This window comes from Hylaeus volcanicus, chromosome 8 (assembly GCF_026283585.1).
Source record: "Hylaeus volcanicus isolate JK05 chromosome 8, UHH_iyHylVolc1.0_haploid, whole genome shotgun sequence".
Classification (NCBI taxonomy): domain Eukaryota; kingdom Metazoa; phylum Arthropoda; class Insecta; order Hymenoptera; family Colletidae; genus Hylaeus; species Hylaeus volcanicus.
In genome coordinates this window covers 4966823-5085796 of record NC_071983.1, presented here as the reverse complement: position 1 = coordinate 5085796, position 118974 = coordinate 4966823, and the positions used below count along the sequence as shown (strand labels likewise).

Sequence of the window (118974 nt, the reverse complement as noted above, 5' to 3'; positions counted from 1 at the left end):
AACGCTCAATAATTTTACGTTGAGAAGCTCTTTCTCTTAGCTTAGGTGCGATTAATTAAAACGTTTACGTCGCATTCCACGGACAAAATTAACTGATAAACTAGTGCATTGCTTTTTCAAATATCACCATATTCTATTGAGTTTCTACTTTCCTAACTAATTGTGATCGGTTGCACAGGTCACGTGACCATTTATAACAGCGATACGCCGCTCGACCAACCCGATTTACACCCTAAATTTTATCGATCGTATACACGGAATTATTTTTATAACGCCTCAGCGATGATTCGCTACGAATATTTCAAAATTAACGAATGACGATCGTTTTGGTTTCATTATGGAACAATTATCTTGTAAGTAAAAATTGAAAAGGACGCCCCGTTGTACGTTCGCGTACTCTGTATGTACAACCTGTTTTATCGAAGCATACAAACGACAGAGTATTGCATGTCGAGTGTATATCGAGAAGTATATATGAAATAAAAGATCACCCGACCAATAGAAACTATTCCCTTCTCGTTCACCATCGCTGCTGTTGTCTAAAATTGATGCTATCGTTTCAAAGAGATTACTCACGGAGGTAAACGATTCTTCACGCTTTCTGTTTATGGCGAAACGTCTGCTGTCCTTTGTCACTGACGCACTCAATGCGCACGAGTCGCGATTATTCTTCAGATAGCAAACACTCGACATACGAGCGCAATTGTTCTACGAATGTCAGCAAATTCTTTCAAAGACGCGATTAAATTTGCGCGGGATCAACTTTGCAACCTACACCGACTAGTCAAAGGGATCACGTGACCATTAACGACCTAGTCCTAGTCCGATTCCAATTCCAAGCTTTCCGATTTTATACACCGAATTCTTTTTTACCGCCAATATGATACATTGCTTGCGAATGCTTCAAGATTACGGAATGCCGATCTTGTAGGTTATTCGAACAAAAACAAACGATCTCGTAAATAGTCTTTACGTAGGTAGAATGTGTGCTATCGACGCGTACAAATGGCAAACAATTTCCGTGTCAAGTGTGTATTGAAAAGTATGTACAAATAAAGGAAGACTCGACCAATGGAAATTATCCCTTTCTGATTTTTCACCACTGCTTGGCTTTCGGTTACTTATTCTAAGAAGTCGATGCATGCATGGCATTTATTACAGAACAAAACAAATGAAATATTATGGTTTCGTGGGGTTAAATTTTCAAGCATCTGCACCATCACCCTCAGAGAATACGAACGGTGAGCTATCGTCATCGAACTTACCGAAGTAAATGATTCCTCACGTTTCCCGTTTACGGTAGAATGCCCATTATCTGTTATCATTGGCACAAAATTGTTCGCTCTCGACACACACGGATCACGATAAGACACACTTGATAAACGAATATCTTGCGGCACTGTTTGACACGCGCCTTTTGCGAGGTGGTTCCTGAACGCGTGGAACGCTACGGAAACGGACCGCTCGGTTTCAGTTTCAAATGTCGACGTACAAACAAAACGCTGCGTCCCTAACCTTCTCCTGGAAAGCGCGTTTAGTTGGCAGCCAGAATACCGAGATATCTTGCGAGGAAAAGCGACGGCAGTAAACGTCCGCGATGGACGAGGTGGTGGAGTTGCAGGACATGGAAAACGTGTGCAGGCTCTGCCTCTCCACCGACGAGCCGAAGTCGTCGGTTTTCGGGATGCAAGACTCTCCGGTACCGTTGGTCACTAAGATACAAGCCTGCTTGTCGATTCAGGTGCGTGTAAAGTATCATTCTTCGGTAGTCTTTTTAGCTTTCAATATATCTTCCTTGTTGCTATTTCGTTGTACGCAATTACGCTTGGTATAGATCCATAATGCGTGCGCTTTGAGGTTAAGTCTGTATTGGACTATCCATAGATGTATTAGAACCGACTAAGATAATTACTAGCACTATCTCTGTTTACCTTTGTTGACCATTCTTTGTTAGATAGATACTAGTTCAAAGTATGCTGTTGTTTAACCTTATTTTAATGGGAGCTTTGCGTCTTAAGTTAAGGCTTCGGAAGGGCACACTTATATGCAGTATGTATGCCTTTTAGATTTCAGCCACGGATAAATTGTCAAAAGACATATGTGCGGAGTGTGTTAGAAATGTGAATCAGTGGCATAATTATAAGGAAGCTTGCCTTCGTTCTCAAGATAAATTACACCAATGGCTAGAGAAGCATTTGCAGTCAATTCCCATGGTAAGTATCCATTTTTAGTACTTTGTACATTGAAATATTATAAGAAATTCCAGTGAACATGTTACTATTACTCGTACAGGTCATAACTATCAAGGATGAACCCGTGGATTTAGATTTTTACGAAGACAACGTCGAGGTTATTTCAGAGTCTACTATTGAATCAGACTTGGTGAGTATAAGGATGAATGAGTGTGAGTATGAATTTTTGAGTATCTTACCGATATATTCTGTTTCTAGGACTCAATAAATATCGAAGATAGTATAAATAATGTACCGAATAGTGTTCACGTTCAAATATTAACCGACGACGAAGAAGATGTACCCAAAGTTCCAGCACCAACGAAAGACGTGGACGTACCTACAAAACCTGAGCCACAACTGGACTACGATACGGACTGTACCATAGAAATAGAATCTGTTACCGGTAGCGAGCTCGTACCTAACCCTCTCTCGAGTAATGAAGACAGAGTCATGGAAGCTGATTCCACGCAAAAGTCCAGCGCCTCGACATCGGCAAGTAAGAAGAAGATTAGACGAGGTCCGCACACTCACTTCAGGGGAGCGCGTGTTTTCAAGCAAAAGTGTGTGCATTGTCAAATCAATTTACATTCTAAGTATTCTTACGCGAAACATATGGAAAGATTTCATACCGACAAGCAAAATGGCGACGCGGATCCTGAGAAGCTAGACGACGAAGAAGAATTGATCGAAGACTTGGAGGACGAATTAATCAGCATGGAGAAGGATGCTCCGCTAACGCAGGTACAGCAAAGTATCATCAGTCAATTGAAAACGTTCTCGTGTTATTCCTGTCAACAAAGCTTCACCGATCGAAGGAATACGCTTTCTCACATTCGTCAGCACATGCCCGATTTAAGGCCTTACACGTGCATCGCGTGTTTGACAGAGTTCCCAGATCGATCAATGTACAAATTGCACTGCGGTGCTTCGTTTGAGTGCGCGATGAAAATTGCACTGGTTATACCCAACCATGGCGAGGAGAAGTATTTCACGTGCAACATGTGTTTACGTTCTATGCCAAACCGGAAAGATTTACTTAGCCATCTTTCGAAACACTCCGACAGACAATACGAAGAATTAATCTCACCATCGCGATCTCCTCCTAAATTAAAACCAATGGCACCTCTGCCGAATCTAAAACAGGAAGTGATAAGAAAGTCGCACGGAGAAGGTCCGACTATTCCTCTTCCTTATAAAAACGGCGATCCGGCGCACAATCACGTTTGCGATTTGTGCGGAATGATCTACCGATACAGGCCTAACATGCTTAAGCATCTAGATTTGTGTCAACGTCTATCGCCAGACGTCAGAACGTCCTACAAATGCGTGCACTGCGGTATGACGTATCTCGTGTTCAAAAAGTTCCATAACCACATCACTTTGGACCATAAAAAGAAAGATTTCATATGCTCCGAGTGCTGTAGCAAATTCAGATCTCCCAGCGATTTCTTGGCTCATCATGAGACGCATCGCAGGCCACGCAACGTGAAGCAACCCGCGTCGAACCACGAAAAGGAGACCAAGAAGCCAGTGCAAAATATCACGACCCCGATCAAAGACTGGGACACGTTCGAGGCGGAAATAAACGCAGCCAAGATATCCGACAGCAATCAGTACAGTTGTGCCCTGTGCAACTTGGAATTCACCACCAGAGCCGAGCTAACCGAGCACAGGAATCTTCATCTGAAGGTGAAGATCTATTCTTGCGTGATCTGTCGCAGCATGTTCAGCAGCGCGGGTGCCTTAGAGAGCCACATGAAGGATCACGGTATAGAGGATCCGAGCGAGCAGAACGCGAACAGCTCATGCGTGGAGTACGGGACGGTAGAGGATGATTCGCGGGACTCCAAGACGATTAACGTTAGCGCTACCTCGGATCCCGGTACGAACAAGAACGAGTGTCATTCGTGCGGCAAGATGTTCTCCAACTACGCAAACCTCCGAAGACATATACGAAACATACACAAATCGGGAAAGTCTCACTTTAGTTGTCCCGACTGTTCGCGAACGTTCAAGACCAAGGAGATACGCGATCGGCACATAACGACCGAGCACAAAGCTTTGAAGAACATGTGTCCCAAATGCCCAAAGAGTTTCGTGTTCAAAGGGAATTTGAATCTTCATTTCCAAAACGCTCACGGTGAGAAGTCGCGATCTCAAACTGGTCACAAATGCGACCTCTGCGGCAAGGTGTTTTTAGAGGAAGCCTCCCTCAAGATACACAGATCATGGCATAGCCGAGCAAACTCGCGCTTAAGCATACGATTCATGACGAACGAGGATAAGAAACCGGCGAAACCGTTGATCACGCCCAAACAGGAACAGGATTTCAATACCAGTTCCGACAGACCGGCCAGGGCACGGAAATCCTTCCCGAATCCGCCCCCCACGAAACCTCAAGGCAACTTCCAGTGCCAGGTATGCAACGACAAGTTTAGCGACGTAACCGAGCTGAGGAAACACTTGTGGGACGTACACTGCGCCCGCAACAAGTCCGAGAAGACTTTCTCGAGTGACGAGCTCCAGTGCGAGCTCTGCACGAACGTTTACCCCGACAGGGAGACGCTGAACATGCACATGCAATGGCACAAGGCCTATCCCATTCTCAGCGATCACAGCAAACCGACTTTCCCTTGCGAGATTTGCGGGAAAATGTACAGCTCCAAGAAGGTGCTATGGAGACACAAGAAGCTTCACAAAGCCACCACCGCGGCCTCCGCCAAGTTCCAGTCGATGATGAAAAAGCCCACCGCGAACGATAACTTGTGCAACATCTGTCAAAAGGTCTTCAGCAGCAGCCAGTCGCTGCAACGCCATCAGCTAAACTTGCACAGCGAAATATTCAATCAACGACCGCCGTCGCTGTACAACAACTCGCGTATGTCTTCGCAAGACGAGCCCAAATCGAAGAAGGTGAAAGTGGAGTCGGAGGAGAGCCTGCAAAAACCATTGTCCGCTATAGATGCCGTGCATACAGGCAAGAAGTCGGTGATGTGCCACATCTGCAGGAAGTTCTTCCCGAACATGAGCGTGCTATACAAGCACAAGCAGCTGATGCACAACAAGTCGCGCGTGGTGAAGAATATCGTCAAAGCAGCTACGACGACGTCCTCGGAGTGCATCCCGTTGGCTGGAAACAACGGAAAGGTTTGCTGCAACATTTGCTTCAAGGAGTTCCCGGGTGTGTCGAATCTGCGCCAGCATTTCACCGTCAAACATAAGAACTCACCGCCTCAGCACGCGTGCCCGATCGACGGCTGCAAGCTGATGTTCCCCACGCTTCAGAACCTCAAGGCTCACGAGCAGTCGCACACCAGCATGATTTACAGCTGTACTCTGTGCGGCAAACACGTGTTCACCAGAACAGCAATGACGAACCACATGCTGACGGTCCACAACACCGTCTACGACGCGGATACCAACAAGAACTTTCACAAGGAGACAGACCTGACCAATTACGTCGTGAAGGACGCCGTGGACGCGACCTGTCCCCACTGCAAGATCAAGTATCCCAACAACAGGGCCATGAAGATCCACTACTTCAAGTTCCATGACGCCATGGGTCAAGCATAGACCCGATCGTCTTTCCCTGCTGTCAAGGAAATTTCCAAGGACCATTCTGAGGCTTAACGAAGCGTGCTAGGTATTCGGGACGAATCGAATACAAAATTATCGGGGTCAGCAAGACACTCCGAATCGGACGAATGCTGATCCACACATTTTTCTACCGAGCCACGAAATCGCTTTCACGTTCGTTCGACGATGGACGACGACTAACACGTGTCCTAAGCGCACCGTGTTTCTTAACGTTGTTTGATTTGAGTGGTACGTTTTAATACTTCTGCCAGTCCTACTTCTCTACCTGCCGTGGCTGTCGAGCTATGTCCCAATAGACACCAGACGACAGTCGTCCCGATCAGTAATGAATTCTGTAAATAACTCATAATTATCGGAGAGAAACCGAGGGGGATGATCAAGGAGGAGAGAGTCTATATATTTCTTCGTTCAATGTTTTTACGAGAGTTATTACGGTTTTCAAGAACACTTAACTTGATTCGTGGCGCACCCCGTGACGATATCAGTGCTTTTTCCGGTGGACATCGACGACTCGAAAGACATTGTTCGATAACGATCGCATTTGTCAACGCGAAACAAACGGGCTACCTAGATTTCTGCTTCTCCATCCCGAACACCTGGAGGAACTACGACGAAAGTACCATTAAAATGATTGGTCAATTTATCGCTTGTGTTACACACAAAATCTTGGTCGCCCGTTTAAAACGCGTTGCTCCATTTGCCGCATTATACCGAATGAAGTTGTGCATGATTTTGTCTGCGAATGATCGCTAGATGGATATTCTTCTATTTTTTTTTTCTTCTCGTTGATCAGCGACGAGTCGTAATGGTTCCATTACGATCTAATCGAGCGCGTTTACTTGGGATCACTGGAAATGTGCATTCCCAAAAGCTGCGCGCGAAGTTGTATAGAGCAAACGGGGAATTAGTAATCACAGTGACGACGTGGAGGATGAACGACTTCTTCCACGTCAAGTTTGCACTTCAATTTAAACGAGCATTGTTACTGGACACTGGGATTAGAACTATTACGTCGTGGATTTTATTATTAAGCGCATACTTGTATATGCAATGTATAAGCTGTAGCGTTTTGCATATAGTGAACAAATAAAGGGAGGATTAATAAATGTAGATACTCGGCTTTTTTTAGCATCATTTGACGTTATTTTGTGTTCAGGCCAGAGTGCCGCGAGTTTTTGGGTTTTTAATTATGACTACGTGTTCTTCTTACGCTGCTCGAAACAATTAGGGGATCAGGCACGACCGGTTTACGAGAGTTAATCTGTGGGGGGACATACCGCATCCGCTACCAGAGTTGTAGTTTAAGTTCGTTGCCGCAAGTTCCTGCTTCAATCTATAGATAAATAATTCCATTCGGAGATAGAAGCATTAAAGCGGTTCTGAGAAAACGGTAGATGTTAGCTTTTATGGAGGAGACAACATTCGGGTCTTGATCTTGGAGTCTTGACTCTTTAACTTAAAGAATAAAGGAGACAGAACTAGAGACTGTTCGGGGTAGCTCAATTGATCGAAGCAACTGTCCTGTAAACAAATCACATGGGTTTGAATCGCTCTTCGGCAATCCAAATAGCTGCTTCTTCTCTCAATAGCAATGCAGACAAAGTGACGCCAATTTGGACGTCCTCCAAATCGATTTTTTCTTCGGTCCACCTCTAGATAGCCTTATCGACGAGTCTGCTAATCTGTCCAACCTGCAAAACACAGTGGGGTGATGTAGTAATTGTAACTCATTCGTCATATCAGGGGTTTTCAAGCCTTTGGACACCTCGTTTTCGAATACGCTATCCTCTAACTATTTTCAGCAGTGTAATTGACACGATCTTCGAATCCGCGAATCATTGAACAATTACATTTCGACGCCTAATTTCGTAGAAACGACGTGTAATTCGCGATGCTCCTTCGAGGAATCACTCAAGAAGCACCGGGACTTGCACGTTGAGACATTCCAGCTACCGTTAACATTCTTAAGGCAGATGTTCGAGACGATAATTACGCTGTTCGCAGTTAACGTTTCGTGCTACGACTACGATTAGTCGGAAGATTTTCAGACGTACGCATACAGGAATATAGAAGCTATATTTCTGTACGATAAATTGATTTTTGTATTATAATATTTTTACGCAGCGATGGAAAAGACCTAGACGATGGCGAGACGAGCGTCGTGATGCATAAAACGTTCGTAGGTGGCCAGGAATTCAAAAATAAGACGCTTCGCAGATATTTGTTAATTTTTACGTTTGTTTGTTACGAATGCGGATAAAACTTTGACGTAATCATAGCAAGTTCATACAATGATATGAAAAATGATAGAATATTATACACGTGTATACAGGGCACAAATGTCTTATTTTTTATTTTTCTCCAAAGGCTATCAATATATGTATGTATATTGTATCAATATATTCACTTCTGACAATTCATCGCCGCGTTGTTATTTTTTTTTTTTTTTTTTTTTTTTATTTAACGGGACGGAACATTGGTCGCAAAGGGACAACTGTGGAATATTTGTTTTAAGTTTGGATAAAGTTTACACAAAATTTAGGACAGATCGATGATTTCGTCACATCGATGATTTTATGTTGGACATGTGTCGTGTCACGTTATTTTGTAGCCTCGTCGTATAGATGTACTGTAATCAATTAGTGAAGTGTACATTTCCGAGAGCCTACTTAGGACGTTACAATTTACACGTACACGTTAATCGAGTCTTCTCAAAAGAAGATCCTCTTCTACCGTCGGTTCGCGGATGTTCCTTGTACGACGCACACATTCATACACAATAAAAATAGCTATAAAAATACAGGTCGTTTCGTAAACTACAAGCGTCTATCGAAATTCTCTGTTTTCTATGTTTTCCTCGAAGGTGAGCACGTTTCGTTAGCCCGAGCTTTCAACTTCGACTTGCATCTCGGACACCCAGTGCAATCTGTCGCACATTCCACGTCTTGCAATTGAAATTGCGTCTTCCTTAATCCGATCCACGGGTTCAAAGACATCTCGGCGAGCGACAGTGCCGAACAATCGCGCGCCTAGCGACTCGCGGCTGGCAGCGACGATAATAACGGTAGAAACGCGCTTCGTTTTTGATCTTTTGCATCTCGGCTACGTCCACGGTGTTGCAGACAGCTGCTGAATTACACGCCACGTGCAACGGGTGTGTTCCTTAAGCGGCTTTGAACGGCATCGTTCTCGTCCAAGTAATACATTCACGTGCAAACACTAGTATTCGGTGCACGCATCGCAAACAGTGGCCTCGAGTTGTCGACTCGAGTCGATACTCCAGGGACCATTCGTTTCCAAAAGTTGGAGGTTTAAGTCGGTAAGCGTTAATTGGACTGCTGATGTCTTTTGAACTGTCGAAAGTAGCTACGCAGTTGCGGATTCTTTAAACTTCGAGCGTTGATTAATTTCACACGGTTGCTCGGCGGAGGTTTTACTCGCGGTAAGTTGAAACTTGGTCGTACTGTTCGTTGAAACACGAAACATCCCCTAGAAACGTACCGATGGAGAGATAGAATGACCCCTCTGCTGGAGTTTGGGGTTTTAGGCTAATAGGACAGGGTAAGGTTTAGGATATAGTGTTTCGGATGCGTGAATCAGGATTGGATGACGCAGGGGCTAGGGTGACTTAGGATTCGTATGACGCATGGAAGAATCGACCCAAAGTGCGAGTACTTGCCAACGAGAGTTGGTACTCTGCGCTTTGTTAATCGATTAATCAAATATCCAGATGTCGATTTTTATTCGTTTTCGCTGCGGCACGATTGTTTTATCCGGTGTCGCGTAGGTTTCTCAGTGTCTGAATGCAATTATGATGAATTAGGCCAGGCACTAAAATGAGCGACATCGAAAGAGGCTAGAAGGCCGCGTGGACCGATCCATTTCAGTCTTGCAACATAATCGCGCTAACGTTTCTCGTCTCAACGTACACACTGTCTAATAGTTTCACGATGGCGTAAGTTAGATATACAGTTCGAAACAAGTCTGGTACCATTCAAAACTTTGAATGGTTGAAATTGTATACTTTGCCCCGGTGGTATTTACATTTATTTTTAGAAAGTTTCAGAACACGAAAGAACGTAGAAACGATGATTTCGCGATAGGAGCGTTACGTGTATAAGTTGTAACTGTGGCCCTTGATGTACTCAATGATACTATAACACTTTTAATCGATATCAAAATGTGTCGTCAGCTGTCGTTGCTCGAGCCACATTGTTACAAGTGACACTACAGCCGACTTACTTAGATTCCCTTAATTAAAAACGCTGGTATCTGTAACGTCGTTAATTATTCAGTGCATGGAAGATAGGTCAGAGGCTGCTTATCGATTGGATTTTTAACTAACTCGCCCCCTCTACACGTGTGAAGTTGTGAATCGTTAATTGGTGGTCTAGAGCGGTCTGCACAGATCTGAGAAACTCCCATCGCAAGGAATAATATTTTTTTTAAACGAGGAGTTTGACAAAGCCTTGGAAAAAGGACGCAGAGCTACCTTGCTCTCGGCAAGGAAAGCTGGCACATCGTTTAAGCGTTCCATTAAGAAATCGTTTATTGCAGGAAATCGGAGCTCGTAGCAAACTAGTCGAGTGCATCGAAGGATATTGATTCGAATTGGATCACGTTTGGTACGTGACTGCGTTTAGGATGACTTTGGTTCTGTTGGCAACCTAGTCACGATATGGTAGCGAATCGGAAAATGGTCCAGACCTGCCGTTGACACTTTTACGACAGAACTATTAGTATAAGAGACAAACGATGTCGTCTCGATGAACACGAATCGGTTCGTTTCTTCGTTTAAGAGACAGGCAGTCTACACCTGAAAGTCTGCTGGTCGCGATTCTACGGGTAGCAGTAGAGATAACCGCGATCATTTCATTTCGTCCCTCGTCTATAACTCCAAAAAGAGTCCGACGCAGTGACGCGACTTCCGACCATAAAAGAACAAACTTCGAAATCGAGATTGAACGCATTCGATGGAAATCACCTGTAGGCCGTGGTTCAAAGAGGCGATTTAGACAACATTGACCGCTCGTGAAACACGATTACGTCACCGTCGATCGTGCCGAGGCGAGACCGAATGGAAACAGGACACGCTGGTCGATCGATCGATCAACGCGCCGCGAGTCCTGGATCGCCGTCGAACGGCCAACCGTGACGCTCGTTCTAAGCATACCGAAGAGCCGGCTGGACCGAATCGTTGACCATGATACAACAGTACATTAAGCGTTAAGATCGTGTACACACCGGTGGCTGTGCTGTTCGAGACTTAATCGATTAATTAGGCACCCTCGAATGACACGCCGCCGACTCGCCGCCTAATTAATTGATTAGGGATGTCGCGGGGATCCAAGGCCCTCGGTGGATCGCAACAGCGGTCCTCGAAAGGACGCGGAATGATGACGAATGCGGGGCAAAGCGGTGGATTCTGTGGCTAACATAATTGGGCAAATGGTAGGTTAGTCTTTCGACGAAAAATGTCTACTCTGTTGGTCACGCGCAGGACGCTTCGTAATTATTTTAATGGATACACGAGGGATCTCGAGGATATATATCCGTTCCTCGGGGGTGGAAACTCGGCGTTAAAGCCGAGTAAGTAAAATCGATTCTCATCGATTAATCCAACGGTGGAAAGGTTGCACTGTGACAGAACAAAAAGTACATGTCGCGGCGTTACGAGAGGGAGTACTCGAACTTCCCAGTGTCGACACAGATGGAACGCAAAAAATTCAATCTCGGTTCCATTTTCAGACTTTCTGAGTCCTTCTGACATCTTTTCCTCGCTCTGTCATTCGATACGGTGACAAGGTGAGTGTTGATCATGCGTAGCGTGAAACCCCGCTTGCGACACACGCGCTTACGTGTTCTCTGTGGAAGCCTGGATCCTTGTCGAAGGACGGACAGGCGACACGCGGTTCGCGATCGAGATTCCTCGCGTTTCTCAACAGATCGGTCCAAGATCGGTTCTGAATTGGAGGCCTAATGACGGTAATTCGCCCTGGATCACGCTTATTTATTCTTCTTCATGTCGCGTATTGTCCACGTTTCTTTTTTTTCTGTAATATTAACATAACATCGACCCGAGTTATCTCTCTATAATGAATAAAGCTATAGTTCGTTTCATCGCACCTTAAAATCATGGTTCTTCCAATGCTCGACTACTACCTCCGAACATTTAAAGAAAATTACTTCGAAATTGCTTTTCTCGACGGCAGTCGTCATGATTCAGACTAGTCATTGCTTGCAAATCGTATTAGCGTGTCTGCGACACGCGAATCGTAACCCGCAGATTTTCAGCGTGAGCTACCTTCTGACACTCGATAATGCGATCGGCAATTATACCGTGCACCGTAAACTTGGTCATGGTCGCTGACTTCTAATCGAATTATCTTCGTTCCTTGCTGGAAATCCAATGTACTATTCTCGTATCCCGCGTGGCCTTTTCTTTTTCTGTCAGCCACGGTGACATTGAGACGCGAGTTTTGTTCCAACGATGTGTTCTCGATTTCCTTCGAAGCGTGTACAGTTTTGTTCCTTATTCGGAAGAAGCGGTTTTCTCTTCGAAATTACTTCTGACTAGTAGATCTGCGACTTCCATGGAAACGGTCACTCCGGAGGGAATAATTATCATAAACTCCGAATTGATTTATTCCCAGCAGGAATTTCCCTTTTCTCGACCACTTGGAGCAATCAGATAAATATCCTTATGATTTTGGGATGGTTAAAAGTTTCTTTATATCTTCGGGTGTATCTAAAGTACTATCAATAATTGTTTTTAACGATGCTCGACACAATTGTTTGGCACAGCGTTGGAACTCCGGGCAAACAAATAAACAATTTAGTATTGAAACGGCCGACATTACGCCAGTTTCATATCTGTCGATCGACACTTGGACGACCTCGCTCTCAATGCATCACCGGGCGATGCACACGCACTTCAGCCTCCTCGCAATTGCATGATCATTTCCCATTGCTTGTCGTGCTCGATTCATGGTGAACTATTATTCCACGTGATCGTTTCAATTTCCAGCGACGAGCTTTCTTCTTCGTTTCACGCGCGTTATCCCGAAAAGCTTCTCAATACGAACGAAACCGCTGATTGAAATCTCGTCGAGTTCGTGGAAGTATCGAGTGCAGATTTTTCTCCGCAAAGGCTCGTATTCGATTTTCGAAATCGTTAATCCATCGGTCGAAAACGATCGAACCCGAGAGTAAGCCGAGACGCGAGATCGTTTTACGATACCTCTCTAAGCGAACCGGCTGCTTCGTATCTTGCTTTTGCAATCACGCTTTTAAGCTGATTCGTAGATCTGTAGGTAGTACTCGAAGCTTGCTAGACACTGTAAACGATGGATCGTTCGATGAAAAGTTAAATCGTTTCTGCTTGATCTTCCGTGTCGCGAGGTGGACGAGTCCTCGACAGAGATAAGCTTAGATGAAAAATGCGAAATCTCGTCGCTGAAACGCCGAACTTCGAGGGCATCGGCGAACCGGTCGCAGCAATCCAATTGCGACGGAATCGGCTTTACGTAACGCGGTAAACACGCGAAACCATAGAGACGACGATCGACAGCGAGGAGTTATGGCCGCGAGAACCGCTCGCGCATCTGGCGAGTTCTCCAATTTCAAGGTCGAGCGATTCGCGTTACATAAATTGCTCCACGGAGTCCTGAGCTAAAGGTGGATCGATCTCTTGTCTGGATAAAACCTTCCGATAACGAAAATAAAACACACGACAGCTCGAATTGTCGTTTAGCGAAAAATCATTAGAAACGAGACTCCAATCTTTATGTTTACCTTTGTTAGACTGTGAAGTTTCCCGTTTTGACACATTTCTTCCAATCCTACTCTCTCTGCATCGCACTGATTAAGCCTGGACCAAATTTATTAATAAACACGCTGCAATGGAATTCGAACGGCCTCTCATCGCGATACGGCAGCCACCTTTTGAAATAAATATTTATCGCAAATACATTACGTGGCCGTCGTTTGATAGTCCACGTTTCGCTGACGGGTGAAACGGCGTCGCGAATATAAACAGCGGCCAGAAAATATTTCAACGAACCCGCCGCGACCCAAACGATTAGATCTCGCTCTAACGAACTATCATCCCCATACGTATCGCGCGTCGATCTCCGACTGAATTAATGCGACGCGCGCGCGATACCGTCGCAAGCGTTTCATCCGCACGGAAATAAATTTCTCTATGTGTTTTCTGCTCGCTGATCGGAACGTTGCGGTTCGATTCAGCCCCGAAACGAGCCGCCATTGCTCCCAGCGAGTTTTCGATCTTATCCCGAGGCAGAAATAACGAACAACGTTGGGCATATTTTTATTCAGCAGCTTTTTTATTGTTTTAATTATAAAGAAGTAACAAAGAATAATAATTTCATGATATTACCATACTTTCTCTCTCTGTCGTTCGCGCGGGCATACTCTCCCTTACACGCTCTCTCTGTATCTATGTATTTATATCAATATTATTTAATAGATATACTCATTCACGTATTGAATATCGTGGCAAATATATAGATAAAGGTTTCATCTAACGTTCACACGTCGTGGATAGCGACCGTGCAACAGAGACGCGCCTCTTGTTCACCCTCTCTCTCTCTCTCTCTCTCTCTCTCTCTCTCTCTCTCTCTCTCTCACATACACACACACTCTTTATCCCTTCCAGATCGCCACCCCACGATCCTCCGAGTTCCGCCCTTAGAACGTCCAAGGGCCCTCGAAACACCCTGGACGTTTTCGTTCTCGATTTCCTCTTATTTACATCTTTTTTTTTGCATTTTTACGATTTCTACAACGCGAAGTGACCAGAGATGGGCAAAAGCAGTTTAGTGTCGGGTCTATCGTGACACGTTTCATTTTTAATTCTTTAACGAACAAACGATCGTTTATCCTTAGAATTTTTCTCTGGATGAGAATTTTGCCCATCCTTGGGGATTACCATCGTCGAGGGATAGAGAGGCTCGAGAGGGATGAAGGGGTAGTTCTTAGGCTCGCGGGGTGGCGATCGGCGGTCGCGTGTCGAACGAGGCGCTACACAGAGATGTCTGCTTTTGGTTGAGAGTTCATCTCGACGCAATCGCGATACTCCGAACGGACCTAATGACTCGATATCGTCGCGACTATTTAACCACACATCGATTCGCGGAGTCGAGTCGCTGGGTCTCGAAGGAAACCGGAAGTCGGGTCAGGGAACGATTCGATTCGACTCCTTCACGCCATTTTTCGTTGAAATAAAATGTTCTAGAGATCGTTGCGAAAATGTTGCCAGTGTTTCTTTCTTCATTTATTTGTATCTATCGATTCTATTCTGCGTTAAGGAACTCGAAAGCGGTTCGTCAGGAAAAATTTGGAAAATGTTTCGGTCATTCTTGGCACTCGTGAGAATATAATTCTAAATGAAACTCGAGTTACCGGATGGTAAGCTTGTAAATTCGACTCGAGAATATACATTGAAGGTGAAACCAAATGAAATACACTACTTACACGACGAAGATAAGGAAAAAATGTTATTTATTCACAATTAAAAAATATATATATAAATTGGGAGTTGGGCGGAGCCCAACGCACAGACTGTGACAAATATGAGCGTGCCTACTTAAAGATTAAAAGCTCTAGATCGGGAACAGATTTCTGCTCCGTTTCGATCTTCGAGCATCTCACACCAAGCACGACGATTCGATATACTGCTTACTATTTTATTTATCATATATTACTCGAAAAGTACCAAAAATTACAGGAACACAATTCCCTTTAGATCCAGCTAGGTGGGGATCGCATCGTTCAATGAAATCGATTCGATACCTCGTTCCTCGTGCACCTACGCTGTTCGTTTCCGGTTTCCGACGAAGATCGCGCGCATTCGCTCGCTCAACTAATAAAAACTCGACAACATTGAACTATATCGAGAATTATCGCCTAGACTACAGAATTCCAACAACTAATTGGGCGCCTCCTATCGAAGAAACTAATGTGTACTAATACCAGGCGCCCTCCCCTTGACCTCACCGACGGCCTCCTGGATCTCCTCCCCTTTCGATCGTCGCTGTCGATCCTCCCGATCTTGGATCTCTCGAAGCTCGTGGCCGTCGCGACCCTCTCCAACCTTATATTTATAAATTGCCTATCGATCACCGGGGCAGAGCCTGAACCCGTTCTTCTCGACTCGATTTTCTCTTCTCCTCGTAGAAAATTCGTACTTGTCCTAGGTTAATTTTCCTCTTATTTCTCGACGTCTAATAACGTAATTTGATCGGTTACCAACTATCCTTCTTCTCAATCCATTCTGTTGCCAAGTATTTTAATGGAAAAAATACTTTAGCTGAGAATATTAGTACAATGGAAAACAATTTTCCTAGAAATTGCTCGAAAACTAATTAAAAAGTACAAACAGTACAGCATCGTGTATCTTAAGTATCGAAATTGGATTTTGAGAAATTGTTGCAGGTCGACTACGCTATCTCCGAAAGACTGTCAACTTTGGAACAGTCCCTCGCGAGTTTCACTCGAAATCGATCTTCGTTCGATTATCTAATTCCCTTTTAGAGACGCTTCGGTCTTTCCCCGAGACAAATTCGAGAGTTGGACTCTGTCCAAAGTCGCGAGAGAGTCGCTGGCCCACGATATCGATCGAAACAGACGCGGGATTCGATCCAGGAAGCGTGTTTGATCGGCGCCACCCTCGTCCCACCGTACTTGCATGAGAAAACCATAAGCAAAAATGTCCTCACCAGAAACAGAAAAGCTCCCTCCGATTGGCGCACGCACACTTCACGCAAGCAAGCAGGAAACGTCATGCTCTCCCTTACTCTCTTCACGCTTATCATTTTCCACATTCGTTCTCTCTGTCATTCGTTTCTTTTACGCGCGAAACGAAATTTTCTTGAAACTTCTCGACGGATCTCCGCAGCCAGCTAAGAAAGCCATGTGCCTGACTTAAGGATGGAGGCGAAACACTATACGGAACGGCGCGTGGGTTCGATTACTTTCGACCAGAGATGGGCAAAATTTTATTTCAATGATAGACGACGAATAAAAACAGAGGCTACCGCTTTATTTTATCCGGATAAGAATTTTGCCCATCCGTGTTTACGACCAGGAACCTCTCAGAGATCGATAGAGGCCTGAGTCACTTATATTTTAGAGGCCCCACACCTGTCCGGGGACCATCGATATATTAGTAAACACAAGTTGCTTCGGGAAACGAATATGTTCGGTAGAAAGTTCAGACTATATCTAGCTACCAAATCTGGAAGGAAACGCAGCGATTCTCTTTGTACGAACTCGTGAACCGATTACGAAGGCGTAACGATTTCTGAACTACCTTCTTATTTGAGGCCCCCGTAAGTGTGAGGACTGAATAGCTCATCCTGCGATGAGGCCCGTCATCGACGCGACGCGTGTGCACGTCCGATCGGTCGACCCTGTCGTCGAGGAGGTGACGATCCCCGATTATGGTTCTTCGAATTTCTGGTCGAACTCCAGCGAATGCTTTCAACAAAGAACCTGCGGTGTATTGTTCATAAAAAAAATGCTTGTTGTTACTCTGTATCGAGTTCCGAAGCCTCGAGCCCCAGAATCGGCTGTCTTTTCGTTTTCTATAAAATTATAAAAGATTTTCGAGTACTCCGAAATCTGTCCACCCCCTCGAAGAGAGACCAAACGTCGTACGTTGTTTCGACTTTCTTTTTAAAGAATAATAACACGGTTCCGGTTAGTAAATACGACTAAAACTGGTTGTTTCTGCGAGGTTGCCACTGTCGTAGTCGGCTCGGGTACACCGAGTCCTCTTTGGAGGCAATCGAGTGTCTATTACGTGCTAACATCACTACTATGCGAATGCGTTACGATAGGAGACGGGCAAAATTTTACTCGAATAGATTGATACTTACTTTGTATTCGCTATTCGACATTTTTAATCCGCCATAAGAATTTTGCCCGTCCCTGGTTACAGTCTAACGAGACGAAAAGAAAGAAGATATATATGTATATATATAGAGTGGTACGAAAAACAAGGTCGGCAGAGTACAATAGTGAAAAATTTCATAGCAATGATAATAATATTAATAATAATAGTAGTACTAATAGTAAATAGTAATAATAAACAAAGCACTGACAAGCTGCAGAATACAATACAAAGGTACAAATAATAGGGAACAAAAATCCATTTCATTTCGGGACTGCTGCGTCGAATTAACACAATGTGTTTGGATACGTACATACGACGCGTGTATGTGTCTGTGTATATGTGTATGTGTACACGTTTGCTTCTTTTACGAACGGACCGCATACAAGCGCAATTCGCGCACGCGATTATGTCTTTTCATTCTAATTGTCGAAACAGCATCTTCCTGGCGCCGCTCTCGATCAACGAAAGGACGATTTTTTTGTTTGTTTGTTTTAATTAACGATCGGTTTAAGTATCGTCAGTGTTGTCAATGCGTCACGAAGTTATCGTGTTCTCTCTCCCTCTCTCACACACGTATACTCTTCTCTTCCCTCGAATCTTTCACTACGATCTTTCACCCTCGTTTTCCACGCCTGATTTATCTAAGTATCAACTTTCCAACATTTTTTTTTTCACGCACTCTATTTCCGGCCTCTTCACCCTCTCTCTATCTTCCTATTCGTGCGTGCAAACACTGTTCCGCGTTGTCTTGTATGCTTCGATATTCAGATATATATATACATGTGTGTGTGTATATATATATATATAAAAATACAAAAAATAATTTACAAAATGATATCATAAGTATATTACACGCGAGTTTCATCATTTTTTTTGTCACACTTTGTTTTTTTTCTTTTGTTTAACAGTTCGCTTCGTTTCCCGTGGTATATATATATATATATACCATCGTTTTGTTTTCAATTCTTCTCCCGCTTTTTGTGTGTATGTTTTACTTCCGGTCGAGGGGACGTCCCAGACGTTCGAAAAATTTCAAGAAACGCTTCTTATAATTTTTGTCATTCTCTCTCTCTCGCTACTTCTTCACTCTCCACTCTTCATTCCCGTTTTCATCGACGAGTAACAACACCCGAAAATGCGACATTTTTCTTCTCGCAAATTTCTTACTCTGTCTCGATTTAGTGTTTTTTTTTCCTTTTTCTTTTTTTTTTGGTTTATCTCCTCTTTAAACAAAATATAATGTAGCAGTGTGTATGTATATGTATATATATATATATATATGTATATATAGAATCGATATTCATATAAGTATGTATAATGTCTATACATAAATTCATATCTTGTATATGTACGTGTTCTATTCTTCATTTTTTTAATATATATGTATATATATATATATATATACATATATGTATATTTTAATTACGCATTCGCGGACCATAAGAGATAGAAACAAATCTATTACAACAGAATAATCATTGTAGTTTATCAAACCACTGTATTATTAACAAAAATATATATATATATATATATATGTATATGTATATGTATATATAATATAGCGGTATATATTATATTATCTGGAGGCGCGTTGCACGCTGGTATATAATCATATATCATACAAAAAAACAACAATAACAAACTATCAAAAAGAAAAAAAATATAATAATAATAATAATAGAGGGAACAAAGAAAAAAATATTTAAAATCGGTCACCTTAAGGCTAACGGGACGTGGGCGATGGTCGTTGATCGTCCGAGCGTCTCGACGCAGACCATCAGCGACGATCGCGCCATCGATGGATCGCCAGGATCCAGACCACGGATCCAGGGATCCTCGGTAAGAAAAAAAGTTATTCTTAGCGTATACGCACACGGTTCTAGGTAAAACGGTTCTCGTACAAAAATAAAGGAACAAAATCTAAAGCCAACAGAAAATACATCTCGATTACAATACTCTTAACAGTTAATAGTAGTAATAATGAAAAAGGAGAAGTAGTATAAAGGAAACAACGGTAGCGGGTGAAAAAGGACCTATATACAGATATACATATATAGGCGTACAGTGTCTCGCTGTTTTTTGTCTCGCTTGCACGCATCCGATGCATGTACTATTTTGTCTCTCGCTCGGTCTCTCTCATACTTCATTTTTTCGTTTACACGTTCATCCACTCTTTCGCACGATCTCGCTTAGAGTTGGGCAGTGATTACTTTTGCGACCATTTCTCTAATAATCACTCGTAGTTGTCGGATGAATCGGTAATCGTAATCGTGGATCACGCTCTGCCCAACGCTGCACTCTCACCGACACAAGCGTACACGTAACGATGTAAAACGACACACGGTATGCGAAACGTAGGCGCGCAGAAAATCGTTTCAGCGAACGGAACTGAAAGAAAGCCGCGAAAAAAAGTAGCGGGGGCCGCCGCTTGGAACGGTCGCGACCCCCGCTTGCGAACCAACCAATCGTTCCTCCGCGACGCGAATCCACACTTTCTCGCTTTCTTTCGTAAAATCACACCGAACACACTCGTTCGTCGCTTCTCTGCCGCTTTCGTTTATTAATTCTCATCCCTCTTATCTACGTACGAAACGATGAAGACTGGGGCCTGGGGTGGGGCTTCGGAGAAGGGGCATTTTTCGTAACAGTTACATTTAGGATGCACTTACACGAGTAACATAGTTGCTTGTTTTTGTTTTTACCATTTCGACACCGAGAGTGTGACTTGGGTGGGGTACAAAAAGGTTCATTTCTCTCGCGTAGATCTTTCCCTCCCTCTCCCGGGGGACGTGGCTATTCACTTCGCCCCCCTTCAGCGCGATCGAGACTTGACTCGTCGACTGACGATCTGTCACCCGGAGGCGTGCCAAAATTCTTGTCCGAATGAACAATTTCGAGCGAAGAATAAACAATCGCCATACAGAGCTTTCACTTTCAATTCGTGGGCTGAAACGTGTCGTACGGTAGGTACCTGTCGTTAATTTTCACCTTTACAGTTCAACGGACTAAAGACCACGAGATCTAGAGAACTTGGAGGATCGACGAAGAAGCGACGTGCTTCCAGTAAAAGTCGTAGATGGAGAAATGACCGAAACCTCTTGCCACCTTTAACAAAGTGGCTAGCGAAATCAGCTAGTTTTCGCGATATCTGGGCTCGTTGGTTCGATCAAGATGACCTATCAACCATGAGATACGATACCCTGGAGGCAGTCAATGAACTGTGCGGATATGTGAGCGTCGGTACAACTTGTGGGGCGGTTGTGCCCGTAACCGTGGAACTATACGGTACACGGAGACCAGGAATGTCAGCGGAATTTGATATCAACACCAACTACGGCTACTTTTACGCAGCCTTTCTCCGGTTGTTGGACTAGGGGCGACCGTGCCGTGGACACCAAAAACGATCAGATCAAATCGAACGATACAGCCTCTAAAGAGGTAGTGGACAACGCCGCAGTGGTCACGGATCACTCGGATGCAGAAGAAGACGCGTGTGGGTTCAATTTCGCAACCGCTACGTCGTTTCCTTACTGACATGGTAAGGACTAGTCCACGAAGTGAAAACCAAGACGGTTAAAGACATGGGTTTTGCCACTCCCGAAGAGGGGATCTAACAAGAGGAATTTCTTGTCCTATACTTAACAGATAACTTAATTACGTTTTACGAAAATGGAGTCAACATTTATTTCGCTATATTAGTCGCTATACTTTCGGATAGACGCTGTCCAAAAACGAAGATCCGCGCGGTGGTCGTTACCCGCAAATTGAATCGTCTCTCTGTATGGCCCGATGGATAATCAACCCTTAACGGGTTCTCGGTGATAAGAAAAGGCCGACAAGTTCATCGAAATTAATTTTGATACTATTTTTGGTATTCGATTTAATCTGCTTCCTCGCGATTTCGTCCCTCTCCCTCTCGAGGAGCGAAAGTCGACGAGCCACGGTACTCGGCGCGCTGGAACCGAGGTACAGCTCTAAGCGGTACGTGTGTGTATATATAATATATATATAATATATATAATATATAATTGTATGTATATAGTTTACATTCAGCAAGTAGTTAAAGTATTGAAAAATATATATGTAATTAGTTACAAATCTAATTATCATCCTCTTGTTAATTCATTACTTGGTAGAGTAATCGATAGGTTTTTTTATTATTTTTTTTTTTTGGGTCTTTCTTTCTGTTGCTTCGTGTTGTGTGCGTGTACAGTTGTGTGTGTATGTGTGTGTGTGTACATGTTTGCGTGTGGCTTCGAGTGTGTCCGATACACAGAACGCGTATATATATTGTTCTCTTCCTTTCGGTTTTTCGTTTTGCTTTTTCCTTTGCTATTTTTTTTTTCTTTTATCGTGAAACGGCTTTTTTTTTCGTTTAAAAGTGTACCTGGAGACCATGCTCGGCTCTATTTCGTTCGCGCGTTTCGTTCGTTCGCTTCCGTTCTTCGACACGTGCATGCGCACAGCCCTTTCCCGCGTTTTTCGTTTTCAGACGTTTATTCATTCGCTCCTTCGATCGTCCCCCCTCCCTCCCCTCCCAACGGGAATTTTCCCCTCGCGACGGTCCCCTTTTTCCGTCAGTTATGTCTATTTTTCATTTTTCTCGGCATGGAACCGTGCGCATCTCCCAATTCATTTTTATTTCCCATAGCTCTTTCTTCTCTCTCTTCCACCTCTCTAAATGTATGAATATATATTATATCTAATATTGCAGTGTTCGGTTATCGCTATGACATTATTACGTTACCACGGTTACTTGTTTCTCCATTTACGGTTAAAGAGACAATATCGATTGCTATAGTTTATAGACACATGATACTTTAAAGAGACAGATTACCGTTGTTTACTTCGTCATGTTACTTCGTTTACTTATTCATCGTCGTCAACAACATCGTCATCGTCATATATTTTTTTTGTTTTTGTTCTTTTTCATTTACTTCTTGTTGTGTCGTGTACCCGTGTATACTTCGAACTTCCGTATACGTGTCTGTCGGTGACGTGTGTCTCTGTGTACGTACGTATGCGTGTGCGTGTAAATATGTGTGTTTGCGTGTGTGTCTGTATAGTGTGACTTATCTTTGTTTCTCGTTTAACCTTAACCTCCTCTCTTCGGTTTTTTTTTTTTTTTTTTTTTTTGAACGAATACATCCATTACAGATTATGGAAAACTATGCGTAATTCTTTTTTTTTTTTGTTTCTTCGCTTACAAAGTGTTCATTACAATCGTATTGTAATCATATAATACTATATGTTTTTCATTTGTGTATCTCAATGTATGCTCTTATCAGTATATATCTCCATCGGATCGCGTCCCTTTCCGACCGTGCCTTCTCCGCCCTCTCACGACTCGTCCCATGTTTCATTTTTTTTTTTTTTGGTTTTCTTAAAAGAGTATACATCGTGTGTTTGATTCATCGCTGAGCTGAGCTTCTCGTCTCAAGCCGAGATCCGTTTGATTCGCAACTTATTGCAACGCTTGCTCTCCTCCCCTGTCCATCCCCTTCTGGCCATTGTCGCGACGAAGAGACCACCGCCTGGAGAGATCACCTCTGGGGATCTTTCGATCGTGTCGAGAATCCTTCCCGGCTGGCTCGAGCCGTGTTCCGTTCGATTACAAAGATTAAAAAAATAATCGGTGCTTGGAGGTTCTCTCTCGATGGGGTGGGTCTCCGCGTCTCGAAACAGATCGTGACCCTTCGAGTGTCCATTATTTCCTCTTTCAGGGGAAAACGATCTAATCGCGACGGATGGTCCGTCGAACTACGATCTTTGCAAAACTCCGGCGCAGGGTGTTTCCGTGCAAAGGCTATTGAAGCAAAGCTGGTGACGATGTTACTGTAGATAGCGATTCAATTTAAAAACAAAGTCTGAAACCACGTCTGTGGAACCACAGAGGCCATGACATCTTCCTCGAAACTGGTCACAGCAATTGGTCTACTTTGCCGACACCTTTGCACGAGGAAACACTGCGCAACACTCCACCGATGGACATCGAAGCCACCCCTCTAAAGTCGCGATTATCGTCCCTTCGCCCCTTCATCGACTTCCCTTCCTCCCGCCACTCTCTCTTTAACAATAGCAGGTACTAGCATAGCTACCACAGTCGTACGTATCGTTAATAGTTACAATTAAGTTTAGATATTACTAAAGGGTACTGTCCTCTCGTCTCGTCCCCTCACGCCTACTAATCCCGTGTCTCTCACCCCCGTCTACCCTTATTAGTTCCGCAGTTAAAAACTTGTGTTAGCACCCCCCGCGCGACTGGAGACCCGTCCTGCCGACTCGCTCGTCTCGTCGGTCTTCTCTATGCTCGTCAACTTTCGGCCTAATAATTTGTCTAACAGCGTCCGATCGCTGGATCCCAGAGACAGGGAAGTCTTCGCAACGACAGACGAACGAAAACACTCAAAGTCTATCAATTTGTTCGTCAGCTCTCGTCTAGACGTTTGCCCCGTCTCTGGTGGATCCTGTGGAGAGAGCCGCGGCGTCGCTGGATCGGAAATCGTCGGGTTGGACGATCCTTTCGAAAAAAATGCAAGTTTCTCCAGGGGCTCCGAATCGAGGCTCCAGCAACGCCAGGCTCGCCAGAATCGTAATTGAACACACAACCCTTCCAGATCGCAAGTCGATCCCCGTGTCTCGATCCGGCGCGCAACGACCGCGACCGGCGTCGTCCGTGGATCGCGGTCCAGCTGTACGGAAGCTGCCATGTGTGCGGCGTCGATCATATACAAAACGGGCTATATAAAAATTCGTACGAAAGAACGATTAACGGTCACGCCTAAAATTATGCTACAACACTTACACGATACGAAGTAGTCACGCTAAGGTTAGAAACTAGTCCTAAGGAGAGAGGACACTTGCGCGCTTTGGATCGAGCTGGGATCGAGCGATACGCGAAGGAACCCTGATTTATATCTCTGCGGACGAGCTCGTCGACAGTCTCCAGGCCGCGCGTACTCCGTACGTTTGTCCCACGACGACAAGATAAACACTTTTTTTTTTTGTTAATACTTAGCACCTAGTGCCTGGCCCGCGGCTCACGGCACCTCCGTCCGTCGTCGCTGTCTTCCTCTCGACGGACAGACTCCGACCTTCGACCGAATAGGGCATCACCGTTCGAGATGGAACGATGTACCGACGGTCACCGAGACCGAGGAGAATTTTTCGGGACGATCGTTGCTGGCTGTCGAGCTGGACGTTTCCGAGGAGACCCGAACGAACCGAGGACTCTTCGGTCCGAGTTAGGAAGCCTTTGCGTAGGCGTTTTTCTCTTCAGGAGGGTCTGAAATTTGTCAGGAACGTAATTTCTAATAAATCGTTGACTGGCACCTTCTGAAAAATGGCTTCGTTTAGGGGTCTTGTACTTGAACTATTCGCGATAAAGTATTAAAAGTATCCTGTATCGAACGACCTGACCGAGACCAGAAGATCGATTCCAAATGGGAACTTCCACGGTACTTATTCGGGGAACAGCCGGCTCGACAGTCGTTCACCTGGAAACCTCGTCTCGTCGTTCTCCGTGGAGACTTCTCGAACGGAGCATCTTCTCCAGTCTTTGGGTCACTGGCGCGGTCGTGTTCTGTCCGTCGAGGACAGTGACGGCGGTCTTTAATAACGTAATCACCTAATTATACTGGCGAACGCGGACTGGCTGGTTGCGGGCTACTCGTGGCTAATCGTGACGTCCCCGTTTCTCTTCGCGCTGCTAGAAGCTTCGATGAATGCCCCTGAGCGACGCTCGCGAGAGTCACCTCTCTCGTAAATTGCCTTCTTTCGACAGCAGTTTTACTAGTCGTCTTCCTTTGATTGGATAGTAATCCGAAAATTCTGCTCAACGATTTTGGAGAATACAGGGACATTCTCCTCGGTTCTGCGGTGTGGATGGTACCTACGATCTCGAGGCGTCGCGCACGTACGCGTGGACGAAGCGGCGCCTAACTTCGGACAGGCAGCCTCGACCAAGCCCAAGGATCGATGGGCTAGCGAGAAACCGAAGAGCTTGTTCGATAGCACGGGAATTAGGAAAGTTCGGAAACTCTCACCCACCGGCTTGGTGTCGCGAACTTGGACGAGCAGATGGTGCGTTGTCCGATAGCTGGAGTACTCGAGAGAGTCGTCGCGACGCCCCATGAACCCGCGTCGAAAGAAAACGTTCAGCCAGGGGATTAGCTCTGGATCAAAAGATATCCCAAAAATGCGCGAAATACTCATTCGGATGCGAAATTTCGACGCTAACCCGGTCACCGACGTTCTCGATTTGTTTCGTTAATAGTCCGACGAAAGCTTTAGGTTTTCTAGTTTTTAGTAAGCTGCGTACTCCGAGTGTATCGTTATTGGCAACATCGTAATCGCTATCTTACGCACGATAACGCGATAAAAGATTCAAAAGTGAGATCGACGCGTAGCGATTGAGTCTTCGAAAAGGTATGGACAATTGTGTTTCAATTTCACGAGTAGATAAAAAACGTCTCTTACGTTAAGTCTTAGAATTAAATATAAAACTAAGAATTTAAATATAAAGTAAACTATTATAATATTACAAAATGTAAAGGATTACAGTTTCGTACACCGTAAAATACACTATATTCTCGTATAACTTAAGCAACGAATAATACGCAAAATTGTCTACCATCGTTCAAAGCGACTCTCGGAAAGACGCGTCGGATGATCGGGCCGTTTATCAAAATTCTGTTAATCCTTGATTCGGAGGACCCGCAACGCAGCCAGCTCTCGTTCCTCTACGAACACACCGCCATTCTCTTTTCCTTTCTACTCCCTCCTCCCCCGTGTTTTCTCCCCTACTCTCTACTGCATTTATTATAAAAATAAAATGTAAAATCGTACCGAGGACGAGTTTTCCAAACGGTATGGAACTGCGTGTATCGTCTGCGATTCGATCGACAAAGAAATCACCCGGGGGGTCGGAGCAGAGCTTGGACAGCAGTGCTTTCGTCCTCTCTCACCCCCGCGATCGTTCAAGAAAGACGTTGTTCGTTCGTCTCCGCTGGTCCTGGTCTGTTCGCTGATGGGTTCCAAGGGAACGAGTCGCTTCTCACTCTCTCACTTTCTCTATCTCCCTCTCTCTGTTTCGCGAACGCTCTAGAGTACGGAGTGGTCGTCGCGTTCATTCCTCGAACGCGATTCATCGACGCTTCTGTAGCTCGGGTTCACAAGTAGTTCCTACCGTTTCGCGAGAACCCGTGAAGTGAGTGCATTATTCTTGAATATAATACATAGGCTCTACAGATATATTCATTATCAATTCTCCGACTATACCAGTGAAAAAATAAATTATTACACGTTGGTAATATCTGTGTACGTGTTGGTGAAGTCGTGCGCGAAAGTGTTCTTTTCACCCCTCCCGTCCCCTCTGGTGTCCCGATGATAGTCGGCCCACGAGGGGGTTGGTGTGTACGTATTAATTATATGTGTTCGTCGCCAGGTGAACGGTGAGTGTGTTCTCGTCTCTGCGTGTGATTTCCGTGTCGTATGTCTGTGTACGCGCGTGTGTATGTATGTATGCGTGTGTAGGGGGATGTCCGAATGTGTGTATGCGTTTGTATCTCTTGGCCTTTTCGCTGTCCCAGGTGTGGGTGCGCGTCGTTCGATTTCTGAACCGAAACGACTGGTCTCGAGTGGCCGATCTAAGGTAGCCAACTGGAGCAGCCATTCGAACCTGGCGACCGTGGGCGCCATCGCGATCGGGTCCGTCGATCATTCGGTTGATGGAACGTTAGCGTACACGCGAAGCTCTACGGTTGAGTCGGTGGTTCGCGTTTCGCGAGTCCCCGTCGTGTCAAAAATTTCTCCTCCCTTGTTCTCCGCTCCTACTCGTCCGCAAACGTTTTACACGCATTCCTCGGCACACGCTCTCTTTCACTCCCGCTCTTTCTTTCCCTCTCCCGCGAATCCTCGTCCGCAGTCGCGTGGCCGCAGGTTGCCGATCTCCTATCTCCCCATCCGATTTTTGGACGTGTTACGATGCGAGCCTGTCCATAGATCGGCAGCCTGCCACGATCGCGGGTACGCGTGGCCGGCTCTCGCAACGACGAGACGGATGGAACGCGAAACGGGGAGTCGTCGAAACCGATGAAGTCGATGACCAAACGTTCGGGTGATCGGAGCTACCGTGGCGACTGTTGGATACACTCTCTGGAGAGAGAGACAGCTGGAACTAGGATGAGCAGGAGTCGACGGCCTCCTCTAGGCGAGAAGCCCCCCGGATGGTGCAAGCGGATCGGGTGTGTCAGGGTTCGGAACCTAGACTTTGGACGACGTCTCGACGTAGGAGAGACTGGAAGGGCGTTTCCGTCTCTCTGATCCTCCTGTCCCGCCTCTCTGGCAAAGCAGCACCGAGGATGGGGCACGACTCGAGCCGCGCTGCTCGCTCGGCTTCGACCCGTGCGGGGAACTAATTGGCCACGAGGAGGTGCTGATACTGGCTGGCCGAATACGACGCCACGGAGCCCAAGCCGAAGTTGTTCAGACCCTCGACCAACGCTGTCTTGTCTTGCTGCTGAGCGGCGCCGTTCACGTTGCTGTTCGTCGCCGCGGAGCCGACGGGGCCGAGGTTTCCGGCGCTGTGAGAGTTCCCGTTGCTGCCTGCCGCGCTGCTGGTGCCGTTCACGCTGCCACCGTAGAACTGGTGGCCGGCGATCGTCGCTGGATCGAGATAGGACGACGGGAAGTTGGCGCCCGTGTAGAGATCGGCAGACAGGTAACCACCGTGGCTCGACGAGTCGAAGATGTTGCGATGAGGGAACTGAGGGTGATAGGCGGCTGGCCCGTGCTGGAAGAAGTACGCGCTCGGATCCGTGTGCTGCTGCCCAGCACCCGCGACTATGCTTCCCGGGGACAGGCTGCGGCTGCGCGGGGAACTCCGCGAGACCGGCAAACCACCGGGAGCAGCCTGCTGCTGCTGCTGTTGTTGCTGCTGCTGCTGCTGTTGCTGTTGCTGTTGCTGCTGATGCTGCTGATGGTGATGGTGATGGTGGATCTGTTGCTGCATGGCGCGCTGCTTGATGTAGTTCGAGAACTCGGTGGGGGACATTCTGAAAGCAGGAAGGTTACGGTGTGGTTCATTTGCCTGCTCGATTGTTTGCTACCGCGTGTTGCGGTCAGGGGATAAAGAGCAGGGAAGTCCGGTGAATCGCGTGGTGCGTGGAACGGTTGCGGTGGGTTGGTCGAATTTATTCGTGCGTGGGATTGCGACCGGTCTCCGTCGGACGAATTTATATTAGGTTGGTCGATATTAATCGACATTAATGTTTTACCAATCTAATATCTCGATGCTCGTGGAAGCTAACGGATACCGAGAGACGAGAAGAGACTGAAAAGAAACGAACTTTGTTACCAACCTGTTGGCGCGTTTGCTGCTGGTCTTCAGCTTGGTGCTGCCGAACTTTGTCTGAGCGAAGGTGGCGGTGGTGAAGGTGAGCGGCGCGGTGGTGCGTGGGATGAAGACTGTGACAGGACTAGGCGAGCGCTTGAACGAGTTGTTGATGGGCGTCGGCGACGGCGCCGACGAGGAACCGGATCCGTGGCCGCTCTGCTGGTTGTTCGAGGAGCCGTTGCTCGCGTTGCTGCCAAGCGAGCTGGGGAACGGCGACGTGGACTTGGGACTGAGACTGAGCCCGCCCAAGGACGTGCCAACGGCCTCGATGGGCCTGAAGCACTGGGCCTCGGGGTTGAAGGTCTTGGTCACCTCGCGATCGGCCGAACTCTCGTCGTGGGGGTCGCCTGTCTCGGAGTACAAGATTTTCACCGCGTTCATCTCGCCGATGCGGTAGCTCACCTCGCCTGGGTCGACCCAGACGGCCAGCTCTGCTGGAAGGTTCTCTAGGATGTCCTGGATCGGGACGCCGCTCTCTTTCGCGGCGCGTTCCAACACGGGGTCCACCGGGTCTCCGGTCTTCAAGCATCTGAACGCCGATCCCTTGAACGGTTTCTCAGGGTACCAGTGACCCTTGAACTTGTCCTTCAGGGCTTTCTCGAGCTCCTCGCCGAAGATGTTCACCCGTCTGCGAGGCAGCTTGTTATAGAGGTACGATATCACGAAGTTGAGCGCCACCTGCACCTCGATGTGCATTTTGGCCTTTGCTGGGAGAATCTTCGGGCTGTTGCTGGTCGTGGCAGCCGCGGAATATTACCGAGGACGTTCGCACGATCGGCCGTCTTGCCACGAACGCCGCCTGGTCCTCGAGGATAAAGCCGCTAGGCAACGGCTCGAAGCTCTGGCTGCGGTGATATTTGCCAGGGACTCACGCTCGAACTCGATGGAATCCGTGGATCTGCAACACGACGAGAACGTTGTTCGTTAGGTACGCGTTTTTCATCGTAATCGGTCTGTCGACATATTGAAAGGTTCGAATAACCCTTGGAGAACCATTTTAATAAAAGAGTCCCCGTATAAAAATCCCCTACTCGCGGCACAAAGAAGCCCTATCGCTATTGGACGAGGCTTTCTGCAAGTGCAAAATCACATTAAAAGACTCCCAGCCAGTATCTTCGAAAGGCATTTGCTTTTACTCGGAGCCCGTGTTATCGGCTCTTTTCACGATCGCGCATTGAAACGGAACGCCGGTTCCGGTTACTTCGGGTTGGCGCCTTCGGGTTTCAGCCCCCGCCCCAAAGAAGACGAACGAGAGCCAATCGCTTTCGACGTATTCGCGCGGCATAATGCCCTCTCGGGCTTCCTGCGCTCTCCGACAAAGAGCTCTCGTCCGAACCCTCGTCTGTTCGGTGGTTTATTTCGTCGCTAATTTGCAACTCGATTATGCGCGACGGAATCGTAAATTCTCAGCCTCTCGTTAAAGGGTTCCTCGACGGTAGTTTACGTCAAGGTTTTTTTTTTTTCAACTTCGACTCTTCGCGACCCGAAGACATCCTAAACAGATCTTCTCTGGAAACGGATATTCCCATTCCCTCGCATTACCATATTTATTTACATGCTACTGTCTATACGGAACAGTTCACATTCTCTCTGTCCAAGCATATATCAAAAGTCAAACTCCCGTCGAAAATTTCGGCGACACGCGTGTCTCGATCGAAAGGAACTACTCGATCGAGACGGAACCACTCCAACTCCATCGACTGTGACTTTCTCAAGATCTTTATTTCCGGCCGAGCGAGTGGATAAAAGTCTCTCGAAAGCCTCGTCGAAGGATAAAACGCTCTCCAGCCCCCAGGCTAATTCAAAACGCGTTTTCCGGAATCCTTGGTCGCGTATCGGTGCAACGGAATATTCAGCTACTTACGCGATTACCGTGAAACGAACGGCAATAAAAGGGATTGGCCCTTAGCGCTGCCGAGTGGCCATCTTATACAGAGGCATCTCGTCGCAATTGCGGAAGTTGCTCTCTGAACCCGAATGACATCGAGAGGGAAAGGCTTTTCTTTGCTTTTCTCCCTTCGCCCCCTCCGGCTTCGCTCTTTCTCGAACCACCCCTGATTCTCCCTTTTTTCCCCGCTGTATCTCTCGCCATTTTCTTTTCCTTGCTCTTACACTCCGCCTTCCACCTTTGGCCCCCTTTCATCCGTCATCCTCCATCATCTACCATCAGGGGTGCGCAACCCTTTTCGTCACTGGGCCAAACGATGTACCATGACCCTCTGCCACCATAAATAATATACGATAAACTAAAATTACGATCTCTGCAGTGGCGTACTTACTATTTTTAGTTTATCCCGTTTCATTCACGACGACTCAAGGAGTGCTCTCGGCACATTTGGTAGAAATGTCGTCGGTGTCAATAAATTTACTCCACTTATCGTTCTCAAAGCCATTTTACTACCCGTGAATTACTGTATTCACGTTTTGATTTTACTGTTGAATATATTGCGCACCACTGATCCACGTTCTTCCTTCTTTTCCAGCTTCGTGGATTCCTAGACGACCATCGAGACTCTCGGGGTATGTCCGTCTCGGAACTCAATTCCGTCGTGGTCCTGCTTCTCCTTTTTTTCCAAGCGCGATCTTCCAAGAAACGGCCAGACGAAGGTCGGTAAAGGGAGCGTAAGCTCCCAAGGAGTCCACTAGATCAGCAGCCATTTTGTAACTGGGTACGACAGGACACTCTCTTCAGTGGTGAGTAAAGTCTAATCTACGATCTTGATAACTGACTCATTTTTTTATATCGCGAAAGAATTCAATTTTGAACGAATATAATTCCACGAGAATTTCGCCGTTTTTCGCCACAAAGTAATCGTTTTCCAGCTTTGCTTTCCTCCAGTTCCCTCTCTTTAGTCTCTTTTGCCAAATATCGTAGCGAACAACGCGAACCACGGGTATTTTTCAATTACGCAACTGCAGGCCACCTTTGCGGCCGTTTCGTGGCTCGTTCGTGCCCCTCTGCTGAGGTTCCGACGCGAAAAACTATTTTCGGGTGCTTGTTGCTTTATTGAGAAATAAATAGAGGGTGATATTTGAATTCCGAGAACGAAGGGAGAAACCATGGTAATCACCCCTAAAAACGTTGCGGATGAACGGGCTCAAGTGCGAACACGAAGCGCCGATTTCATTAACGTTCTACATTTTTCGTATAAAAAACATATACTCGTCGAATACACTGTACCTTTGAAATTCAAGTAAATTAACCTACTTATATCAACGAAGAAGGGTTCCGAAATAATCGGAACTAATGCTACATTTTGACTCCGAATCGAAGTAACACATCCCTCGAGCAATCATCCAAGGTATTTCGACACTATGAAAAGCGCAAACGTAACTTCGGACCGCTGAAAAATTTTCCCTTCATTTTTCCTGATAACAATTCTCGACCATCCCTCCGCGAAAGTCTCCCCAGCCGAAAAGAAAAATGTTTTTCTTCGCGCGGCGAGGTTCAGAGCTGGATATGTAGGTTAACCCCGCTGCACCCTTTCTGGTTCCCAGCAGTAGTACACGACGACGGGGTTGCCCGAGGTATTGATCCCGGCCAGGGTTGCCGGAAGGTTCTCAAGTTAAAAATACACGGCCTTGCGAGTCGAGTAACTGCGAAAAACGGCTGTCGTCGTCGCCCTCTTCTTCTCCCACCCGGTCGGAAATCTTCCTCGACCAGAAACAGATTCAGGAGGGTAGCGACGGTGGGTATGGGAGAGGAACGATTAACGGTGGCTCGATAATTATCGCGGAAGCGTCGTCTTGAAAGACGAAGTTCAGGCCGGGCCTGTTCTTTCGAGTGGTTCGCGACGCGGCCTGAACGACTATTAAACGACAGCGGCCCCGTGTAACTATTAATTAAGAAGCGCTGAGAGTCGAGGTAACTTCCTCTCGGGCATAATTAAAAACGAATTGAATCTGGGAGGCTGAGTACGCCGGGGAAAACTGGCTGAGAATCTTCCAACGTTTGACGTAAGATTTTCCGTGCGAGAAACCCAGCCGGCAAAATTTTTTACGAAATAATAGCGTCGCGCGGGCGAACACGCGAGTAACGTAATTTCGGAGAATACATGTACGGCAAAGATGGTACGAACGGTCCACGAACAGGGACAGAGACTCGAATAGATCTCTAAATACGTACGCCATAAACTCGACAAGACACCGTGTAACCCTGCATTGTGCCTAGAGACCTGATGCAGAATAGATCCAAAGTGGATCAGCTCGCGAACATCCAGAAATGGCAAACGCAGCGAGGATGATACAAGTATCCCATGAATAGACACGGACCAAAATAGTTCCCCAAGCACGCTCGATATAAACCCATCTAGATACCAAGTAACCCCACATCGGAATAACCTTATACAACCTGGAAGCATGGTACGTTCGAAGTAGGTCTGCTGTAGACGCAGAAAGTTGAAACTAGGATCGAGGGTTTGAAGTTTGCTGAAAGCAGGCCCAAAAGCAGGTCGAGCCGAAAGTAGGTACGAAGCAGATGGAAAGGCTTAGCGGCGTATCCGCGAACAACGGACTGAAACTAGGTTTTCGAGCGTCCCTTTTTTCTCAAGATATCTAATCGATAAACGCAGCGGCACGCCATCGTTGCAGCCCGAAGAAAAAGGTACCGAAACAGTATTTTCCCTTTGAATCCGTCGGAACTTGTTCAACTTTATATTCGAGAGGCGACCAACTTTGGACCCTTTGGAGAACAGTGGGGCACCTAGAGAGGAATACGAGTACAAGTCCAGATTGTTTAGTTCATACTTATAAAATTGTTTAAAAGTACCCCAAACGGATGTCGAAGAGAATGAAATTCCACGCAAAAATAATTCCGACGTCTCCGTTAAGTTTCTGTAGCGTTCCCTTAAATGTCTGCGCAACGAGCAAACCGGATGCCAGAGCACGAGGTGAAGGGTGGCGCGATTCAAAGGACGGTCTTTCTCCCGTCTAGCTCCGTAAAACCTCCGGAGGTGAGAACGCTGGGGTTGGTTGCAGATGCGCGTAAAGACCTACGAGTGCGCCCTATCCTCGACTGCTGAATGGAGGGCCACGTGGCTAGAGGGGGACTGAATGTGGGCCAGACAAGTGTCCTTCAGCGAACCAAGTCAATGGAGCACGGGACTGCGAAACTCCGTCCTTTTTAGGGTGCTTCCAAACGCTGACGCGTCGAGGTGTTTTCAACGTCGGCGCGTTAGGTCCGTTTTCCGACCGACGCGACGCTCGTCGCCGTGACGCGACGAATCGATGAGGCGAACAGGTCTGACGATAATTATGCTCTCCGTTGCTATTCCATGTATCAAGTGGCTCCCTTCGATCGACGGGGATGGCGTCGTTTCGATTCACGACGCATAATTGCGCATCAGTGCGGACCCGTTCACGTGGAGCTCGCCGACGAATCGATTCTCGAAAACGGGCCTGTCGTCTATCGGAAGAGACATCCGAGTGCAAACGGTTAAATCTTTGCACTGTTTTTTATTTTCGTTACGGACGGAAATTTGCATTTGCTCGCGAATTCGGAGTGCGAAGTATTCGTTATCCGGAGTCGGAGGAATTACCCACGGCGTGGATAATGTAGGACGAATTTAATACACCCGATGAACACGTGTGTCGTTGATAACTCGTTTGCAAACGTTTTCGAGTGCAACGACTAGGAGAATCGGGGTGGATTTTCCAAGTGAGAAATATTCGTGAAACGAAGGTATAAGTATGCAGCCAGAAAGCGTTGGAAAGTGGATATAATTACGACTCGACCTAAATAAGGTCAAGACACGGGTGCTCGACCCGACCTACTCGCCCCTGCACTCCATTACTTCGGCGGAAAGGTGTTTAAATCGGAGTGCTTTGCTGGCTCCGCTTCCTCGTCGACTATAAAAATCGTTGTTCCTCTATTAGTCGTGTTAATCAACTCTGTGAAAGCATTAATATCTACGTCTATAAAGTGGTTTAACGCGATCGATTTCAGTCTACAAAGTGGTTCGATACGATCGATTTCACACCTTCGCGATCTTGGACGGAGTCACAAGTTCCTTCTCTTGGTGTAAATATAACCGCATGTGGTTTCATTTTTAAAATCTGATCCTCTTTCATCAACATGGAAAAAACTTTACCGCACGAAGGTCTTGGGATTTTACACTTCAAACGAAGTAACGAACACTTTACTTCCTCCTTCACAGAGAACAGATCTCGAGACGTACCCTCGTTGATATTCCCTTCTTCAAACTCCTCGCCAGCTCGCGTTAGTTTCTAAAGTTCCTCGAGACAATCGTCGTTCCCTTCGACGAAAATCAAGCCGCCTCCTCCTCCGTTCCAAACGAGTTCGGGAAGCATCATCGAACTTATCGGCGAATTAGCGAACGGCGTTCTCTCGCCTGCAGCTGGCAACTCTCTGATTACTCTATACCGACAATGAATAGATGGCGGACGGGAGGAGACCGTGCGGAATCGCGTTACGTAACTACCGGTTACACAACAAATCGGCGTGTTCACGTGTCACGGCGACGTTTTAAAGGTCGTCGCATAAACAAATTCATGCTTAGGCGAAAACGTATCGATTCCGCGGGTTTCTCTGGCCAACTCGACGGCCTTCGAGGAGACCTCCCTTTTGACGCATCGAGCCACGTTGCGGCACCAGCGATTTCGAGACGGATCGATCGATCGCGGGCTTCCCGGCGAGGCTGTTTCCTTCGACCTGAAAAATTAATCTCGCGACTCCGCCCGCTGGAACAATAGACGAACGCTCGCAGAGGAAATATCGCGTTTCGTCGAACGATTGCGGTTTTTAGTCCGGATTCTTTTCCTCTTGTTATTGGTTTCTCCTTCCAGGTTCGAGAGAATCGTTCGTCGCGTCGCGAAGTGGAAATACCAGAAAACTCTTCGATCTTGCTAGTCGCGACCGTTTCCTCCAGTTTTGAAAAATTCAGAACGATTCGAGACTCTTCTTTGTTGCGGTCGTTTTTCTCGATGGCAACAAACGACGCGAGCGCGCGCGACAAACGCGACCCTGACATTAGCTTCGACCACGTGGCGAGCGAGTCGCGTGACATCGCGGCGATCTCGTTTCCTCAAAGTCAACAGAATTGCAGAGCTCGATGACTCGTTCGATCGAGCCCGAGTGTGCCACGTAATTAATAATTTTTGCACGCGTGCCTCTTCCACCGCCGTACTCGCGATAGATCAGTTTACACAGATGGAGGTTTCTATTCCACGCGTTTCGTTTTCGCTTTACCGTGCACCGGAGACTCGAAAGACAATGTCCCCGAGCGGAATTCAAATTTAACGTTCACAGCTTTTAAATACGAGACTCCTTGTCACGTAAAAGATCGACCCAAAGATCGTAGAGCTCGGATACTTTCTGGACCTGTTTGTCCAATTTATGCGAAGAGCATATATTTGTATACATTCTCCAGAAAGACTTTCAACGCGTCGCTAGCACGTGCGCCATGCGACACTTGAATTTCGCAACAGCAGACCGCCAGTGATCACGAACACGCACAATCGAATTCACGACACGATCCGAGGGACTTTTAACAAATTCGTCGAAACGTTTGCGACACTACCGTTTCCATTCGTCTTGCGCAACGATTACAACAGCAGGCGCCCTTGAATCGCAGGATCCAGACAAGGCCAGTGAACTGTTCCGAATCGAATCGATCAACCGGACAAAATTATCCCATGACGCGTTTGCAATTCCGATCTTGGGACAAATTTAGCTTGGTCTCGTGGTGATGCGGCCCGTTAGGATGCGTCGGGTCTCATAAACGACGTCGCTTATCCTGCGTTAAATCAGCGGGATTGTTTTGTTTGTGCGCAACGTAGATATCCGTTATTAAAAAAATAAAAATCTAGCCATTCCACGACTCTTCGATCGGCGTAAAAAATCAAGGAGTTTCTTTGCCCTCAGGGGCTGTAGCATGCGAATATGCAGTTACAGTACGGGTTTAGCAACCCCGAGGTACCCCAGCTAGAAGGGAGTCAGTGGGCAGTGGGTAATGTACAGAGTTACGATAACGCGAACTAAGCCAAAGTTAAGAAGTTATCTAAGGCAAGGTAATGTCAAGAAGAATAGAAATAATTGTCAATACAATGACTGAAGTAACAGCTACGCACTTTAAAAAAACCAAGCAAGCAAGAGGTTTCTTGGATCGCGCCGGGGCGCGAGGATGGCGATTAATCGCGATGATTCGGGGCGCTCGATGACACGTGACCGAACTTTTAGTTCAAAGCGTGTCCACGGAAGGGTGGCGACGCGGGGCGTCTTCGATCGGATTCGCCCATAGGCGTCGCGCGATTCCTGGTCGAACATCGTGGTGTGGGTCGCGATAAATTACCGGCTCCCTACTTTTCCCTCTCTTTCTTCGGCGTGTGCTGGCAAGCGAGCCGACAGATCAATACGACACAGCCTCCGCTAGACACGGGCGCCGCTGCTCCAGATAACAACGCCACCGAAGAGACGGAGAGAAACGATAGAGAGGAGAACGGTAGCGGAGAGAGAACGCGGACATGCCCCATAAGCCTCTATTTAAATATGTAGCGCCCCAAATCCGAACGAGAGGGACGCTCCCTCCCTCGAGGACGATGGAGGAAAAAAGCCGTCGAAACGAAGACCCGACGGATTCGCGACCTGGGTCAATCCGTTCGGCTTTAAGCCTCTCTGGAAATTACACCAGCAGCCGGATTTCGGAAATGTGATCCACGAGAATCGACTGCGAGCAATTCTCTTCCTTTTCACGAGCATCTTTTCACCTCGAGATGCACTCGAGACGGGAATCGATAGAAAATGAAAATTATAGCGAACGGGAATCCTCGCGGGTGTCTGGGATCTTTGAGAGCCTGGATCGGTGGCAGGGGAACTCCTCGACTATCATTTAGATAACATCGATATCAATTTAGAATGAAATCCGCGTTTCTAACTAAGTGTTTGAACTGCGTTACTCGTCTTACATTTCAGCCGTGCAATGCATCGAGGTTTTAAAGACAGCAATATGTTTTTCTTCGCGAGAGCTAAGACGATTCTCGGGAATGACGACGGAAGAATGGATCGTTGGAAACGCGCGTAGGTGTCTCGCGGAAAGTTTTAACGGTGTTTTCGCGCGATGCTCGATACGTCAGACGTGACGCAAGCAGTGGAATAGTAAATCTACCCAGACGCCCCGTGAGCAAATAAGGCATTCGAATGGAAAGTTTCATATTCTTTCGAGGATTCCCATCGAATTTTGCCACTTTCGAAACACCTTGTTTGCTTCCTTTGTATAAAAATAAAGGTTCAATTGTAAGGTAACAAACAACCGCGAACGAGCGTTGTAAATCTTCGAATAAATAAGTCGAATCGTTCCAGAGCTCCCCGAGAGGTTAATCTTAAGCTGTAAATTTCAGTCTCGATTCGCCTGCGCGTCTCTTTGTATCCTGTGGACGTTTTGATTGATTTATTTCGGTCTTTCTGCACCGTATCAAAAATTTCTGATAATTCTAAGCCGGTAGATTTGCTGTTGCGTCAGCCACCGACTCAGGCGCGTGGAATTCTTTTTCAACCAACGACAGATCTTCCCGAACGCTTTTGTTTTCACGTTTCTGGCAATACGGGATCCCGATAAAGCGCGTAGGAATTCTTTCGCGGATCGCGTAAACTGCTGCGATTCATTGAAGACGACGGCACGAGACAACGACGAGGATCCGATCTTATCGGGGGCAAGATTTGCTCTGGAAAGGAGCTGGTCGCGGTGGAGGATCTCGGAAGCAATGGAACTGTATCTGAATGATCATCAAACGACACTGACACTCGCGGAAACGAGGTCCACGATCGGTCGATAATTTTGTCGTCTGCAGAGAACGTTTCAATCGGAGGCTGCGAACTTGATAGCTAAAAAGAGAGTATCGGTCGCCGACTGGGGACAAAGGAGGAAAGAAGAAAGCCAAGACCATTATCCGAGAAAATACGGCCGGTTGTCATCCTCAGAGCTCGACTCCAGACGGTCCAAGATCCGCCAGGTTGTTCCGTGGCCAACGCTGCCGAGGTGCTCCGGTGATTTCGCGACTGGTCGACCTATCGACTTTGCGCCGAAGATAGGCTGCATTCTTCTTCGCATACAAATTTCAAATGCGAACGGAAGATGAAGACAACACCGATGAGCAGAAAATTATATCCTATTCGTGGAATGAACCATTTCGCAAGGAGCGCATCTAAATTCTATTGCTATTATTTGGATAAGATTCGACCCATCTGTGCTTCGCACCCAGCTCGTTGCCGCGACTCTGGTATTAATCTTTCGGTGGCCAGTGCTTTGGGCTTTTCGCGATCAACTGTTTTCCCTGGGAGTGATAAATTGCGAGCAACGTACATTATTCACCTCTGCGAGAACAAACATTTGTACCGTGGCATCGAAGCGAACGATATCGTTGTAACAACTGGAGTGTTACCGTGTCCATCGCGGGAGGCAGTGTTTTTCTCGAAGCATCGCGAACGTTATAAAATATTATCAATCGAGCCTAGCAAGCATTATCGTCCTTTGAAAGTGCCACGCGAAACGAGGAACAGAGCGATCGGTAGAATAGCGGAGACAGGACACTTGGGAAATCCCGTCGAGAATTACTTCACCTTATCGTTCCTAGTTATTGCAGGAAGTAGTTGAGAAACGACACCGTTCGCTCGATAATTGCCAGATAACGTTCCAAGTCGGCGCGAAACAATTGATTTTCATAGTAAAAGGAAAAACCGTCGCGAGTTGCTCATCGACGGATCTTGGACGTCGACGATAAATAATTGAAGCCAGCTCTCCATCTCTTTCGATACGATACCGTTGCTTGCGTCAACAGAATATTTATTAATCTCCGCTGATCGTTCCCGGTGTAAGCGTTTTATCCCTATTAATTCTCAATTAGTCACGAACCGGTCCGGAGAACCATCGATTCTCGGAAACTTGGCCAACGTCTACTTTAATCCGTGGCGACATTTCATCCTATCGTCCCGATGAAGCTTTGCTCTTTATCATCCGATCGGAGAAAGCGTCGGAGACAAAGAGTTCCGTGTTCGTTCCAGACAGTCGCGAATTCGACGATAGACGCGAAAATCGTTCGTTCCTTTTCTACCCCAATTTTACGAATCGATGGGACTAGGCGAGGAACGCTGCGAACAGTGGTATACTTATCGCTCAGCCACGCGAAGGTTCGAAATAATCATCGAAACTATGGGTACCAGAGGCCGTACCCGAAACCGCGACACGCAAGAGCAAACATAGATAGGATTTCCGCGAGCGCGGTTTCCGCACGGATGAACGAAGAATTTCTTTGTTCCACGGACAGGGAACCGCTTCCCTTTCGCGGCTCGCGAAAATTTACGTTCCACTGCAATACCGAGGACTCGGTTCAACGCTCCAGTCGATAAGTTTAAGACACGTTCGAAACGACCAACATTTTCTCGTTGCAGTGCTACGAAACGGTTTTGTAATAAATCGTTATCTCTCAACTTTTAAACTATCACGCTTCCCGAATAATTTCAAGCAGCGCTGTCCATGTGTAGAGCCTGTTTGTCTTCCTGTGCACGCGTCGACGGGACATCGTTCTAGTACAGTAATCGAGACGGAGCGAGAGAAGCTCCTTAAGCCCCGAGAGTTTACATCGGACAGCACCGATTTAAACTGTTCAAACATCGCGACAGATAAGTTTCCCGACCTTCTACGCAAGTTTACGATGGGATTCTGTGTTTTCCAAGTCGAAAGAACGACGCGTCATCGTTGTCGTCTTCCGAGACGATCAAAATGTGACGTAAAGATGTAGAACATCGAATAAAATAAACGTACAGGTGAATTTTTCTCTCCGACGTTAAATACGGCGACGAGCAGCTACGCGTTTCGATGCAAATCGACGTGAATTTAATTTAATTTACCGATAACTAGACCGTAGATGTTTATGCACGGCAGATATGCAAGAAACGTATGACGTTAACGCACGTTAAATATGCACACATGTGCGAGAAATATGCGCATATGAATGCACGAAAAATATGCAAATGTCCAAGTGATATATTATGTAGGATAAATATTTACGTATGTAAGAGAAAAGGAAAAAAGAAAAATTAAACGGATATCGATTGCGCTAATGTGAAAAAGTTTCCAATCGAAGGATATCTTTGGAAGCTTTTCGAGACTCGCTAACCGCCTTCAACGATACAGAGAAGATAGCGCTAACGCGATTCCGATTCGATTCGAAAAGTCCGCGATATAGTCAAACTTGCCGCAATTTATTCTCCGCGAGAAAACTCTTCCCTCTTCGAAACGCAAACGTTGAAGCGAACAATGGGAAAACGACCAAACGGAAAGAAAGAGAGAATAAAAAAAAGAACCATCGAGCGTAATTTCAATTACCGCGTTAAAGGAAGCCGCAGAGCGGCAGCTACTCTCGAGTAGCTGACACGGACTGCATAAAAGAAACCCACCCTTAACGAGGGGCTGGCCTGAAAGGCGGACCCGCATCGGCAAAGGGTCGGGGGACGAGGACCTGGCCAGTTTTCGACGCGTTCCGCGAAAACCTGCTCCTTTGAGGGTGTATCCGATAAAAAGAGGTTCTGGAGGGCCCGGCAAAGCCGGGCTGACCGCGATTTCCATTGCGAAAAGCGGAAGGAAAAGGACGTGGGCGGGGTGATCGATCGGAAGCCGCGCCCGCGGCGAAGAACGCCTGGGCTGGCGATTGTGCTTCGTGGAATCCTGTCTCGAGAATTCTCGCAGTTTCTTAACAAATTTCCACACCCGCCCCCAGTTTATCGAGAAACGAATCTACGAAATGTAAATTAAATCTGGCGAAAGTAAAAAATCCGAAGACGCGACCGCTAGTTCGGGTTGCTTTCAACCCGGAGGAAAAGGGTGTCCCTCGAGGATATAGCAGCGAGTTTCGCGGGATTTCCTGGGAACGAACTTCGGATCGAGCGAGAATAGAGGCGAAAAGTAATTTGCGAACGGAAAAGCGTCGGTTTTCTGCGGGTTGGAGAGCGCTCCGGGGCAGACGGGAGTTTTAAATCGTCTTCGGGGGATGATTCTTTGGTCGTCGAAACAGCTTTATTATGATTCGGAAATCGATACTTCACCCGCCTCCACTTCGCGATCGGCGAGCTCGAAATTGCGATTGCAATTTTTGAGACGGCGGGGAGGAGCCTTTGGCTGGAGGAGACGTTCCTCGACGATGAGTCTTTAAGAACGTTTTATTTTCGTCGATTTTCTTTAGAAGCGAACGTTTCGAATCGGGGGTCGAAATAAAAATCTAAGGTGTAAAATAAAACGGAATAGTTGATAGAAGCTTGGCTAAGATCGTAAACCAAGGAACCCGACCCAAGGATTTTCCTTCGAGTGCACCCTTTCGTGTGTTCTTATTCGATGGAAATGACGATTTTCTCACAATTTTTCGATCTTCAACTTTTACCAGCGAGTTACGCCCGCCTTCTCTCGGGAGGGCCGAGAATTATCGACAACGGTAGATAGTCGTTGAGGCCGAAACGAAAAGTAACGAGAAAAGGCGAAAGATTTCGACGTGGCCGATATCCCACCCATATCCAGATCCTGAGCTCGTAAATCGAGATTTGTGGCGGGCACCGTGCAATAACTTCGACACCAGACTGGAGCGCTAGCCCCGATTACTTTTTTAGATATATTTGACACGCGAGTTAATCTCTGGAATTTGAGAAAAAACCGTCGACGTTAGACATGAAAACGCGCTACCGACGAAACAATTTCCGAGACAATCGGATTCCCGTATTTCCATAAATTCCCTCCGCGTAAAAGTTGCAACGGTATCGCGTGCTTCGGCGAGAAGTTTATTCGGAATTATTACAGAAAACTGTACCCCGGAGAAATAAGTCCTGGTGGCTTTCAAGTTTTAATTCGGAGTAAAAAATAATCACGGAATTAATCCCAGGCTGAGTCTCACCACCGCGAATACGAGTCGACCAGGGGGTAGACAAAAAATATAAAACGTTTCCAAGACACGGACCGATCGATACCTTCTTCTCATGCAACGGACGCACCCCCGTATCGCCAAGGCGCAGCAACGAGCTCTATGAACGCCAACTTTCGACCTCTTCCGTATTCCTAGCGATACCGATGTTCCCCTATCGAAATTTCCCATCGACGCTCGTCGTTCCTTAAAAGCTTCCGGGCCTGGGAAATATCCACGTCGATGCTGTGTACATCAGTGCTTCCGCTTCTCGTAAAAAATGTTTGATCGTTCAACAAATCACGAATCCATTAGCGTCGGATGCGGTCGTCTTCCCTTTTGCGCGCTTCAACATTTTTATTCCGCTTTTGGTGCTTTTGGTGCTTCCGCTTTTCGCGAGGAGTCTAATCGTTAAGTGTCGGATATGGTTGTTTTTGGTATCGAGTGTCCCTCGTTTCAACCGATATTTTATTACGCTATCGAAGTTTTCCGCAGGCTACGTCTCGAATATCGTATCGATGTCTGCCTTCGACGAACAAATTTAGAATCGGGTAAGAATCTCGAATAAACTTCTCCTTCGTCTTCATTCACTTTTTCATCACGGCAGGCCCCTCTCGAGCAACGTCTACGATCGTTCTGTCTCTGAGTAATCCGTTCTGGACGTCGTCACGCGAGGCTCACCTACAACGTCGCGTTCTCGAGACCTGTTTACGTAAGTGTGAATAAGACGTGCCGCATTCTAACGGTGATCTATTTACGTCCCCTGCTCTCCGAAATCCCAGCATGCGGCCCGAACAGACCTAATTTTATATTCGGAGCAAAAACTCCGGCACCATTGCCAAGTAGAGCTCAAACAATCGACTCCTTCGGCTACCTCTGCCACCGTTTCATGCGTTAACGCTGCGCTTCGTCTAACCCGAATACCTGCTATGCCAGGTCAGAAGGAAAGTTCTGCATTCATCGATAGAAACCTCTGCAACAGCGTGTGCAACCGAAAAAGTTGTGGTAAAAATGACAACGATACAAAAGGTATACGACGCGCGCGAGGAATGTATCGATCGACATTTTATCTGCGTTAATTGGTATTCCCGAATTTGCACAGAACGTATCTCGGATCGCACGGAGAACTGGTATTCCACAGTTTGGGAAACTCTGCTATAGAGTTCGTGCTCTGCTGGCTTTTCCGATTTTTCGCGGCTGCTCTCACTGCACTTGAGTCGCATTCAAAGACATTCGAGTGCTAATCAGCCGCTGAAAGAGTCTTTCGAATTTTTATCTCCATTTTTGGAGCTCCCTACCCGTTCAAGCATTCGTTTTCTTTCAGGCGAAGTTTATTACCTTGTACCGTTTCGGTTGCAGCGAATTTCTATTATATAAGTTGTTACGTATCGACATCGAATTCGCAACAACGGAATTGAATTTCCCCCCTACGGGTGCGTTTTCCAAACAAGCGTTATCCAAGTTCATCGTGCATTCATCGCTCGCGTAACAGTCGCCACTCGCAGTTTCGAATTATCCGCCATTCGAGGCACGATCGAGCACGGGGAACTTTTCCCGTCAGCTAGTTGGAGGAAATTTCGACCGGAAGTTCGGAAAATCGCGGCCCCGTCGGTCGGGGAAACGAGCGTAACAGCCGAATCGTCGTTTACTATGGTTTCCTATCGCGTTTCCGGCTTTAAGCTTCCCTTTGTAATTGGATCGGAGAAACAAAGAATGGGGGTAAAGTTTGGCGGTCGAGACAGGATTAATGCTCGCCACGAGGACAGCTTTGAGAGCTTTGGCGGCAACGGAAACGCGACAACCAGCTCTCGAGGATTTCCGCCACGGAAAAGCAAAGGTAATCGCGGGTACCCGAGCTTACATTACGGAAAATCTGTATTCGTCGTTGGGCGCCTTGGAACGTTCGATATCCCACTTTTATCCGATCTGTTTTTGAAATTTTCTCGCTTGTTTGTCTTGGCCGTACGCGTAGGATCTTTTACTCGCCTCGCTTCGGTATTTCATCCCATGTTTATATTAATTCGTACCTCGATGATGACTAAAGAGCCCAACTGGCTCGTTCGTCATTATTAATTGCTACATCGAATTCGTGTTTCTGGCTCGAATTTGTCACCCACCGGATTATATATAGCTCGCCGGCGAGCATTCTATTTTCACGGGTCGATAAATAATTGCATTCGGATGCGTAACAACCGCGCTGCATCTTGCCAAGAGTCGAAGCCGAGGCCTGTCAATTAGAACCACCGATGACGATAACGGTATCGATAAGTTGAAATTAATTTAACCGATAACGAAGACGCCAATACGCGCTCGAGGCGCACCAGAGTGCAGATTATCAGCGAAAGACAAATGCATTCGAAAGGGACAAACTGGCCTGGAAATATTCATGAGCGAGTTCGATGCGTGTTACGCGATGCGTCCCTTGTTACTGGTATGCGTGAGGAAAAACTGTGCACGTACACGCGCTCCTTAAACGGGTTTGACGGACGATACGTGTTTACGGTAAACGCGCACAATCGAAAGTAATTAACGGTAAATTTAATTCCATCGAGTAATTCACCCAAGTCTTTGCGTTAATTAAAAGAACAGTAAAAGTGGCTCTCGCGTCGTATTCTCGTCTGTCGACGAGGAAGTTGGACATCGAACGCGCAACAGCGAGAGACACGTGCCGCGAACGACGCCGTAAAACGACGCGTGCATCGCGTCGAACGATTCGAGCGGCGAACGCTGCATAATGCTTCGCGGACGTCGATTAGCCGCGGCGCTGAAGCATTTTCACGACGTCGCGCGTTGTAAAATTTATCAGCAAAGATCTCAACCACGATAACATCCCTCTGGCACTTTAATCAACCGCGGCAATAAATCGTATCTTCCGTGATCGAGCATTCTTTGGAAGACAGAAGTCTGACCCGGAATCTTTCGCGCAAAGGACACTTGGTCGAGAATTATTGCTCAAATCTACTCTCGAAACAAAATTTATAATCACAAGACCGTGGTAAATGGATTTCGAAATTTTAGACTGACCCATGCAGTCTGTACCGCACTAGGATAGACTACTGCGGTCGGTTAGCTTGTTTCTTTATTATCGAGACAGCGATTGTCGTTGAATTTACTTACTCAGAGAACGAATACCATGGGTTTGGAGTTCTGGCACCAGGGATATTTTCCAAGGAACGAGATAAAATGTAGATTGCTAGTAATCCTTACCTGCAACACATAAAACAAGAAACAATTAATAAAGTTTCCAGACGCACCGATGAAGGTAGAGCAATGTTCATTTTGTTTCAGTACAAAAATCTTGAAGTAACGTTGCGATGAACCACGATAGGATTTACAGCTAGGTGTTAATGTTAACAGACAGAGATCTATTCTCGTCGAGGTCGACTATGTTTAGAGAATTCGAGATCGTTTACCTAATATAGATCTAAGGCGATGGCAGCGCTATCGAGTGCGCGAAATTTGGCTGCGCCTTCCGTGAGCTCAGTTTTCATTATTCCCCTATAATTGTGGCGCGATTTACTTGGCAATGACCACCCTTGGCCGGTGCTCAGCTTCTCAACTGGTATTTAGCGAATCGTTTTCGAGCATCGCCATTTTACTCGACGATATCGACTTCTCAGTGTACACATTTTACTAGAGATTGTGTCAAAACTAACATATAAGCTTGCACGTAAATATATATCCAAGTCGATATTCTTAACACTTAAATTTCTGTTACTTTCACATCTACTATACATTAATTGCTCAACAGTAAAGGTTTCGCAATTATTTATCTACGACGTACCCCCTAGCTGCTAAATTCGGCTTGAACGAAAACTTAGAATTACTCGAAGCCTCTATGCATACCCGATACCCATCGAACGTCATTGTAATCGATCGAATCGATCCTTCAACGTCCGCCAGGCTGACCCTCGACCAACGTCTCTCGAACGGAACAGACGTCGATGGAGTAATTATTTCTCGCCAGGCACGTTAATTTACGACCGGTCGTAATTTCTGCCAGGCTTTTTGCGGGCGTCGACGCAAAAGGTCGGACTCGACGAATCGCCGTAGAGTGTTTAAATCTCTTTAACGACAGCCACGCGGCGGCCGATCGTTAATTAACGGAGGGAACCTGGCCGCGAGAAGCATCGTGATCTCGGCGCCTTCGCGCGAGACGCGGTGACTTTACCAGCGACACGTTTCGTTATCTGCCAAGACGCGAGATAAAAATTCGTCGTCCGCGATAACGACGAGGGAAAGGCGTTTTCCAGTGAAACCGTCGTTACTTGGAAGCGTTACCCAACGTCGATAATTTTTTTTTTCTCCGCGCCGAGTCGTTGCGTCACGAGAGAGGAATGATCGTTATCTGCTTGGTTTCTTTGCTCTTCTCCGCGACTGTTGTTCCTCCTCGTTTTCCCGTGGATTTTGAAAAAAGAGTGCGTCGATAGGTCGATCGAAGCGAGGATGCGAAGCGATATCGCGGGAAACTGGTGGATGGTCTGACCAACAAGGGCTGATACTACTTGCCGAATTTTCTCCCAGGTACAGCGGGACACGCCGATCGTTCGATTGTTCTATAAACCTAATTCGATCGTTTCGAGTACTGGAATACTTTCAGCATCGATCGAGGGACTCGAGTTACTCTAACGCCTCGAATGTTATTCGATGGACTTTTCGAGACAACAAGTACACGTGCATATTCGTATGTAAATGTCTAACGTAATAATTACGTACGTACTTCCATTTGTTGGCAATTACAACGTACGAAATTATCAATTGCGCAACGCGTCTCTGTTGACGACAAGTTGACGCACATCCTCTGTTGTTTGGAGTTCGCGAAGAACAATTTATAGTGGAATTAAAATCGAGACGCCTGATCGCTGCGTTTGCTCTGGAGTAAACAGCTGAAAATAAAATGTCGAAGACTAATAATAATAGTACCGGTGTCCTATGATAACGCGTTAACGAACAGCGAAGAGACAAGGTGCGACAGATGTCAGTTTCCACGATGACGCGGAGTTCTCTCGATAACGACGCCGACACGGGCAACAATTATTCCGTTTCGCCGTTTTCACCAGCCGTTCCAATTAATCCGCGGTCGCGTATCAATTAAAAGTAACGTTTTTATGCTCGGACATGGAATTACACGTAATTTCCATATGCCATTCTACAATCTCCGTTCGTGTTAATTAATAATCTGCATCTATAGAGCGCGTTTGCATGCAACTTGGCGCAGGGAACGATAAACGTAAAAATATTTCAAGCACGAAGGAGAAGATGATACATCCTGGTGATCGATGAAGGAAACGAGCTCGCGCGGAAGGGTGAAAAGAAGACAAAAGAAGTAGAGGGAGAACGAAAGCGGAGAGGAACAACGCCGATATTCGGCGACGAGAGATAACCGCTGCACGTTAAAGGGTTGCGGGTTCAGGATCGATGCTATCACGAAATTGGGATCGTGGGCACGCGATACCGTCTCTGATAACGTTTCATCGGCCCCCACTTCCTCGTCGTGATATCAGTATCCGGTTGTCCTTCTCTCGCTGCGTAATATCGCTCGACGACGCTAATCGCGATAGAGCCGCTATATCGGTGCGTGCACGCGTGTAAAACGCCCCGATAAACTTCGACTCGAGCGGATAATTTCCACGCCATCGATTGCCATCTCTCTCGCGTGGATTTTCGAGAATATTTTAATAAGTTTGTATATCAAGAAGCAACGTTGAAACGGTGTTACAATTCCAGTTTTCACCTACTGTTGGAGAACTCGCTTCGTTTTGATCCGATATGGACCAAAAATAGAGAGATCGAAGCGTCCACGTAAACTATTTAAAAAAATATTCTGGAAGTTTTAAGCAGCTATTTATTCACCCACGAAACGAGCGAGTTTATTTATAAACCGTTTACGACCAGATATCGGCCATCTCACGATAACCAAAATAATGTTTGCGGATCTACGAAACACAATACGTAAAAGTAGGTATTAATTCCTTTACTATCGGCTGTAACAATAGCCTGGATTATATAACAGACAGCGAGTAGACGTTCACTTAAGATCGATCGTAATAAAAGGCATAAGATAATCGGTACGTCGATTGCATAGATACGAGGGAAGACATTTTGCACAAATTAACGACTTTATCTATTCAAATGGGTATTTAAGTAAATTCTGACGCATTTAAATTTCATTTTAAATCCCTGTTTTTTATTTGTCTTAGACTTCCGCAAATTGAAAACGCATAACATAAAATGTATTTCCATTTTCCAAGTGAATCTTAAACGTACTTATTATTCCAACGAAACGGAAAGGATCACGGATACTGGGAGACGGTTCGAAGATGCTGCGTTTGGGGAAAGATTTCGATTAATCGTGTTATATTGCGTTCTTCGTCGTCTCTTAAGACCTCTCGTTATCACTTCAGGGTTAATTATCATCACGCGAGATCGTCGTAATCTTCTTGATAATTCTTCGCGATTACTCCGAATTGAACCTTCCACGAGATAAGAGCAACGAACGACTGCTTACGAATTTTACGATACAGACATGGAATTTTACCTTCCGACCGATACTCGACGATTACGAACAAAGCGTAAGTGCGAGTAACAAATCGAATACAATTCGAGTAGAAAATTACGAAATTACCTTACGAAAGACGTCTGCGAAAGACTCGAATTTGCATGACATATGACATGTGTCCCGAGGATAATGCTTTTCATTCCGATTATAATACCTGGACGCCAAGCGTGAAACACAAATCACCATAAAACAAAATTTACATGCCAAACCTGTTCGGACCGCGAGACGAGCTGAATATTAGTCGAATAACAGGTGACTCGAAACTCTGCGCAATTCATTCGCAACGACTAATATTTTGCCCGGGTCTGCTTCCCATCGAAGCCACGCGACTTCTGCTTCGCTTCGGAGACCCGAATTTATTTCACACGGCGCTTCGTCGTGATAACGAATTTCGCGAAATTCCCCAATAAATTTATCAGCGGCGCAATTCGCCGCGTTTCCTGAGAGTCGATAACGTTCAACGTTTAATGCCCGCGCGTTTCGCTCTTTACGGCCTGTTTTTAATCTCGTCCGCGAGCCATAATTCGCCACCCCGCTCGCTGTCTCTTTTCCAGGCGAACCGCGAAACCATCCCGAGCACGGAACAAACGATGGTCATCAAGGGAACAAATAAACCAACCGAGGGAAAAGCGACGCGAGCGATCATTGATCGCGACGCGTCGCGCGACAACGAATATTTCTCGCGATCGTTGATTCACAGTTGAAAAAACGACGATGATAAGCGCTTGGCTCGCATACTATCGACTTCCTGTCGCGCGACAATTTGGTACATGTACCAGAGAGCATTGGGACCAAGCGCATTCGAACGATTACGTCGTTGAAACGCAATTTTCAAATATTCGAAAGAATCGACCGAAGCCTGGAAAACATAGCGCCGCGGCCGGTGCGACGCTTGCAACGTCGAGAAAAGGCGTCGTTCTATTTTTGCGTGAAAATTGATCCATTCGGGTTGCCGCAATTTCCAAGCGTATCGCGAGTGTTTCCAAGACAGTCCTCGATGATCGCGACGTTGACGCAAACCGCGTTGCATCCAACCGCAACCGTATATAGTCCATAATTATTGAAACTCTTTTAAAGACCTTCTCTGCGAGTCGTCTGAGGCTGCCACGAGGCCAGGACAGAGAAAGGCTTCGTTTTAAACTCGACGCGAAGCACCTGGCCGGCTATAGCCGATAATGCTTATGCACGACTTGCCCCGACCACTTTGAACTTGGAGGGTCGTGTAAATCGCATGGAAAACGGGGTAGTAGGTCACTCGACGATGCTATGCTACATTCCGCGATACACGTTAACGTATTCTTCCGAGAATTTCCCTCGATTATACTCGATCCACTTTTACTTTTACGCGGCGTCGTGTAAACTGTAGGATACTTTGACGCTGACACCCTTTGTCCGCGCTTGACGCTCTGTGTCCGTGCAAAATGGTTGCGTGGAAACGTTCTTTTAACCATCAATTGCCTGTTTCACGTAAACATTGCATGCTCCGCCTCGTAAACGTTTCGCTATCGAACGATTCGCGACTGACGCGAGAATCGAAGTCGATTGGAAATTCCTAATAGTCGAATCTACCGTGAAATATTTGTTTAGAGATGTCGATGATTCTATACATTTCTCTCGCAACGTGAACAGACTTCCTATTTGAAAATAGTTATTTGGATCGAGCAGGCGACGAAGCCCGGCGTTGAAACAACGCAAAATTGTCAAAGTAAACACAGCGAGTGTACGCACATGTGTGTCCAACATGCACGTGTACATATATGGTGGCGAGGGTTAAAATTACGTTCGACTACAGGGCAACTCGAGATTCGTTTGGCAACCCTGTCATTTTCTCGAGAGCTCTTAACGAGGCCCGGTCCCTTCCTCTTCATCGTGCCACCCTCGAAAAATGCAACCCCTCTTAACTGCCTCGACCCAAGGTGAAATAAAAGCTGTTACACTTGGTAACGAGCTTGAAACAAGCAATAACGTCGCATAGAAATTTATTACGGTAAACACGGACACGGTCGTCCTTGGAACCTTCTTTTCCACTGCACTCGCGATCGCGTTGTACGGTACGTCCGAAATAATTGCTCCGTGATTTTATTTTTATCTTCCCCGCTGCCGATAGGAGACCTTTGACGGAGCACGCGAGCTACCCTGAAATCATTTACTCCGAGTACCCTTCGGATTCCCCTGCAGTTTTCGGTGGAGCTTCTTAATCACCTACTGGTTACGATAAGGTACATTTAACGGGGATGAAAAACGTGGTCGGTTCGAGGTTCGGTGCTAATGCTTTCAAAATTGTAGCTGATCGAGTAAATCTCTGGTAGAATTAACAAGGTGACGAAAACAGGGTGGACTTTGGCTTCACAACGAATTTGTGCTTCGCGAAGGCAGTTTCTTCGGTTCGCCGACGAGTTCCGTTTCGTCGGAAAATAATTCTGTCCGCGAATCTCTGAGAATAGGTCGACGAAACCGGAGACCTCGCGAAATACGGGTCTCGCGAGATCGATCGTCGCAGAAGCGAGCTCAGACGACGATTTTTGCCAACAATACGTACGGCCTATAAAACTACAAGCAGATACCCCTCCGGTGCTTGGCTTCGTTATATTGGATTCTGCGAATCAATAAACCTCGCTTGCGTCACGACCATACCGATCCTAATGCAACGCTGTTGCAACGCGAGTTTAAACGCTCCTGCACAAAACAGGAGAATCTTCGACTGGGAACAGGCCTGTATTTTGCAAAACGCGTATAAAAGACATTTTTACTTGTTTGTCCAAAGATCGAATATTCTTCGACTTCTCCAGGAACGAATTGTTTTTATTCGAGGTTCAAATCGACGTCGATTCAAGACTACAAACTCGCGGCGATGATCTACGATAATAGTTAAATAGCTGCTTCGATAAAATAAAATTGTCGAGTTGATGTAACGTCAGGAACGAAAGTAAATATGACATGAAATAAAGGTCGCGACGGGCCACGAGCTACGTTGATCGTGATTAGGCGAGTCGGAGGAAAGCGATACGTTGAGCGATCGCAAGGTCACGGATGATTAATATTAAAATGCGATTCTGACGTACCAAATGTCACTGCTTTCACTATTGAAATTCGACGATGAAATGAATGTATGATGTAGTACCAGCATGTTTGACAGATCTTTCCTTCCGATACTTTGCCTCTATTATAATTGTAAAGTGGACATTTCCATTTGGCAAAGTTGGTTGCCGTCCAAAGAATAGTTATGACTTTGACAAAAAGAAATATGTATATATAAAATGTGTTTCACGGTATATTATTTTAAATAGCATTTTAATTATTCATCCGTGGTTGCTCGTAACGAACAAATATCACCGGTTGCTCGACGCGAGACTGTTGCCTACCGACAAGTATTCCGTTCCCAAATATTTGACTCGTGAATTAATAAACACGAGGTTAGGTATTAACGGGGTGCCATAAGCTACGACTCAACGTTAAAGCTTTCGTTTCAAAGGCGTCGTCCGCGCGTTCCTCTGTTTTCTTGCACTCTCTACGGTTTGTTGTTCTTTGTTTGGTTTCAACAAACACATGGGGATGGGGTGGATTAGCTCGAGTGAGCAGTTTCGGTCCGCACGGTTTTAATTAACGTCGCGTATTGTCGTGTTGGAATTCTGATACGATATTTACTCTTCCGGGGATGCCCGACCTTAACCTCGTGCTGCATGCATATTTTTTTACGTGTTGCCTTTTTAAGCTTTATACATATTAATTTTTACTTTGATTAACGTTTTCTCGACAAATATAATTTCATACTTGATGTATATCTCCAATGTACAAAATAATCGAGTTACACGAGGGTACTATTTTATACTTCGCCTTACAGGTGAGAATTTATGAATCGAAGATCAGTTCCTCGATCGCATTGGTTTTTCACGGCGTATTTATTTTACTAATCCATTCTAGTTTGCAAAGTGAGTACAAACAAGTCGCCGATTACACCCCGTCCTCTCGTCTGTGATCCCCGTATCGTAAATCGGTTTCTTTCTCGTTAAGCGCGATAGTTTTTATACGATGGTAAAACGCATAAGAATTTACACTACAAATGAACCGATTGATAATTACAGATCACCGATGCAGAAGCGAACACCGATACTTTCGTTTCACGGTTTCCTATTTAGTTTCGCGCGCATCCATGACCACGGTATTGCGAACAACTCGTGCAAACTAATCTCGTAAACAAACAGAGGTTGGATCGTTTCGTAACCGAACCGATCGTACGGCGTCCGATAGCATTTTGAAACGCAACGCGCCGGTTGAAAAATTATACTTCGAACAAGGCAACCTTCGCCGCGATGCAATGCACGATAATAGCTTTCGCAACGATAATGGAAAGGTATCGCGCGTTACGAGCAAATCGTCGCGCCATAATTAGCAGAGGACACTAATTACGGCTGGGAGCGGAGTTCGTCTCCGCGTGCCGAGCGCGATTGATTTTATACTCAACTAAACCCCTTTCTCCCTGCAACCCCTTCCACGGCGCCATTTTTCCACGGGGTCTACGTTTAATCTCGCTTTCGTCGCGGAGAAACGCCAGGGGGTGGAATTTATCCCTGGGACGAATTCTCCGGGTCTTCAATAGGGGCGCATTAATTTTCGGCAGGCGCGAACGCGCGTGGAAAACGCTGCCCTCGTTAATTACCAAGAATTTGTCGCCTTCCCCGACGAGCCGCTCCCATATTTTACGTACAAATAATCTGCGAGGGTAGGCATTTCTGTAACTATGCTATTCCAGATAAGAAAAGTGAGAATTAAAAATATAACCTCGCGTTCGAACGCGTTTCGTCTGTTCCCGTCCGTCTATACATGACTCGAAACGAATTATGAAAAATTCCGTTCGCTTTAATTATTCGATGGACCGAAAATGATCGGTATCGTGCGGGTAGTCTCTGTTCGATATATGGACACGACGAGAACGAGACGAGGATTGTCAGCAGGTCGCGTGTTTGCGCGAGCCTCGAAAGCTTTATTTGCCAAGGGAGATTTTCCAATTAAATCGTGATTAATCCGTGCGACGAATGCTTAGGGACGAATGTTTACAGCATGAGGGAAATAAGTTGCTGGTACACAACGTCGAAAATCGATACATCGGCGAGGGGGTGGATTCGGGGTGGAGAGGAATCGACGATAATCCGATTTCGATGGCCTGCACTAGTTGGATAATTCGTTTGCCTCGTGCCACTCAATTCCGAGGAAGTGGGACGGACGAACACGGTCTCTCTCCGTCTCTTGCGATCGCTGTACATCCATCTCTGTCTCAATCACTCTTTTCCCTCCGTTGATGGTACTATTGAATTCCGTTTTCCTTGACTCGCGTGACTCGAATCGCGAAAAAATTCAAACTGTGGAGAAAAAGAGATTTACGAGCGACGATATTATCGTCGAGAACAATTTCATGTTTGAGACGGTACGGGGACGTTCGCTGATAAAACTATTTACTTCCGATTGTTTACGAATCGCGCGACTGCGAGCTATTGGATGAAAAACGATTGGTTGACTTTAGACAAAACAGTATTTTATTACCCTTAAATCGTCTCATTAGCGTCTCCAAGGGTACGTGTTTCCCAGGTTGAGAATCGCTGGTTTAGACGGTCACGAGTCGGTACGACTCAAGGGACAGAAATACTATGCGTTTAATGGAGACTGCTCAAAATTGGAGGATTACCTAATCAAATAACGTCGTTCGCCGGAAATATCGAACGTTGCGAAATTGCTTTGTTCGATAAAGTAATCAACGGTGATGTTTAATGGCTCTGCTAGAACTGATAAAGTTTAATGCTTCTTTCATCGCAATAAAACAAAACCTCTACGACGCGAATTCTCTGCCACATTTGTATTCCACCATCCCTACCTCTAACACTGTTTAATTTAAAGGAGCCAGGGGTAATTGATGATAGCTCGCTTAAATATCTTTGTAATCACGCTATGGCATCGAATGTCGTGCATTCAAGCTTCAAACCGTTACGCGAAGACTAAACCGAGCTAAAATGGTACACAATGCTTCCTTCACCACCGACATTTTGTCTATTTCACAAAATCGTGGTTGGAAACGCGATCCAGTAAATATTTTCATCGATGAACTTTCTTCGTACCTATGCGTCGATACGATTTCGTCTAATTCGTTCGTTAAACGCAAGTTTCGCCGCAGCGTCTCGAAATTGCGAATGGAAATCGTCGTTTCCGCGGTTAGGAAAAGCTCGTTCCAGACCGTGTTGCGACCTTAACGTAATTTGTCGTAATAGGCATGTTTATTTGATGTAACACCGAGTCGACTGAGTCACCGAGCTCGCTCTAGATCTCTCGACGAGACGACCTTGCGGGGTAAAACGAAACGCGTCGAGAGCGAGCGCAGTTTCCAGATCGAGATTAAATCGTCGACATTCGTTCGTCGATTTAAACAAGGCTGCATTCCGTCCGTGTAAACCCGTATCGATGAATCGACACCATCGCGACACACTCGAGTATCTCGCTACTCCGATTTGAATACCGGAGATCGATAATTCCACGTGCAAATACATATCGAGGCTCCATTTTCCATTAAGGTGTCAGCGACTCGGTTATTCCATGTATTCCAAGCCTTTACGCTACGTTATAACATCGTAAGTATGCGTACAACGAGTTCCTGTTTATAGCATTTTATTAAATCGTGTTTAGATTATATAAACGGTTTCAACATAATCATCATAGTCGTGTGCAAATGGCCCGTCTACAAGACACAAAGACACGATCGTAGATGTTAGATACGGCTCCGTTTGTACGGCTGACTTTCATTTTCATTGTTGACACTGCATCGCCCGAAGATATCGAAGATATTGTTCCAGATGTTCAGGTATCCTTCTCGTTTACCTTCTGTGCCGTTTTGTTATTCGTTACTCGCTCTTTCGGTAAATAAGGAAAGTGGTAAGCAACTGTTGAATTTATACTTAACGTTATCGTATTCCTCTAATTCGCAATGCTTTTTCCTCCTAGGCAGAACAAAAGCCTTTGTATACAACAACTACGTCTATAGTCGAAAACATTTACGTACGCTATCGGTTTTGGTTTGATTTTTCACGATATTTCAGCGGGAAATTTAAAGGAAACGCGTACTTTTCGAAAAATTGGGTAAGTTTATCCTATCCAATCGCTAATAGACTCGACGACCCACGAGAGGGGATATCCGAGTGGCACGCTAGAGCCGCAATGTCCCCTCAGAGGGGACGTTCGACTGCAAAGGGTTAACTCTCGATGAATCGTGTGACTGTGTGCGGTAAACGCCTGTTAGCGTTCAACGTGTATGTATTTTCAACGCGTGGAAGAGTTTTTCGCGCATGGGATACCGTCTTGCTCCGAAACGTTGAGGCGACGAGTCGCGCGCCGTTATTGCGCCGCGGCAGTAGAATCAGTACGTACGTAGACAGACGCGCTCGGTCGCGTGACGCGTTAACAGAATTCGTATCGCGACCCGTGCATAAATTACCTACGAGGCGCGCGTGTACACGTTGAACCAGGCTAGAGAAACATTTAGAGCGGCCTCGAGTCGACGGGGGAGGCTCGATACTCACGTTTGTCTCTGTCGGGCCAAGCGCAACACTATTCTCGTCCCTCCGGTTCGTGGTACGAAAGCACGAGGTGACGTCAATGGAAGATCACTAGTTCCGTAACAAACCCGGGATATCCTTGTCGACGGGTTATCCACAATCCTCTTCCCACCAGGTACTGGCCACTACTAAAATGCTCCTCTTGACTCACGAAAGAAAAAAAGAAGAAACGAAGCTGTCACACGCGCAACACGATTCTCACTGCGATCGCGTTACGTCGGAATATGGGTTACGTCGGTTTACTCCGTATCTCTTATCGCGTTTGTGTACGTGTGTATGTGTACGGTGTATAAAAGTAAAAAAAGAACAAAAACGCGGACGTTGGACGTGAAAGATAAAAACGGAGTAATCCCTCGACTTCTTCGCCTCGCTTCCGTTCGTCGCGCACTTTCCGATTTTCCTGTGGCTCGCGACTGTTGTGTGTTGCTCGGTGCAACGTCGGCCGCGTTGTGTCGTGTCGGGTCTTTCGAAGCGCGGCACTGTGCGGAAAGAACTCGTCGTTTGCGCGCGCGCGCCAGTTACAGCACACGCGTATACATATATCAAGGTATATACCACTGCGTATACATATATATTTCTCTCTTTCTCTCTCTCTCTCTCTATATATATATATACACGTGTTTATATACACACACACGCGCGTGCCCCTGCAACGTCCTTCGTTCGGTGAGCGAGAAAACGTTTTATTCCACGTAACCAGTTACGCGAAAATCCACACGAACAGTCACTCGCGAGTGCCGTTGCGAGACTGGAACGCGGGGAAACATGTGCGGTCTCTTACATACCAGTCTAGGCGAAGGGGAATTCGAGAGTAGGGATAGCCACCGTAGAATCGAGTGGTGGGGGTACGATCCCCACTCCGGAGCCAATGTAGGGGTAATTGGCAAGGACGCGCGACCGCGACGTGTCACGAGCACTCGACGCACTACTTTTTTTTTTTTAGCCTCGCACTTGCTTTTGATGACGACACGTTGATAAGGGAAGCTATCGCCAGCCGCCTTTCGCGGACATTTGGAATGACTGGTCCGGTTGGAAAAAAGTTATTTCGTTTCGAACGATACTCCCCTCACGCGACACGAGTCGCGGGAAACAAGCAGTGGCGCACCCACTTTGGCAGCTGGGGTGCAACTAAAAGTTGACAGGCACGAGCGCGTCACTTTCCACCCTCTACGCTGCTTTATTAAGGGAGAAATATTATTTAGTTTTTGCGCGGGAAATTACATGAATCTGGACGTAACGAAAATTTATCGTCGTTATTGTTATTTCTCTTTTCTTTTCATAACGACTTCGTTCGCTTACGTCTTCGCTGCTACTTTATAAGCTATTGTCGACTGTCGCTCAGTGTTTTCTATAGAATCTATTGTTTCAAGAAACGTTTTGTTATGCGATAGGTACCGCGTACAATAGATCACAGCATTTGCCTAATTAAGTTTTCCGTATTATTCCTTGGGTGTTTTATTATTACTGTTGTTACTCTAATTCGTTTCGAAAAGAAAAACACACTTTCGCGATATAAAAAGTAACAAAATAAACTGAACCTTGATTTACTTACGCGCGAACGAGTACCCTAACGTACCGGAAGCTCGCTATCTAAAGACGATCGCGACAAATCGCAAGGTACATAGATTCGTATCGCAACTTCCTCAATGATGTAAGCACGGGACGCAACCACTATTGTAAACCGTCCGTATTGTTTTAGACATAAATTACTTTTCGTTTTCTGTCCAACGAAAGGGCAGAGATTTAGTCAGTCGTCGCTAGTTTTCGACGCGCTTGAAAAGAGATAGCACGCTGGAATTATTTCACGAGATTCGCGTGTAAACAATTCTTGGCATGGCATGGTTCGTTAAAAATCGTTTTCAGCGTATTCGGCTATTTCATTTATTTGAAAAAATACGCTATACAGGAAACGTAATGGACACTAGCAGAAACACGTACATACAGTTGGCACTCAAAAACAATATCATAGGAATGATTTGTCGAATGGCGATGTTTGTTCATGGTTATTTTTTATTTGGATCACTTTTCAAGTATGAATATGTTATCACTCAGAAGTGGAGTACACGGATACTCGTTAATTTTTGATCGCGAGAATAAATAGAAAGAAACCTGTTACAATTAGATATCATGGCCATAGTAATCCTATTATCGCGCACTTGTCTAACTTCGTGACGAATTAAGTAGTCGCGTCATGGAACATTGTTCAAAATCGAAGGAACATTTATACAGGATATTGCATAACCGATTGCCGTACACATCGATTCGAGAAAGTTACATAAACCTCCGATAAAAATAATGACATTACGTAAAATAATAATGAAAAAGACACGCGGATGTTTGAATGAAAATAACTTGCATTAGCTGGTCGTAACATTTTGCTTTCATGCTTGATCTAAATAAAAATACATAGTCGACAATTTTAGCGGAGACGCGTATGCAACCGCTAAACTATCGTTGGAGCGACATTCTAGGTGTGGACAAATTATGACGAAAACATGTTCTATATCGTGTACAGGCTGTCTCCGAAATAGGTAGTCTATCTTTAGAATACTATTCTATTTACCTTGAGGGTGAAAACGGATCCCATGGCCATAGACGTAGGAACGTTTCTTAGATGCCTAATATTATACATAACCGAGCTATTTGTTTGGATCCCATTTTCAGCGGGAAGGTCTCGTCGATCGATCGATTATAGTGTCGCAAAGCTGACGATAAGCCTCGTAGCTCAGGGTCCAAAAAATCTTAATCCAGCGCTGCGCGTGTCATTTTAAGATCCCTCGTGTTTACCTCACGTGGTAACCGATAAAATGTGTCACGCGTGCACAGGATCGTCCTCGATAGGAGAGGACTCACGCACGAGCGCTCGTTGGAGGCACAGAGGTTCGAGCATGCGGAAGGTTCAGCAGGAAGGAAACATCAGCGCGCTCGCCCACCCTTCTCTCCACCTCCGTCACTCTTCCTTTCGCGCGTACCTTTTAAAGGTTCCATGGAAAGCAGCACGTGCACGGTAAATAAAGGCCAGAGCGCATCCCTACTGGCCGTCGACTCCCTTCTGTACCGCGTTTAACGACTCGCGTCGGCCATGGCGCGCCCGTTATCTGCGGTTTCTGGTGTCTTGCGTCGCTTCTTACCCTTCAGCTTGTCACCCCCTCGTCGAAGACCTTGCTCTTTCTTCGTCCTCCCCTTTTGTTCGTGCTTCATTGAATACGGATTAGTTTCTTCGCGGTGTTATCGATCCCTCGACCCGTTTGTTCTTCCCTCTTATCGCGCTGGCCCTTCTTATCAATTTTTCTTGTCCTACCACTGGCTTCTCTAGCCTTATCTCTGATCTAGTTTACACGCGTATCGAGTTCGATGGTCCCATTGCGGGTCGAATAAATCTGCGTTAACGATACTTTAATCGTTTTCACGACGACACCCGATCCTCCACGTCGGACCAGAAAAGAATAATCGAGGGATGCAACGTCACGGCTAGCAATTCTCCCACCGTCGTAGCAGCATTTTACGCAGCAACCGTCGGAATTGCTCTCAGCTTCCTCGCCTGTGTCTTCAAGCGGTTAAATATAACATTTCCTCGCGCTCCGCGTCGGGCCTCTCCCTTCCGGTTTCCTCGCGGCTCCTCCACCCGCGTCCAGGACGCTCGAGCGTGGTGCGGACTCGCTCGGTTTTCCTTTCCTTTGTTGCATCAGTAAACAGGTTAGCCAATTTTTCTGGCGCAGGAAGCAGGAACGTGAGAGAAGCACTGGAATAAGAATGTTCGCGACGTGGCGTCGGGGGGGCGAGGGATGGCTATCTTTAGGTGTGCAACTGTTACGCGCACACGAACGTCGGACCGTGCAACAACCAGCGGACGGAGCCGCACACAAACGCGTACGTGCCGTGCATATTGTTCGAGCAGGTTTTTCGACCGAGATTAAGAGCGAGCACGTACACCTCGGGACTCTGTATACGAGTCCAGCTAAGTATGCCAAGGATTACCGGTATGAACTTTTACGTATACCCTACGAATGCAATAATCCGATAATGCGCGCCTGCGAGCAGGAAACGACGTTTCAGCGACACTCGCCGCGACAGATTAACGAGAATAGTTAGGAAAATCGTTGTTATCGGTTGTGCGACGAGCACGAAGTTCACCAGCGACTGGAGTGTACGATGGAAGCAATCGAAGGATCGCGCATCCGGACGATTTGATTTTAATTGTCCTTTCGTCTATTTGGAGGTTTAGTTGCTATCTCTCCGAGGGAATAAAGCACACGTTTTTGTTTTCCAGGCTTGTATACATAAACAATCAGAGCCTGAAGAAAGCAGTGTTTGGGGGAAAAAGATTCACGAAACAGCATCTCGTTGCGACGCGCGAGTAAGAAACGAACCGAGAATCGAAGTAGAAGTTGAAGGTAAACCAACCGCGAGTCGTGGCTGTATCAACGAGCAGACGAGACGTTTCTGACGCCAACAACAAGAAACAGGAAGGAACCGTACTTCCGTGTAATTACAATTACAGCAAAGAAGTTATCGATCACAGGGGCGTGCGTGCCAGTCTACATGAAATTTATGCACGGTCCGGAGCTCCCGATAAATCGTGGCTTGATTAACAGCCGCTGATAACCAGCTCTGATAATCGTGTTTGTCCTTTGCCGAAGGCGCCGCGGCACCCGCGTTTCTATTTTCCCGTGCACGGTGCTTCGTGGTCACGGCCAACCGACTGAAAACACTTGTATTAGTACTAGCTCGCTCGGCCGTCGTTATTTTGCGTAACGAGCTAACGCAGTGTTTCTCAAACTTCGCCACGTACCTCTCCAGCGATGGAGAACTTTTGATAAACAATTGATTCAACTGAATTACCGTCTCGTTAAAGTAGCGTGTTTATGTTTCGATCATGATCGATGATTTCGCGTACGTTGTTTTAACTTCGATTGCTTTGTGTACTGCTTGCAAAGTGCACGTCAATAAATAAAACGAATGCACCGAATGTATGCTTGCATTCTTAACTTCGTTTCGAGACTTTCAGTTTGAGAAACTCTGAGCTAATGTTCCGACGCCTCCGGTTTACGAGCAACCTCGCGGGACGTGCGCAGGCAAAATTCAACGCGAGATATCGCGCAATTTTCAAAAGAACCTATAATCCGTCGTATCATGCAAATGGTATATTTCACTCGGAATTGCGTTCCAACAGTTATGGTTCTTGCTCGAGCCACGTGGGTTTTGCATGTTTGACGCGTTAGAAAATATAGCGCTGTGCATTGAACATGTTTTTTTAAAATGAACAGGAGCTGTTACGTCACCTATTCGGTCCACACATTTCTTCGAGAAGTAAGGTAACGGATGAGAAATGAATGCGTACCTGGAACAGAATGAAAACGCTTTCGTTACTCGCGTCACAAAAAAGTACACAGCTGCTACGAGAATATTAATGTAACAGAAACGAAAGGGGAACGAAACAAACGCGTCAAAGTCAGACGAGAGTAAACTGACGAAAGAAGTAAGATTAATTCGTCGTATGTATAACCGATTTCTTCTGTGACCACCCAGATCCCTGGCGGAGCTGGTTCGAGTTAGAGCGAATACAATTGCGCGATTTCGCGTGTATTCTCAAATACACGAGAGCAAAATATACTACGAAAATAGAACGTGATCCAAACAACCTGGTATTCGTAAGATTTTTAAGAATACTTTGCTCGAGAAATACCTACTTTCTTATCTCGATTCGTTTCTCGACCGTATACATAGCATTTTTTCAACGATTCTCCAAGCTACAGTAAATAACTTCTTGTACAGTAAATATTTTCTATTTTCCTTCTAATCTTGTACAGTAGAATGATCAGGTGTTCTCCGCAGCTGATAGATTCGATAAGTTTATCGTCTCCACTTGTTAAAAAGCTTATCAATTTTCTAGAATCGCGCGATAAACGATGGGATTTCTGTCTGGAATGGAAATGGCGATAGAAATGTCGATGTATATCGCTCAATACTGTGGAAGAATTAATCAAATACTCGACGCGGCTGTTTCGTAGAAAATGCTTTGCGTGTGTGTAGTTTCGCTTACCCAATCGCGAAACATTTCACAGATAGTATAAAAAGTGACCAATTCATTCCGATTAGAACAATCATCTCCACATGGCCACATTCCAACGAAGAATCATTTTCGTTAAGAATATAAAAGCACGCCGACATAGTCTACGCGTGAAACTACGGGCACAGTATCTAAACCGAATAGCGACAAAAGTGTAAACCACAGAGACCTTTTTGTGTTTCCTTTGCGCTACATATTTATTCACGTCATCCCAGTGATAAACACGTTCTGAAAGCTCTGAGCCCGCAGCCGTGCATTCGAAGAATACGTTCCCAAAGTTCAAGTGTCTGGCTACAGTTACGAGCCCGTGTAGCTCGGTCAGATGACAGGTTTTCAGAATGCCTGCTGAGAATATTAATGTTCGAGAACAATGACACGATTTTACGGTTTTTTAGTTGCTTACGGAGGCCCGTCGAGATATCGTCAGCAGCGTACTCTCGCTATTTCGGAGTCGAGTGCAGCTTCGTAATTCGCTCTATGTGCGAATTTAGCCTTTACCTCCAACATAGAGAATCAAAATTTCGCGTGCTGTTTGTTTACAGAGGCTATATATGGCGCACGAGCAGGGAATGGCTAGTCTATGGCGTAATTTAGAGCATGGAACGCCGAGCGCTGCCATTCACGAAGAAGTGGATCTGGTTTAAGGCGGATCCGCAGCGAACCAGAGCGACGGCGTACGTACGCGTAGCCGTCGAGTGAACCGGTTCACTCGATTTCATTCATTTGACGGATAATCGTCGTGTTCCTGTTTGCTGCTCAGGGACGTACCAACGCGAGCACGCGGCGCTCAAGGTCTCGAGCTCCACGCGCTTTTCTCGCCACGAGACCAGAGCTTTCCTCCCCTCCCTGCACGCTACCAGATCGTCTTCGCTGCTCCTCCGATTCTACTTGTCGTACGAAGCGGGCAGATTCCACTCGCGGCGAAGGAAAGTAGAATATGACGTGTCGAAGTCAGACGCGTTGCGTCGATGTTTTAACGCGGCATTCCAACGTGTCGACGCTAGCCCAGGTACGGTGGTGGTGCATCGAAAGCTAATTCAGGCAAGAACATGACACTTTTTGCAGCAATTCTTAAGCCGAAAGAAGATAATAGACGACTCGATTCGGTTGCGCTGCGAGAAACAAATTTATCCAGTGCTCAAACCACCTCAAACCGAATCAAACGAGCTCCAACGAATGAGTCAGGAATTCCGCTGTTACTATTCTAGCAGCGGCGTCCAACGTGCACTGAATATCTCTTCTGTTAACTCGATCTTTTTAAAATCTCACTACGTACGCGAGAACAATGTTCTCGTCCTACAGTTGAAGAATCGCCTCGCTGTTGCCGGTAAGTGTTATTTCGCCGCCATTCCGCCTCTCCCTCGTGCTAATGGCACGATCATCCGTCATACCGTTGACACCTCAAACGAGATCCTGGCTGTGCAACAGTGCAACAATGTTCTCTGGCTAGAGTGTCTTAATGTGTTAACGACAAACCAACTGGCAACGGGTGGAAGATTCATGCGATAACCGGAGGACATAAATTCTGGTCCTTCTGCTGTGTCGTTGTTTCGATTTCCAGATTCTGCTGTTGGATCCTTGCGACATCCACGCGTGGGCGTTTAGCGAACAGAACGCGTCCACTTTTGAAAGTCTCCGTGGAAGCAAATCGTTCAATTTTCAGTTGGAAAATATTCGCCTTCTCTTCATCGTCGATCAAATAAATTGCAAATTATTTGCCCCAACGGAAAAATCTGACACGAAGTCATCCGTCGGCATAATCGATATTTTTACCGTTACGCAAACCTTTCTGCGACACTTTTCCACGCAATCGAGCTGTCACATTATATAAATCGATCAAGAAAGGCGACTGCTCGCGGACTTCCTATTCTCCGCTTTCTACGCCTGACAAGCTGAAAAACGCGCGAAAGAATGCCTCTCTGGAACGTTCGGCGTCGCGACGCCGTCACAGAAGTGACAGACGCAAAAAAAAGCGACGCAACGCGGCACGAGGAATTCGATAGAAATTCACCGCTTGCGATCGATGTTTTTCTTCGTTGCGAAAGCGGGTTTCTTCGACGCTGATGATTCTCGACGCTTTGCATAAGTCGATCGAAAAATGACGACGTCACGGTCCGAATGCTTCCATTTCCCCAGGAAGTATGTTTCGTAACGAGTGGCAGCGTTGGTCGACGCGTATAGCATGACCAATGGTCGCCGAGTTATCGGTACACCGAATAACCACGATTTACCTTGCATTCCAATATGTTCCTATCGTACAAGTTATTCATTCGCGAAAAAAGGGTCGAAAACGTTTTATCTTGATGTTTTATTGAATAAAATGTTTTATTGAATAAACACGGAATCGTGTAACGATATGATAATGTGTAGTCACGCACGATTAACTCTACAAGATTGCAAAGTACTGATTTTCAATTCCAGATTGCGATCGTTATTTACGATCACCGACAAATCTGACAATGGCGAGCAATTATCGCGCGAATAATCATCTAGTAATCATTGGCGAACGGTCTACGCTTCGAAACTATTTTCGAAGCTATTTTCGCTGCAAGAAATCGACTTTTTACGATGGATAAATAATAATTCATGCGTACGAGCACGTGGATTTTTCCCCTCTTCCACTACCGTGCGTGACCCTGAATTAACGATTAGCAAGTAATTCATCGCCACCCTGTGCAAGTGCAGAGTCCTTGATACGCTCGTTCGTTTCTTGCCACTTTGCACCTTGCAGCGCGCGCGGAAATTGATGTGCAAACCTTGGAAATGGTTCAGAGAATTTGCTATTTAATTTCGAGGCGTCTGACCAAACACCGTCGCCAGGCGAAACGGGAATACAAAATTAAAAGCGCAAATATGGCGAGTATCGAACGAAGATCCATTATTTTTGGGTGCAAAGGTCCTGCAACGGACGCTCTGCGTTTTAGTGGGATTCGTAAGAAGATTAAGTTGGAGATTATTTGCATAGGACGGTGGCAATGACGAAGTCAATGTTGAGGTCAGGTTCAAAAGCAGTCCATGACTGTACCTGGTCTTTAAGTTATTACGTAATTACTCCGACATGCATATACATATTCTAGTTCGCGTAATGGAGGCATAATATGTGCCAATGGTAATATTAAAAATAGTGGCCACGATGTTGACCAAAGTAGTGCTTACCCGAAAGACACTTTCGTATTATAAAAGACATAGGAATATTGATCGCGATCGGAGCTATTATTTTCATGTTTCGAGTACTATCATAGTTAACGGAGGGCGTTTCAGAATCAGCGTCAGAAAATTAACGTGCGTATTAATAGACAGTCATGCTCGACGATATCTGTCATCGCGAGGCATACTACGCACAATAAAAAACTCTAAAGGTGCCTTATAAAAGCCATTGTAAAATGACTTCCACTGCACGCAGGTGTTTATGCGCCGCGAAGGGAGGACCGGAAGTGGAAAAGTACTGTTGTAACGCGTCGCACCTTGAATCGCAGGTCTCGATGAATTGACTCCAATTAAAAAACAGAGGACTACGTTCATTGGAACCTCCCATCTACTTTCGAACCGTACGATAAGCTCGTTAATTTTCCGACACCAGCCACGTTAATCCTCCCGCGTCAGGTCCCGAGTACTCGCGCGCATTGGTCTCAGTTTTACGCATTTCTATTCGGACGCACGTATGTCCACGCGTTCTCTGACGTAACACGTCGATCATAAAATTTCCAGGTCGATCGAGTACGCGCACACGCGCTCGTATAAGCCCACACAAGCACCGGATGGCTACGTATGTTTCTTGCGTGAGTTGCTAGCCACGCTCGGCCACGGTCACCGCGAGACCTTCTTACGCAGCCTGCACGCGCGCGTTACATTCCGCGACGTTAATGTCCATTGTTCTCCATCGGCGACCTCTGGTTCTCTTTTTGTAAAGCAATTCACGCGAACAAAACGTTCTGGTCGCGACAATTGACACAAGCGGGTCGATTCAACGGGAGGGGCGCGGGGGGGGGGGGGGGACCGTTTAAATTGCAAATAGCGAATATTCTAGAAAATGGCCTGCCTCCGTGGGAATGAAAATTGTTTCCTTGGAAACTGGCAACTGACAGTCGCCAAGCGACAAGATTTAGCGACAATTAGTTGTTGTACTACATTTTGCGTAGTCTTGTCCATATTTCTTTCGTAGAATGACAATGTTCCGGTCGATAAGCGTGTACGCAATTTTCAGACCTTCTGCGTTTGGAAATCTCTCGCCTCGATGTCGAACGTAAATTATTGCCCGTCCAGTAAACACCTTTCAATAGACCTTTACCTAATTGACCCCAAAACGTGTTTTCCATGCTAAACGGTATCGATCGACGTCTCTAAGACTCGCCTTTTCTAAAGCAATTTGCGTGGACAAAACGTCCAGGCCGCGACAATCGGAACGAATGGATCGATCGTAACGGTCGCGGAGCCGTTTAATTGCAAATAGCGAATTTTCTAGAAAACGTTCGCGATAAGCGAATCCATTAGCGAACTCGCGCACGCGCGCGGTGCGATACTTTTGTTACTCCGTCTGCGCACCGCGACAGTGTCTTTATGCTGCTAATTACGCCAGGAAACGGTATTTCTTCCTCGTTAATATTTCCTCTGGCGAGGCTAACTTCGCAATTCTTCGCCTTTAAATGCACCGAACGATCGACGTCTCCCTCGTCGATTTCGCTTCCGCCTTCGACCATCGATCGCTCCATTTTCCCCGCGAATTGCGCTCGAGTAACGCTTTCCGACGAGTGCCGAAGGTAAAACATCGTCTAGTCTCTGCCAGCTCGACGAAATATTTAATTATACCGCGTATAACGTTTCTCTGAATTTATTTATCCTGGGGATTACTGAAAATTCATTTGACTATTTTATAGAAATACGACTGGAATTCGAGACACACGGTTGCAGGTGCCAGCACTTTTTCTGTGTCTAGCAGGCGAAGGTGTTGCAAAACGTAAATTCTTCCAGCCTCCTACTCGTTAGAGAATCGCAATTTGCATAATAGGTTTGCACCTAACAGCGCGCAACACTTCATCGGAATTTACTTTTCGTCGCCACGATCTTGAACTTCTCCAAACGTCGCGACGTTCGTCGTGCGAATCGCAAAATATGCGAGTCGCGTTATCGAGCCTTTCGTAACGTCGCTGGTATCGTCGTGGACAACTCGCGCATCGTCCACAAAGATTCGTGGTCGTGTTTGTCTGTTACTGTCGACGATACTTGCAGCCTATGTTCGCGTTATGGTGGCTGGAGTAGATTTATTTTGTCTTTGTAAACGATAATTCTTTACGATAATTCTTGAGAATTTTGTCCAGTTCGTCGGCATTCGCGATTCTCTCGCAGCCATCCCTAGCGGTTACACAAGAGAGCGATTGCGCGGCTCGGCCAAGTACAGCGCAATGCCATGATGTTAAATGCAATGTCGACGTTGCAGCATGAACGCGTGTAGCTTCGATAACAGCTTTGCCCACCAGGAGCTCGTATATGCGCACGTGCGTGGCGGGTTCACGGGGCGTGCCTCTTGCCATTCATAAACCACGCTGATAGTAGATCACGATTCAATCGTCATTTCGGAGATTCGTGTCTCGTCGTCCCTGCGTTATCGCTTATTCGACGGACCGTAGAACAATTGCTGAAGTTTATTTATAAAATGTGAGTAACCAGCGATTCGACCCTTGGCCTTTTCGTCGCGGTATTAATCAGCGGTAGGAAAATCCTGCTTGCCAAAGTTAAGATCGCAATTTATTTTTCGCCAGGCGTGGTATGTTTCGATTTCGAGAACGTTTGCGATTCAAACACCTTCGATGCGTAGCCGAACATAAATTTCTGTCCTCCCGTAAACAGTTTTCGATAAATACCTGTCCGTGATCGACCTTAAAACGTGTTTTCCACGTTAAACACGACCGATGCAATGCGTTTTGCAATTGTTTACATCGTCCCCTCGTGTGTTGATACATTCGCACACGATTCGGCTTCTCTTTCCTTAATCGCGTTATGTAATTTCATCCTTTGTCTTCCAGTCGCATGGCGGTTGCGCAACGGAGCGCTAATATCGCGGTATAACGTAAACAATATTGCGAATTAGATGGGGGCGATCATCAATTAAGATCGTTTCGCGATTATGTCGCGGTATCGAGACAATCGAATCGAATACGTTCATTAAATAGCGCAGAATTTATCGTATGACGGTGGTTATCGCGACCGATTCCAGCCATAATCAGAGTTTAGTTTCGGGCAATGATTCAAAAAGCACGTTATTTCTGGATCGGGATTTTGGTGACCCGAGACATGTGTTCCGTTATCTGCGTGTAATTACGGCCAAGGCATTGATAAGTGATTTCTTCATTTGAACCACGGAAATGTGTGATAGAAATATTCTTGAAATAAAAATACAGAAAACCTGGTAATAACAACGAGTCGAGAACAAATCGATATAAAATAAATCTTAATTAGTCGTGGAACTAAAAATAGTAGCGGTAGTTACGTCTTATTTTAATCTATACTTTTCGATATTCAAGTAAAGCTTCGTTGAATTTCGACGGGTTCGTTCGCTAGATAAAAGTCTCGCGTTGACGAGTTACGAAACGAAGTAAGCAAGCAGCAACAGCACCAATAATTTGGAATTGATAACGATTATCAAAGGGGAATTACACAAAATCTTCCGATCAGTTTTCTCCGGGAAACGTTCTGACCCAATTAGATCAGATAAAAGAGTGGCTCCCGAAAGTAAATAAATTATTCACTGCTGCGAGGAAAGTTTTGTTTACTCGCAATCAAGGTTACTGGCACGGAAAATGAACGTTTTCGGTGTATTTACAAATTCGTGGCATTTCGTAACGAATAACAAACAAGTTTATGCAACACGGAAGCCTGCGAAGGTCCGTGAAATTCATTCCAGTAATTTACGTAATCGTGTGTTGTAAGTATTTGTCAAACAAAATTGTTTTATTCGACAGCCTATGCTCTGGATTAGAGGTTAACTAAAAATAATTCACGCGGTTGTCTGAATCTACAGTCCCAGAAGTTCGAGAATTCGCGAAACTATCCGAAACTCTTCGCAACGGCAACGACCATTCGATAGTTTAATATTCATACATTTTATTGAAATTCCAACGCTATGAATAAACTTCGAACATTCGAGTTTAGAAATTTCATCGTTCGAATATTAGATCAAAACGCAATTTAAGAATGAACGATGAATTTCTAAAGCAGTGCACGCAATATTGGAATACTCGAGTATTCTAATAGTATTCAAATCGTATTCATGGAATATATTCGACGGAAAAATCGACAAGTTGTCTCAGCCAGTGATGGGCACAATTTCTGGCTAGATAAAAATTTCGAACAACGAGTAGAGGAAAGATTACTTGTAATTCGTTGCTTTTTCGATCGAAATTACAGTATACTTGGTTCCGTTATTATTCGAATAAAATGTCGTCCATCTCTGGTCCCAGTCTTGCGTTCATCCATCGTTTATCGGGAACGACATGTTTCTCTCTCGTTATAACGTTAATCAGACATCGTTGTGATCCCGATAAAAGGTCAATCTTCACTCTCTCACGCCATCGTATTTATCAACAGACAGCACGTGTCTGAATCCACTTTACTTTTCACAGCCAAGGATGCACGTTTGTAGTAAAAACGCGGTTCAACAATAAACCGAACGCCAGACGAGCTCCCCACGCATGACACGAATCGATTCGGAGCGTCGATCTCCGCGACCTTGACAAAGATCGTGAATCGCAGAAGAAGAGGCTCCACGTTCGCGAGAGCCTGATCGTGACCGACTCGGTCCAGTCATCGGGGATTGCTCAATGGAATGATCGCGAGCTCGCAACGTAACGCTCGCAACGTAACGCTCGTTTCGTCGTGAATATCGCGAGGAAGCACGTGAATGGCCAGTGGATCGAAAATTTCCGTCAGCCAGCCTGGTAAAGGCCGAGAACTAATTGAATTCGTAATGGCCGCCGACGCTTGCATCAGTTTCGTTAACCCTGACCACGGAATTCCGCAGTCGTCGTGTATCTTCACGTGATTTTTTCGATCGTGTGCGTTCGCTGCACACCATGTAACGCGATGATTGAAATCACTGCATGATCGACGTGCATCCAACAATTACATAGCTATCAGACTGGTACTTTGTTTCGAATTGAACTCTTCATCGGTATCAACGAACGTGTTCATTTTTTAAGCATCGTTCTCAAGATTTACTCCCAACTATTCATTTGATTTAAAAATTAATTCTCACTGCGATAAGTCTTCGGTACAGACACCTTAATCGATTGCTGGACTGGCCGATAGAAATAATGAAAGAAGTTGCTGTTACGAGAGACAAGTTTTAATTGTAAAATTAACATTTAGACGCAGTCATGGTCAGTTACATAACTGTACATAATATTTATACATTAAACATTGCATCGAAGGTTAAGGTGCAAACTTATGCCATTGCAATACTTTTTACATTTACAGCGAAGAACCGACAAAAAACAAATGCAAAGAACGAGTTTTGCAAGCTTGAATGCATATTTAAAACCGATACTCTAAAAATATAAAATGATTAAACAGAGCATCCGTAAATTAATATTTAATATTTGAAAATTTTAATCTCTACTTTCGATGTATAAAATTCATGGAGAGTTTGTATGCGTTGCACTGTTTGTTCGAAGCTCGAGCCAAACGAGAAGATGGTCGAACAATGGAATGAGAATGTGATTATCGATTAACACGTACTTATCGGAAGGCAATTCGCGCTCTTCGCATTCGTTCAACGATCGCAGCGAAACCTATTACACGATCCTTACGTAACGCAGGCGATGATTTTGAATAATTCACCACGATTATCTCATCGAAGACGCCGGGTTAGCTCTAGGTTGCAATTAAGGAAACTAGTTTGTTAGCGCGCGAGTATCGTTCAGCTGATTTTCCGCGGCAATGAGGAGAAACCATCAATTTTTATGCGCATTTGTTAGTACCGCGACGAGGTGTCCGTATCGTTTCTGTAATATCGGTCCCTATTCTCTTTTTCCTGTTTTGCTGGCTAGCTATTGCCCGCCTAACCCTGGCAGCAGTCGATAGACTGATCGACCGGCCTTCGAGCAATAAAATATTGCGCGCAACATACTCGAGGCTGTCCAAGGTCTCGTTATTAGTGGGTCAGTTAGGCGGGAATGTTTTGGTCGACCTGCTCGCGAACGATCGTTTTATTTTAGCGACCCTTTGTTCGTGGACGTTCGATTTCAATTGGCCTTATTTGCTTATTTTATTCGACGTGTCTATTGCACCATGACAGAACGGATCGCGGACAGAAAAGGAAAGCGAACCAAGAAATCAATTAAACCGCTTGCAACGTATACGAGAAGATACAAATTTTGTATTCTATATGGCAATGTTTTATTTTGTCGAGATTTCCATGACAAAACCATGGTACGATTGCCACAGAAATATTCTTTTTATCTTCCAAGAGGTCGTAAAGGGAGCAGACGTATCGCTAGTAATTTATTGGGAAGTATTTTTAGTCGCGTAATGCTCCTCCATGTATCGCTCCGATATCGAAAGCTACAACGCTGAAATAACCGAGAAAATCGAGGGAATACCCGGCTGGTGGAAATCTCCAGTCAATCCCGATCGACTGTCGATGGACGATAAACGAGAAACGAGGAACGGGAGCTGCCCGATAGGCGTGATCGCGAAAATTAACTGGATATGATTTTTCGCGCTGCGTCTGAACGTCAGCGATGTCCATGGAATTGATTAAGCGAATTCTTATTGGGGGAAGCAGAACGGTTTCCATTCCATTCTACTCGCGACGAAACGATTTATCTCGCATTTCAGCCGGATTAAAACTCTCGCGACTTCTCGCACCTGCCGGTGTCACTCGTTCTTTATCCATTTTCACGACTCTTAATGAAAAATTACTATTAATCTAGACCAACAGTTTTCAAAAATTGGTTTTATCATCGCTTCAATTTCCTCTCGATGTAAAAATAATCGATATGCTCTCTCCCACGGTTCGACGACGAAGGTATGCCAAGATAGGCACAGGAATGATCGCGATTCGAGTATCAGCCAACGCGATCGATCGTCGCTGTCAGGAGTATGGCGTTTAACGACACCGTGACCTGCGACGTAATAATTAGCTCGTTCGGTGATCCCCGATGGGTCCGAGGACACACGTTTCGGTGACCTTTAAGTGAACCGTGGCAGCAACAGGCCGATCGTTTAACGCAACAACGTAATCGTCGCCAACGCAACGACAGTATAATTTGCAACGTTACTCTCCTCGTCTCGTCTTCCGTCGTTGCGAACCATCGCGCAAACATGGGACAAATTTTATTTGGGAAATAGAAGACTATTCGATTATCTACTTTAGGGATTGTTTACGTAAACTTGTAGCTCGTAAATTCCAATACCAAAGTAAACGTACCGATCCGAGAAGGTCCAACGCATCGTGCATACGCTATTTTTCCGCGCAAGTCCTTGAGCCGCTTAAGGAAAATTCGTGCCGATGATAAGAAGCGCGCGAGTAAGTTTTTATGTTCGGAAAGAGACGCGACAATTATGGGAGCACGGCTCGTAACCGTACTCCAGTCGTTGCGGCCCAAATTAAGTCGCGTGCGAAGGCCGGCGAAGACCTTAGCGCCTGGCAAATCGCTTTACGGCTGGCGACATTATTTAAAGAAACGTCCGCGGGCATGGCTTGCATAAGAGCGTTTCCGTGAGCTCCAAAAGTGAGTCACGCGGCGTGTGGATTCGTCGAAGACGAGGAAAACGAACGGTTCCCCGCAGGAAAGCTGCGTGTTTTCGTACCGACGACGAGACGGCGCGGAACGGAATGCGTATTCGTGACATTTGAAGGGGTGTCTTAAATTAAAACGATGGCAGAAGAGCTGAGCTGGCAGAGCCGGCGAAAGAACGCGGCGATTGCCACATCGACTTTTTGGCAGTGGACGATCTTCTCGTCTCCTCTTCGTCTCCTTTTTCTCTTCCACCTCTTTACGATATGAGCGATTAACCAATCGTCGATCGACGACTAAGCATGGATTTTTTTCTGTGTCGGTATTTTCAGCCCCTGCAAACGGTGGGCCAGAACTCGTTCGCGGACGAAAATAATCGACTGATTTCCCCGAGGACTATTCTAAGGGAACGAGAGATCGAGAACCGTATCGGGTCAGACCTGGTCAACCTCCTTGAGGTCTCCGACCGAAGAAAACTGCCTCGGCGCTATGGTTTATTTACACATGATGCCAGAATCTGCTCGAGCTGGGATCTGCTCTATCTTCTCTCCTCGAACGAAGAAGCCTGAGAGTGCAAGTTTTGTTTCCGCCATTCCATCGAGGCGAATACGATCGCGAAGGCGAAAACAGGAAAGAGGCAGGGCGATACAATCTCCGAGGCAGGTCGATCGACCTATTTCAGACGTCGCGCCAATTACCGATCCCGAGATCTCAATTAATCTGTCACCCTCCCGCGGTGCAGCTAACCCGAGGACTCCTGTTTCCGCGCGGACTCGTAATAACGACGAAACGAGCCGGCTGCGCAGCCACGTCGACCCACATTTATAAATAGAGAGGCCTCATCTTCAACGGAGCGAAGGTGCGCGTCGTGTGTCACCCCAGGAATACCATGGCCGACCGAGTGACCGGTCGCCTCGGTGTGAATGGGCCTTCAACCATCGAGCTCGTCTCCCCGTTTGGAGAACGACCGACCTGGACGGAAAATCGCTCGTAAACCAGCTCGACGACGATAGCTACCGAACGATGGAACGCCGAGTCTTACAAGGACGAACGTTACGGCGGTGATAGCGACGAATTTAACGAGTAACAGCTCGGTTTACGATTTTAACCTCCTTTTTACAGTGTGATGGATTAGTAGGAAGGTTTTTAAGAGAAAACCTCTTCTGGATTTTGATCTGAAAATTGATTAGTAACGACGAGTAATCTTTGAGTTACGATTAGTTACGAGTAATCTTTTCGTAAATTGAATTGCATCGGTCCCCGCATATAGAAGCCGCAATACGAAGTGCTGTAACAGCAAACATAAGTAAGCTAAATATACACGCCTACCTTTCCGTCATTTCTCGTTCACGTATTCACGTAAATCTGCCAAATATAAAATTGCGACAAAGCAGCTCATCTAAAATAACGAGATTCGTATAGCCAAGGTTGGCTACCATCGCGTTCCTGCTTCGCGCCGTTCCTCCCGTTGAATTTTTTCTCACGGATGGTATCGGACGCGTCGTTGACAGCGAACGAACGCTGTCGCGAGATTGATTTTAACCCCGATGTTCGCGTAGCATTCGGTGTTCGCAATGGGGCCAGATCAAATTTCCATGAATGCGAGCGCCGTGTCTGGTAACGCGGCGGGCAAATCCGTGCGTTGACTTTTTTCTTTTCACGGAAAGCGGCCTCCTGTTTCGAGAAGAGGACAACCAGCGCCGCGTTCACCACAACAACGCTATTTATGCCACTTGCTCTGGGAATAGTCTCATTGGCCTGGCTCCAGGACCGTATTTTTCACTTCCATCTACAGTGCCCGGTGCAAAAATGCGCCGATGTATATTCATCGTGAACGTGGCGAGACGCACGCGTCCGCAACTGTTTCGGTTAAATCAGAATTATTTACATCGTCGAGTCGTTTTCACCGGCGATGGCGACGGGTCGATGCCGAAGACGCAAATAAAGCACCATCTGGCAGCGTGGTCTCGATCGGCAGCTCCGAAACCGATCGACTAGTACGCGCGCCGCTTTTGTTGTACGCTTAATGTCGCGTCTAATAATGTAGCAAGGCCGTTCTTCCCGATGTACCATGAATGCCCGCGTTGCTGGCCGTTACGACACATTCTGTTGATTTAAATTTTAACAACGCCGCGAACGGACCCTTAACGTCCTCGCGATGCGACGATAAATCAGCCTCGGCTGCGCTCGCGGTGCCAGACCGGAGTAGCTTGGCACGCGTTCCCTTTTATTACGCGACCGAGGAAATTGGAAAATTCTCAGGCTTGCTCGCGCGGAAGACGCGACTCGACCGAAAATTGTGGCTGTATAAATTGCGGAAACTCGTGAAACATCCGGACGGAACGCCCCACGGAATCGAATCGATTTCAGTTCGCGTGAATCGTCCTCGCTTCTCTTGGAATTGGATTCGAGACTCCTTCGCCGCTATCTCTTTTCCCTTCGTTAAAATTTAATCGACTCGATTACGTACTAGTTCCAGTATCGAAATAATTATTCTTCAATTCCTATTGCAAGATCCTACTTCTTCCTGAGTTCGTTCCAATTTTTAGAAACACCCCGAAACCCTGCTGGCGGATACGAGAACTCGCGAGAAAGGGGCCGTCACATCTGTAAACATCGTAAATGGGGATTCCGAGACGCTTGTCCATGTCACGTGTTCGAGCCTGGCATGTGTCATTTCAACTATTAACGAGGGCTGATTTCCAACAATCCCACAACAATGTACCCTAACGCGAGAACTCGTCCACCTTCTAGAACTACCTCTACCTCTGTTGATCGATCCTCCGAAGTCAGAAGCTCCGCTAACCACTGCGCCGTGCAATCGACTTTACCATTTAAATATAAGCGTTGACAAGACGCTGATGTTAACGTTGAAAAAGTATCCTCATCGAGCAATCGGTAAAAGATCGATGCATGCTATCGCACACTCGACAGCAGCAAACATACGTTACAAACCAGACGTACACGTTCTGCAAATTTCTATCCGTTGAGATTGAGACATCTTCTTATGTTATATCATGTACGCACGGTGTCGTGATTTAGCATCCACGATCGAACCGGTCATACGTTATCATAATGTTTGGTGTACGACACCGCGTCGACCCACTTGTCAGACTCGTGCGAGTACATCGACATACGCTCCGCCTATTGCTTACAAACACGTTCGCCTCCAGCATCGAAAATGCAAATTAAGGCACGCTACTGCTTTCTGTGATCACTATTTAGCGAGAACATTCGTTATACTTCGCATTTTAGAAATTTCGGTTTCTATAGTCCCCGATACCAAGTGTCTTCATCCTCGCATGATTTTGCCCCCATAATTGAGCGTTCTTTACGGAACACGTGCCTCGATGGTTAGCGGGAAGATAACCGTTCCTCTGGGGGAACTTTCCCAACGCACTATATTAGGTTACACCAGTACTCCATTTCGTTGAACGACAGTAATTCTTTATCCACTCCACCCCGGGGAAACGAACAGCTGACATCTGTCACATACATGTAGCGGGCCAGTTTTATTCATCTAGCTTTAATTTATGCCGTATTGTTTACGTCTAACGAAAGCATTTGGCACCGACGCGGATAAATAAATTGCAAAGACTCTTTCAATCGTTACAAGTTACGAACACGACTCGACGCTGAATTTAACGCGCATCGTTGGCAAATTCTTCCATTCGACTTGAAATTAATGCAAAACCAAGGATTCCATTTCCGACGAGATTCCAATGCCTACGCGATTGCGAGTAATTTCGTGAGGAAACCTTCCCTAGTTGATTAACGATCGACCTTTACCACGCAGCTGGTAAAAGTTTATTTGTTGCTCAATATTTCCTACATAATGGCGAGAACAACGCAGTCGGCTGAAGAAATGCAAAGCTGGGTTGATTTATCGTCCTAAACGGGCATACATCTTGTTTAATCGTGAATGTGAAAGCACGGGGTGATTATTAACTCCTACTGGTCACCGTTTTATGGTCAGTGGAAAGAAGGCGATGTCCGTCACGTTGGTCGTTCGTTAATCATCGCGTGATTTATCGCGCGTGTCGCGTGGATCATACTTTGGAAGATCTCCTCGTGTCGATAGAATCTACTCGTGTCGCGACGGCTTCGATCAATTTATAAGTCGAAGTGTTGCAAAAAGAGACCATGGAGAGAGCCTGTATTATATAATTATAATATTATATAAATGCAAGAAATCTCCATCGACCCTCGCCTCGATTCATCGGGGAACGTCTATTAAATTGATGAATTATCTTTCGGCTCGAACACTTGCCAAACGCATTATCGATGTACGAGGCGGTTGAATGGATGAAAGGCGCGCGCCAGAAGCGGAATATTAAACTAAAACGACGGGAAGTGAGTCAGCGTTACGCGCCGTATTACGTTGCGGAATTATGATGTAACGGGGCGAACCGAAACTTGTTTCGGCTTTTGTGTCGGATCCCCCCCCTTGCAACGGACGCCCCGCTGTTATGAATCTCCTTTAACAACGCCAATTTATCGCATTACGAGTTAAATTATTCAACGAAACACCCCACCTGAGATACGTAACTGCGGCAAGAACCGTGATTATACAAACAGTGTCGCAAATAAGGCGAAAGCAACGTTACCTTGCGTGGTTTTGCCGTGGTTGATCGGTGGTTCGAGTTCTGCACGGTGTCTGGTCTGAAAAACAGAAGAAAAATATTCTTCGTCAGATGAAAAATACATATTCCTCGACATACGTTTTGCGTAATGCCTCGGAACGCATTCTCTTACGTGATTTATTTTTGCTAGATATCGCGGAAAAAGCCTATCACGTATTCATAAGCCGTGCCCTGTAAAATTTGGAAGTAATAATATTGAAGTTAGCGGAGAAAGTAGAAACCAGAAATGAACCGAGTCACCGCGCTCGTGAAGCACTTTCACTGAACGCCGAACAGAATAGTGACATCAATAGTGATTCAGAGAAGCGCGAAATCGATTCGCCGCGGTTGTTACGGATCGACAACCCTCGTTTTCAACCGAAGAAACCATTGATCGGTTCGTATCGATGAATAAATAATAATTAGCGCAGCCTGTCGCGTGAAACCGCAGATGTTTTTTACAACGATTGCCTCACTTTCACTAGACGACTTGTGACAGGCACGAGATACCGTTTACTAGGAAAAGGGCACGCTCCGTTTAAGAAGCTGAAGATAAATCGAGTAGGTAAAATGTAACTCCAACTATTTCATTCGTGGCAATTCGAGTAGAAAAATGACTCGTCTAATCTGTCCGAGTTCACAGAAGGGAACGGTTTGGGAGGAATGTTCGAAGCGATTTCAATTAGAGCTTATCATAGCGCGGTCATCGTACCACGCGTTCAACGTTGATTAATTGGAAAAAATATCGGAAATGCTCAGGCAATGCCGACCCTGAACTAATAGAGCCGACCGTTATGCGTTATTAGTAAAGTTCATGGGTCAAAGTTCGAACGACCACGCGCGAGTTTCGCGTATGTCGGTCATGAATGTTTATATCGGTTGGCCGTGGAATTGACCCCGATGGACAGCCAGGATTTCAATAATACTCCACGCTTCCGTGTTTTGCCACAACATTTGCAAACATTTCACCAGTTTCCCCCCGATTTTTTCACCGTATCTTGCAATTTCGACTCGGTCTGCGAAACTCGTTCGAGTTTCGCGAAACGCGAGAGGGCTCGTGACTCGGTCACCCCCTTCGATCAGATACAATTTTTAAACCTACCAATCCGTTTCGTGGGAGGGGAGTAGGCAAGCAAGAAAAAACAGAGTCGATCGCAGACGTGCATCGACGTCGAAACGCAATCGCGACGCGCCGATGCGCCGGATCAGAAATAGCCGGAGCGGTAATAAAAGTTCTCGGAAGACGAACACGTCGGCTGTCACCAATTACGGAGCTGTATTGGACACGCAATGCCACGGACCGAAATATTGGGAGTAATTGCCGGCTAGGATCGTGTTACGCGGAATCGCGAACCTGCCCACGGATTAATCGGTGGGCACGCGATTCGTTTTCCATGTTCCGCTCGACGGGGAGAGACGAATAGTCACGATTCTTATGATTTCAAAGAAAGTGAGAGAGAGTCTCGATTAACGACAATTTTTTTCGAGAGAAAAGAATTCCGAGTATTATTTTGCACCGCGAGGCTGGGTTACTCGACCTGGAAAATTTTACCACGCGACGAATAACTGGGGAAGTCGTTTTCCTTTGTCGGAACCGAGCGACCTTCTCCTATATAAAAATGAACATTTCCGAGAAAGCGGAAGGCCTCGCTCTAATTTCCAATAAACCATGAAAATTTCCGTTCCGCTCGTCGCGTCTGTGCATTGTTTGAAATTGTGACGCGGCCGTCGATACGTGTTTGCTAAAGCTTCGGCTTAATGCACGTGCGAAGCACACCTTGGAAAGACGAGATTGCCGGTACAAGGCCGGACTTATCGTATGTAAAATTCGCAAATGGATCACCGTTGCGTTTCGACTTTTGTTCCGGTCGAGCGTTCCGAATTAGAACCCATTTCCACGGCTCGACGACGAGTGGCGCGCCACTGTTCGTTGGACTCTTTTTAAACGATAAGAGGAGGCGCCTGACCGAGGGGTGGATGCGAGAAAGAAGCCGAGAGGGTGGTATTGATCGCCGAAAACATTCGCTCTCGACGACCGAGTTTTTTCCACGTCGACAAGAAGAGCGAGAAAGGCGGAAAAATAGTCGAGCGACGGGTCGCAATTTTTGCATGCACGCTTCCGCGGGAAAAACGGTGGAAAAATAGGGGGTGGCGGTGGTGATCTCGTTACCGAGCCGAGTTATCTCATCCCTAGGAAACATCCCTGTAACGAGCATAACGAGATACAATTACGTGCGTCCAGATATCGTATGGTTCTTGCCTCGTGTCGCGACAGTGGTATATTTCACAATCACCTCCTGTTTTCCCTGTTAAGTGTCCTTTCTCGTTAGCGGTATTACACGTAACAGGTGTTGAAACGACCGACGGTTTTTACGTTTCTCGTACAATGAATTCAACGAGTATTTTAACCGAAGATAGCGGTTACTTCCTGCTTCTATTTCTAATACAATCAGTCCCATGAATATTCATACCCTCTATGTGATTTCAAAGAAATTTGTTTGAATTAAATGGTACGTTTGATGTTTCCAGGTGTATAAATATGTTGATGTATTTATAAATATATGCATGTATATGTTTGTTCGTATGCATAATTATAATGAAAAATTCATTTGGTAATATCAAAACTATTATTAAATTTAGTCAAACTTCTTCAATAGACGTAGAGAATACGAATATTAATGTGACTGTATGTCGCATATTATTATGTACCAATTTGCCTAAAGATCAAACGAAAAACCGACGTCAAAGTATCTCAAATGCCACGATTTTGGCAACCCTCCTTTATTTCTCCTCGCCAGGCGTCGCGACTCGAATCGTGACGCCATTTTAAACCCGAACCATGGTCGCTTTCGTCCGTCCCACCCAGTAAACGAGAGTCCACGGATCGTTATCGCTCCCCCGTCCACCTCGAGCAGCCACCGTTTCCGATCGAGAGATCGTCCTGGACGCGGAGGATCTTCGGTGTCGCGCGGGGGCGTACGAGGGTTGATACTCCCAAGGACGCGTGACGGTGACGTCAGCGAAAAGAGGGTGGCGTGCTATTTTAACGGGCGCGACCCTGGATGATCGATCGACACGAATTAAACGGCAGTCGCAATCGAGGAACGGGCACAGAAATATTTTGTGCGCCGTCGCTACGACTGCGCTTTCCATCGTTGGTAATTTTGGATCGCGGCACACGCGAGGTCGTCGAACCCTGGGCGTGACTGAGGAGGGTAACTTTAACCACCAGAGTCGGGCGAACTTCTACTTCGCGCGCAATTGATCGACCGACTGATGGGGGGTGGAACGCGAGGGTTGCCGGGTGGCACCCGCCACTTACGTACATGTGCACACGTACGTCGCCGGGATTTATCTTCTGCGAGAGTCGTAGGGCCGTGGCTTGAAATTTCGCGCGGTACCGAATCCGGTTAAACTTCCTAAGTATTCCGTATCCAGGGCGTAATCTACGTCAGGGATCCTCAACGGGGCCATACGAGCCCGAAGCGTGCCAAATTGTACTTCCTGGAGAAATCTTGAAGAGAAACGGGAAGCCACAACTTCCAAGTGAACCACGAAAAATACCCCGAAACCTCTTAACACGGGTTGGCGTCTTCGCGTGTTGGTGTGTCACGCTTTACGTCGAGGGAATGCTGGCGTCGCCGGATGGGAAGCACGAGCCGCGTGGTGCGCGATCTGGATGCGTGGGAAACACGTATTGCCGCATGGTGCGTGGAATATAGTTTATATTAGGACACGCTCATGCCTCGGAAATTATTATTTTGTGTGCCGATCGATGCATTATTCGAACGACTTAACAGGCCATGCTTTATCGACGAAACGCTTAATGATACAAAGCGTGAAAATTTTATGAACAACGTTCCGGGGACTTTTATTAGACAGCCTTGAAACCACCCCTGTAACCCATAAAGAAAATACCACGTTGATATTATCTCGGTCTACCACCACATTGCGTCCTCTCGATGTCGCGCAGCCTTTGCAAACAACGTTCCTCGACGCGAATAGAAATAGCAAAACTATTCCAGAGAGACGAAATTATTGCCTCGGTTTCCGTATTTCCAGAATCTTGTTCTCCGAGATGAATAATTCTTCCCCAGGAGTTTACGCGGTATCGCGGTGTTATTTATTTCTCGCGTAATTCATAATTTCTCTGGGAACACAACGCGAACGGTAACACTGGGATGAACACACTGAGCGCTCCTCTCACGGCAGGCTTGTTAATCCACAACTTCATTAATATTAATACTTGAGCAGCGTGGATCGCGAGTTTACGTAAAAATTGTACTCGCGTTACACTGCTTTGTATACAGGCGCTCGGTTATTATATATATATATTAATCGTATACTTTCCACAGACTGCAACTAAATACGAAAAATGTTCTTTGAAATAAACGAAACCGCGAAGCGATCGATGTACCCTGAAATCCTGCAAGATTTCGATTTCCAGGTCTCCCCAAACTCATCGGAAGCCTTTCGAGGATCTTTCCAACCCTTCCCCGCGAAGACGCGGGCCAAGCCAGGTCGGAAGGCGGTTTGTAACGTGGGCGGAAAAGCTCAGATCAATATCAGGCGCGAATTGGAACGTTACGTCGTGAAAATCGACCCGTGACCTAGTGTGGACCCGCCCGTAGCTCGCAGCTGGTGGCGCCATCCGTAAGACCGTGCGGTCGCGTACACAGACCAGTGGTTCGTAACCTTTTTCACCTCTTTCGACCTAAATTCATTTATTTCAGTAAAAAAAAAAGAATATTCCTTAGCGTGCCTTGAATTATTAAAAGGAAAGAAAGGAAAATTAAAATTCAACGTTTGCAGCGCGGTAGTTAAGAATCACTGGCTCTAGAGGAGCACAGCGACGCGACTGTTAGGCTGAAAAGTAGCAGCGGAATTTTCGTCGTCCTGGTAGCGTGTAATCCTGCGCGATTCAAGCGACTTAATTCCGTCGACGGCCTTCTCCGTGTCCCTCCATTCGCACGCGGCTGGAGCAATTTACTGAATTTTCAGCCAAACTTCCTTGGACGTTTTTAATTCCCACGGACGGGAATTCCCATTCGTTTTGCGTAATCTTCCTTATTCCACGCCCCTTGAACAACCAAAAGATCGCGACGCCCATGGACGTCTCGGTAGACGTTTCACGGTAAAACGAGCCAAAGAGGTTCTCGAGGGTTGAAATTACCCTTCAATTTTACTTTACTAATGTAGCTTTAGGGCATTTACAGTCCTAGATAATCCGGAGAACAGAGCTTATTGGAAAACTTGGATGCAGATTCATTTCCATGGCAGAGTTCGTCCGGAAGTAGTAACAGTCTGTATGTGGTCAGACGAGAAGTAATTCAGACGGTGAACAGCAGCTGCCGTAAATCGAATTTGGTACATAAAATAGATATTATAACGAGATTTTACTCTTTCTAGAAACGGTTCAGTTAATCCTATAACTGTTTTTAGAAGTCAAACTTACCCGTGGTTTACGAAAGATTAATTCGTCAAATAAATGCAGGAGAGCTATTCGGAGTGAGAAATGGTCGCCGGCTAACCGAGGTAATAATTCAGTGAGTGAAAAATGTGTGTAAAAGATAGCCTGTGCTAATGTTTCCTTTTCGATCAATCTCATCGTGGCACCACCACCCAAAATACTGACCTCGTTTCTCGCGGTGCCCGAAGGGAGGAAAGTTCACCGCGGAACTTGCAACGATAGACCTGTGTGTATGTACGTATCGCGTAATGGGCCAGCGTGTTCCAGCTACTTATTGACACGTGGAACGGTCCGTGTGTGCGTTACGGTAACATATGTGTTAGGGGGGAAGCCTCCGTCGAGGATTACCAGTAGAGTAGAGGTAACATTAATTCCGAACGTGGTAGATTAGGAGGACACTCGCTAGGTTTCCCCTCTGCTGCATATTTTCCGTCGGTTCCTCCGACAACGATACGGATTATTTAACCTCTGCCTTTCCACGACGTTCGTTTTACAATATGAAATTCCATCTGTAAACAAAATCCGTTTTGATTTGTTTCAATCGTAATTCGATACTCACACACCGATAACGAATTAACGATATGCGAAGAAACAGCTCATTGATGTGCCGAAGCCCATGAATGAAGAAGCAGGTTCAGCTTTTAATTACAACACTAATGATTTATGATCGCGTCGGTTAGTGGCGTATCGCTTTGATTAATTATAATAGAACGCTATAGTGGGTATCGATCAAAATCCTGGAGCGCTTGAAGTAATTCAGGTATCATCGGTAAAACCTTCTCAATCGTTAGGACTGGATATGCCCGATAAGTAGATCCAGACGATCATATCCAGACACCGCGTACTATTAACTCAGCTTGTTAAAATTTGTTTGTAAAAGTATAGTAACTGGTTGAGCAAAAGAAGCTACACTTGGATCACTCAAACAACAAGGTTGCCGAACGGGGAATAATACAAACTAAGTAGATTACGACAGTCACGGCCAGACACCGCGTACAACCAAGTTCACTTGCTCGAAATGAAAGCTGCGCTGACACACTTACTGCGTCGGTTCATTCATACGCATTCCACGTGACTGGAACACGATGGAAACGTACCGATTCCTCGAAACTCGTTCTGGTCGAGCAAAAACAAACGTGATTCGTTTCAAGGTACGAGAAAGAAGAAAAACGTTCGACGTGATCAAAACGCGTACGGCACGTTCTTTCATCTGCTTTTTGCCGTCTGGACATCGATATTCTGACCCCTGATACACGACCTGTTTCAACCTCGAAGCTCCAAGAGAACATTCTCTTTGAACATTCTCTTTTCTACACCTTTTTCAAATAGCATCGACGCGACATGTAAACGTTACGATCAGATTCGCAAGTCTGTGTCGGTGTTTTAATACGAAATTGGAAAGTTATGAAGTACCAATATCAAACTTTCAGTACGAGCGTTCTTAGCACGTATGACCTAGAATATTTTTGTCTCGTCCTCATTGAAGTACTATTCTTATTTGGATAAATTTTATGTGAGATAACAACTCGAACTGAGCGCAGACGTTGCGTTTCTCGAAAGCAATTCGATGCAGCCGAAAGGAGGGCGTACCTTCTCGAAGATTTACTTCCGACGGCGAAGTATACGCATTACCGTCCAGAATTTATCGCCACCTGTATACGTTGTACTTCCCCATTGAATAATAGCGCATTCTCCGCGGCAAGCGAACTGGCGCGTGCACCGCGGCCATGCTAATTCCTTGTATAAATAAAGGACTTATCTCCGTGCCGCACTCGTTCTCCAGACGTTATGATATACTAACCTCATTAGCATCGAGGCGCTGCGGATAGGTACGGCTTCAATAACGGCGCCGCGCGGAGATCGATGATGCGGTTGAAAGGCGAACTTCGTTCTCGCTTTAATTTCGTTCATCGACCGGTTGTCAGTTCTTCCACGGTAGCGTGCGAGGGTATCTATCGATTCAAACTATCTCGATGCTAGCAAATCGATCATTCGGACCCGATGCATCCCTCGAAGGTATTCGTTCGAACCGGCAAACGCCGCGATACTCCAGGTTTCGTCCCTTCCGTCCACCAGATTCTGCTAAAGTATCGATCGACCGCGAAAATTCATATCGCCGCGATATCGCGTGTAATTAATAATCATGCATCGTCGTATCACGTCAGCTGCGTCTGTCATCAGCGTCACAGCGTCCCGTTAACTTCTCCCTGTTATTGACCAATAATACCAACGCTCCTATTAGCGTCGACCTGTCCCATTATCGCCAACTGTTCATTCCGCTATCGCTACGAACGCATCGTCGAGTCTTTCAGCGTGGCGCCGATCCACGACAGGTGTTCCCCGATAAATTTTCAGCCAAATATTTCTTTGGTCCCTAGTAAACTACCTCAGGGATCTCGAGCGATGCTTGCGTATGTTTTATTAATTTCCAGCCTGGAAATTAACAAGCACGGAAGACCGCGGTGGGTTTCGTGCGGCCGAGGCAGAATATCGGGGCCATAAATTCGCGCTGGTATTGGCGCACCAGGCTCTAAACGCGCTCGAAAATTATGGCTTGCCGGAAAATGCGATAGATGACGCCGAAACGAAAACGAAGCGCACGACCGAATATCGACCAATCGCGGGGTTCTTGTGTAACTTGTGCGGCCACTGATTGGAACGGGCGTGGGAGTATCGAATCGATTAGGTCGCCGATCGATTGTCGCACAGAGCGCTCTCGTCTCATTCCCAAAAACCCTCGACCAATGCTCCACTTTCGATGCCCGTGATTCCATCGACTCTGTCCTTACGCCTGCAACTTTTTTCACTCCTTTTTCTCAAGTTAGCATCCGCCATTTTCCTAATGCTTGCTGGAACACACCATCAACAAATGCAACGGAGGAAGCAACGGGATAGAAACGTCCAGCGACTACTGATTCAGGAAATTCAATTGTAATAATATTTCCATCGATTCTACTAAACAAATTTCCAACAATCACCGTTCCCAGAGATTCGATTTTAATAGTATTTCCAGCGAGATTGTTACCAAGCTTTTCCAACGACGACAACTCTTGGAAATTCAATTTTAACAGTATTTCCAGACCGCGGAGAAAAGATATCGTTGGAAGGTTCGCCAAGCATATTTGATTATCAAACATCGTGCTCGATGAAGAGGGTATTAACGTTCGCTCGGAAAACCACCATTTTTTCCAGCGTTACACAAACCTCCAGATTGAAGTTCGTAATTATTCCGAATGGCGGAGAAGAGTATCCGTGTCCGTTTCAGCCGATGTTTATTTAACAAAGAGCGGCTTCCGTTAATCCTGGATAACGGCGTCTCTCGCATTTATCCCAAAATTTCATTTGCTCTACCGTCCACGTTACAGTTTTCCATTTCCACTTGGCGCAATTATGGACTACGCGTTGGTGTTTTTCCCCGTGAATCTTTAATTCGTCGGCCGGCTCGACACCGAATATGCCAACGTGTGTCCGTTCGCCCGTTCGAGTCACAGGCCAATGGATCGAAAACAGCTCGTTTCCTATAATTGTACGGCAAACATTGCTTAATTACCTCCTCGAGCGGCTTTTAAAACGTGATTACATAACGTAAACGTTCCGGCAGTCGATGCTGTTGCTCGCTTAAGCGTTAAAAGCGAAGCCCGCATTGTCAATGGCGGAAGAATGGGGAAGGAGGAATATCAACGCACGGGAGAATCGTGAAAAAGGCTAATTGAACCGGCTCTAGTATTCTGTATTCTGTTCAATGACACCTCTAAGCTAGATACCCTGATGGCACCAGTGGAACGTCGAGGAACCATCTCGAACCAATTTGTTTCGTAGCGAAGCGAATCTGAACTCTGATTGAACGCGATCCAAAAGGATGACTCACCCCGTTCGAGATTCACGGTTCGAGGCCTTGCGTTTAATGTACCAGTCAAATATACTGTACGTGCGTTGACGCTAAATTAAACTGCGAGACGATGCCGAGGAATTGCCAAGAAACGAGGAATTCGACTATCTGGCTTTGACGGTTGAGCATTTCGGGGCGTCACGGTAAAGAATTACGTTTCTAATGCTTGATTCGTGTAACTAATGGAGTTTGATGCTTTGGAACACCAGCGAGGACTGCTTTAATTTTAACAAATGACGGTCGGTTCGTCGAGTAACGCTTTGATATTCGGTGAACAGTTCGGAGACTTGCTTCTTCAAACCTTCGCGATTCAAATTTACGAACAAATACAAGGGGAGTACGTCGCGTACGATGGTCGCGGTAATATCCACGATAATGGACACAGCGCGTGCTACCTTTAAGAGATAAATTTCGCGATAAGGTTGATAATTAACGCCGCTAATGGCCGTTATTATCCGCGGTATAAGGGAAAAACGTTCCAGAAATGCATGCAAATTCGAACCGCGAGCGCGTTAATCGTGTTGCATAGTACAACTTTTGCCGTTTACAGGAACGATAATGATGGGAGCACCGCGGTTACGTAATCGGATCCACTCGCTATCGTAAAAGGAACAGTCACGTAATTGAGGAAACGGCCTCTTCGCTTCGACACGCTGCGTTCCTTCTGGTTGATCATCTTCTGGGTCCGAAGGAACACCTTTTTCAATACTCGCGCAAGTGTTCCGAAGCTAAAAATATGAATTACTATTATTAATAGTGGTACGATCATAGATGTTGGTACCGCTAATCAATCGTAACAGTAGGTACAATAATAATCCCGTTGATTAGCGGCGCGATGAGGCGCGGTGTAGAAATAGGGGTGAAGTAAGTGGCATGAAAAGTCACGTGATTAGTAACGTAAAACGGTTAGTAAATAACAACTTTCTAGTTGATTATCGCGCAGCTCGTAATTATCGAAGCAGCGAAGAAGCGTGTTGCAGCGTTATTAAATTACGCGGACGTTATTAAATTATTCGGTTTGCTATTCGAGAAGATTACGAACAATGCAATAATCGCGATAATGTATCAGTGGCGCATCTGATATTGCATAACTGCGCACAGTTGCAATCGGAATAGCGTTAAAAGTGACTATGATATTTCGACACGGAACGCGTGTCATCCTCGCTCGAGAAAGAAACGAGCGGCGCTATTGTCTTTGAAACAATTACTCCAAACGCTTTCCTGTTTTTCGTCTACGCGATGAAATCGCAGAAATGCCGACTTACGTCGCGACAGAAAATTTCGTCGAGTCATTGTTCGTACTTTCCGGACGCATCGATTTACAGCTCGCTAGATTCGTTTCGGGATCTCCGTGTACAGAATAATATACAAACAAGATTTGCATAGATGTCGCATGTCTGCGCGAATCGTGCTTGTCGGTTATCTCGGCGCCGCGATTCAGCTTTGGAAACGAGTCGCGGAAAGAGCCGGAGAATATGGCCTGGCGCGTAATTGGGCGAAACAAGTTCAAACGTTCATTCTCCGCGTGCTAAGCGACATTCCGTGGCCTTTGGCGCACGGCAGAGACGAGGAACATCGTAATTTAGCTAAAAGGTTTGAATAACGAATTAACGATAAGCAAGGTGTACAATTATAGGTGTAAATTTCGCAAAATAATTTGTCGGCGTCGAACGGCGACGAAATGTTCGCAAACGTTGCCAACTATACTTTCGTTTGTTCAGGTTTCCACAAAGCGACAAAGTTCGCAGATTGCAGATAACCTTTGTAAATTGGAAAGGTTATCTGCTGACGGATAAAAAGTACTTTTATTCGAGTATTTAATTAACTAGATAACCTTTGTAAATTGATGTATTTAATTATGATACTTTAATATACAAAGGTTATCCGCCGCGAACTTTTAACACCCTTCGGAATGGAAGACAAAATACATAGGTACCGAGACGCAGTCGAAATCTTTTACGCGCAACATTTGTCTGCAATCGACAGCAGTTATAATATAAAATATACTCGGAAGAGAATTAGTAGCAAACTCGAAGTCCGTATGGTCTCGAGTGCTCACTTTCGGTGGGGGATCGCTCTAAGCGTGCAACGCTCGCGAACGTTTTGCAAACTTAATTGGCGAGCATCTCGCGACGGGTCAGACATCGTCGAAGAGATTGCATTGTAGGGGCTGCGCGTAAACAAAGATCGACTTTCCCTTCGTTTCGCAACGGGGGCTCGTTTCGGCTATCAACGGAGCCGATCGCGAACCGATCCGCACGGCGATATCGATTCGCAAGGATTCCGCGGTTCCATCGTTGCGAAATCGGCGCGCAGCTGCTGCGAACGCGCGCGATATATTTAAGCGAGGCGCTCTATTGGTAAACGAACCGGAATCTGGGACAGTTACAACACCTGTCGGCGAACAAACCGACTAGAGAGCCTTCGGAGCGAAATCATTCGTCGAGGCGAATGCCAAATTTTGCCCCGCTAATTCACCGAATGCTAGCTCCAATGGCGACGTGTCTCCTCGAGAAGAAATGAAGTCATGAATTATCCAACGATGCGCGTTCAATTTCTGAACATTTGTGGGATTGACTGCATATAAATCTTGGAGTAAATAAAATCGTATCGCAGCTGTATGTTCTCGCGCAGGACATTGCAGATGCATCTAACTTCCAGGTGTTAACTGACGTTGTTTGGTTCGTAGAGATCTGTCAAGTTCTGAGAAGAGCCTAATTGACTACGAGAGACAGACTTCGCCTAACTTGTACGAGAAGCGTTTCAAGTTATCAAACAAGGACGGAGGGATTCGCGACCGAGAAGGGAAGCGGCGTTTCGAAGCCATCATCTCGACGGCTAACGTCGTAAATAAAAAATGATGATCTTTTTACTCGTCGTTCGAGGATTTTGTTCACGTCTGGATGCAACTATTGCGCAACGCGGTACACGTGCCCTTTTATCGATAACGTTACGCGACGCGCATTGATTTAAAGCTGCACGGTTATGTAGACACCCAGGAACGGTTTGCTGGGGAACAATGTAAACTGTACGCGATACAAATTGCAGCTGTCAACGGAACCGCTCGTAAAGCACAAGTGACGATCCGATCTTCGCGCCTACTCGACGGCGAGTCAATATTTACGAGGCGTTTAACGCGAAAGGGCGAGGAATCGCGCGAATACGAACATGAAAATTCTATCGGACATCCTGCGCAGTGAGTTTTTACGGTCGAGTAAGCATCGAGACCTCTGACGTTACACGTACCGCGATACTTTATATTCTTTCAAAGTATACAGGTTATACTCGCGGATAAACAAAAAAGGCTATGACGTCCATAAAAGATCTTTATCAGGAAGCAGAGGTAATACTAAATAGCGTTCTAACAACATTGCACACAGGGACACGAATGTACACCGGAAAAGGAAATAGATCGACTCGTAAGCTCATCCAGACAAGGAGTGTTAAGACTTCCAAAAATGCAAAACATCTCAAGATTCAAATGCAAAACGTCTATGCTTCAACTAAATCATGCGAATCCCACAGTTATCCGTGACAAGCGACGTTTTACAAGCTCGCCTCTACGGTGACAACCGAGTGTAGCCCAAGTGCGAGTTAGGAGACCATTCGAGTCTCGAATATCGTGTTCCCAACACATACGACTAATCCGTGATGCAGGTAGACGATGCAGTTATCGGTTACGCCTCCAAACCCCGCCGATGCGTCGCTCGTTATCGTGTACAAAGCGTCTTATCGTAAATATTTCAGGCATCGCCGTGGACCTCTCCGCTTTATACAATCTCCCGAGCATCCGCGTTTCCTTATCGTCGCTTCCTTTGAGCTACCCACCGGATGCATCCCACATGTGCACTGGCTTCGAACGAACTCGTCCATACTACCAAAAACGCATCGGAGCTATGAGGGCCACGGACGCGACGATGCATCATCGACAAGACGAGGTGCAACGATGGTTACCCCGACTTATACGTTCTCGGTTCCCACAGACCTAACGACGCATAAAGCAGGTGCATTAGAAAGACATACTTTCGTGTTTACGTATCTGTTTCAAGGCTGGAAATCTTGGTCACCGAAGGGTCGATCGGACGTCGCGGTACCCGCACTGTTATGGTGGAACAAGTTAATTGAAAGCGTGCAATCCTACCAGCATCGAATCAACGCAGCATAGAGAGAACAACAGCAAACGAAAGAAGAGTTTAATTAATCGTCGACGTTTCGATACATAAAAAGCGAATACTGGAGTGTCGTTCCGACATTAAATCCAAACGCGCCATAAGAAGTTGTACATAGGACAAGGCTATAATTATGATTCAAACAGTCGCATGAACGACGGTACGAGCTGCTGATAGAAAGTAGCACACGTGCTGGCATGGACATAAAATCCCACGAGTTAATACGCTCTTCGATCAACGAGAATCAACAAGGGGGAAGCATGCGAAGAAAGCACGCGGTCCCAAGAATCGTGACCCGTCGATTAACCTAATTAATCCCTTGTCCGCGTGGAACGTTGTTCCAATAAACAAACAGAGGACAGCTCTAGTCCCGTATCACACATTGCAGCTAATCACAATTACCGCGGAGAATATCATCCCTTTCTCGATCGCGCCGTCCAAGTCCTACTTTACGTGTCCAGATCACGCGAATCCGACTCATAGACACCTGGACCAACTCCAGAACAAACTCCGCTAAAGATACTTGCCATTGATCACTCCAACTTCCACTGGGTCCTCGTCGAGCGACCCTGGGATACTCCCGTGACTCCGAACTGAACAACAGCCCCCGTCACTAAAGTCGTCACTATGTTACACCCCCAAACGCTTACGCGACAAGCTTTGGCGTGCTCGTGACTCGGGAGTAGCGTGCCGCTCGCGTCTCTTAGAGAGGTACACTCGTTTCGTTTTCCCTCGAGCCAGGCACATCGAAACGATTCACGATACACTCCACGGTCTCTACACCCCTGCCAACCTCTACCTGGCGTCTACCTAACGCGATCCTCTAACGGGCTGTATCAGCCGAGCACACACATACACGGGAACAACGGTGACGTAGGGCACCGTGCACGTGCGCGCGGTCGTATACACACCTGCACGTGTTACTCCTCGATGCGGCGGGACGAAACGGGGCCGGTTGCACCTGCAAACACGCGACCCGTCCCGTTTGCTTCTCACTGGTCGCCGCGATCACGGGTCACGGTTCACGGTCGCCGATCTCCTCGTCACTGCTCGCGAAGAACACCCCGCACGTCTTTTCCTCTATTATCCAGTGTCTCCGACCCTGTCAGCTAGCTGACTTCCGTATGCGAGTGTACTTGTGTATGTGTGTTTGTGTTTGCGTGTGTGTATGTGTGTACGCGTGTACAGAGGCAGCGTGGACGAATAGGTCACCAGCGTCTAGGGTGCGCGCGTGTTGTTGAGCCGACGACGTGCCGCCGCGACTCGGGCTGTCAGATCGGACGCGCGTCGACGCTGATTACGGGCGAGAAACGTGATTGCAAGCGGAGGAACGGGTAACACGCAGCTCGGTGTACCAGCGGAGACTGCCGGGTTCCCCTCGGTCTCGCCGAGTGCTGGCCGGTATAGTGGAAAGATATATAGAACGCTCGTAACGTGTGTATACACCGTTCCTGGATACAACGGAGCAGAGCGATGGAGGAGAGGGACCAGTGGCTCCGAACCGAGCGAGCGAGAACCACGCTCGGTGGGAAAGGAGAGGCTAGGATAGCGTGAAGCGTCAGGGGAGGGGAAGTGGCACGCTCTAGGCGCTGTGACGTAACTCGAGTCATCCTGGATGTACGTCCGCGAATGGAGGGGAGAAGAAGGGGAAGAGGACGAATGGTGGGGAGCCACGGATGCCGGGTGGGGGAGTGCAAGGGCGCGCTGGTGGGGGAAGAGTGAACGGAAGGAGGGGAGGATGGCGGTCATTAGTGCTACTGGGACACGGAAGCGAATCCTCGCTACACTCCCGACCCTCTCCGCGGCCCGTTTCGCGACCCGGCACCGGTAACCACCCACTCTTTTCCACTCAATCTCGCTCTCTCCCTCTGTGCTTCTCCGTTCCTTCTCTTTCTTTCCGTTTTTCCGCTCTTCTCCTTCTCAATGTGCATTCCCTCGTCGCCTGCACTCTTCGCCCCGTTCACCGTCCCGCTTCCTACCTCGTTCGTGTTCTATATAACCCGCGGCCCGGGGGTGCGCCTGCACTCTGCAGCTGCATGCAACCCCTTTTGCAGAGGCCTGTGTGTCGGCTACGAGAACATCGTCGTAGCGATTAGGCCTTTCTCGCCGACCTCGTCCTTGCCAGCCAGCCAAGATCGGGGCCGTTCCGTTCCCTCTGCGCGTCGCTCACCCCCGGTTGCGTGGTTTTCTTTGAAACCGGCACGCCTCCAAAGGACGGAATGCGTTGACCCTTTGACGGTCCTGGGGCTCGTCCCCGCGGCTTTGTAGCTGGGACTCCCTTGGATTTTCAAGATCGTCGAGTACCAGGTGAAGTACCTAGGTGACCGAGCTGCCCCTATTCGACACCTGCGAAAGGGTCGTCGAGGCTGGACGGCTTTTACTTGGCGATTCGATTCTGAGAGACGGGAGGGTTATTCCAAATTGACTTACCTGAACGAAATTTAAGATTGTCGCACGCCATTCGTCGACGCTCCAGTTACAAAATGGAACCTCTGATGGCGAGCATACTCCATTCCCCGATAGAATGCATCTGGATTTCCATAAGCGAACCCGTACGCTCGAAGACATTTCTATCGGGGCCAAGATCGATAGGAAGTTGCAGGACGTGGGATTTAAAGGCACGTAATTGATTTCCTCCCGTTGGTCGGTGGTATTCCATTCTGCACGCGCCCTTTACCATTTCGATGCTCGGTCGGATCGTCCCACGCGTGCTGGGCGTGGCGAGAAATCACCGCACGCCCCGAGGAACCTGGAGGATCCTCGTCGAAGGTCAAACGATCGTCCCTGCTCACAGGCAGAGATCGCATCCTGCAAGCGCCGCGGGAAGGGACGCTGAAATATCGATTCACGGTGTAGCGAACTTTGACATTTCGGGATTATATGGAACGAGCTGGAACGGTTTGCCGGAAACGTTGCACAGCTCCCGTGAAATTGGGGATACTTTTGGAAATCTCGGCTACACCTTGTCTATCGTCTCACGTTGTTTTATTCGATGTCGTCGTTGATCGAAGGTACTTTCGTCTTGTTGATATACTTGAGAAAAAAATAATTTCAATTTTTTTTAAATTGCCAACATGACGCAACCCCTCCATCAGTTTTCTAACGAGTCGTCTACGATTCGAGGAGCGTCGGTCAAGGTTTCGATATTGTCGCGCTCGACCGATTTTCTGTACATTCAAGGTTACTTATCACAGCACGGATAACGCGAAACATCGTGGAACTAAATCGGATTGATTTCTGGCTTCCGCGTATCGACAGCGAGCCGCTGTCTATAATTCTATAATTAGGAGTGGTTTAATTAGGGATAGCTCCATGAATGTGGGGCACCCACTTGTCGGTCTCCGAGGTATCGCTACGGTGATATTCCTGAACGATGATCGGAGTTTTGTTGCTCGAGGGTTACTCTGTTACTTAATTGGTTTCTGTTCGTTCGATCGATCGATGTTAACGAAGATGGGTGGTCTTGGCTGCAGCCGAAGCGATTTCTAGGCGAATTGGCAGCAAACGAAGGAATAAGAAAGATCGATCTTGTGCTCGAACGAGGAGGACACCTCGTTAAGAGTTCCACGAGCAGATAGCTGGCTTGTTTGTTGAAACGTTTAACGTATCGCAGACGAACGCACATGGGCGACTCCCAGCAGCACGCGACTCGAGCATTCTCGAAGCGATAATATGCAATCATCGCTAAAAGTGGTTCTCTCGAGATGCGATTCTAAAGACTATGCCGATTTCAAGCTCGTCGTAAGTTCAAGTGTCGAATTAAGTTACTAAAAGTTTTCCGTGCTTTTTGATAACTGTTGACGTTCGACTAGCTTCAGCAGGTGTTCGATGACGCACAGATACCACTTTACCATGTTTCATTCAACCGAGTTAGCGTCTACTTAAGTTACTCGTGCTCGCGTTGCACGTCGCGGGTTGTCAACAGCAAATTTTCGAATCGTCGGTTAATCGAATCGCCGGAATGTCGACGTTCGCAACGGTCCAGGATCGTTGGCCACCGACTAGCCCGAATGGAGCGCCTTAGACGGTTTACGATATCTCGTTTACACCGTTCCAGCGGAATGGCCGTGGTCGCAGGTGCGTACGACACTCGCGTGACACCGCAGCTCTTGTTCTACGGACGCGCCGAGAGTGTGGACGTTGGAATGCGTAATTTAATTGAAACACGCTCGGTTGATATGCATACGAGCTACGTCGGGCTGCGTGCATGCAAGGCACGCCGATGATCTCGCGTGAGTAATAAGAGGATTCGTAACGGCGCGCACCTAACGCCCATGAAAATTCACGGGGTACTTTGTTAATCGTATGCTAAACAGTCGCTGTTTCCAATTTATCGCGCCGCATCTCTGAAACCGTTTCAATTTGTTTCCTGCTTCCTGCATTGCCATCTTATCGGTTCACCGCTAGCGTTTATGAAAACGCTGTCAAATATAGCGAACAGCACGCGTCTCTTGCAATGCGCGGCAAGCAGCCCCGACGTACGTCGAATATTAATCTCCGCGGTGAATAGACTCCTTATCACGGGAGCTTGTATTTAATTCCCATCAGCGAGGTACACGACGCATAAATCGTCGTGCTGGACAGCTCCAAGTTAATTCACGTTCCGAAATTCCCTCTCGGTGGACTTAATCGATACGCGTTGACACGAATTCCGCGCGCTGGACGTTTCCTAAACGCAATTACTCGCGGAGGGAAAAGCGTTCCCGATACGACTTTGCGAGAAGTTCGATAATAGACACTCCGGTCGCAGTCGCGAGACTCGTCGTGACCTATTTTTCAATTTCGTGCCGCTCCGAGCCATCGCGCCCCGTCAAAAGAAAAATTTCTATCGCTATCGCTTCACTCGCGGAAAGAGCAACGAAGAAGAAGTCCCATTATTCGAAATGCGCCTCGTGAATAATTCAAAAGATTTCGAAACCGAAAAGTCGTTCGACGAAACGGGCATATCGGTTCGCTTCTCGATAAGGAGCCATTCTACGACGGATCGGTATGGAGTATTAAAAACGTATTATTATACGTTTTCGACGTACTTTTGTACGTACAATTGCATAGCTCTTCCTCGTCTCGCCCGCTCGCCTTCAATTTGAGCTCTAACAAAGGCACGAACGCGGCTTCGGCTGATGGCATTATTTATCTCGCAAACTTAACGGCCTCATCAGTCATGGGCAAAGCGAACCCCGACTGCGCGAAATTGGTATGCACAAGCCACGGTTGTACATACGTTTACATACTAGAGCATCCTGGCGCATGATCCCCGCAGGAAGATATAAGCTCCTCTCTCTGAGCGCTCGGAGTCGGTCGCTTCCGGAGCCAGAACTCATCCTGGCTCGATTTCCTACCTCGTTGTTTCCTTCGCGGTTAGGATTCACCAGGACTCCTTTACGGGTACCGATAAGCGGTCTCCAGCCGTGGAGTTTCGAAACTGGTCCCCGTCATGGCGACGAGTGCACATTCGAGAGCAATCGTATTGGCGTTCGACGATGCAGCCATCTGACCTACCCTCGCCGCCCCCCGTTCCCTTATCTCCCTCTACCGTCAACTGGAATCAATAAAATTCATTCGGGATTATGCGAGCCTGGTCACCAGATGGAAAATAAATGTTTGCACCGGGCGTACCCGCTTGCCAAGTTTCTGGTTAACTTTGAATTCTCACCCTCTCCGTGGCTTAGGAATTTAGAAAATTGCTTTTGGACTGTACATATGCATCGTACCTACAGGTTTCTATTTATTTCTTTGGACGTAAGGCACACCGAAAATGATCGCATTGTTCTCAAGGGTCTCGCGGAACTACTCTGATTTCATTCGGCAACCTCTCGCCTCTTTTGCTTCCGTCTTCGATTTTCGTTTGCTCTCCCCGTAAAGATTTAATCGACCCTTGCTCGCGATATCTCTCCCGACCCCTTCGATATCGTTTCTCATGACTCGACGTTGATCGAAATTCACGACGAATTCTCGCGAAACGATACGGACAAAGGGGGAAAAGCAGCGAGATGAAACAGCAATGAAAGCGGAATCGTTCCGGTTCTCGTACGAATCGATAACCGTTTCCAGCTCGATCGTGATTCACGTGGATGCACGCCTCTCTCTCTCTTTTTTATTTCCCGTTTTTCCCCCGTCGTACGCATAATCGGGGCCAGATCAGGTCAAGCGTTCCGGGGCACCTATTTTAAGCCTTCCAGGAGCCGATAAAAACGTTGTATGTTCGATGACTTCGCGTTTCCAGGTTTTGGCCAAGTTTCCTCGGCTTCGGGCCATTGTGCTGCGAAACGATTCGCGTCGAACGATCGGAATTAATTTCGGGGGTACCATAAATTGCTCGTGCTCGTGGGCGCGTTTCCTCGCAGGCCCAGGATTAATTGTCGCGACAGAGACTATGGAACCGTGTGGAACCCGTTAATATGCCGTTATGAAATATTTCGTTAGTATGTACGTGTGCACGATGCCCTGCGATAATGTAACGCCCCCGCGTCTGTGAGGAGACTCCGTGGACTCCATTGGGTATGATTAAGAATCTCTCTTGCGGAGAAAGTTAGCATGACCTAATAACGAGTAACAACGGATTCCTTCTTTCAACTTTACTTAACGTTAATTTAACATTTTCCAAACGAGTAGAACAGGTGTCCAAAAATGCGAGTAATTATTCCTGTAACGCATTGCACGATCCTCTTATTATACAAGCTACATCCTGTGACATGAATTTGGTATTTTCATTCACCCTTCAGAAGTGCATTACACGTGCATTAAAAATAAACGAACGTCAGATGATTCATGAATGTCAATCCCGTTCGGATTGATAGGAATTGTGTTATTAGAAACGAAAAGTAGTAGCGTATCCGCACCCCCCGCTACTTCAACCCTCCTACCCCATCACATTTAATTAACCCAGTCATTTACGTAACCCAATTCCGAGTAAATTATTGCGGAGCCACCTGTTAAATCACGCGAACTGGAATTCTTAATTGCCTCATCGTCGCCATGAATAAATCAACTCCGTGCCAGTGAAAGAAGGGGAACCGAGCTGAAGAAAACGTTGGAACAAGTCGTCCCGCGTGAGTTTAATAATAAATGCTTGCGAAAAGTGAATTATAAACAAGGGAAAATATAGTCTGATCGTAGCAAAGTAGTTTCGTTCTTTAAAGTTTTGCATTCTATCGTTTATTACTATATTTTCATAAATCTTGTTTCAGGATACGAGAACGCACAACCCGACAGAATTAGTACTTGTGTTTTCGTTCGTTATCAGGGTCGGAAGAGTTTTCATTTGTCGCAAGAAATTGCCCCGGCAAGAAGTCGCTGAGCGTCGCGATGGAAATTCATAAACCGCGAACACACGACGAAATTAATATCGCAATATCCGACGACATCCCAACTCGCGCTTTGATGCAACGAAATTCTCCCTCGGCATGCTCGACTGGCTGTAATTGCCCGCGTAAATCGATAATCGCGTCTCAGCGGATTTCTCAGCTAATAGGAATCACCGATTCGCGTCGTACTTTGGTGGCGAATGTAAATAAATAAATTATAAAAAAAAACGCGCGTGCTCGTTCGTTACGACATCAATTTTTCTCCGGGTAGAAGATAAATTCGTAGAGAAATTTCTCACGGGTTAAATGAATCGTGTAATGGAGAAAACGCGGAAAGGGGAAATCTTCTTTTCGCTAATTATCTGGAAATCGTTAATTGACGAAGGAAATGCGTCGCTTAAAGTCACCCGTAACTTGGTTATATTATATTAGGATAAATCGACGGAGCGCGAAGAAGTTGAGCAAAGTGGAATTTAATGTCCTGAAAGGTTTTAAACGGCGACGAAGAACGGACGACCCCGACGAGTTCGACTTTCTTTCGAGTCTAAAGGTATCTCGCCAACTCCGCAGTCCACATTTTCTATTATTAAATTGTCAGATAAAAGAATCCCGTCCTCGCTGTAACCGTGCCGCCAAAATACTTTGAGCCGACGTTTCAACAAAGGGGAAATAAAAATAAAAACTTGGGACGCGAGGCTCCAAACATTTTTAAGCTTCCATTTTTTGTAGGACTTTATGTACAGAACAATGTGCCCCATTTTTCGGTTCGCCGTTCGTTTCCACCATTGCCATGCGTCGGTTTGAATGTTATCGAGAATTCTAATAATCAAAATAAAATAGAGATAGTTTCCTTTGCCGTTTGAGTGTACTGTCCTCTGTAACGAATTCAAATTGTTTTTACGCGTGGCCATTCCTAGGTTACCACGGTGACTGCGACATTAAAAGACCAACAGATGAAAACCCCGGTAATGGCCCTTAAGAAACCACGGTTCCAGTAACGCGGTAAAGAGCAATCTTTACTCTGTAAATATTTACCACGAAACTGTTGACCTCGATTCACGTTAGCGTCGACAAAACATCGAAGGAACGCCCGAGGGATGCGAAGGTTTGCGTTTTGGGAAGCTAAGGACTGAGCAAGCATCAATTTTCAATGAAAATCACACTGCTTCTTATCCCTTAAAGTAAACGTAAGCCTCGTCCTCGCGACAGGGCGTTTTGTTTATCGCGGGACCCAGACCGTTTCAGCTTATCCACCCCCGAGCCCAACAACCCCTTTTCCGGGCGCAGCGTACGGGAACAAACGATACTCTTTCTGCCCCGGTGAAACACGCTAGATTTCGCGAGTATGAAAAAGAATTGTCCCCCGGTAACAAGAGCTTAATCTCTACAGCTTTTCTCCCTTTCGAGTGCTACGAGAGGAGCTTCGCGTTTATATGCGCGCATCCATTGTTCTGGACGATTCGCGCTACCGGTGCGGATTATGCCTCTTTTCCAGTCGAACGTACGGAAAAAATGAAAGTTGAAAAAATAGAAACAGCGGACAGGTTTAGGAAGATTTAACGCTCCGCGATAATTCCCGCTTTCCGTGGCGTGGCAATGCGGCGACACATTTGCAGTTGGTAACGCCGAAGTGGAACTCTCGAGATAAAAATAAATCGAAATCGTGGAACGAATTTTTCTCGCGCGAATGCTTCGTTTTGTGGAAAAGTGACATTGAAGAGTCATCGTGCTCCGCAAGCTCTTGTTTGTATTCCTCGCTTCCGATTTATTTTCGACCCAAGAATCACCCCCTAATCGTTTCGACCACTTTGCACCCCCCTATATAAACCTATGTACAAAGAACAATCCAAACATTCCGTGCTTTCCTTACTGGAAGGAATTCGTTCCATCAAATTTCGTCACATTCCCAGGAAGAATCGTTCCCCTAGCTTAGCAATCTTCCGACCGTTCCGCGCAAATACACTTTGGGATGTTAATCCGGAACAGGGGCGTTCAACCCTTCGCAGAAAAGGATTATCTTTGATACAAGCTCCCTTTTACCGTCCCTCGCGCTCCTCCGTCGCGGGATTTCCTTTCGTTCTCCGCAGATCCCGGTTAGAGGGACGAGAAAACGCCCTGGTGAATCCAGCGTGCGCGCAACCCCTCGCAGCGTTGGCGGAGGGGGACGGTCGACGCGATATGTAGATAGCACAGCCGCCTACTATCGCGAATTGGGTCACGAGCCGGCGGCAGGGTGGCGCGGGGCTCGGGGGCGCGGAGAAAAATGCCAGCAGGGGTACGAGAATGACGGAAGGGGGTCGGGGATGTCGAGGAGTAGCGTACATCGATCGCGATTGTCCCGAGAGCTCGACTTTTGCCAGGCTGCTCGGCCAGGGTGGCTAGTAAACAAGCGTAGCGTCGAGGACTTTGTTAAAGAGAAGAACTCACCCTTTTTTTTCCACCCTTCTTTTCGCTGCTTTATCATTTTGACCTCTCCTTGTTAGTTTTTGTCGTTACCGTCGCGATGCGCGCGCTAATAGAAGCTGGCAAATTTCGTCCCTGGTTTATTATTCTTTCGTCTGTGTCTTTGTGTTCAGGTTTGTCGACGCGTCAGTGGTTTGTAGGAGTTGTTATTCCCCCGTACGCTGTTCTTCGTCTTCTCACGGTGTCGGTGTGTTTAGTTCGAGCTTGGAACTTTTTGTACGAGCTTTCGAGCACTCTCTACGACGTGATTACAGTATTTATATTTGGAACATTTACTACGTGATCATGAATGAGTTACATGCAAGCACGCTGCCAAGGATCAGACGTAACACGTTTTTATACTTTTTAGGACATTCGGATCCCCCATCGTGTCCTTAACTGCGCGACCTTTCCGTTTCGAGTGCCAAATTCGTGTCGCTCCCAGCGGTGCAGTTTTGAAGCCGGAGTTAAATTAGTTGAACACTCCGTTGAAAATGCGTCCTCGAGAGGTGAGGATATGAAAAGCATTTTTCGTGTATTCAGCACGTTGCGAACTCGAGAATAAATTAGTCATGCAAGTTTCAAGTAAATTAACTCTGTGGTACGCGATCGACTAGAAATTTAGAAGACCCGGTTGACCTAAAGTTGACGAAAAATTCTTGTTAAACCGATGCTGCGGATTTTCCCCGTTGAAATCGATATCGATCCATCGACAGCCACGTCGAACGATGGCGTCGCCCGATCAAAATTCAGGTCAAGAGAGGTATTTTCTCGACGATCCACTGCGCCGCGATAAAGGAACTCGATCCAGTTCGTCCGATGGAATTCACAATGATAGGTGATTTCGCGAATCAGGAAAGACGTGTTCTAACGATTGCACGATTTCTGTTGCACGTGTGCTTTAACCCTTTCTTCCCCGATTTCTAGAGTACCTAATGGCGATACCTCATATGTCGCGTAGCAGGTTCATCGAAGAGCCTTATAAAATTAAACAGGAATTTCGTCGGTCCCCGATCGGTGGATCCCGAGTCCACGAGATGATCCTCGAGAAGACATTCTTATTACCATAAAGTAACTACCAGCCGCGGTTTTCCTTTTAAGGGCGACACGCTGGCGTAGTTTTGCATTTACGATTATTATAATAGGGGGTCGACGAGCTCCATTACTAGGATGGCCAGCGTGTTTTTGCTCCGCCATTAGGCCATCTTCTTCAGCGTGTTCTCCCCGTTCTCGCTACCTTTTCTCGAACGATCTTTGTAATAAACCGGTCGCGCTAAAGCATCGCCATAACCGGGCCTTCTAATATCGCGGCGACTTTGCCAGATGGCATTAATAACGCGGCTTTAGTATTCATGGCTTCAACTCACCCTTCGTCGTCCGTTCGGTAAGCGACAGATAAAGCTCTGCCCCCTCTGTGCGACGTCTTCCGCAGATTTTATCCTCGATCGACGTCATGGCAAGGTCACAGCTGATTAGGAGTTCGCATGAGTATTATACCGACGTTAGTCCTTCGGTCGATGGACCAGGTTCAAGACAGAGCGAATCAAACGTCCACTTGACATGAAATTCAATTGCGTTTTATTAATTAAGAGGGCGTCTATTAATCTTCGGGGGTATGCAATTTTATTACGATATGGATACTAATTTTTGATTAAACGTTAGTTGCGCGAATATGTGTATTAAATTACCCAGTGTCGTAGGGAACGACTGGTCAAAATATTTTGGTAATGATCATTTAATATTACGTTCTTCAGTAATGCGTGATTTGTATAACAATGTTGGTATAAAGTAATTAAGCTGATGACGCTATCAAATTTGTAATCAAAATATGCAGATCAGCGTATACCCTTCAACGTGTTACTTGACAACGTCTGGCCCGAGATAATGATGTTGCACTTTTTCGTCGTTCTTCCTTTTGAAATTACCTCGGTATATTAAAAGGGTTTTGATAGAAGCAATCGAATAAATCGGTGCCGGGGCATATCGAACCGATCCAATAGTTCCTGAGTAAATAAACAGGAGAACGATGCAAGGGGTGTACGCACGCGAATAATATTATATCGGTGATCGTGCAGCAACCGTGTTTGAACGAGCCGCGTGGATTAATTGGCAAACTTCCTGGATAGCGTTTCCACCCGCGGCGAGGGCACAAGTGCGACAAGTTTAGTTATGCGTGCAGCGGATGCACCAGCACAACAGTCTCTCTGTGCAAATTAAGTGCCAACTGTTCTACGAGTGCGGCCGACGGACTTTTGGTCGACTAAAATATGGAAAATTCAACGCCGGTTGCTCCAACAATGAAATTCCTTTATCGATTACGAGGTTGGAGCTCTACTCGGCAAAATACTAACGTTCCGTTCCTCCACGCATCGACAAATGGCGAGAGAAAGCATTGTACTCCCCTGCTTCTTTTCGTTGCTCGATCCTTCCAGGGTCTCCGAGTGGAGAAATTGAGGTATTTCGATGAATGTTTCATCCGAGGACGGAACACATCTGGAATTTGATCAAAAGAACATGTTGGTTTCTTCGTGCCGCGTGTACTACCCTCGGAAAACATCGGTGAAAGTGGCCGACCGCGGTCGAGCAAAGGCATCATTTCAATTTTTAAACAGCTACCGCGTTTAAGATCAACGCGCGGAGGATAAATTCAAATTCAAAAGGACACGAAATTACATCGTCGACGAATGAATATTTCATGTCGCGCGAGATTAGATCCGAGACCTCGAGGTTACAGAAATAATCCCCGAATCAAAAGGCTGACGCTTTATTTGCCCCCGTGTCGTGATTTCCGAGCAGCGTTGATTAAAGTCTCGCGAGTCGTGGGCGACCTTGTCGCGTCGAGCCTAAAATACGTCGAAAAATCGGGCTCCGGTACAGAAAAGGCTACCTGACGCTGCCGTGGAATCGATAAACGGGGGGTTGCACCCTCTGTCTCGCTTTCCGCTACCTCGGGACACCCTTAAGAGCGAGAACGTGAGATGGCGCTCGAAGGTCAAGGTCGAGCTATTTCCTGCACGACCAAGCCACGAATCTGTCCTGCTACGAAGGACGGTATTCGCGGGGATGACGGAGGACGATCCGCGTGGACATCGCGTGTCGTCGGTATCGTGATTGCGCGACGTCTCTGTGGCGCATCGTCGATACGTTTGGAAAATTGGAGATCGCGTCTGAACGATTGCATTGGATTTTCTTGGCACTTGGATCGGATACCTCGATGGCTTTCCAATGTCGGAGTTAAGACGGTCGTCCGGTGAAATTTTATAATTCAACGTCAATGGAAATATGCTGCAGGAATAATGGATTCGTTCGTTCCGGAAGTAGTTGATAATTATCAGGGTGAACGTATTTCTGAAAGGTCGAACGAAAAGGTTAAAGAGAAGCCACTTTACAGTACACATTGTCTATACTGTATAAGCATAGACCCGATAACAGTATATTTCATTAAAGGTCAAGCGTGGCATATTAATATCTGCAGAGTGTATTCGAATGGATCTAGAAATGTACGCAAAGCACCGGGGAAGAAACGTGGATCTCTCTATAAATCCAAAATAGCTCGTGTTCGATTAAAATACACACGCGTATCGTATAGGAACTATTTCTATTATAGTATATCCAGCATCTGCTTCCAATTAAAATAAACTCGTCCGTCGTACAAGAAAAAGTTCGAAATAATTTTCAAAGGACCGCAAATCAGACTACGGTAAAAAAAAAGGGAGCCGGGGTTGAGGAGTTCAACGAGTGCAGCAGCGACGGAGGGAATCCCGGCGCGGGTTCAAAGAACCACAGAAGAAATCACGGACCGGAAGCGGGTCCGTGGAAGTTCGCAGACATCGGGAGAGGGCAGCGTGAGTTAGAGCTGGCAAATGCAAAGTTATGGGTTGCAGAACACCTTAAACAGTCGTAAAATATGAGACTGCGACCAGCGACGCTCGAGGGTTGCAGCGAATCGTCCTATTCCACCCTCCTCGGGGTGGAGAGTTTCTATGGGAGGGGAGAAAAGAAAAGGAAGACACGAAGGGAGAGGGGAAGAAAATATTGCGACTGTTGAGCATCCCGCGGGCGCGTTTGCTTCACCGTGAACAAAAAATGGCGGGGACAGTTCGCGCGTCCCCGAGGAAGAAGACAGTTTTACCGACTTGTAGCTCCTCCCTCGCGCTTTCCTTCTTTCTTCTTTGGCGAGTGCCATTGTACTTTTGAATCCTATCCCACTCGTGTTTTGCATCTGTTGTACTGTCCTTGAATTTCTTTTTAATTCGATAATACTCCGTCGAGAAACGAATTCATATCGAATAGAATTAAATCTCCCGCTGTCAACTAGAACTAATCTCCAGTTAGCACACTTTGTTAGAATTATTTACCGCCTAGCCATGGCGGCAGAGTCTCTCATTAATGAAACATTTACTATGCCGTACTACCGCGGATTACCGTTACTAAATAACAGTCGTGTTGCCACTGCGAGTTAATTTATAATCCAAAAGCATCAGCAATTACGCATTACAATCTCCCACAGCCTACCACTTATTCCCTATTCCCGTTTCGCTACCCCATTCAGATTTGCTACCGACAACTAACCGCGTATACGTAATGAATCTAACTTGAATTTTAATACCGCAATTTAGCGATCGATCACTCTCGTTGATTTATTACGAATGGAGAATTACGGTAGCGGGGAATTATTTGTTATTCTTTACATTTCTCTCTCTAAAATATAAACTGAGCTAACCGTTATCAAAATATGTTATCATCTACACCGACTACGTCTCTCTACATTCACACTTGCATCCCTCCAACGTAGAACCGTAAGTAAAATAGATAGCAGGTCTCGGGGGTTCGAATGCTAACCACCAGTTAGTGGTTTCATACCGAGGAAGTTCAGTACCATGCTAAACACTCCGACTGATCGCTATTATTACAGCTGGTAATTGCTAGACGAGAATATATTTGTCAGATTTAAAGGGTCGTGTCTCTTCCAGACCCTACGTACGAACTACGAGGTATATTCAACTTCGAAGCGAACGGACTCGTGTGGTTCGATGACCTTACGCGATAGTTGCAAACTAAAAAACTATCGTGTTATCATTGCTCACAGTTGATTCACACCTCGCTACACGATTTATCACGATTTATCCGTAAAGCTGCCCTATCTAATAACTGTATATTAATCTATGCATCAAGTGGGATACTACAGTTTACGAAGCGGTGCTCCAACACACTGTGAAGCCTCTCTACGTATACCTGACAGAGGAAAAAGCAATTTAAAATCATTCTACCCTCTTCTTCTAGTTCTATTAAGTTTAAAGCGGCAGCCAGCGTTCGCAAGAGATTTCCTCGCGGGCACAGAGAGCTCGTCTCCCGAGAGTCAACATCTTTTAACATAATCTCGTTTCTCCAGCGTCCGTGGGACACGAATTCCCCCGTAAAGGAGGGGATCGAGAAACGGGGCGCAACATCTAAGTAGCTTGTCCAGCTCGCCTCGAACGGCTCTTTTTCCAGCCGGATGGCGGATGGCGGACGGCAGCGTAAACGAGGCGGCTGGTTCTGGTTTATCCTTGCCCAGAGCCCCCCGGGAAGCCTTTAAACTGCCAAGATGGCTGACGATACGTAGGTGAGTGCACGCCCACGTGATCCTGCAACCACCACTCCGCTTTTTCGTCCCCTTTCCGGAGCTGCGTCAGCCTCGTTGCACGGATCGACAACGAGGGTAGCAAGAAGCGGCTGGCTTTGCATAAGAGGGAAAACACTGGCGCCGCTTTCCCGATGCATCCACCATCCCCGTCACGCCGCTTAATGCGAAACCGATGTACCCATGGCCGCCTTTCGGTCCTGGGACGTGTGATTTTTGGCCAGGAGGGCTCCTTCTCGCGGACGTACGCTCGAGATAGCCCGACGATGGGCTTCGAAGATCGAATCGGGTTCGGGGGTTGCTTCTATCTAAACGTACGCGGTGACCAGCGAACGTGCTAAAGTGGCTGTTTCGAGTAGCCTGTACACTACGTACAGGTACTAGTTTTCAAACTCGAAGTCATCGGACTCAGTCACGATAAATTTGCTTTCTAAGAAGGTGTAAGATTCTTCGAAAGTTTTCCTGAAAGTATCTGCGAAGCAAGAACGAAGAAACTTTGGATGAAGAATTAAAAAGAATTAAAACGCAGTCAGCACCCTTCCATCTTCGAAGTCGCGAAAGGAGTAAATAAGAAACTTTTAAACTATCGAGGTATCGTCGCATCGTTCAAGTGTTGTGTTTCTTAAGAAAAATTCTTAAGAGAAATTCAAATAAGATTAATATGTAATGAAAAATTTATTAGGAAACATCAAATCTATCATTTAGTTTAGACCAATTCATTGAATAATTCATTATGGGACTGAGTGTATATTCGTTGAATTTTATAAGTACCATTTTGTTCCATAATCTTTCCACCTTTTAAGGGGATGTCTACATCTTATTTGTGTTCAAGCATTCCGATATATTCAGGCCTGTACAACCTATCGAAAAATCGGCATGGACTTTCCAGACAAACCGATAGCATAGAACCCTGTTTTCGAAGCGTCAAACTTATATTGCGTAAAAAGAAAGTCAGGACTCGTATCCATTTCCTCCGATTCGATCGCCTCGGGAGTCTCGTTCAAGGGCACGGGATCGAAACAACGCGTAATTCCACGACAGCGGATACACGACCAGCGTGGCTCATCGTCTTCGTCGAGCAAATGACCGAGGAGGAAACGCGGAGCGTTGGAGCGCGCAGTTACTGAATAGAGGTCACAGCGCCTCGTCAATAACGGCGCGCTACGTCGACGCGCGGCGTCGTCGTCGAGAACGACAACAACCGAAGTTCCCGCGGACCCTTAAGGAACGACGTCGACGCGACAATGGAACCACTGACACGGTTCCAGCGACCGCGTCCCGACGCACGCTACCAATCCTTTTTCTGGCCCTTTGTTTCGCCTGCGCGTCACCCCCATTCCCAGACTCTTCGCGAGGGCGGTCGGCTGGTTTTATTTACGGCTCGTTAACGTTCGTTCCTTTCGCGTTCCGTCGACTTAATGGCTCTTTAACGTTCGCTCCTGGAATTATTGATTTACCACGGGCCACTCGTAGCTTTTGGTGTCTTCGTTCCGCGGGCTCTGCGGTCGAGGATTTGGTTTCTACCGAGGGTTGTTTCGAGGGGTTGGTCGATTGCTCGACGAGGGTAGATCGCGACCTTGACAGGCTGGTGTTTGAACAGTGTTTGGATTAACGTCAGATGGGTATTAATGGGTCGTGAAATGTTGGATGTTGTTGTCTTAATGTTCGGGAATGCGAGGTTACCTTGTGATCTAGTTTACGGAATCAATTACTCGTGTAAAAATATAAGACTGATATATACACTATCAGTCACGCTAATGGAACACCAATACTGTTTCGCTGGTACACCTCGCAGGCATCCTAAACACACCGCGCTGATTAACTTTTCCCCGGCTGTGAAATTCGATTCTCTCGTTTGAAAGCAGAGGCGAAGAACGAGTCGGAGGAAAAGCGAAGTTGGCTGTGCCCGAGTTTCCTTCGCTGCACGTTCACACGTTCTTTAACTCTCGGAGACGTTATTCAAATTAAAATTATTTTTACTGCGTAACTTCAAAGCGGTAAGTGAGTATTTTCTCGGAATAAATTAGAACATTAACTACTAGAGAAGGAGGTTTCTACCGAATTGAGTTTAAACTATGTGCTTTCGAATGAACTTGATTTCTATGACAAAGTTTCTTAAGAACACTCGATTCCAAATGTATGCACGTACATCGAAGTATGAAAATTACAGCAACGTCAGACAATTCACGAAGGGTTGACACGAGCTTTATGAAATTTTAATTGTATCGTCGAGGGCGCTGAAAATGCACGCAAGGGCGCCGATCCCGGTTTAATTAACCCTTGAACGACCAGAGTGTACCCAGAGTTATCCTTGCTGATTATTCGAGAACCCCTATCTCCAAACGTTCTATAAATTATTCAATAAATTCGGTTCATTTGCATCGCTGACGAGCTTTCGTTCCTCCTATTGTTTTATTTACGGACTTGGGAGTAATTTAATTTTCCAAAGACTTATGGTATCTGGAGCCAGTTCAAAACAGTTCCAAACTGTGAAATAAAACGTTCGAAAGAAGATCATCGAACGTAGGGTTTCTAGAAACGGCGTCTCCATCGACGCGATTATGGAAAGTCGTCGCACCGTCGATGTAACAGTTACAAACTCAGGGTGGGGGTGCAGGGTGTATCCGAGTCGCGAAACGCGAGGGGCGGGATCGTCCCAGTTGCAGACGGAGTTACAATATATCCCGGTCACAATGCCGGTCTCCTGGAAAGTGGAGTTATTTGTCGAGCGCGGAAGCTCGCGGAAATAGTTTCCGCGCGGCTCAGACATATTGATTTTCGCGTTTTCTGTTCCCCTTTATCTCAGCGTGACCCGTGCACCGCATTCTTCGCGACGTTGGTTCGCGCGTGTTAGCGTCAACGCACTTTGAGAATGTTTCCGAGCCGGATATCGCTGTGATATTTCATCTGACGAAGGGCTGAATAGGTCCTCGACGCGAACGACAGGGAACGACTTGCTGCTGTCAAGTTTAGAACCATTAGAACTTAGAACCATTTGATATGCTCTACCAGGAACAGTGAGAATTTTTAGGAAGCACTAAGAGATTCCAGCGCCCGCGTTTCCTGACGTTTACTGCCGCTTCGATTGGATGGATCGACGTCATGGCCCGGAAAACTCGCAGCGTTCGAATCGTATATCGTCGAAATTCGAGAAAAACTCGGCGACTGGGAGAAATGGGAGGACGGGTCGTTCGAGCTACGTAAATGGGGAAAATGGAGAGGCAAATCGCTTAAGTTATGCAAATGGAAAAATAGAAGCGTCGTTCTACTAAAAGCCAGCCGTTCTACGTTGAAAGAAAAACGAGATATGAAGGGTGGAGAGAGTAAGTCGCTGTGGAGGGGTTGTCGCGAATCTCTACTGGTTTTACCGACCCCCCTTTACGTGGCTGCCATCTGTTTCGATCGGGTTTTCCGCGGACGTGTATGGAGATTTTACTCGGTTGGTTGGTCCAATCGATAGATATTAAATTATTGACAAGTCCAATCGATAGATATTAAATTATTGACAAATCCAATCGATAGATATTAAATTATTGACAATCTCACGATTAATGTTTCGAAGGAATATTTATTCTGAACCGTAATAGTTATTAATATTTAATCGAACAGTGAATGATACCATTTGTATCTACGAACTTGCACCATTCGCGCGACTGGATTATGTTTTAATTAGACGCGAGATGAATTTGTGTCAAACGGGAGTTAATCCTGATTCAATCCTGCGTCTGTGTCGGAGTTGGGTCAAGTTGCGATTAGATTTTCGTTAGATCCGACATAAATCCGCGTTAGGCTTTGAGACGAGTTCAATTTAGATCTATGGTAGATGTTTCTCGCGAGAGTTCGGGGTTTCTTTCTATCTGAAACTGGTCCTGCAACCCAATTAAATATTAAGCCTGTATCGCAGTTAGGGTAGATCTGGATTACGTTTATCGTTTGATCATCAAGGCTTTCCAGGAATTTCTGCCTCGGATGCGTCTACCAGATGGAAGATATCTGCTACGCGAGGAAGCTTAAACCACGGTACCATTAGAATTCCTGATACGTGCAAATCAGAAAGCTACAAAATCGAAATTCATAAAAGGTAGCAGCGACGAGATCGTCGTTCTTGCTCGTTATTTAAAACTGAACCCGTCGCTTTCCTCCCTAGCTATATTTACACTCTCCGTTGAATTATCCCCAGCGTTCGCTCTATTTAAACACAGGTCAGTGACAAGACGGGAACAGCACGCTGTCATCGATTCGCTCGCGATAACCGTACGTACTGAAAGCCAGCTCCAAAGGTTCCTTAACCTATTTCGTCAACGTACCACGAAATTGTCCGAGTTACCGCGATAGGCATGCCACCCAAGAAGCCCCGACGATCAACAGAAATTCTTTCCAGCATAGATCCCGGAAGCCTGAGGAAAACTAGCGTACGTGGCAAGACATGGTATTTCAGCGTAAGTTTCATAACGGTTCAGAGTTCCAAGGCCTTAAAGACCACAGCCAGATCCTAGGATCACCGAACATTGTCATCCATTTTCCAGCGCAATCCAACTAGGAGCCATGATCGAGTTAGCCCTCTCCATCATTGTTAAGAACTTTGTTGAACTCCTTGCCACTGGAGTTCGATGCAACGTCACGGGTCCAACCCAAAGCAAGACGTGGTCAATCGTGGTTCGGACCGGCGCGGCGAAGGAAGCGTACGAGTCGATAATCGATCCCATCGTTACACAGCCGCTTATTACGGTAATCGCGACCGCACCGTAACGACGTGCTGGTAGACCAGATCCGTAGTCGGGCAGGGTGACGAGCAGGAGCGCCGCTTAAATGGAACTTGGCTTAAGTTCTCAGCGGATCCAGGGGCCGATCCTTGCCACTGAATATCGGTGAGTTCATCTCGAGGTTTCGCTCGAGGCACGCCTGGCAAACGACTCCCGCGCGGATTAACGCGCGGGAAGCTCTTAATCCGCCTCCGAGATACGGCTACCTCCCTGCCAGGGACCCCGACTCCCTTTCGCGGCTTCCCTTCGTCGGCGTTCGTCGGGATATAATTAAAAGGACTCTTAAATAATCGACGTGGCACGAAACGCAGGGTGGCGGAGCTTTTCCAGCTCGAGCTCGCTTCCTCCCCCTGGACGTCTGCTTCGGGAGCTTTATTAGGTTAGTAAACCGAGCAGATTGTGGAGTCTCGACGAAGGGAACCGCGAATATTGGGTGATTTGTTTGGACGACGGAACCCAGAGGTCGGAGATCGGGCTTTCTTTGAACGACTGGCGCGTTTGTTAACGGCAAATGTATCCTTTCCGAAAGGTTCCGCAGGATTTGAACGCCTTATGGCTGCGATGGTACGCGGAGTTTTGAAGTTTTGCCAAGTGGACGGCGGGTTTAATGAATATCGATCGGAGGAAGCTGCGCGGGCGTGGGTTTTATGGCGAATCTCATGCTCGAGATGTACGAGAGAACAAGGATTGCGAGCGTAGAGAAACGTGGAACTCCTATCGAAATAGTTTTTATGCAAAACGAATACAGAGGCGGTATCGTGCAAGTATAAACATTGTAATTTACATTTTCAGTAGTTAATACTTAGTTGGGGAACTTGGGCGAGCCGACGAAATCTTACGTCTCGTTCGTAAGACACGGCTGCCGAAACTATGAAGACGTTCAAATTTCATGTGAAAGTTTAACACCGTTTCGAGGCGCAAAGTTACGTGCTGAAAGTCGTTACTTTAGCGCTACTTATGCAAGTCAACCAATCTCTTAATCCTTCATTCTTATGCTTCTTGATACTTCCTACAGAGGACTTAATTGTTGAGCGAGTTAAAAATCAGGTAAAACTGTAAATAAACGTGGACGAAATTGAGTGAACTCTCCACTTTTTGAATTTGAAATTTAAGTTTCGAAGCTATTGGTACAGTCATAACTTTTTATGGCGGATGGCTTCTTTGTTTGTCCTACACCCTTACATCATATTTTTTTTCGAGTACCGTTACTACCGTTAAAAATCGCCTTTGATCTCGTTCCTCATCACCGAACGAAACTTAAATCCCCAAGCGAACCAGAGGTCCGCGCAAACTGAAATTCTCGCGCGCATCCGTTACGGTATCCAAAAACCCGGCTCTAATTAAATCCCTGCGAGTTTCCAGTCGAAAAAAGCTGGGTCCCAAAAACTCGCACGTAAAAACCACCACCACCTCGTCTACGAGGCTCGTTTGTTCCAAGCAAACGAAAGTATCCGCTGCCAGGAAGTTTCGTTCTCGAACCACTGGGTCACTATGCTCTCCGCGGGGAAAAATAGAGAGAAAACGAGAGACCGTGGAAAAAATCGCAGAACCCCGGCAATCACGGACGCCATCCACCAGAGAATCTCCCCAATCAATGATTTCTGGCTCCGTGGGTTTTCGATCGCCTCCGGACTATCCACGGCGATCAAGGCACACGAGTAATTCGTAATTTCGATTTGTCCGCGGTCGTTGCGCTCTGGGGAATCGGGTTGAAGTTTGGGGGATGATTAGTTCGGGCGCGAAAGGGAGGAGAAACCACTCGATTTGATAGAAAAGGACGAGATAGCTTTATAACGTAGACATAGAAAATTAATAATAAGAGAATAAGAATTGTAGAGTTAAGACAATTGTTTATACAGGGTGTCCCGTAACTGGTGGTACAAGTAGAATAAAATTTTGTCGTATGACGCGTTATTTAAAAAAGATACAAGTGGAAATTTGTGAAGTAATAAAAAATTGTATTCTACATCAGTTTCCACCAGTTTCGAGAGACCCTGTATAATGCAAACACGAATTATCAAAGCTACTTGTTTGTATAATCCGCAAATGCGACGAAGACACGCCCATGGTTGATAATTTCGACTATGTCCGCGGTCCGTTCCGCTCAGCGGAATCGCGTCGTAGTCTAGATAGTTAGGTCAGGTGTGAGAGAGAGGAGGGGACCCCTTTGAGAGCAACTTGATTCGAAGTAATTTAGCGGCCGGGGCCCAACTTGGCTGAGTGGCGGAGCTTGGAAGTTTCCAGCATTGACGAGGATGAAAGCCCTCCCCTGCGCGAGAGGCGACATTAATCTATTCCGCATTGGCGATGATGAATTTCCCCGTGCCAGCGGGAAAGCAGCTTCCTGCCGCATAAGCTGTTTCGGCTAGGCGGGATTGGCTTTGGACGCGGCTAAAAGTTAATTACCCTTTTGTGAGCGGTGTTTTCGCGTGGGCAACCAGTCTACGAGACGTTCCTTTTCACCGCGATGGGTAATTGTTTCAAGCTGCTCTAAGCAATACGGTGAATTCAGGTATTTTTTATTTGATCGTTTTAATTAAAACGATTCGATGCCTACGAGCTTAAGTTCTATTTCGCAAATCTAGCGCAGACGTTTTCGAGAACAACGCGAATCGAACGCAGCCAAACCAAGACAAATCTCTTTCCTGTTCATTCGTCGTCGCTCGAGTCGCGTTCCCGCTTTCAGGGACGGCGTTTGACGTGACTTTGATTTTAATTAAACTTCTCCGGATACCGACGGAAGACCGGACGTGATCAGGCGGGAATACTTTCTCGGCCGCCGCAACAGTATACAAATACCATCCACGAGGAACGAGGAGAGAGAACGCGTCGACACGACACCGGGAACTGCACCTGGAACTCGTGACAACGCTGCTCGCAATAAGTCTCTTCCGTGGAGAAATAAACTCCCACCGAAGGTATTCGCCGTGTTCTTCGTTCCATTTGCAGACACGGGCTGTTCTCGCAGACAGCTCTTCGATTCTCTATTGGATCACGGGAAAACCGTCGGAAGAAATTTGCACCGAGTCGTGCTCCGAATTGGTTCGTGTTCCGCTCGTCCGTCGGTGCTGTGCCAGAATATGAAGGCGATTAAATCTCCTTTGAGGATTCGATCGCTCTATCGCGGTGTTGTTCTTTATTGCATAAATTAGGAATAGTTGCGAGTCGTGGGTGAGTATGTTTCTAGAACTAAACGATGGAATGTAAGTCGCGAAGGGAGGCGGGAATTTCGACTAGGGTCGTCGTTCGCAGTCTCGAGCGCGATAACTCTTCCCAACGAAGAAACGACGCTTCCTGGCGTCGGGACGACATCCAAGCTCGTTCCCAATTCCAGCCAGCAGCGCGATCGCCTCGCCAGCTATTCGAAACGGTACTTTCGACGTGTTCCCGGCATGGGAGCCACGTTGCTGGCATTACTTTACCAAGGGCAGACCGTATTCTCGAACTCGCGTGCTCACGTCGCATTGTTCGCGACTTTTTAACACGTTGACTGCCACGCTAAATTCGCGTGCGAGTTCCGCCAGGTTTTCTGGACCCCGAATGCGGAGAATTTAATGAAACGAATGACCGCGTTCGGCGCGCTTGGCGATTTTAAGAGAAAATTTAAACGACGAATATAACTTTCGAATGAGTAGATGGTATTATAAAATTTACACGAGAAAGGGTTTGAAGGATGCGCGATCTTGTATTCTGCCGTCTATCGTCGAGAAATTACGAGGCGAACGCGACGAAACCGACCCATTTTGCAAAGCCAGCCTTGTTAACGCGAACTCGATCGCGGCGAGCATAAAACTTTCAGAATTACCGACTCCAGAGGAGGTTGGACGAGGAGCTTCAGCCCTGCGGGGAGATTAAATCGTACTTTATTAACGAGGGCTGCTTCCTTCCCGGCGAGAGCATCGAAGAATAAATTCTGTAAGATTAATCGGACACTGCTTTCGGAACGGAGAACGATCAGGGATTCTAATGAAACGAGATCTTTGCTTGGGAATCGTAATTGCCTGGCGGGGGTAAATCGATTAGGAGTGGCGCGATGTTGCTCGGAGATTCTCGAAAGTTTCAACACTGAAAATAGTAATAGTACTCTGCGGGTGTCGGGAATGTATTCCATCCCTCGTGATCACTGTATTCCTTGACTGGACTCAGAAAAATTATTCAAAATTAAAAAATTGAGTTTATAATAAAAAAAAGAAAAAAAAACATTTCGCTATCCTTCGACGTCCATCAACGTCGGGGATTACCAAAAATACCACTCTCGCGATAGCCTTTCCAGGACGATCAGGATATAATCATCCCCTCCGAAACGTTATCCCCTGGCAGGATACTCGGAAATCGATCACCTCGAATCGCTCTGCAAAAGGGTCGACAGAGGATGCGGTCGGGGCTGAAGGATTTCAAAATCGCACGAAGGGGTCTCGCGGGCCAACGAGCCGCGAGGAATTCCGCAAACCCGTAGCCACGAATTCATGGCTACGATTCACGTGTAAATGCTGCCGCGAAGATATTCGAGATCGGCCGCGAAACAAAGAATCTGGGTCAGCACTGGATATTGTTAATCCGTGCTTGGGCTGAACGGTGATTAACGCCGACGTTTCCCGGCGATTCGCACGCGAGCTGCTTTGCAAGGATTTCGAAGTTTCGGCACGGGGTGGGTTTCTCTGTTGGCCTCTGTTGAATTATGCCCCAGCTCCGGCTGGTGGGAGGGTGGGTTAGATCGATGCGCCGCTGTGTTTACGCGCGGTTTAAATTTCCTGCAAACAATAGGAGCATCTGGAGTGGGATGGAAAGTCCACGGACTTAGAATTCTTGCTTTATTGGGTGGTCCAAGAATTTATGGACATTGCGCGATGAGAATTTTTTGTAATTTTCGGAATTTTGTACCAGTTATAAACAAACACTCGCAGAGAACATCATGTGTGACGAGGTGAAACGATTGATGAAAATTGTCGGTTCCCTTTCCCCATTATTACCCTTTATCTGCTGCGATTTCCAACCCTTCCTCGCCCTCCGGGCATCTAGCTATCGTAGCAGCGTACAAACACCCAATCTTCACTCTCAGTTTCCTCGACCTTATTCGCGAAGGATGATCCTCGCGAATAATAAATTGAATCCCGGCCTCATCTCTGGTTAGAGACCGAGGCCAAGGTACTTTCGGATGAATCTCTAACAAGCAGCCACTGCTGGAAACGAGAGAACGGGGGGAGACGATCGCTTGAAAAAGCAGTCGGTTTAGGGAATAGAAAACGTTGGGCGGAGGGAAAAATGTAAGAATATCGATCGACGGCCAGAGGAATTTTCGAGGAGAACTGATAAATAGTCGTAAAAAATTAAAGCGCTTTATAATAAAATGATAAATACGAAGAGAAATGCGAATTTCCGACTCGTAAGAATAGATTCAATTTCACCAAGACACCAAACTCTTCGGTCCTAGTCGGAGGGACGTTAAATTACGTCCTCGGTTTTATATTCAAATTTCGCGGACAAAGGTCGACCTCGATATCCCGGGACGTAAATTTAATTTGCGAGCAGCTAGTCGGCGGCTGGTGCCGCGAAAACTTCTGCACGACGGAAACGTGGCTTCGAATTGAACCGGTCCGCAGCTTCCGCTTAATCGGCAGAACCTCTCGTCGACGTCACCCCATCGACCACCGTGGAAATACACCGCGAAAGCCCCTCAAACCCCCAACGGAGCTCACAATTTAATCGAACAGAGGCTGGACGAGTTTAAATAGAAGCCTGGCCATATCTCGCACCTCATCCCCACGCCGTAGTTATCACCTTTCCCACCTTTCGACTTTCACACCTTCGGTGATGGCATAACCGCACCTTCGCCCCATGTTTCCTTTCTCTATCTCTTTCTTTCCTTCTGGATACTTTATATGGAATATCTACGATAATAATTTAAAATTCTTTGGAATGTAACAGTTTCGGAATTCGATAAACTACAAATGAATTAATAATCGGAAAAGTACTCGTATTTGCGTATCGACCTGCACCCTCAAATTTGCGCGTTGGAGTCGTTAAATAAACAAACGAATTTTCCGTTGACTTTTGGTATTGTTACTGTAAACTTTTAGCTCTCGTGTTTACGTGCGTCTGTTTCCGTTTGTTTGAGCCTCTCGTTCGCACCTGATTGCGAGAACATGTTTCTGGTTTCGTTGCTTTGTTGGCTTTGCTGTAATTTTCATTCCGTTGTTGATTTATTTCGCAATACAATTATGTATGTCGTAAATTGTATCATCGTGTTTGCGCACTCTTTTGAACGCGCACGATTGTGGCAAATTATTTCCCGCGTGGCGAAGGTATTCGCGGAAAGCGATACGTTTAAATTTAATAATCACCAGCTCGCGAAATATTGCACGAATTCGAAGGAAAAATTGATGCTCGATATTCACGCGATACTAGAAAAATAAAATCCTCCTTTTCCTGTCTGCGAGCTTTCTCGAACATTTCGTATTCGTATCAGAATAGGGATACGATATCCAAGGGAACAGCGGGTTCTGAGAATCGCGGAAAAATGACACGACGCAGGGGGCAAGGAACTGTTCCCGCAGGAATTTAATATTTCATAGCGGGAGCCTGGAGCTAATTCTTGGCGAAAAGAACGCGGGGAATACAAATTATTCTCGCAGTCACGAAGCGGTCGGATTCCGCGAGATGTTTTCGTATCGCAATGAAATACTTTATAGACATTCG

At 46.4% G+C, this 118974-nt stretch overlaps 2 protein-coding genes across 7 annotated transcripts; one reads left to right on the top strand and one right to left on the bottom strand.

Moving 5' to 3' along the window:
• Positions 1-1487: 1487 nt before the first annotated feature.
• Positions 1488-5813, top strand: LOC128880947 (zinc finger protein 62 homolog). Its single transcript, XM_054131539.1, has 4 exons — positions 1488-1741; positions 2067-2213; positions 2293-2382; positions 2451-5813. Exons 1-4 carry the CDS (start codon positions 1598-1600, stop codon positions 5805-5807), a joined length of 3738 nt encoding a protein of 1245 aa, XP_053987514.1. The 5' UTR covers positions 1488-1597; the 3' UTR covers positions 5808-5813.
• A 9523-nt stretch (positions 5814-15336) lies between these two features.
• Positions 15337-93537, bottom strand: LOC128880948 (protein Tob1-like). 6 transcript variants are annotated; one of them, XM_054131544.1, is made up of 5 exons: positions 93058-93537; positions 84254-84597; positions 78604-78658; positions 29109-30041; positions 15337-28802 (listed from the first exon to the last, which is right to left on the bottom strand). In XM_054131544.1, exons 4-5 carry the CDS (start codon positions 29837-29839, stop codon positions 28163-28165), a joined length of 1371 nt encoding a protein of 456 aa, XP_053987519.1. In that variant the 5' UTR covers positions 29840-30041; positions 78604-78658; positions 84254-84597; positions 93058-93537; the 3' UTR covers positions 15337-28162. The 6 variants fall into 6 exon arrangements, with proteins under 6 accessions (XP_053987519.1, XP_053987518.1, XP_053987516.1 ...); XM_054131543.1 differs by lacking the exon at positions 84254-84597 and adding an exon at positions 46157-46246; XM_054131541.1 differs by lacking the exon at positions 84254-84597.
• Between the last annotated feature and the right edge of the window lie 25437 nt (positions 93538-118974).

Excerpts from the sequence above, each read along its gene's own strand:
- LOC128880947 (XM_054131539.1), top strand. The coding sequence starts at position 1,598 with ATGGACGAGGTGGTGGAGTTGCAGGACATGGAAAACGTGTGCAGGCTC. Across the intron at positions 1,742-2,066 it reads AAGCCTGCTTGTCGATTCAG|ATTTCAGCCACGGATAAATT; the intron begins GTGCGTGTAAAG and ends TATGCCTTTTAG. Across the intron at positions 2,214-2,292 it reads ATTTGCAGTCAATTCCCATG|GTCATAACTATCAAGGATGA; the intron begins GTAAGTATCCAT and ends TTACTCGTACAG.
- LOC128880948 (XM_054131544.1), bottom strand. The coding sequence starts at position 29,839 with ATGCACATCGAGGTGCAGGTGGCGCTCAACTTCGTGATATCGTACCTC. Across the intron at positions 28,803-29,108 it reads AGCAGCAAACGCGCCAACAG|AATGTCCCCCACCGAGTTCT; the intron begins GTTGGTAACAAA and ends TCCTGCTTTCAG.